The sequence below is a fragment of the Catharus ustulatus genome, chromosome 2 (genome assembly GCF_009819885.2).
Source record: "Catharus ustulatus isolate bCatUst1 chromosome 2, bCatUst1.pri.v2, whole genome shotgun sequence".
Lineage (NCBI taxonomy): Eukaryota > Metazoa > Chordata > Aves > Passeriformes > Turdidae > Catharus > Catharus ustulatus.
Genome location: NC_046222.1, coordinates 57,899,912 through 58,044,090, shown reverse-complemented (window position 1 = coordinate 58,044,090; position 144,179 = coordinate 57,899,912). Strand labels below are relative to the sequence as shown.

The window sequence follows — 144,179 nt, the reverse complement described above, 5'->3', positions numbered from 1 at the left end:
ACATACATAGACTTGCCAGATGTCTGAGATCATACGACATTTTTGACATACAACCCATGTTTAAAGAGGTTGTGCTCGAGCTCTGGATGCTCCTGAAAACAAAACACTTATAGACACAGGGTTTCTTTGGGCGGTAGCTTTGAGCTCATTGTGCCTCTTTGATCAGGAGATGCCTCTAAAGGCTCTGAAGGGCTCCATGGCTGCTGTCAACTGTGGAGCATCCAAGGTTAAAACTTTCTTAGTAAGAACAGAAACTCCTTCAGCTTGGTTTTAGGCGCCCCTCGATTTAGCGTCCCTTCCATGTCACTCACCCAGTTATGATCAGTGCAGAGAGAGGGGACACCTGTAAGGCTGTCTCTTCTTCTGAGTTTAGGTATTCCAGTCCAGCAGGAAGGCTGCTGAGTGTCTGCTCATCATCTACAAGGAGAACCCAAACAACAGCCTTGGCTAGATAGCTAATATTTAGATAGTTTCACTGTAACCAGCCAGCTAATTGAGAAGCAAAGACTGATGGAAACAGAAACAACAGAACCTGGTTTAAGTTTTTTTTCAAAGCCCTCTCCTTACCTTGGAGCAGACACAGCCGCTTCAGCTCACTGAGCCAGACATAAATCAGAACAATTACTGCCTTCTCCACTGGATCTTTACCACTTGTAAAATAAGGACTATCAAAATATTTGTGATGGTTGTTATACAAGGCTGATGCATGGTTGTTAGTCAGTGCATGCAAAGGGCTGTGTAATTAATGGATCAAAGATGTGGACCCTTGTCTCTTTTGTTCCCATTGCACTCATCACTTGCTCTGAAATCCTGACCCTATAAACACTTCTGTATGTCCTTACTTTTTTTATGCGAGGAGTTTCCTTGATGAGATAATGATGCTGCTCACTACACAGCTACTTATTCCAACCCACTGTATTTATGAACCAGGACTGTTTCGCAGAAGTTCCAAAGGTCAAAGCTCTGTATATGTTTATGTGAAAAAACTCAGGTATTTTCCATTCAAAGTGTCTTTATTTCTTGGTACTAGAAATAAAAAACATTTTGCCTTCAAAATTTAGATGATTAGTAAATATATAATAATAATTTTAAAAATCTAGTAGCCATCTTTGTTCCCATTCTCCTTTTATTATTATTCATTAATGTTATTTCTCTGGAGAAGGGTTTAATTCACTAATGGTGTTTCTCTGGAGAAGGGTTTAATTTTTCTAAACTGGTATTGGTGATATCTAGAGCTAAGTGGTGAGAAAGTTTTAAAAAAGATGAGATACTTTTTTTCAATAGCTTCTTGTTTATTTTTTCAGATGGGCTGATATATTGTTCTGCATGCCTATATTTGAGATACTGACACCGAGCAAAAAGAAGCCTTACTGACCCAAATATTTTTTCTCTTTTAGAACACTTGCTTTTCTCATCAAGGTCACAATGTGATCAGGTTTTGAATTTTTATGGTAATGATTCTTTTCTTTTAATAATGCCTCAGTTTATATGGTCACGCCCTTACAGGGATGCTTGTACTTAAAAACAAGAAATTGCAGGCGAACACAGGACTTGGAAACTACACTCTGACTTTAGAATTTCCATAAAAGCAGCCTGAATCATGCTTCAAAAGAAATGTTTCTTCATCTGGTCTCATTTGGGGCAGTGACCTCATAATTTTCAAGTTCCTGAGGCAATCAGAACTCAATGTCAGGCTTCACTGCTGTTAATTTCATCATTAGTCTTGTATTGGCCTACATCTGAGGATTGCTTACTGGAATTGATGCTTTCATCTGGTAGTAGAAATTAAAGGGAAGGGAAGGGAAGGGAAGGGAAGGGAAGGGAAGGGAAGGGAAGGGAAGGGAAGGGAAGGGAAGGGAAGGGAAGGGAAGGGAAGGGAAGGGAAGGGAAGGGAAGGGAAGGGAAGGGAAGGGAAGGGAAGGGAAGGGAAGGGAAGGGAAGGGAAGGGAAGGGAAGGGAAGGGAAGGGAAGGGAAGGGAAGGGAAGGGAAGGGAAGGGAAGGGAAGGGAAGGGAAGGGAAGGGAAGGGAAGGGAAGGCTGTGCTGCTGCCACACGAGACTTCCACAATCTGACTGCAAACACTTTGGGCTACCCAACACTCTCCTGGGCATCTGCATGGGAAGGAGGTGTGAGGATCCCTTACTTCTGCTCCAGCAAAGATTTTGGTGTTACAGTACAACAACCCGGATGCAACCACACAGCTCCACACTCTGCCACCCACAACTTGGGCCGAAACCAGGACAGAGCAAAATAACCTGTTTCTGACCACAATACAGAAGGCTCTTCAACTGCAGGCAAGGACCCCTAGGGATAATGATGGGGTGAAAAGGAAGCCACAGGTGTTTGAGAGGACGAAGCCTGTGCCCAGCCGTGTTGAAGTGCTCCTCCTGAGCAGTACATTTCCTTCTCCACACTTGTTAAACAGCTATAAAAACTTCAGCATATCTGTCTTCTCCATGCAGAATTGTGGACTGTCATCTCTACATAGCATTACTAATATGTCAAGACCCATAAGAATAAATGACAGGCAGCACTACTCGGGGACTTTCATTGCAAGCCAGGTGAATAGAGTATGGCCTTGAGACTTTTCCCTGTGTTTTGTGAGACGCCCTGCTTGTCTAGAGTAGGAAAATTTGATTGCTCCTTTTAACATTGTTTTCTTTCTGACAATCCCAGCTCAGTTTGGTCGGTTCATGCTCTGACTTTAAGCCATGGGCCAGGCCCTGACTTTCTCCTGTACTGAAAAAGTTCTGTGCATCACAAATATGCTATTTACAATATAGCTTGTTTTACTTGTACACATAGCTAAGAGTTAGTAACAGCTGACAGTTACATATAGATTTCACATGAGTGAAAAACAGAGGCCCTGCAGGCACCAGATTTGAGCTCAAAGAGTGCTCACCTCCACCAGTTGTACAGAAAGCAGGAACAGATACAGCAAAGTAATTTCTGTTCTGCCAATGCTTTTCAGTATCACCAGTGAGTGACATATCAGTCTTTCAAGGTCACCCCAATCTAAGACTAGCAGAAAGGCCAAGCAGAAGCATCACAGGAGTCATGTAGAGTTGCCTTACCCATCTCTTGGCAACATTCAGGAAAAAGGCAATTCACCTTTGGCAGGATTCTCCCCGCTTCTGACGCAGTAATCTCTCTGGATCTGCTTATTTTAAGTCTTTTAAGGCAGATGCTGAGGAGGAATCTGTAATGAATTCACACTCTTCATCTAGCTGAATATTCTGGGTATGTTTTCTTTGATGTTTATGCAGAGGGTGAGACTCTCATGGCTGGAAAAATACCACTGCCTTTTCTGTGTATATAGTGCATCTGTCAAAAGGTGTGAAGATCCTCTATCTAGTCAAGACACTTCTTGTGTTTGCCATTTACATGGCACAGTAATTAGGAAGATCATCACAGGTTTTCCTTCTACTGTAATAAGTGTTATTGAGTAGTGGGCATTGCAATGATGCTGGAGTGTACTGCACCACTGGCTAGAGTAGATGTAGAAGAGCAACACAGACCTATCTGCATCTGTGAGAACTGCATGAAAACACGTAGCAGTCATTCTGGAAAACAAAACAAATGTACAATGTGTAACACTATTCACAGTCACAGCCTTAAAGTTCTGTGCCATAAAGATGACAGCAGTGAATATCATGCATAAATTTAACAAGTTGAAAAGAATAATCACCCCGTGCTTACATAACAGCTGAAAACTTCCTAAAAAAATTGCCATCATGGCTGCAGCCCTCCCTTGTCTAGAAAGGTAGCTGTGTCCCAGCAGCCCAAATCAATGTGGGGTAGCTGATGAAATAGCCACCAAAGTAGCTGATGAAATAACTGCATAACACCAACTAGCAGTCTGTAGAAAGCTGTCTGAATCTGATTGCAAGGTCTGCTGCTCCAAAACAAGGTCTTAGGAACTTGTCTTTCAGAGTCCTGGTGTGCATAGAAGGAAATAGTTATAGGCAGAGCTAGCTTAATAGGTGAGAACTCAAAGCAGTTGTACAAGACCCCAACACAGCAGGGCCCTGCTTGGTTCAATTTAACAGAAAGGCATCCAGCAAGGCAGCTGGAAAAAGGGAGCAGTCCTTTGCCCAGGCTCTCTACAGCTCTGACACCACCTGTACAGCAAAGCTGCTGTGCTCCAAACAGCCCCAGCAGCAGAGATGCCAGAAAAGATGAATCTAATCTTTGCTGACCATCCCAGACACTGCACTGGACATGCTCATCACCAGATCTCTCATGTGGATGATTTACATCACGAATGTAGGCATTCCACCATGGTATACCACCATGCAAATTTCCTTACAACACCAGAGCTGTCCAAGCCAAGATTCTGTGTGAAATCCAGAGCTCTCCAGATGGCCAGTGCCATCTTCTTGTGTCCTTCGAGACTCACTTGAATCTTTTCACAAGTATTTTGGAGAACATGGGATGAGATGGGGCTATCTGGATTGTCAACACCCCTGCAGCTGTGGGCAGCACAATTCTCAGTTTAGTCAGAAATGCCCAGGATGACTTCCTTCTCATAACCCCTCAGAACATTCCCCGTTCTCCAACTCACACCTGTGCAAAGTCCAAGAAAAGTAAGGCTGGAAATTACGCCTATCTCTTACAGTGGATGCCATCCCAGAAGAACCTGATGCTCCAAATGCTCAGGCAGAGCTCTGGACAGAGAAGATTGTGCAGCCCCCACTGTACAACACTGCACTGGACAGTGCTGAGGTGTAGAATGGAATCACACCTGCCACCACAGTACTTCTAACTGTTCCAGAGTTACTTTGCATTTGCTCCCTTCTGTCTTGCTGAGACAATTTCTCAATACAAGCAACATGCTGTACTTTCATCTCTGCTTTTTAAAGGTGTCTTTAATATGATTCCTGAGAAACTGTTACTAATAATTTAATTAAGACCCGATTGGCTGTATCTGAAAATAAAAGACTATAGTGTCTTTTGATACTTACTTCACGTTTCCTCCTTCATGATGGAGATTCTGCTGTTGGAGATCGTCTCTGAGTTCTGAATTTTTCCCTCTGCATCTCCCACTTGACATGGACCCTTGCTCTCTTTTTAAATTTTTTTTTTCCTCCAAAAACCTAACACCAGTGTAGTCTCACAGAATATACCCAACAAGACCTGACTGCAGTCCTGGTAGTCCAGCTGCACAGAGGAAGACTTTCTCCACATGCAATGAACCTTCCTTGCAACCTTCTAAATGGCATAAGAGTCACAACAAAGTGATGCTGTACAGGATATGCTGACAGGCTTACATGTTCCATTTATTATGTGGCTAGGAGTTTCCCCTTTTCAGAATGTTTGAGAGCCCCCACCCCCAGCCTGTGAGTACCTTTGGTTCCCTGCATCTCCCAGAGATTGGTGTGGGAGCAGCTGAAGCTGCTGTGGTAAGTCCTCACATAAAACCTCTGCTGGACGGAGTGAAAGTCAAAGCAGCCCTTGAGTAGGCTTCACTCATTCAGCAGCCTCCTGGGAAATAGCTCTCAATGTTTCTTTTTACAGCCTATCTTTTCCTGCACTCGGCCTGTACAGTCTGCAAATTTCCCTCATTCACTCCAGCTCCATGTGGATCATGATCTGAGTGACCACTGATCCACACAGATCTCCTGGAAATATCCTTAAATCCTGTGTGCTTAGGGAGAAAGACATCTAAAAGAAGCCATGTGTACTCAGTGCCAGACTCCTGGGCTTTGAGAGAACATGCAGAGAGAAGGAGTCCACCACCAAAAAAACCCATCCTTTTGCAGGAGCCTGCCCCACTGCATAGTCAGGGATGCAGGAGATGTCAGGTGGACAGCCCAGCCCCTGGCTCTGCACTTCTCCATGTCCCTGCTCACAGCCATGTGTGTCACCAGTGGCAGAGGATCCTCCATCCTCTGTTATGCTTTGGAACTGCATTTGTTAATTTTTTCTCAAGTTCAGTTTAGGCAAATGCCATTTTAGCATAATTTTATTTACACAGGGGACAGATTAAACCAGTAATAATAATGACACATATTAGGTGCAGCTGTTCTATTTTGTTCCCCCAAGCAGGCCTGCAGCACTGTTTCCTAATTTAAGTCCTGGTGCTACAAATCTGAGTAAATTTTACACATGGGAATATTTCCTCTAGACTTGGTGGAGGCTACTCACATGTGAAAAGCTGGATTTTCTCACAAGTATTTTCAGGACTGAACCCATCATTTAAGTGGCCCAGTTTAACCTAGTTTTTGCCTATATTGAAAAAAACCCAAACCACCAAACAGGGCCCAGGAATCCTCTGTTACTTACTTTTCTGACCAAGTTTTGCTTAATTATTTCATCATAGTCATGTCAGTAAAACAATGTGTTTCACTTTGGAAGCAGTCTTGCGAAAGTCTGATGATCATTGTTTGTATCTCATCTTAATGAATCTCATCTTAATAAATCTTGAAGACTTTATCCCTCAAAAAGTAAGAGGAATGAAGTTTTGTTGGTTGGTTGATTGGTTTTTTTTCCCCCCAAACCTAGAACAGTAGATGATTTCCCAAAATAATGAAACAAAATCACAACCAACCTCCTTAATGCGTAGCCAAAGATGGTGAGTTTATATGCTGTGGAGTAAAGTGACAGATTCTGTGTTACTTTTTACATATTTTTTAATTTGTATCTATAACACATTAAAAAAAACCCCATAAATTAAGAGAAATTGAGGACTAGCATGGGAAACTATAGAAAATCCTTTTTATCCTTTTAATTAAATTTATTTCAATTTGTAATTATGGTATAACTTACTGTATAAAAATTATTTTTAAATAGCCCGACTTTCTTCACATCTAATTCATTTTTCCATACAATAAGAATAATGTTTGTTTCAGAGGAGCCATGACATTGGACCTTATAAATTGTGGAGTGATCCTCACACAACAGATATAATATAAAACATTCTGCTGTGATTAATCTTTTCTTTAATAAGGGCTGAAGACTAAATAATTTAAGTTTCTAATAGCTCAGGAAATTTTCAGGATGTTCCATAGACATTTCAGGACATGACCCTCAGTTGGATAACAGAGTTGTAGCTCGTTGAGTTTTTTGTCTAGTTGTTGATGATGACTTCTATTATTTTTTCCCCATTTGTGATTTTTTAAATTCAATTTTCCTGTTTTCCTGTCATTGCTTTGTGCTTTTTTTTTTTCTCAGTTTCTGCCTTCTCTGACTATGATAGAAAAAAGCATTGAGCTATTGTGGGCACTGGCAGATGGGGGCAGGGACAGGCAAATTAATTCTGCACAGGGCATTTGTCACTCTTTTAAATTCACAGACTTGTCTTTTCCACTTAACAACATTCCCACTTAGCAACATAAAAACATATTTGCATTTAATAAAGGGGAAACCAGATGAGAAAGCAAAGCAGATCTTGCTGTGATCTTAATAGATTGTGAAACAGAAAAGGAAAAAAAAATTCAGTGCTTCTTGTAGCTAGAGGCCAAAGCCTCTGGCTGTTGTTACAAGAACACTGTTAACACTACTAATAATGGGAGATCAGAGAGAGGATGTAACTGGAAGGAACAGTTTATGGAAAAATGACCATCCCTCTATTAGACTCAATCACATACAGGCACAGAATGGTTGGTGTCACAATTCTGCAGCTGAACGGCACGAAACGAGTTGTTGTTGGATCACTGTGGGTACATCAACAGCAAAACAAAAAAAAGTGGCTAAATAGCGCAAAATATACTGTGAAAACAGGAAGGAAGAACACGTAGGTGGGACCATATGGCACAAAGTTTCTTCAGTAACTATAGAACACTCCTCTTCAGAGAAAGAAGAAAAAAGAGCTTGATATAGAAATGTTTTCCCATGCAAAGTACTTGCTTATTATAGAACATGGAGGGAATCTAACTTGAGGTTCCTGCTAGGATCTGTGTCTTTGGTGGGGGTTTTTGGCCACATAGATTGAGGAACATGAGCAGAGATGCATAATCAATGATAAGCACAAGAATTATGTATGTGCCTGACTGGAGCAAATGCAAAGGGAATTAATCCTATGGGGCTAAGGTTAGGAATAAAACCTGCTTTTTGTCTTCATTGTTTTCCCTAAAAAAATGGTATCAGTTTTTTGGAGGAGTATTGTATAAAATTTGATTTATTTTCTTCCTTCTTTCTCAGGAAGATAGGAATTCCATGCCATTTTATTTGTGGAGAAATCCTGAAACATTCAGTCACAATAGAGAGGGTGGAAGAAAACCTAGGATGGGTGTGTATGTTGAGTGAAGCAGCACAGATGGTCCTTGTTAAGAAGTATGAAGCGTGTGAAACCCTGTGAAGATCCAGTGTGAGGTTTGCTGGAGTATTGGGGTTGCAAAGCCTGGGATGCGGCCCTAAGAACACATGAAGCAGGAATTGTTTTCTGCTGTTTTGAGTGGTTTCAGCATTTAGGGCCTGAATTTGGGCGTTAGTCAAAGAAGAGCAAACTGACTGTAAGAAAATGCATGGGAACCTCCCCCTGGGCAAGAGAGAGGGCTTTGGATTCATGAAGGACACATGGGAAGGAGGAGGAGGAGACAAGAGAACAGTTTAAAAAAAGCAAGGATCTGGATAGTGTAAAAGGAAAAAGGGAATTATAAGGAATATGGTAACATTGTTATTCTCATTTGATTTTGAACTTCCACTTCCTAGAAGGCACAGAGGAGCTGATTTACACTGAAATACCTCAGTAGTGGGTAACTGGGACACCAGCCTCAGGCTTGAAATGCATTAAGGGATTGAACAGCTTTAACTGGGAATGCCAACTTTGGTATAAATGGTATATGGGTCAGAACACAGGCTGAACTAGCAGAATACACAAAGTTGCATAAATCTAGGGTTCAGTTTTGGAAAAGGAAGCTAATTACACTTAATAATGCTGGTGTTGGAAGAGACAACTGCAGAAGGGGAAGGGAAAGTCACCAGTTGCGAGAGTTTATTCCAAGGGCATGTTGAAAGCATCATCCTGCTTAAGTGATTCAGTCATTTAACTCAGGAAAGGGATGCATTATCTCCAGACACATCTTCTCCTAGCTCTTTCCTCAAGGATATCTGGATAATGGTGTCTTGTGGTTAGCTGGACAACCTGTGCTGTGTTGCCTGGATGCAATCCTAACTCTCAGTCTCTGATGGCACTCTTCCCAGTTAAAACAATGGTCTTTTACATGTACCAGTGATGCAGACCCAGCAAATATATCAAACCATAACTCTGGGGTTTGTTTATTTGTTTTGTTCATTTGTTTGTTTGTTTGGTTTGGTTTTTTGTTGTTGTTTTTGTGTGTGTGTGTGGGGGGGGGGGGGGTGTTAATCACCAGCCAGTGATTTTATTTTAAATGACCATGACAAAGCAAGGGGCCATGACAGCAGGAACACATTGTAGGAGTTCTGGCACAAATACACTTGAGCTGTACCAGACGTTCATGTTCTTTGTAATCCTGCCTATTCCTGCACCAGCAAGGAGAGGATATCTAAAGGTAGCCCCTGCACCTACATAGCAAGCTTTTTCAGCTGACTCCTTTTTGGGGGCAATTGCCTTCAGCAAGACCAGAAAACTCTGGGAAAGAAAACATTTCTTATCTTCTAGTATTTCTTGGATCTGAATCTCTCTTACCTTTCCCTAAATTACTGTTTTCTTCTTGAGAAAGCCAAGGGAAATGCTGTACTCAGAAAACCCTCTGAATATGTAAAATACAATACAGCCCAGGAGAGAGGATGCTTGAGTGAGCACCTCATGGCACAGCAGCATACAAGACTGCATAAAGTCTAAGGAAGGACACAGTTTTTGCCAGAGACATAGTTTTCATTTTCCAATGAAGGCCAAGGGAGTTGTTCACTCATCCCCTCTGTAAAATCAAATGACTCCTGAGCAGTGCAGCTCCATGGAAGGCTGGACCCTGGGCAGAAAAGCAGATACAAATCTAGAGAGCTGTAGGCCAGCCTGGCAATCAGGGGCTGTTTGTGCCAGGGCTGAGTTTGGGTCCCTGCCTGCAAAGTGCAGCTCTGTGAACCACTGCAACCAGGAGAAAGCAAAAGTGTGTGGGTTTGTACTAGAGGAGAATGAAACATCTTAGTTTCAAAACCTGGTTGCCATATAACAAAAAGCAGTTACTTCAAATGTTTGGAAAGCGAAGTTTCTTCCCAGTAAACACTTAGTCCAGTGTTTATTCCCTGCTTAATAAAGTCACTCTAAGAGAGTAAAATAAATTGTAATAGTAGTCTTTTGAAATGACATATATTTTCCTGCTCCGAGACTCTCAACATCTATTGAGATTGTCAAAGACTTAGAACATCACTAAATGCAGCTGAAATTTTCTGTGAAGTGGAAACTGGAAATGTCTAATGATTAGAAAAAGTTCATTTCAGAATTCCTTTTTTTAAAATTTATTTTCTTTTCATTAATGTAATGTGGTTTTAATTTTTACTTTACTTTCACAGCATTATACAATGTGTAATCAATGCAGCATGCAGCTACTTCTCTAAAGTAATCTTATTTAAATTATCTTTAAAAATCACAGAGGCAAGAGATGCAAGTGTCTTTTAGCAAGTTTAAAATTTCATCTTTTCTGTTTCAAAGTGTCTCCTGCTTTAATTTTGACGCTGGCATAAATGCCAGAACATTATGTAAAAATTAAAAAATTAACAATTAAACATTAAATCCTTTCAAAACTGAATAAAGAAGTTCTGGAAGCTCTGAAAATATTATTTTCATTGTAAAAGTGATAAACTGGTAACTTATATCAGACACTATGAAAATCTAGGATTTTACAACTAAGTTTAGATTTTTATGAAAATTACACCTTCAGACAGTACAAAAAGCAAGACTGAGAATAAATTCACAATGGTCTATTATAGACCACTGTTCTGCAGAGCAGTTTTCAAGCAAGTTTTGGGAAAACATATAGACTTTTGACCTAGAGTTCTTCCTTCAGAGACATACTCACAGTTCCCACTACACCCAAGAGATGTGTGTATGTCATTGCATGCATATGTCTGGAGAAAAAAGTGGGTCTAAAGGTTGAACAAAACAAAAGGATCAGATGGCCAGATAAATTATGGTGGTGGAGGACGTGATTAGGCAGGGATGGCTAAATTAATTCAATTGCTTCATGTTTGCCATAGGCAAACAGATACCACAGGTTAACTCTGAAAGTTGCTGCAATGCCAGTTTTTCATGTATTAAAATTATTTTTAGCTGTGTCTACTGAGAGGAAAACTGTTTTTGAGAGAAAATATGCATTCCTATAATTTTTAATAAGAATAAATATTGAATTGATTGCAGATTTTGATTTAGTAGAAGATGAAGCCATGTAAAACACATCAGTATTCAGACAAAATAATCTTCTGAAAAAATTTGTCGTTTCTTTGGAAATCTTTGGAGGGTAGCACCTGGCTGTGCAGGAAAGCTAAGAGAAGTTGGACTTGCCACTGTAATGAACAGAAAAAGCCCTCTAACAAGGCTAAATGATTCTTCCACAAGTGGTCATCAGATGAGGGAGAGGCAATCTCCTGCTCCTTTCAGACATGGCCTCCTGGCCTTAGTGGATGCCACAAAAAGATACAGAGGGGAGAGAGGAGAGTACCAAGGTACAGGCACTACCTGGGACTCCCACTGTCACCTCTGTGCAAAATCAGCTTTATGACTCCTGGGGGCTGTGACTCTGTGGGAAATGCACGAGATCCCACTGCAGCTCTGGCACTCAGACCTGGAAACCTCTCCTCCCCAGACAAGATAACATCTGCTGCTGCTGCTGCTGCTGTGAGACGATGTGATATTAGTCAAGCAGTTTAAGTGGTAGCAGGCTGTGCAGGAGTAGAGAAAGTTCAAGTTTAAAGGCAGCTGTCAGTGCACAACTGAACAGGCAGGGGGAGGAAGGGAGAATTGTTTCAGCTGCACATAATGGCATTTATTTCTAGGAGGGGAGGATTGAGGTTTGGTAGTTTGGGGCTTTTTAAAAACATAAATAGAACCTTAGAAATTAATTGCTGCCTGCAGTGGGGAGCCAGTTGAGGAGCCTCTCTGGTGCGGAGTCCCAGTGAGAACTCAGCAGACTAATGGTCAGGAAATTTGCAAGTGTGTCAAAGCTGCCTTTTTCTCTGCATCACGTTTCATGTTTGCAATCTTTTAGTGAAGAGAATGGAGAAGTGCACTGAGAGGCGAAATAACCCTAAAGACACACACACACACACACACACACACACACACTGCCTCCACAAAGTAGAGACCAACTCCAACTCCACCATTCTGTCCCTGTTCCATATGGGACATAATTTGTATTCACCGAGATGCTAGGGACACTGTAATTCCAAGAAGTCTAGAAAACGGGCTAAATAGGGTCTGGATTGCCTGTATGGTCCTGAGAGCAGGAGAAATGCAACACCCTGGGCACTTCCATGAACACCTGGCCCCTGTAAAACACAGAAAGCAAAGCATGACCTTAAGGCAAATCCTTCAAGATGCAGGTATCTCAGGGACTAAGCATCCCTCGCACCCTGACAATTCAGTGTGACCACCACAAGTATCAGCGAGGTGTTTCAGCCACCAAGATGATTTTTTTATACACCAGCACCCAAAGTCAGACATTTGAGCACTTTGAAAACACCCCCTGTTCAAACCTGGGTCTCGTGGCAAGTCTGCCTCATCTCTCCCTTCAACTATTTGGCTACTATCCAGTTTTTGCCATGTTTAGGGGTTTTCTCAGTGTGGGTTTGTGGGTTTTTTGAAAGTCTAGGTCAACAGGAAAAGGCAGTGAAAACATAGCGATGGCTAATTTCTAATGGAAGAAATGTGCAGACTTAAGGAATACATGGAAAGAGTAAGCTCTGGACTCTTTTTGTGCAAAAAGGAGTGTTTTTTCCCCTTAACTTCTCACAGTGTCCTGGGATGATAAGGAGGATACAAAGGTCTTTGTGGTTCTTTTGCCACCTATGGTATTTGCTATCTATGGTAATTATGAAACACGCAGACACTGATCCAGAGTAAGCCCACAATAAATCCGATGGTTTTGAGCAAACTGGTTACACTTCCCCAGCTGCCCCCTCCCCGCAGCACCCTGGTGTCCCTGCCATGCCCCAGGGAGCTCTCTAAAGCGCTCGGCCAAGGCTGGGAGGAGGGGAGAACTGAGAGGGTTCAGTGTTGCTGTGTTGTGAAGGGACAGATAGAGCCAGCCAGGCAGTGCCCCGGCCCTGAGCACGATGATATTCATTTCACACAGCCCTTGCCTGTTCCAGTTGGAATGATAGGAGATGCAAACTTTGACTTCTGCATTTGAAAGAGATATTGTTTGATGGAAGTGTGTGGGTGGCGGGTAAAACAAGCAGCTAAGTGTCAGCACAAGAAGCAAACATTCTCCTTCCCTCCCTGCCCGATGTAGTTTTTGACGTAATGAGCATTGCTCCCAATTTTCCTTCCAAATAGGCATTGCACCCGTCCCCATGGCAACTGTCATGCTCAAAAGATGTCCTGTCAGGAGGCATGAAAGGCCCAGAGACATTTGTATTAGATGGTCACAACCGTGCTAGCTAATGCTTAACAAATACACCACGAGGCTGCATTCGTCAAAATGAAGAGCACAAACATTTGTGTTCCATTAAACTGAAATTAATAAGATTCAAATAGGAAGAAACCAAACTGGACTGGTTTTTTTGTGTATACAGCTGTGTTATGAAGTAATACAAGGAACGTTAGTATGAATAATGATTGCACATGTGCATTCAATTTATTTCTTCTACTTCTTGTATGGTCTCCCTTAACCCTTTTTCTCTGTAGGTTTTTCAGAAATCAAACACAGGTTTAACAGCTGGGCAAGATAGGGATTTCAACTGCTTCTTTCACACTGTCGAGGTCCAATAGCACTCCTTTATTTAAAAGCACTCTGGGTCATTGGGAAGTTTTGCTTTTGAGAAATGTTCAAATACTTTATGATTGAGCACATGAATATGGTGGTCTCAATTTTACCAGGGAAAGGAAGTGCTTCAGTCTCTAAACAAGGCGGGTTGTATCCAGAACCACTGTGCATCCTCCTACCTCCCTCGGCCACAGGGAAGTAGAGCTGATTTATCCCAGCTGAGGATCTTGCCTCGGGTCCAGGCACTAAAAGAAAATAACAAAATAGAATCGTGTTTCCAGCTCAACTGAAAATCAAAAGTGAAAGTTCAGGAAGACAGCAGAGCCTCCTCCCACGACAGCCCTTGTGCTGGCTCCTCATCACCAAACATAACTTAGAGCAGTTCCTTTCACCCACTGCTGCAAGTAAACAACAAAAGTGGACTGTGTTACCCAGCCTGACAATGACAGTCTGTACTCGGCTTTACTGGCCACAAAAGGCTGTGGTAGCTTTGCTTTCTCTGGTCAGCTTAACCTCATGCTTCTTCTTGTGAGAAGATAAAAAAAAAGGAAAGTTGGCCAGGGTTCTGGGTCTACCATGGGCCCAAGCCAGCTACCCAGTGTGTGTGGGTGTACCAGTGCCTGGACAGCCTCTGCATTTGCTGCTTAGAATTATCATTTCCCTGTTTGAACCTCCTTTCCCTGTTTGAACCTCCTAGCTTCACAGGCAGCAGAAATAATCATACCAGTACCTGCATTTCCATCGCACAAGGTTTATATTCTAACAAGGTCCAGTTTTGCAACAGTTTGAATTGCTTATATATTTGTGCCAGGACTCTTACCTCCTCCTCCCTCTCTTTCTCCCTTTCTCCTCATACTCCTGTCCCTTTCTTTTTGTCCATGAAGCTTCTGTTATCCCCCAACCCTCTATCTCTCCAGCTGAACTGAATAACACCCTTATCCAACACTGGGCAAGTGGGAGGAGAGGCAGCAAATGGAAAACATTTCTCTTTCTGGCTGTAATTGCAAAACAGGAATTTGCTATCCCATCAGCATGCACATGTCCAGACCTGGACTTTTGTAGAAAAGCCAACTTTCACTTAATCCTTTGGATAGATAACTATTTTCCTGGAGAAGTTTCATCAGTCTCCCATATTCCTATCCTTAATTTTCCCAAGCCTTCTGTCCTGGTTTAGGACAAATCTGGGAGGAAACTTGCAAAGGGGTGCCTTTAGAAAGCAGATTTAAGTAGACCCTCCCCCAGCTGGTTCAGGAAAAATATTTTTCTGGAGAAAAGTGGAAAAAAATGTTTTATTTAACAGGCAAAGTATAAAATGAAAAACAAAATAACATAAAAAATTAATAACGTTAAACAATAAAACTTCTCTCTGTTCTGAAGAGATGGCGAATTCAGAAAGTCCTTCTGATGGGGTTTAGCTCAGCTTGCTCAGTCTCTTATCAGTGCCTCCTGTGCTGGGAAATGCCACTCCTTCAGGACAGGACAACAACCTAAAGAGACCAACAATCTTTCCCTCCCCAAACTGCTGCATTGAGCAACAAACTCTGGTCAGTTCTGGATGACTACACAAAAGCCCTGGCATGGGCTTATGCCTGTTGTTGCATCTCCTGTGTTTGCTGTGCACCCACATGAGATGATGGGCTCTCTGCCCCTTGTGTGAAGCATTTTCCACCTTCCTGAACATCTCCAGACTCTGAAGACACCCAGCCTTGGAACAAGGCAGGAAAATTAGTCCACAGCATGTTTTTTAAATTGAAAAATGACTACTAGATCTTTTCTGAAAAAATCCTGTTCAGAAGCTGCAGACCAAGCTTCCCTCCAAAGAGAAAGGGGACAGTTCCTGTAGAAGCACCTCTTGGTGCAGTTGCTTAGCTGTGTGTTCAGACACCTGGCTCAAGCCCTGGCTCCAAACCCTGAGAATGAGATTTAAGCTGTGTCTACACCCTCCAAGGTCTGTGCTTCAAGAAATCATCAAGTATTTTAGTGAAACTGCACCCTAGGGCCTGCCCCCCAAATACCTTGCAGAGCTGGCCGTGGATGCTGTTTCATGTAGAACAGTAAGACATTAGAGGCTCTTTCTCCCAGGGTTGGTATTCTGCTTTATTCTTAGGCTTCCACGTGGTCAGAGCGAGAGATGGGGATAAAAGAGAGACCCCACACGTGGGCTCAGGGTTTTTCTCTGGGTCAGGAAAGGGGAGGGGTCAGCCTTGGCCTCTGGCCAATCCCACCGCAGGGGCCAGTCCATTGGTCTTGTAGGGGTTACAGGGTTAAAGGGATATACCATTCTTAAAGCAGTAGGGTATTGGGTTACAACATTTTAGTGTGTTTAGTTAAGCACACTGTCTCTCCCTCTCTGAATATTTCTGAAAAATAATTAACTTGGAATCCATTGAAATGAGGATATATTAAAAAAAAAAAGGGTGGAAAAAATTCTCAATTTATCTTCTTTATACCCTTTCTTTATCCAGCATCTCAAGGAGAACAACCCAATACTCAGTATTCTCATGTGGAATTCCCTTCTTCCAAGAAGAAAAACAAAAAGTTCAATTTTCCTGCTAAATAGCTTACATGCCTAACAATATGTGTTATGAATAATTCTTGCCATGTTCATGAGCAAAAGTCACAATAGTGGGTGTCACTTTCAGTGGCAAACCTTTTAGGAATATTCCATATTTCCCAGCTCGTATCCTTCTAAAAGATTTAAGGTTTCGTGATCTTGTGTTTGACATATCACACGTGTATTATTTCAGCTCAGGCCATTGTTTTAGTGAAGCCTTGGAGCCTTTGCAGTCTCCAAGCCTGCATACAGAGACATCTTTGAATGATGTTTCTGGGCTAAAGTCAGCCTTTGGTTTTTTATATCTTTGTCACTCCTCAGCTGGACAACATGGTACACGACAGGAACCATCAACACTCAGGAAATGTGGTCCATGTGCCTCTTCAGCAACATGAGTTACCATGAGTTTGACAGGCTTATTCTTTCCTCTCTGGAATGTTTTCTGATTTTTTTTTTTAAAGCTTGATATTTTAAACTTCAGTTAAAGAAGTAGAAGTAGAGAGAGATGACCTAGAAAGAACACAGTGATACAGCCTAACACTCCAGCACCAGGGCTGCAAATGCCAGAGCCTTCCTGAAAGGTGAGGAGGAAAAGCTTCCACAGCAGCGAATGGAAGACCAGGGAAAATGTGGGCCCACTCCAGCACAGGACAGGAGACCTGATGGCAAAGGACATGGAAAAAGACCAAGGTAGTCAAATCTCTACTCCTTGTCTTTACTGATAAGATATACCTCCAGGAATCCCAGGTCCCTGAAACTGGTGGAAAACGTGGGAACAAGCCAGAACTTCCCTTGGTGGAGAAAGACTAGGTTAGGGAATATTTAAACAAACCAAATGTACTCATGCCCACGGACCTGGCAACTTCCACCGTGAATGAGGGGGAACTGAAGTTGCCACTGTGAGGCTGCTCCTGATGGTCTTGAAAAAGTTATGGGTCTGTCAGGAGATTCCTTAGGACTGGAGAAAAGCAAATTTCACTCTTATCTTCAAGAATGACATTAAGGAAGATCCATCAGGAAAGCGATGGAACAAAACCATTTCCAAACATATTAAGGACAAGTCAGTGCCTGGGAGAAGACAGCAAGGATTTATAAAGGGGAAAATATGTCTGAGCAACTGAGAGCCTTCTGCAGGAGCTAGGCAGCTGAAGTGGGGCTTAGGCAGGATACAGATACCAAACACACAATTGCCTTTTTGCCATTTCTTTCTTGATACTGCTCCATAAGAGTAATGGCAAAATCTCTGGCAGGTTCTGGCCTCCCTCATTTCTGAGTCAACTTCTTTAAATGAGCAGATTGTTAAGTGTCCAAAAAATCTGTACTCAGCGCTGAACAACATGAACTGATAAAATTCAAACTTCACAAAAGATATTGTCTTGTGTGTATTAGCCAAAAATTCTGCCCCTGCTTGCTTGAAATCTGTATTTTATTTAGTTAGTCTACATGAAGATGTGGTTATGGCTGCAGCATGAAAATTCTGGTAATAGTCTTTATAACAATGAATGTCCTGGCTGAAATATTTTCCTTTATGTCAGCGAAATTTCTGATAATTAATTTTGACACCTTGTATTAAAATAAAAATAAAGAGTCCATACTGAGCTTCTTTAGCCAACAATGTAGCATAACACTCAGAGAAGCTTGAAAATTTTCCAGAAGACAGGTTTTTCTTTTGTCAGAAAAACTTTCCCTGATTTTACAAAATGGAAATGTTTCACAAGAATCTCATTGAAAGTTTGGCACCTAATTGCAAATATAATATTTAATTTTAGCTTTATTGAACTAACCATAAATTATTCCATTCTGGTCTACACCATGAAGACCTCAGAGTTTTGAATTGAAATGCTGAATGACAGAGGTGAGAAGGTGAACAAAATTCTCACACAGATCAAGAACATCAAGCAGATGTCAGGCTGAGAGCAAGCAAAAGGCAGCTTTTTCACGTGTGTTTGTGCTGAGAATGTCCTTCAAATAAAATGGCAATAAAGGTTCAGGGGACAAATCCTATGTGTGCTACTACATACAAAGACACAGCACGGAAGGTGGCTGAGTCATGACTGCAAGGCAGAATTCTGGCAAAAAATTGCTATTTGTTTGCTCTTTGATGTTTGGTACAGGATGCCTGGTTCAGGGCAAAATGAGTCTTTAATCTTATCTTTTCAGGGAAGTAGAGGTGAGCTTCCTGACTGTAGGAATTTTTTTTTTTTCCATCTGAGTATTTTCTGCATGTTCTATCTTTATGTTTTTCAGGACAAACAAATACCACACACAGCCCCACATACACCCCCCAACATTCAGAGGCTTTTATTGCAAAATATTGATTTTTTTTTTTCAAGAAATAACCCCAACTTTTATAAAATTTCAAGTTAGGGATATACTTAAAAAAAGTAAAGAAGAAAATAATGAAGCATAGAAGAAAAATTTTAAACTCCTTTAAACTAGGTGACACAGCCAAATACTCTTTTTCTTTTCAGACTATCTCTTTGTTCATAATTCACTTAGTTATTTCAGCAGTTATTTCTGCAAAGCGTATCATGCCTTATGTAACAACACAAACAAATTCAATAACTAAGTCGACCTGGGTTTCTGCTCCCTAAATTTGTAATCTGAAAGAATTCAGGTCAGGTGTACCCTCAGCTTTTGGGAGAATGGTCTTTTCCATTTTGCTCAGGGGACCAAGAGAGTCCAGAAGCGTGAAAACTACTTAGCTAGGGTCAAAATCCAGATTGGAGATGTCATCTTTAATGTTTAATGCCCTTGGCTTTTCCTATTGGCATAAGAATCACAATGTTTTACTATTTTGGAAAGTCTATTTCTTATTATTTTAATGTAAACTTTAGAAAAACCAACACGGTTAATCATTCAGTGACTAGGTATGAAAACTGTTAGAAGGAATCTTTACAGTTTATTGAAACATTTGCTAACTACCATGTGAAGATTTACTAGCCTTTTAAAACCATGATTATTTTTCCAGGACATTGGAAGCTCTTTTAAGATCTGTTACAATCCAATGTGCAATTCCTGTTCAGTGAGATTTCACAAAGTATTGAGTTATTTATCTTTACGCTATGCCTGGCACGTATAAGTAGCGAGTTTGCAAATTTGGCTGTCATGAATATTTCTTGAGAAACAGCCTTGGACGGAAGTAATTTTTCTAAATTAAATAAATATGTTGTTTCTGATTTTCCAAAATACCCAAAGGAACTAGCTCACATTCTAGATCAATGGCCTGCAAAATTTCACTTTGAAATACATTGACTTTTTTTACTTAGTGAAGCACAAAATGTCTCTGGGAACAAAGAAACTCTGCAGAGGATCGGGTCTTGCAAACTTTACTCTGTCACAGCAAGTTTTCCTATTGATTTTAATGGTGTAGATTATCTGAATTTTCATGTTAGCTGAGAGTCAGGGCGGAGCATTATGCACAGGTGTCTGTACAGTCAGTATTATTTTGCAATTAGCTTTCCAGGATATTTGGACTTCTAAAAAGAAATGAGGTTTGTTTTCTTTCTTTGAAAAAAGAAAATTCCAGCTCTCTAACAGATAAGGATTTATGAGAGACAAATTCCAAATCATTTTAGACATGATCCCCTAATCCTTTTTTGCATTGTCAGTTTGTATAAGAGGAGTTAAGACTACAAGTTAAGAAGCACAGGGGTAGGAAATAAAACCTCTTGAAGTCTCAGGCCTTTCTGAAAACAGTAACTCAAATTGGGCTGGGAGCTCTGGGTACAGCAAACCACTGTGGACAAATTTCAGACACTGACTAAAACCTTTAGAAATCAATGGAGAGATATAGATTTAAATGAGTTCTTAACGGCTTTGTTACAGAAGGACGACAAGAGTGTTACAGAGTGTTCTGTCTCCTCAATACCATGAAGCATTAGAAATGAGAAGGCACAGATGTGCATAGGGAGGGCAGCAGCAGCCCTGAATTCAGCCATCATTTAACACCACGCAAGAGCAGTGAGGAAGGAACCCAAGGCAGAACTGGCTCCAGAGTGTCCATGGCTTTGCTGTATGCTTGAAGATACACATCACTTCAGCTTAAATCTCTCTGCAAGCAGGGCTTTGTCTTGTCTAAGATACACTCCTTGTTAGCTTTGGCAATAGCTGCACAAATATCTCTTCTCTCAGTGCTCTGCCAAGGAAAGGTAAATTGGATGTGCAGGAAGACTTGGGTCTGCTCCACAAATGTTATCCATAGAAACACAGTCAGCAAGTCACACAGATGTGCCCAGAAAGGCTATTAGATCATCAGGATTAATTTCCCAGGATAAAATAGGCCATGATTCTGCTCAGATTTGTTTGGTTTTGAGGCTTTTTTGGTGCTTGTTTGTTTGTTTTAAATTAAATTTGTTCCATATCACGTTTTCTACCTGTAGTTTCTCTGACTCACAGTCTTCCATATAGACATCTAGCCCTGAAGTGAAGACTTTTGGCACAATAAATTGCTTTAGCTTTCCAAAATGTTTTCTTTAATTGTACTTTTCTTCACTTTAGTCCCAGAATATGTTGTGATGAAAGAATGTGTGGGACATTCGAGTTACTTATTCATCCTCTTTTTTATCAGATTTTTAGGTCTTGAAGTGTGCAGAATTCTTTTTTTTTCCCCTGCACAGGAATATTTTTCCTGGCTCATTTTTTTACATCTTCTTCAGTTTTTCAACATATTTTTATAAATATGGGATGACCAGAGCCGTACATAGTGTTCCAATATGTGTGTTCCTGCAGTTATGTACAAATGTAAAATTATATCTCTATTTCCAACCATACTGATTGGCAATACTTTTTCATCTATTATTTCCTTGTTACATTTGAGTGAAAAGTTTCTTTCAAACTTCCTTTTCCCATTGAAAAAATGTAAATTGAAACAGACCAATAAATTTTCTGAAATAATGTTGCATCTCTGAAATTATTACAGCTGAAAACATGTGTTTTCATATGTGTATGGGTAGAAGGAGAACCTAAAAACCAGTTGAAAAGTATTGGGTTGACATTTTAAAAACTAAGTATTTGAATGTTTTAGTCTGAAAAGTTTAATTTCAAAATTTACTTCAGCTTTACTGTAAGAACATTATACACTTGAATATCAAATAAAATATCTCTACTGGGGTCAAATAATGCTTTCAATCTACTGTGGGTTTTTTAAAGTCATCAATCTAGAACAAGTTAAAAAATAGCAAACTGACTAGGAAAGACTCTATTCTCTTTCCTTTATTGGTTATTTTCACTTCATCTACTCTATTTTTTCCCTCAGAATTTCTGTCTGATGAGAGGACTTCTCATTTCTTTTGTTTACAGTTACCTGTCTGCCTTCATGAATCCTGGCACAAAGTAAACATCTCTGTTATCTGAAATTATCCTGATACACTAAAATCTATTAAGCATCTCCTAAATATCAGACCACTATGCCAAAGGTCACCTCAGACACATCTTCCTCTGGAACAGGTGATTTTTAACAGCCTCTATAGGTATAGTGCTCTGTAATACTCATGTGAGCAGGACCTAGTTCCTTCCACTGTTTCTGAAGTGTCTCATTGTATTTCAAACATTACTGGCTAGATCTTTTAAAGAATTTTTGCCATCTCTGAACTATGAATGTCCTATAGGAATTCCTCATAGGCCTCTTTTCCTTTCATGATCCACCTATAGAGTTCTACAATGGAAAGACAGATATTTTATAGACTCATTTATTTCCCTTTGCCTTTACTTTCTATATTACTTTTCCACATAGCCATATTCATGTCTACATCATCTTTTGCCTGCCATATCTTATATATTATCACTGTAGTTCCTTTATACCTAGTTATCTTTCTCCTTCTATCTCTTGTTTGTGGAATTGAAATGCCCTGCAGTACTTTTAAAAAGCATCATTCCATGCCATGCTTTTTCCTGGCTTTTCTTTTGGATTCCTGAAATTTGCAAGAGTCTGTCTCCACTTATAATTAAAACTGTCCTAGTGTTTATTCTCTGTGACTTCTATAAAGCATTCTTTACCTAAACATGCTAAAACAAAGCTTTTAACCTTATGCTACCAGCATAACTGCCCACAAAGCACATGGTTCACAAATGTGAAACGCTTGAGATAAAAAGGCAAGGATGAAGGAAGTACAGTAAATTCACGAATACAAACCGCACTGAGTATAAGCTGCATCTCTGGGTGTTGGCAAATATTTCGGTTTTTGTCCATAGATAAGCCGCACCCGAATATAAGCCGCTCTGTCGTTCGCAGCGAGGACCCACGTGCAATTAGTAACAGAACCGCGGGAGGGCGGGGTTTACTGGCTGAGCTAAGGCTGTGCAGGCTTGGCCCGCTAGGGGCCGCTGACGGGGCCCGGTGGCCCAGCCCGGTGCTGCCGCTCGGGGCCGGCCACCACTGCCACTGGGCTCGGGGCCACCCGCCGCTGCCACTGGGCTCGGTCACCCCGGGTCAGCGCTGCCCCGCGGTGGCAGGCAGGGACGGAGTTTCCCCCGCTCCTACGGCAGTGGCGGCGGGCGGGGACGGAGCTTTCCCGCGCCCGTGGCGCCGGCGGCGGGCGCGGACAAAGCACCCCGCCTCCTCCCCGAGCCGCGGCAATGGCGGCGCGGGGCTCCCGTCGGCTCCCCAGGCCGTGGCAATGGCGGCGCGCCCCCCCTCCCGTCCTCCCCGGGCCGCGGCAATGGTGGCGCGGCCCCCCCCCGTCCTCCCCTGGGCTGCGGCAGAGGAGGGAAGAAGAGAGCTCTCCCGCCTCTCTCCCCGCCCCCCGTGCTGCCTGCAGGGAGCCAGGGCAACACAGTAACACTGTAACAATCGCGAAATGGCGGCTTTTACTGGCAGGTGCTTGGCTTGGCACCCTGGCTGGCACGTCTGGGGTTGTAAATGTCAGAAAATTATTCACAGATTAGCCGCCCCCGACTATTAGCCGCACTTCCGGGTTTCCACCAAAATTTTTGTCAAATTGCTGCGGCTTGTATTCGTGAAATTACTGTAGTTTCAAAGTTAGTTCTTTTTATCATGTTGGTTTGCTGTGGCAATGATTTGGGGGTTTGCCTGAGCCTGTGTTATTTAAGGAGTGCATCATAGTCTTCTAGGATGCCATCACCATTCCATGCTCAGTCCTTCCACTCTTGTACTGACTGATGGGACTCACAGCCACAGTTGTGGTTGTACTACCCATAGTCAACATGCACTCTTGGGTTTGGATTTAGCTTAACATGCCTCTGGCATGGAAGGATGAAGCCAGACTGACACCACGCTATAAAAAATAGGATTGTTGCCATTCAAGTGTGATTTAATTGCTAGGGAAGAGCACTTGAACAAAAGCTAACTTTATTGACACTGGTGGGGAAAGCCCTATTCTGGGTAGCCGAGTGTGTAAATGGTGGTTAAAGTAACCTCTAACAAGAAGGATCTTAGTACTTAAATAATAGGATCACGGGGTCATATGAAATCCCCTCCAAGATGACAGACTCTTTATATAAATCATGAGAGCATAATCTCTCCAAAAAGCACAAATAACAAAGAGGGCTCAGTACATAGATGGTGGGTCCACAGGTCACTCAAGTTTAAGTCCCTTCTAAAAAAGGGGAATTCAGTACCTAAATACTGAGAGAACAGTGGCATTGTGTACCATCATTACAATAAGGAAATTATTTTTAACATGGAAGAAGCAACCCTTTCGCTTCTCTGTGGAAGTTTGTAACTAATGCTGTGACATGCATTTCTACACATACACACAGCAAGGACTACTGTGCCTGTTCCAAGAGGCTTCCTGAGACACTGCAATTTTATTGACTTCATTTCTGTGTGCAGATGTGTCCCTTCTACCCCAGACTTGCACCAGGCACGTGGTGTCCCCACTGTCTCGCTGCCCCCCTCCCTTGCCACGTTATCTCTCCCTGCTCATATTGTACCCTTGTCCTGATGCACTGCGCTCACGGCTTCTTGCAAATGGTCCTGACTCCATCATGTGGCAGCTTTTATGTGGTCTGGAATACTGCCAGCTGCCCTGGCCCAAGGCAGAGTGACTCTCAGAGCCCTCACAGGACTATCTGGAACAACACATTGCTTCTCAGTGCGAAAGACTGGCATTTCAGCAGAAAGCAGCAGCTGAATGGACATGGAGGGAGGTGTGGCCTTCCCACAGCGTTTGCTTAAAATTAATCATCACTGCCCAGGAAAGTACATCAAAGATCTGCTGTGGAGGTGCCATTTATACAAGTGGAACACGTTGTACATAACTGCTATCCATTGTGGGCCAAGCTGCAATGTGGCCTTAAGGGAAGATGGTTCTTCCAGAGAGCTATGGACTGCTGGGACCTTGGTCCTGGGTCTTTCCCAAGCAATGCTACCAAGGTCCTATGGAGTGCTATCCACACCAGTGAGCCCCTGATATAAACCCATTCAGAGCATTTTTTCTGAGAGCTCCAGCCTGTGTTTAGAATGTATTTGCAAGAGCAAAGGGCTCCTGGCTTATCCCATGAGTGATCTTTCTATGCAGGCTATCACTTCAAAGAGAGTATTATAGTATATTTGAAACATGTAATGCAAGAATCAGATTATACACAAATATTTTCTCATAAAATGATGTGTTAGTGTTTCATTGCATGTTTGCAAGCAAAACATTTTATTACATTTTTATATGCAGTTATATCTGTATCCATATGTTGCACTTAGGGGAAGAAGAAAAGTTCCCATAATGAATGTACACACATCTTCAACTCAAACAGGCCCACTTACAGAGATGCAAATCCTACTGAGGAGCACAAGTCTGACAGGTCTTTTATGTATTTTGCTCAGAAGAAGTACATCTTCCTGGTGTAAGATCAGAGGGATGTCTTTCATCTTGAGCAGCAGTTACATTGGTATAACTGAAAGTAAATATCTCTCTGTGCTTAATAGGGCTCTGTGTCATTTGGATTACATGTCTAGTATATTTCTGATAAAAGTTGTCTTCATTTAATTCAACAAAGACAACTGCAGTGAGAAGCAAAGATTTCCATCATTAAAGTAACATTGGCTTGTATTTTGATCAGGTAACAGGTTTGCACAATTCTGGTAAAATAGTAATATTATTACATGTATATGTATTCATGGAGTGAGTGCGTGCATGCATGTGCATATACAAATGTATATAAATGGCACTTACGTTCTCATCAAATACACACTTCTAAAGACAGACTGATCTGGTAGCCCAAGATGCTAACAGAGAGAAACTCTGAAAACACAGGTCACACACATACTTACTAGATTTCTGCTGCTTGAGAAGACCTGATCCTGAATACACTAAAATAAAGAGCAAAATTTTTAATCACTTTCCAAGTACAGAATCAGGCCTGCTATCCATCCACAGCTGAAATATTTGAGTAAGATTTGTTAGAGCAGAAAAAAACCAAGAGTCTCAGGCAAATTTTCAAATTAACTCCATGGTCACAGGAAAAAGGGCTGTTCCCCTACAGGAAAGGGAAAATGCAAGCCTCAGTACAGTGTGCAAGTGTGTGTAGCACCTTAGGGTGTCAGTCCTTATGGTGGGTTGATGTATGCTTTTAAGCACTATTTTAGATGGGGACTAACTACTGCTGGTTTTAATTACATTAAATGTCTGTGGGTGCAAGGGCTTATCAGTGATTAAAGAGACTATAAGGGGCACTAGGAGCCTGGTTTAATTCAACACTATTTTTCAGTATATTCCATCTTTTCTGTGTTTGTGACTATTCCTTGTAAGAAAAGTTTTTTGGAAAAAAAACCCATCTTTTTGAAAAAAACCCTTTCCATGGATGGAAATCAGTGCGGCTATGGGCCTTTCCACTCCTCCAGAGCAGTATAACCCTGAGAAAGGTACAGAGTTGCCAGGATTAGGATTGTGTTCTGGTAGAAACTTGTCTTTTTCCCTTTTAAAAGAAACTTAGAGCAAAATTTTGCAGCTGTATTTGATTGTCTATCAGAAAGGTGAACTGACTCTGCTCACATTGCTCCTGTTTCTGGTCCTGGAACAGGCCATCTTGTCATGATGTGAGAAGTTCTGGACCACCAGTGATTTTAGGGTGATGAGATGCAAATACTCAGACGATGCAGAGCTGAATCTGGTCCAAACAGCTGCAGGAATTACTTCTATAACATTAAGTTTAAAACATTTTTGTTGCCCATGTCTCTAATATCTGCCTGAGGTTATGAGCTTGGGTTTTTTTGGGTTTTCTTTTCCCCACATAGGCTCAGTCTCCATTTTCAACCTAAGAGTGTATTAAACACATCTCCCAGCAATCCAACATTCATCTCCCATGAATCCAACATTCCCCTACACTCCAAAAAAAGGTTTTATATCAAATTCCTTCAGAAGTTTTTAAATGTTGTTTGGGGTCTTTTAGTCTTCTGTTTTCAATAGCTGCATTTTTTTGGCATGTTGCACCTACATTGTTTCAAACTTACTTCTTATAAAGACGCGCTTGTGATGTACTTAAAGGGTGCTATATATGTTAATGCAAACCGTAAATCATTTCAACAAAGATTTGCTCTGCAAGACCAAATCAAACTCAGGAGAGGCTGACAGTAAAAGGAACACACAGGAGGATGAGAGGAGAGCCACGCTCACCCTGCAGCAGACCATTACTGATCACCACTGACAGCCTAAGAGACACCAAAGCCCACAAGCCACTTCTTGTGAGCAGAGGAGCCACAGCCTCCAGTGTCAGGCTCCTGTAAAATCTTGGCTGTGCTCACAGGGTGTGGAGCAAGGGGGATTGAAGGGACAAGAAGGAGCCCAACCTTGGCAGCATTGGGACAGAGGGAGCATGCTGGCTCATGTCCTCCTGCCTCTCCCGATTTGATGTGCAATTTTCAGGCATAAAGCTCTTGTTTTGCTTGCTGGGCCTTCCACGGTGGCTGGGCCAAACTTCCTGCGAGGAGCCAGGATCTGCAACCTTATGAAAGTTGCAGGGCCCGGCAGGCTGCCGGTATTTTCAGCTGGATTGAGCCCAGAACAATTTTATTTTCATCAAAAATGTTCCCTGGCCCTACCACATGTGCAAGCATATATGAAACCACCAAGAAGGCTCCCTCCCCCAGCTATCTTATTTAGCTAAAATTCAGCTGCCCAGCAGAACTGTTTCTTATCCAAGCCCTTAGAGACGGGAGAGGAGTGGAGAGATTTAATTATAATCTTTCTCTCCCTGCACCTCCCACAGTACACTAATGCTTTTCATTAGCTGAAGCCAAAACCTTGCTTTATAAGCTGCGAGAGCTGTCTTTTAAAAAATACATCCAGCATTAAAAGAGTTCTGAATGGCAGTAACAGCAGCATAACCCTCATCCACAGGTGTGGGAGATTCGCTAGAGGATTGCTGGTGGAGAGGAGAATTTTATTTGAAAGACATCTGATTCCTATTTCTGTCCACTGGCTGATTACACCTCACATTACAACACTTCTGTGCCCACTGACAATTTCAGTCCAAATGAACGAGAGAAAAGACTCAACATCCAGGAGCTCTGGATGATTTTTGTAAGTATCCAGATGTTTAGACTTTTATCTGAAGCTTATCCAAAAAATATGAGGCCACTCCCTGGGGCAGCTTGACAAATATCCTCAGTCATTTATTCAGTGTGTAGACAGACATTCATATGGACATATCACTGGAGTGGGTACATCTGTTAACCTTGGTGGTATGGAAATGCAGGAAAATTAAATTTTTGACCCACAACTGCAATGTTATTTGAGTGACACAATTAAATGAGTGCCTTATATTGATGAAAAGGTTCTGAGAAAGTACTACTGATTTAATTATCACTGCCTTACAGAATACATTAAGCTGATTTTCATCTTAGAAAAATTCGAGGTTTTTTTCTGGTACCTCCCCAGAAGGTGACTCCCAAGAGGTCTGAAAACACTATGAAAAAGATGGAGCTTGGTTCCCCGCAACACTTGATTCTCTATTCTTTCTCTCCCTCTTTTTTTTTTTTTTTTTTAGGAAAATATCATTTTTCTTCTCATTCCCTTGCCCTCTGACAACTTCAATGGTATAAATAGGAAAATAAATCTCAGCAAATCAGTAGGATGGCTTCATGGTTATTTGTTTTTTTAATCTGGTAGCCCATGGAAGCTTCAGGCCGGTTGTGCCAGCTCTGTACAAACATTGAGAGTGGTGGGAAATCCTCACGTGTGAAGAGCTGGCAGCCTGTGTGGAGGGAAGAACACAAGCACAACAAATACCTGTCTGGTCAATAAAGGACAAGTGAAAGGGCCGTGGGATTGCATGGATTACAGTACTTGGTTACACAGATTAACCAGGCAATTAAAGGCAGCAGGAATAATAAATATCTTTCCAAGAGGAGCTGCTATTGGGCTGCAGGCTGAATGTGGCCATTCCAGCTCTAAACTGGTTTTGCCATAAACACAAAAGCACAAAAGCTGAAGGAGAGGGAGAATGTCCTGGAAGCAGTCCCACAAATGGGACATGCTTTCCTTGATTCCTGAAGAAATTTTATACCCTTAACTGGGGTCTTTTTCATTTATATTTTGATGGTTTCTTATCTTACATTTTAATAGGAAATCTGCTGAATGTCTAAAATGCCTTTTGGCAGTCAGGCCTTTTGTTGCTGATCTCCGACTTAAAAACAGTTTAACTTATCAAGAAGCTTTGGTGTAGATCTGGTGTAGTGGGTTGGTTCATTTGGTTTTTAAATGCTTTCTTTTGGATCACTTTTAATCATCACTTATATTGCACATGGCCATTTATGCATTGACAGGTTGATGGGGACTTTAATGTACATAAAACTTTCTCTGTCAGGACTTATGCCTCTCTGTCAGATTTTATCCTGCAGTAGAGAGGGTTCATGTACAGTTGCTGACAGATAAAATAAGCTCCTCCAGCAGCTGCAGCTCTGCCTCCCACAGATTTTTTTTTTTCCTGCTCTGATTCTGTGTCCCCAGCCTAGTGTTGAGAAAGCACAGGGCTGTGCTGGGACAGACAGGCAGGAGCACAGCAGCAGACCTGCAAGAGGGACAATGAATTAACCACATCAAGGTCTATAGTGCAACACTAAAGGTTGGATATCTTTCTTTAGCCTCAGCTGCAGGAGACAGGTAAGTGAACCATTCTATACTAAAGAAAAGTGCATTTCCAGCCTGGATCTCTGCAGAGAAAACCTAAAAGGCAAGAAACTGACTTCAAAAAAAGATTCAAAGTAATGAATCACATAAAAACTGAAAAGGCTCATGGGTTTTAAGTCTGTCCCATGATTTTAAGGACCTGAATCCTGAATTTGAAACTCATGGGTTTCAATATGAGAACCTGTGTTCTGTAGTGTGGTTCAGAAGGCAGAACACTAAGGTTTCTGGCAAATCTGGTACAATCATCTAACACTTGAGGTATGCAGATATTATGGCTGATACGAAAAGATGCCCAACATCTGTAATTCACACAGAAATCAATGGAAACTACAAACACTCAGCTCTGAAGGATCAGGCCTTTAATCATTAATACGTTTCCAGATCTATAAAAAAAATGTTTCCTAAGACACTTTATTTCTGCAATTCTGAAATTCCCTGTTGGCAAGAGACTTTTCATAGCTCCTTAAAGACCTATAACAAACCATGGAAGAAATAAAGAGGGGTTTTGCTTAGGGAAATGAGACCTACTAGAGAGCAACTGGAAATGTTTTTATGAGTCTTTATAATGGAACTACAGTAGCAGTTCCATGTTGATTTTTATTGGAAGACTCAATATTTTTTTCTTCTTCTTTTGTAAGCCTAATTTTTTCCCACCTGAAGCTTCATGTGCGGTCTTCTGGCAAAGGAGAATATTTTTGTAATGGCTGATGTGATATGGCTTTGTTTTAAGTAAGGAGATATTTCAGAGAACACTTCAAAAATTTCTTCAAACTTTCCTTGTTCATTTAGAAGTTGAAAACGGCTTACACTAAAAAAAAATTCCAATTTGATTTTATATTTGCTCTTGAAGAGATAGAGCTCATAAACATATTTTTGACAATTTCAGTGTGCCAAAATTTGGGGGTTCATTAAAGGTAATTTTGAAGAATATAATAAAAATAACATAAAATAGGAGAAACTATATGTATAAAAGATTTTAATATTACATATAGGTGTGTCAACCAACATGGGGATATAAGCCAGAGGAGATAAATTAAAATGCATGCTAGAAACTTTGAAATAATGAAAGTGTTCACATGTATTAGAATTATTCAGCTTTTTTTTTGTATTGATGATAAACATTTTTGTAAATAACTTGTTCCACATAAATTTAACCCAAACTACTGTTCATGTCTAATAACTGGTTTCTTGTTGTAGCTGAGAACTGTCACATTCCCTCAGCTGACTTGGTACACAAGTAGCACCTCTTACAGGGAAAAAATAAGAAAATGGTTGTTTCAGTGAGATCACCACAGTGAATTTTACACAGACCTATCAAAGTGGACAAAAAACTGAAGTGCCTCATAGGTGGCAAAAAATTCCACAGTGATACTTTGAGCTACCCCAAGTACATCTGAAGAGAGCTCCGGGGCAGAGAAACTTCCTCCCTAAGCAAGTCTGGAAAGGAGTATGTAGCTTTTCCATTAGCCAAATTTTAATATGCCTTCAGCAAAACTTTAGCAGACAAGTCACGAGGTTTTGTTAGTGGACTCACTTTAGCTTGTGATGCATGGCCTGATCACTGGATAAGATGGTCACCACGTAAGAGCTCCATTCATGACTGCTTGTTCCAGGCTCTCCTCCATGGCCATGGCTGTCAAAGTGCCACCCTCAGGCTTGCCTCCCTTTTCAGCATGTTGGACTGCTGACTCTTCCTCCTCCTTCTCACCAATAGACACTTGAATTATAGCCCACAGAGATTTCACCTCAGCTTTCTTTAAGCCTGCTTCTGGGGAAGTTCTGATGGCTTTGCCACTTCATTTTTCTTAAGAACACAATTGCAGGAGATAAAGTGATTCCTTTAATCTCTGGAAAAAGAATCTTTCTTCTAGCAGACAAGTGTCACATCTTCTTTCTGTGTGGTTCCCTCTACTTTATTCCTTTTTTCTCCTTTTCTTCCCCTCACACTGATAAATCCATGCCTGCTTGTTTGCTTTAGTATCTTCAGGAAAGAATCTTTTTTGTCTTTATTTTTTCCTTACTGATACTTTTATTGCCTTTGGTTATATTTTTACAGGAATTTATTTCCAGAAAGGAGGAGAAACATGGAGTCCATTTTCAAAGTATACCGTTATGCCTACCATATATACAGCAGAGTGTATATCCTGATACCCTGTTTTTCTTCAATTACAGCAGAAAATGAGTCCACCTATTTCTTCACCACATGCAAATATACTATCCTCAGTAGGGAAGTGACTTCTTTCTTGTTCTGTGTCAAGTTTTGTTGAGGTTTGATGAAGACCAAGTGCAGAGGACTCCACCAGCATGGCTTCCCCAGCCAGCTGCTTGGTCACCATCAAGTTCTTCTGCTCTCTCCCTGTAATGACCCAGGGCTGTAACTGCTCAAATTTGGCTCATTATAAACTCTACCAGGAAAAAAGCTCATTTCAATCACAAAGCAACTATTGTAGGGTGAGATGTTATACCCAGGGTAACAATAACTTTTATATTTCTGTTTCAATGAAAGACCCTCACCACCAAGAATAAGAGCAATGTCAGGCAGGCAGACTATAATGTAGGTAGGTTGGTTTCTGATACAAGAGTTAATTTGCAGTCCTGATCTCAGTCAAATAAATTCAAAGTTTTACAGAAGTTGCACAATAGCTTGTTTTCCTTCTGCTTCTTCTGCTTCTTCTACAGCTTCACATTTCTCATGGTAATGAGTACCTGTAGCAGAAGTGCCAATGAAAAACACAAAATTATTTTTTCCTTGTTGTTTTTTGCTAGTATTTCTCATGCAATTAGAGATGAAAATGGTGAGCAATCTCATCAGACTATATTTTCATGCTTTTCATAAAATTCTCAGCAGTATTCAATGCATTTAGTAACTACTTGATTCAGACTTCTGGAGATTCACTCTTATGTGCTAATCACTGTTTCTGGGATTTGATCTGTATACCTTGCCACAGATGTTTTATACCATGCTGCTTGTGATGAGGCAGTGCCATGCAATACATTCCATCCAGTGTCTCCTTCAACAGGGACCTGGATATCAGGTCTTGGACAAAGGTTTGGAAGGCAGTGCTGAGTTTAAGCAGCTAGATATGAGCTTAAGCTTAAGCAACAATCACTCAGAGATTTCCTACGTAGGTTCCAGAGTGTCATGGTATGTAGCAACTGGAGATAAAATGTCCTTGTGGATTCAGTCTTTCTGGACTGATGTAATTCCTTATGTGCTGCTTGGATGGCTCCTTCAGAAACAGGACATGGCTGCCTCAAGTAGTATGCCTGCTGAGAAACAGCCCTTCTTAGGTCATTAGGTTGTCCACCTATGAGAGCAGAACTCCTCTCAAAACAAATGGGGTGGTGGTGGTGGTCTATGAGGGCTTGGCTGCATCACCAACTTTCTCAGATATTTAATGTGTATATTGAGTTGCTAAGTTCGTCCCAAGGTTTTATATGTGCACATTTTTTTATTATTATTACTACTACTATAATTATTAGGAAGAAATTCTTTACTGTGAGAGCAGTGAAACACTAGAATAGATTTCCCAGAGAAGCTGTGGATGCCCCATCCCTGGCAGTGCTCGAGGCCAGGTTGGATGCAGCTCTGAGCAACCCGGTCTAGTGAAGCTGTTCCTGTCCATGGCAGGGAATTTGGAACTAGATGGTGCTTATAGTCCCTTCCATTTCCAACCCAAATCATTCTAGGATCCTATCTTTCAATGGCTACATCCCTTCAAGAAAAGAAGGGGTTCTGATAACAATACCATTTTATGTATTTCATGTAGGATTCATCTCACCAACTTTAGCCATCATGGTGGTTGATTTCCACCATTCCAAAACAGAATGCACAAAATCAGTAAGATAATTGCTTTGTTTGTGTGTGCCTCTCTGATTGACTCCAGAGAAATTCCAGAAAAGCAGCTAAAACAACCCTTTGGAAATGGAAAGCAGACACTGTCATGTCATTCAGGACATGGTAAATTGTCCACTTATTGTGATTTAACAATTTATTCTTCGTCTCCCAAGCCATAGTAATTTATTGTGCACATGATCCCAGCTCACCCAAGCTAAGTGCTCACTTTAATCATTCTCTAAAGACATGCTCTAAGTTGTGGGAACTTAATTGCTTTGCCGTGCCTATTCAGACCTTATTTTCTCAAAGTACATGGTCATATTCACCCACTTCGTTCCAGAAGGCCAACTAAATATTGGCCAACACTCTACACATAAACTGAGACACACAAAATTAGAAAAATTAGAGAAGTAATAGGTCTACAGTTGCTTTTATTTCAAGTAAACCTTCCAAGTAAGAAACAATGCAATGTATAAAAGCAATAGCGTCTAAATATCCTCTTGGTGCAAAATTGGAAGAAAGGCACTAAAGCCATCAAAAAATATTTATAAATATTAGGAGTCACATGATATTTTTATTTGCTTTCAAACAGGAGCTGTGTGTCTCCGGGAAGGGAAACACTGACCTTTCACTTCTGTTCTCTCCAGCTTCAGTGCTGCCGCAGGCCCTAAGTGAAAATGAGTCTATTGGTCTCATCCAAACCTCAGTGCATGTTAGCCCACATTACAAAACACCAGAGAATTTGGCATGATCAGCAGTTTCTGCTCAAGAGAGGCCCAAGACTGCAATAGCAGAGGTGTTAGAGATCAGAATTTGGGAATGCTGGTTAAGTTACGTGGGAAAGCAAAATACTCGGTCTCCTGCTTTCATTGGGACTGTATTCACTTGCACAAAATAAACACAGCATGAACAATACAAAAAAATATTTATATCACAGCAAATAATACTTATAAATAAGGCAAACAGCTCATTACCACCATTCACCCAAAGGTCACAATGTGCTTTTAAAGCAGAAATTTAGCTGCACTGGTGAAGCGGTGTAACATCGTTCTTATTTTACAGATGGAAAAACTGAGGCACACAGACACCTTCCTATCCAAGACCGCACAGGAAATCTGTGGCAAGACCAGCACAGGCTCCTGATCACAGGAGTCTGCATGTGTCGGGGTTTGGGGAGGACAACTGAGCTCCCTTGCACTCAGATGTCTGTGGCAAGAACTGAAGAGTACACCAGCAAAAGGTCAGTGTATCCATTCTCCAAGCCACAAAGTTCCAGTCAGAAAAGAAATGTAAATGCAATGAGACTTTTCTGAGATTTTTCTTTTCCAAATTTTAATTGTTTCTTGGCACCAGCAGACAGTCATTTTTACATCAAAAATAGTTATGTATTACATACCGTTATTTACATGAATTTGCACCGTCTCTAATTTGGAAAGTTTAATAATAATATAAAGAAAACTTGTAGACGACTGGATGTCAGCCTGATGCTGTCCTCTTAGCACCATGTGATGGCAAACTGTTCTAGCTGAAATAGGTGAATGTCCTCTTATGTCTCTGTTTCCAGGTTACTGGTTTTTTTTCCTGAACTGATGTCCACATTACTTGCTCCTTACATCCTCTGAGCTGTAAACTAAACTAAACATTATTCTGGATCCCAGGCTTTTGGCTATAAATGCAGTTGCTTGGAGTAAAATCAACCACCCAGAAGAAACCAACCTAGGTGAAGCAATGCTTGGGTACTGTGACAGAAGTGATTTGCGTGGGAATGAAGCCAGAGGAAAATCAGTTTCTCTGCAGCTGGGATTTCCCTGATCCTTTTGCATGCCTCACAACAGATCACCACATGTGCACAGACTGACTATTCTCACTCCTCATTCCCAGGTGTTTGATCAAATGCTTTGGACTGCTTGAGGTGACTCCAGTCCTTTCCTCCACACCTTTCATTTTAGAAAGCTCTCCTCTAATTTGCTGATTGCTCTCTGAAAAAAAAGCTGTATTGTGAGTCATTAGATCCCAAGTGAACTTCTCAGCAGATTCCTCAAGTAAGAAGATTTACTTGGATGCTTGTCACCCAGCTCCCCTGCATTATAATGAGCCCCATTAAATGGGATTACTGGCTGAGGACACTGCCATGCTCACTAAGACACCAACCTGGTGTTGGAAGAAGCATGGAGCTGCAGCACATCTCAGGGCTTACACACACCTCAACAGTCCTTGGCAAGGGGACCATCCACTGCAGGGAAGAAAGATGAGCTTTTTGTTAAAAATTGCACCAGACACCATATTTCAGTGGTGCCCCTCATGTGCGATTTCAGCCTGTGAGGAACCAGCTGGGAAACAAAAGGAAGGAAGTCACAGGGGACTTGGTGCAGGACACCTTAGGATGGATGTGCTCTGCAGCACATCGAGCTGACTGCACCTCTGGCTTGCAGTGAGAAGCACCAGCACAAAGCATTGCGGAGAGGCCTCCAGGAAGAAAGCAAACAAGAGAATAATCACACTGTGATGGCTTCTTTGGGCTGAGACATCTTGCTAGCTTTCAAAGCCAAAGCACAGTGGTAGTGTTAATGCTGCTTAGGTTAAATATCTCACCTTCCTCAGACAACCCTGGGGGAGTGAAACTCAGTCTGAAATAAGAAAAGTTTCCCAAAGGTGAGTTCATAGATTACAAAATGTGGAGGTGGAAAGAATCTATTCAATCATCTATCCCATCTCTCTGCCAGTTCAGAATTACTCCCCATGATGTTTTTAACATAACTGTTTTTGCCATTAAAAAAAAAAAAAAAAAAAAAAAAAAGAGGGGGAGAAATACCTAAAAATGGTCTATGAGCTTTTCTATGAAAGTGTTTGATTCCTTGACCTAATTCTAATGTCTCCTTTTGCTTTGTGCAGATGAGTTCAGCATGTGCCAGGATAAAGAGGGAACCAATATTTTCTGGAGGGATTCCTCCACCATCTGCAGCATCCAACAACTGGAAAAATCCTCCCAATGACTGGGTTGCGTTTGCATTTTCTTAACTGTGTTCATTTTCTCCTCCTTTTGCATGAAACTGAGAAGATGTTCTTTCATTATAGTATTCTGTGTGGTTATGGACTAGCTAACCTGGAAAGTGCTATCACGTCCTTCTATTTCAAATATTACATGCAGAATGAGATACACCTGTGCTAAAATAATGGAAATAAGCCATGAATCGAAAAAGTTTGGATGGTGCAGTTATGAAAGAAATCATCCTACTTCACTTGGGGAAGAGAAGAACAAAGGGTGTTTTTCACCTCTAATTGAGGATTCCATGAGTCTAACATTTTTTCCCCCCCAGTTTAATTTATGTCCATGTGTTGCAGAGTCTGGATCTCTTTTAAATGTCTGGTTTGACACTGCAGCCTGTTTCACCCCCAGTACAAGTTTCCTATTTCCCTCTCAGAGTCCAGACGTCCTGGGGCCCTTGTAGGGCTCCTTGATGATACATGTATTTGGGACAACCCTGTCCACGCAAAAAGAGTTGAGAAAACTGAGGACGACACATGTATTACTCAGAATATCCTGTTAACACAGGCAAATGGCAACCTGTGGGGGCAGCAAGACTTCTCCCTGCTCCCTCTGACATTGATGCTGCAGTGGGGGGGTGTGCCAGCAAAACTCTGGGTTTGTATGGAGTCCACTCTGGGGCTCCTCAGCCCATCCCACAGACAGTGTGGCCACTTTCAGACAGCTGAGGTGTGAAACACTGACATCAGTGTAACATCAGCGCCAACAAAGCTTTATTTTATCAATTTAGAGTAACAGGAGTGAAGAACTTCTCACTCCACTCATCTCCTGCATTCATCACTGTGAAATGGAAGAATGCGTACAGAGTCGTGCAACAAGCTGTCACATCAGCTTCAAAAGCAATGGCCCACACAAGCAAATTTCCCTACTGTACAGTCTTGTTATTTAAGATTATTTAATCAAAGGTGGCAGAAAGCAAGAGTTGGTTGTTTTTTGTTCATTCTTTTTTCCCAAAGAAAGCAATTCAGTCATTTTCAGAACAGGTCTGAGTGTTGACAGCAGCGTCTACCCACAGATACAAGGTATAAATTGCTTAATTATGTGTGAAGATTATCGGAGCCATGTCAAGTCTGAGTCACCAGCAGTTATTTGAAAAGGTAAAACAAGAATGATTAGCAGATTCTTTTGGAAAGTAGCTATTGTAGTTTTCCTTCATGTGCGTGTGGGTGTTGCTGTGTCTCCTGGCAGCACTGCGGCCACCTTCACTGGTGTGCAATGGCAGAAGCCAAACAAAACTCAGGGCTCAGACACTGCAATATTAACAGCCTTCCAAGGGACAATGCAAAGGAACAGAAGTAAAGCTGGAAAAATATGATTTCCTGAAAAAAAAAAATAAAAGAACCCAAGCAAGTAAAGTCTTTGGGTTAAAGACTATTATTGTAGCACTAAGCATCTTTCCCTCATCTGGTCTTATGCAGAAAGCTTTCAGCATTTCCAGAATTGCCATTAAAATGAGGAATGCCCAGTGATACTCCATTTTGTGTAGCCTCAGGCTGCCAACAAGTGTTGAGCCCATTAGTGTGACTCTGAACACAGAACATACACAGAACATGACATCCTGTTGGATGCCACGGCACAGTGCAAGCACAGTCCCACTGCTAAGTCTAGTTTTGCACCAGCTGTAAGGCTCCTCTTCACTGGTGTAACTCTTCACTCCTCAGGAGAGGTGAGTGCTATACCAGTGCGTGGTACCTACCACTGGTGAAGGCAGAGGTATCACTTGAGGTATCACTAAAGCACCGTGTGATTTAAAAAACCACAAGAGAAACCTGTCCCTTGTCATAGGTATAGATTTCCAGCGCTTTGGGGAGTGCAGCAAACACTGTATTGGAGAACAGCCTTCCCACGGCGTTTGAGTTCCTGCACTTTCAATCCCTGCAGACAGCGTGAAAGCGGGTGGAAATTTAACAGCGATAAAAAATAGCGACAGTTAACTTAATTAACTTCGACCTTCTGAAAAACCTGAGGGGAAAACAGAGAAGTTTCTTCCTTTTGTTTGTTTGTTTGTTTTCCTTCCTTTCCCTCCTTTCCCTGCCTTCCCCTCCTCTGCTCCTCGGCCACGCCTCCCACCACTCGCTCAGCCTCCCCACCTCAGCATCACTTTTTCCGCTTTTAATTCCTCCCACCTTTGCGCTCCTCCCTCTTCGCGCCCGCTCCGCGCCCAGCTTCTCACCCCCTCCGCAGCCTCCCGTCACCCACAGCGGGGCCGCTGGGCCAGACCCGGCTCCCGCTCCCGGCTCTGCACCCGCTCCGTACCCGCTCCATTCCCGCTCCGTACCCGCTCCATTCCCGCTCCGTTCCCGCTCCGCTCCCGCGCAGCCCCGCCGCGCTCCGCCGGTGACTCGCCAGCGCCCCCCGCTGGGCGCCGCGGGAAGGGCGGCCCCGCGCAGCCCCGAGCGGACCCGAGGGCGAGCGGGGACGCGGCGCTCCGGAGGGGCGTGAGGATGACTGAGAGACACCCATGCAGCCCTAGCCCGTCTCCTCTCCCCGCGAGCTGCGCCCGCCAACGCAGTCCGGCGCCAGGGGCATCCTGGAGGACACTGGCCAGGATCCCTCACCGGCTCCTGCTGGTTTTCCTTTGCGGAAACAAGGTTACGCCAGGCATTGAAGTTACGCGCCACCACGTGCAGGGCTGGGCAGCGACGTGAAAAGCTGGTTAAAGCCCGAGTAATCCTGTCCCGACACTTGCTGGGCTGTCCATTCCCTTGCCCGTGGCAGGGATGGCGAGGGGCTGTGGCAGTTGGAGTGCCCCGTGGCTGTGCCCAGTCCATCCCTAGGTTGCCATCTCTGTGTGCCACGGCTCCTCCAGCAGAGCGAGACCGCGGGCGCCAGGCACAGGTCACAGGGATGTTCCTTGGGGGAACACTGTCCTGAGTGTGCTCTCTGTCCCTTGTGCACGCTGCAGCAGGAGCCTTCAGACAAAGGGTTTGGAATGCAAAACTTTCACATCATGCCTGTGCAAAAGGGAGCGTATTGATGGACTGGCAAATAAAACCAAACTCTGACAACTCCTTCTTTGCCTGTTTGATGGCACTGCCTTAACAGTGCTCGTTGCACGCTGACCTTCTCTGATGACCACAAACACGGCTAAGGAGGAAACCAGAGCATTCCCTAGTGGGATGCAATTATAAAATCAGTTTTCCCAGGGAAGTTTTAGATACTTTGCCACGACATTTTCTTAGCATGTGCAAGTCTGCACATAACACGGATTTAGCGACCTCTGAATTGTCTGGAGAGGTCCAAAGTGACAGTCACCCCTAAGCCATAGGATATTCAGGAATACTGAGGTTTAAAAATCTCAATTTCTAGCTGTGGGGGCCCATCAGATACTGCACGTTTAGTCTGGCACTGAGTATTTGAAGTTGGGCATGAAAGAAATATGCTTTATGTTTGACAAGCAAGCAGCTGTGCTTCTTTGAAGCTGGTCAGGAATTTGGAAGGCTAAAGCAATCTCAGAGCAGGGATTCACGAGTGCAGGTGTGCTGCTCAAAGGTGAAGGACAGATGAAATGTGGTACAGAGATATGGAAAGGTTACCTAAATGGCAGGACTGGTCAGAGCAAAACCAACACCTTCTGGAAAAAGTGTACCAGTCTTCTTTTCTGATCTAAATCTCAAACTGTTCCAAGCAGCTAAAATAAAATGCAGGACAGTTAGCATGAGATTTATTTAAGAAAAAATATCTGTATGGAAAATAACTAATTTTTTTTTCTGACTTATTTTTTCAGTTTTCAAATTTCATCCTAGATTTTAGAAACAAAATTCAAGTAGTTTTACACATGCCATGAAAAGGGTGTATATGTACATTTTTTGGCATTAATATGTGAATTTTCTATTTTCCTGAACCACGTTGCCTCATTTATTAACCTGAGCCTCATGTGCAGAGTACAATAGGAGGATACTTTTATCAGATGGAATTGTTGATACATTCAGGCTCAGGGTTTCCTTGCTGGTACAGCTTCTTATTCACTAGTTCCCGGCTGTAGCAAGCGTATCTTGTGTTTGAAACCTTGCATACTGGTGGGAAACATCCTGATCCTTTAGATGCTACTGTAGGAAGATCCAGCTGAAACAACAGAGTGTGTGCTCAAGCAAGGACTGCTCACGTGAGCAAGAATTTGAGTCATCCTAAAGGACTGGTAAGGAGGAGGAATGCCTGGTAGCAGGAGATGTAAATATATAACCTGGGCAAAGAGGCTGATTTTGTGGATCATATGCACAGCAGTTGTGCTAAACTGGGTGGTGTCATTTGGAAAGCACAACAGAAAAGGTGCAGAGAGCTCTGAATCAAAGATTATTCAGCGTAGGATGTTGGGGTGGGTATATGAAATCACAGAGGTGCAAGCAGTGTTTGTTCTCCTTCTGAACACAAAGTGGAATATCCTAGCATTAAAAATCGGGCTTCTTTAGGTGTGGCAGCACTGTGTGGGGCACTCGAGCTGCTGACAGTCACCATTGAGAAAGGGCAGCTGCCTCTGGGCAGCAGGTCCCTTTGCACATATCAAAGGTAGGGAGGCAGAACGTAGGCTCTTCTCTCTGATGCTCTAAATTTCCCCAGCACAGCAAAGACAAGGCTCTGCAGAGAGCAGCTTGCACCCTGGCTCAAGGGCTGCTCACCCTGGCAAGGGACTGCCAGCCTGCCGAGGCCACGAGGCCGGGGGAGCTGTGAATCCCCACCCCAGGGGCATGTCGGATGCTCGTGTCTTCTAGCACACTTCATCTCAATGAAGGCATGATGAAATGGGACCTTGAGCAGCAAACATGCCAAGGGGTAACTTGAGATAAATGTGCAGCTGCACAGATCTCCTGGAAGGGGGTGAGTTGCGCATTTTGCAATTAGGGTGAGCTAATTGTATGTGCACAGGCAGTGGCCATGGCTCAGCTGATGGGTGGTAACTTATTAAACCACAGTAACGTGAGCACTTTGAGTCATGAAACCATACCCAAAGTGTTTGCAGACTCAGGGCCTGAGAACCCATTGCCCTCCCATTCTGTTGCACCGTCATCTTGGGGACAAGGAGAGGAATTGAAAACCTGTGCTGCGTACTCTGATGCACGATGAATTTCCCAAGGGATTCTTGAATTTCTAGCCAGAATTTCAAAGAATTTAACAATGTTTTCTTTTTCAATGACCATGAATCTAAATATTCATTTTTAAGTGGGAATGTTTGGGAAAGAAAGAGTTCTGGAAATTTTCAGCATAAACACTAGTTCTTGTAAAAAAACATTAAGAGTGATATTCAGAAGGCCTAAATTTTCCCCAAGTCTCTGGGCTTGTGTTTCTTAAGCTAGGAATCTCTGCAAACCTTGAACCATCTAGAAGGGAACCTGTCCAATTCCAAATTGGAACTGTGGCTGGACTTGCTAGTTTCTAGGAAGCTTGAGGAGAAAATTATCTGCCAAATACTTTCACTCGTCTGCAATTTTCTCATTAGTCTCTGTACACATGCACGTGACCTGACAAACAGAGTTCAAGTCAAACAGGGATCAGTTTGTTTGTCTATTTTCAGAATCCTCCTGATGCCAACCCTGTTAGAAGCACTGATGAGTGAGCTTTGACCTGGACAGCACCACTCAGATTCTTGCTCTGGTGATGTCAACAGGATCTTGCTGTTGATCATCAGACCAGGTTTCAACACACTCTGCTAACTGCAAGTGGGGGTATAGAGATTCTTTGGGAAAGCTTTTCTTTTAAATGACTTTTTAATGAAACTGAGATAAAACCATTTGTGCTTGGGCTAATGCATTGCTGAAGAAACTGGAACTCAGGTGCTGTAATAGGGTATTTTTTTGTGTGAGAGCAGATGGAGTGAACTAATAGAAAAAGTGTAAAAAGCCTAAATGGTGGGAGATAACAAAACAGCCTCCTGCAGCTGGGGCAATAGGACTCTGGGCTCCAGTGGGTGGTTGTCACACCATGGTGTGTGGGGCTGGGGGCACCACTTTGTGCTCTGCAAAGCAGGGCAATCTCAGGGCTGCTGCTGCCTCCCACAGGTTTCTCCCCCGGCCTCTCTGCTGCCCACGTGTCTCCCCTCCAAGAGGATACCATTAGAAAAATAGCCAATATTCATTTCATAGGAGTTCTTCAGCTTTCTGTCCCTTCCCTGTGAAGGGTGGTGCCACCAAGAGTAGATGCACACTCACTAGAGACCTCTGTAAGAACCTGTATAACACCTTTGTGTGCATTCCCTCTGTTTATTTGCTGCCTGCTGTTGTGCTCTGCGTTGCCCTGGAGATCACAACATTTCAGCAAACAGCACCACGTTGTGCTCCCAATAGAGCCCTTTTCCCTCTTCCCTTGAGGGACAGAGTCACACTAAAAAAAAGAAAGCTAAATCTAGTGCTGGCTGGACCTCTGTGGCATTTTTTCCTATTTCTGAATAATTCCTAAGCTAAGACATCCCATGCAAAATTTCAAGCCAGGGCAGTTGTCTGCATTCACCCCAAGAACCAATGAGTAAGTTTTTTGAGGTAGCCTTAATTGTAGTTGTGAAAAGGACACCAGTAACATTTAAAGTGCGAGCATAAAATATGGCAAATCAATCAGAGTATGGAGCCACATTTGGAAAGTATTCAGCTGATGATGCTCCTGATAGTGTTAACCATTTTTTAAAAATTATTTTTCAAAAAAAAATTAAATCACATGTGGAAATTTATTCCTCCAGCCAACGGAAAGGGATACTTTTCTATCTCATAGTCTACAGAATTCCCTCACCTACTACCCAAATCACAGTTAAATGGAGCTTAATTTATCCCTTAAAAAAAAAAAGGGAAAAAAAAACGTTTTACAAGCCCTTATTCCTGCTCAGCAATCACACAGACATTAAATCTTATTGCAAAAAGGGGGGAATGCCTCTTCTCAGCATTACAGCTGCAGCTGTTTGACAGAAGTAAGTGACTTCATAAACCATCCTGATTTGGCAGTAGAAGAGCAGGGTTTTATGCTGTCTGCTGCACAGTCACGGGGTTGAGAAAGCTCTGCAAAGCAATCTTCACAAATGTTTCACCTCGGTTTATAAATACCTTCTCTTCACCGTGTTAATGCCTCTTTTGCTTTGCTTTCCATTCACCTGCACTGGATCATCTACTGAGACCTTTTATTGCTTTAAAGTGATTGATCTCACTGGGCCACATATTTTTCTTCACTTTTTTTTTTTCTTTTCTCAATAGAAGATACTGCACTTACACCTCTCCATTGCTTAGTTGGCTTATTATGGTAAAACTCAGTAAAGATCCATCAGGCTGTCTTTACTTGCAACATAATCAGGCTGTATATGTTCTCATGAAAGAGTCCATACTTAAGCACTCTGTTTTCTCTGTCTCTCTCAAGTGTTCACTCCATAAAGAATTACTTGAAAACACATTTTCCTGAGCTGTGATGAAAACAGAGAGATTGTCTTCTCAGCCTCCACATTTCTGAATTCATTTTGAGACTTTATTATTTACGAATTAATTCTTGCTCCTCCAAAGCAACTTCTGGAGACATTCCCAGCTCCTAATAACATGATTTTGGTATGAGTTTGATAGGAGAAGGCTATTTACTACTTTGCAGGAGCACCATTTCCTCTGGGAAATCTTCACTGATGTAAAGTCAGCAGGAGCTCTCTACAGTGAAATCTCCAGGATTCACCTTTCAAGATATCTGTTATTTTTATAGGAATGTTACAGCTCACAAGCTTTGCTCATTCCTTGGGCAGGAAGCCTGCTCCTTCACATTGCCAGTGGATTTTGCAGGATTTGTCTCAGAGCAAATTGGACCAGAATATAAGAATCGGAGGGGAAAACTGCCAGTGAATAAATGAGTTTCTCAATGATGGTCTTCAAACACTGGTGAGCTTCATTTAAGTCTTTCTCAAATTTTTGTCCCTCTCTTTGTAAAGCCATATGACTACAGTTGTCTCTGAACTCCATGCTATCCTAAAGAAGCAGCAAAAAGAAATGAGGGAAAAATACTGCTCCACAAGTATTCTAGGCATGGTTTTCTAAGCAGAATTTTCCTAATTATGGATGTTCTCTGATTTAGTGTGAAAGATCTTCAGGTTTGAGATAAGTGTGTGTAACCATTAAATACCACTGCAAGCTGTCTTGGCAAGAAGCCCTAGATAGCAATTGCACCTGCTTAGTATTGAAGGGGACCTACTTCCCCAGGCATCAACAATTAATCCTTTTTAAATTTTATTTCTTCCAGACAGACATTTTGCATATGGCCTCAAACAATTTAATTCCCTCTACCCTACCGGGCAGGGTAAGACCTCAGGGAACTATTCTATCCAGAAGTCTCTGGATAGCTCCCAGTGGCTTCTGAGGAGACTTTATGACAGCAGCCCTGCTGAAGCATCCTGTCCATGCAGTGTGCCTCATCTGTGATGTGAATGGGATCACCAGTGAGGAGGATGAACTTGACAGCTCTGCCCATTGCATGCCATGACAAATTCTGAAGGCTTCCCAGTCCCCCAGAGGTGGCATGGCCTGTAGCATGGAAGGCTCTGCTCTAATGTCTAATGCCTGTGATGGGAAAATGCTCTGTGTGGGAAAAATGCATTCCTTAAAGCAGTGAAAGTCAAATTAACATTGTATATTGAAGCTCATGAAACCCCTTGTCTGCAGTGTTCAGAAAGAAAAGCCAAGTGGAGCCAGTTTTGACCTGAGGATGTGTAGTACTGCTGGCTGTAGGACCTCGCCTATGGCAGGGGCAGCCTTCTTCCTGCCACTGACCTGGGCCAGCATGGCTTTGTGAGTACTGTAAGGTGGTGCACATTTATGGAATGACTAAAGAAAAACATTCCCTTTTGCCTCTATCTGCTCCCATCCCTCCCTAAAAGAGCTTCATTTGACCTAGACAGTTCGCTAAGGCAAAAAGGATTTGCAGTTAAGGATTAAAATGCAGGCTAACATCAAAACCAGTGCTGAGTGACTGCCCCAGCCAGCAAACAGAAGGCATTTGTTATGGAAATTCTAGAACTGGCCGCCCAAAACCTTTCTTGGACCCTTCAATATTATATGGTAGCACTTGTAGGTCTTCCATAGGCAAGATGAACTCACTGCTCTGGTACGTCCCTGTGCTGAAAAGCCAGGGAGTCCTGAGTCAGGAGCTTAGCTGAAAAGCAGCCTTTTTCACATATATTTCCAAAGTTTCCTTTTTCAGAAAGATTTTGATGTTTCCTTTGAAGGTCACCTTTCAAATCTGTTCTATAAAGTTGCCTTGGATATAAAATCCTTACTCAAATATATTAAAAGGTCAAATAAATTGCACTAAGTAAACAAGCTGGCTTTGCTAGCTTTTGCAGGTGTCTTGCACGTGGGAGTGTTAGGATACATGACAGAGAACAAAAACTTAACTTATTTATCTCCTTTCAGTAAAAGTGGGCAGTAACTAACTGAAGAAAAAGTTTCAGACTAAAAAATTCTTTCAATTTTAGCTTCAGGAAATAGGCCCCTTGTGAGCTGAACTGATAGAGAGCAACAGCTCCTGTGGTACTTTGCCATTTAAGAGAGGGTAACAAGAATATTTGCAGTAATTTAATTTTAAGTGTTTTCAATTGCAGGACAGGAGCAGATCCTCCCTGCAGCTTTCATTTGTCAAGATCCATATGTTTAGACAGATGAGTTAATAAAGAACCTCCGCCAAAATAAAAACAGCATGGCCTACTAGTTTCAAGGCTAATTTATGGCTTAAAATTTTCCACTGCTCTGGGTCTGTTTCATGCAGTTGTCACTCAGTGGTAGGCTGAAATTTCAGGATGTTTCTGATGGCCCAGCTTTTCTTGTTGAACCTCAACATAAAATTGATATTAGCCACCAACTTGCTCTGCATTTATGAAGAAGCACTTTTAGAAAAGCTTCCTGGAGAAGACACAAGCAGCTTTCTTCCATCTTTTGTTTTACTCAGAGATGCCGACCTGACCCATCAAACACATTCCTACAGCCAGCTGTTACAGACAGCTGCCTTTTTCTTCTGCACACTCAGATTTTAGACCCAGGCCTGCTGCCAACCCTCAACATTTTTTCTTAATCTCCATGAGTCCTGGTAGACAAAATTTCCACTGAAGGCAGAGTGGCAGTGCTGGTGCCCTGGTCCAGGTGCTGGATGTGCTCCATGATTGGCGGGCCAAAACCTGGGAGTCATGGCTGGAATGCCAGAGCTCCTAATGTCCATTTCTGGTAATTCAGCACTACCACCCCCACTGACCTATTTTATATTTTCCAGTATAAATTCTCAGCATAGCTCAATTTCTGAAGGAATAAAGTGGGCATTTTAGAAAGTGATTCCTCTGGCATTCCTTGGGTACATGAAAGTCTAAGCTGAAACTTTTTCCCAGGGGCTCTGCATGGGGTCAGTGGGGAGCAATAGGAATGGTTTATCTGACCCAGCTTAGGCTGCTATAGGATGAACTGAATCTGGAGTGCCTCTTTCTCTCTGAGGGGAAACATGGTTTGAGCAGCTCAGGAAACATCATGGGACAGATAAGCCCCACTTCAAGTCTGTATTTGTCTCTCACCATCTGTTTTCTAAAAAGGTTGCATTTGGAAGATATCTCCTAAGACATATTCCACTGAGAATAGTGGAGTTTTTAATAATTGCTTGTAAAGTTACTGTTCCTGTGGAAAAAAAAGAAGTCCCCCAAGCCCCTCATGTAGTTCATTCTGCACTTTGTAACTGCAAAGCCTTTTTCTAACACAGCAGGTGCAGATTCATGCAGAGTGCAGCACTCCTATATTAATAAAATGGAATCACCTAAGCATATTTCCTCTGAGCTTCCAGAAAGATCTTGGAAGCATTTCCTCACTTGAAAAAGTTCAAATTGTTCATTTTTCAGTATTCAAAAAAAATAGCCACACAAATGAGTATTGATGCCTACAGCTTGCAAATAACTTTATGGAGGGTGAGGCAATTTTTTCCAGCATCACTCTTCATATTAATTACTTTTAAAAATGAACATTCAAAGCTATTTGGTCCAGGAACAACTTCATAATATCAGTTGCTGCAAAATGAAAAACGTGGATGTTGGCACATTTGTTCAATCTGTAGTGGCAAGCAGGGACTCTGCTGCTGCTGTTTTATGTGAATTTTAATGAAAGCAATTTATCTCGTTTCCACCAACCTGAAGCCATTATTTATGAATCAGTCATCCGATCTCCTGCATAAGGAAGAACAAGTTAGTTTAGTACTGAGAGCCAATCTCTGATTTGTGGCCGGAAATCAGCAACCAGAAAACAACCTTTTTAACTACCATTAGAAGTGTCATCTAGCAAGGGCCCCCCTTTCCATTACTCATCACACCAAATTGTGCAGATCCCCAGGATGAAAAGCCCTGGGCTTATGCTGTGCTGAGCAGCTGGCACAGCTGCCTGGCTGCACCAGCCTTCCAGATCTCCTGAGGACATCTCCAGATCTTCAGGTCACCTATGGTCAAAGCCAGCAATGCCTGATGACGTGCTGCTGTTTGGACTTCAGTGAACTTGTGGTTTCTGTTTTGTTCCCTAGGGATGGGTCTCTCCAGCAGGAAAACAAAGCCTGTGTCTGGCATCTCTGTGGCAGACTTAGCAGAGGCAATGCACTCTGCCTGCCTGCCAGCCTGCAGAGCTGCCTCTGCCATCACTTTGAGTCTTGGTGATGTGACTCACTCTCAGTACAAACTAAGTGCTATTGGGCTGATTTCACAGCAACTGTGTTGTTTCACCCAGATGGGATATCCAGGGCAAAGGAACTACAGGTGGATGGATGTGTGGGTCTTGTGATGCTGCTCCTTTTTTCTAGGAGTGCCAAGCCTTCTGCAGACATTTCTCTGCACTGGGCAGAGCAGCAGCACCATAGCACAGGGGCAGGAGAAACTTGCACTGTCAGAAGTGTTTTTATTATCCCTCTCTGCCACAATCTGGCACCTTTTAAGGGCACTATTTTCTTTTCCCCTCGAAGAAAACACCATGATTGTTTGCAATTGGGATGGCTATTTTAACTTAGTGTGATTTATATTCCATTCCCTTCTGGCTGCCCATTGAGATTGGCCCAGTCCTATCCACTACGCATTTCTGATTTGGAGCTACCCTCACAACCCCTTGGTAAATTCAGCACAAGAGACAGGATGTTATCAAAAAAACTGGAGTAATGCATAGCTACACCTGAGCACAGCCAGGGGCAAGCCACACACTGCTATTTTGGGAAGCTTTTATACCTTGTATTTTCCTTTTCAAAAACACTCATATTGCTGCTTAAAATACAGAATCTATTTTTAAAAGAGGCTGTTCTGTTCACCTTGGCAGTGTGTAATTACAGGAGAGAGGCAGCACGGACATTAATACAGGGTGCCTTTGTGGAGGCAGAAGGCACAAGGAGTTCACTTGTGGATGCAGTGCCACTAATCAGTTGGGTAGGCAGTGGGGTGAAAGGCTCACCTGGGTCCCAGGATGGGGGAAAGGGGCCCCTTGCCTTTCCCCATCTCCCTTCTCCCCTTTGGCTAAACCATCTCTACAGTTGTACTGCAAATTCAGTAACAACATGCTTGCTGTAAATAGCAAAGGATTTGCTCCAAACTCTTGTGAGGGTGCCACTTTCATCAGAAATTAACACCTGTCTTTTAATTGCTCAGGACTAGCGCTGACTACTAGCATGAGTGAGTGTCTCTGAGCCTTAAACCTGGAGCTTTCCTTCAAAAAGAATGAGTGGAGGAACATGTTATCAGGGCTGCATTTTGAAAGGACTTTGGCCAATTCATCATCTCAGAGTTTATCTTTAAGGGCTTATTCATCAGAATTTACAAACAGGTTTTAATATAAATGGATCCCTTGGAATCCAAGTTACTGCAAATTGAAATCTGTAGCAGTGATATTACGGTAATTTCATGATTATAAGCCACACCTGATTATAAGCCATACTTTCGTTCACAGCGAGTATCCGCGTACAACTTTCACAAAGTTGCCAATTAGTAACAGAATCGCGTGATCACGGGGTTTACTGGCTTGGCTCGGGGCTGGGCGGGTTCAGATCGGCCCCGCTGCCCCGGGGCTGGGAGGGCTCTGGCTCGGCTCGAGGCTGCTGTGCGCTCGCACTTCCAGGTTGGCAGATTTCTGAACTTCATTCATATATTGGCCGCTCCGGAGTACAAACCATACTTCAGACCAAAATTTTAATCAAAAGGGTGAGGCTTATACGCGTGAAATTACTCACAATTAAAGGCGTTAGTTACCTGTGACACAGCATTTGAGGAAACCTATTGTAGAATGTATGTACCCTCACTTGAAGAAGGATTGGGATGGAAAGTCCCAGGGCTCAACAGCTCATGATTATGGGTTTTCAGAGAATATAGGACCCAACTTAGCTTCGAGTAGAATACAAAAGTCAGAACCCAAGTAAACTGTACTCCCAGTGGCATCTAAACACATGCTTTCGTGCAAGTAGATTATTTAAGCTGTTCTGGGAAAGAAGAGGAAGAAAATAAAACCTTCATTGAGATGGCTGTATTTCTTCAAGCTAGCAAAACTCAAATGTCATTAGCCTTGTTTATTTTAAATTATAAGCAACAAAGATGTTACTAGAAAATTAATATTGCAGTCTGTCACTATTCTCTCATTTTTAAGAGTAATGTCTGACTATTTAATTTGATTTTTTAACACACACTTTTTAGTTTCCAGTATCATCTCTTCCACCTCACCATGTATTTATTTATAGTAGAGTCTCAGGTGGATCTTCCTGGAGACTGAAAATATTTGTATCCAAATGTTAAAGGTTGCTCCTGATTCTTGGTGACTGAGCTTATGGGTAAATTGTATCTTGATTTGAGATAGCTTGGATTTCATTTTTAACGATTTATGTACAATAACAAAGCTAGACACAATACAAATGAAAACAGGATCCTGCAATATGTCAAGTTCATCACCCAGATACTGAGGAACACAAAGTCACAGGAAAACTGGATTCACAAGTACAGTAATTTCACGAATACAAACCGCACAGTTTTGACCAAAATTTTGCTCCCACACCGGAAATGCGGCTTACACTCAGGAGTGGCTAATATGTGAATAATTTTCTGACATTTCAAACCCCAGAAGTGGAAACCAAGGTGCCGAGTCTAGCAACCTGCCGGTAAAACCCGGCTTTACCCGACTGTTACGCATTGGTTACTCTGTTGCGCCGTGGGTGGAGCTGGCTCCCTGCAGGTAGCACGGGGGGTGGGGAGAGAGGCGGGAGAGCTCTCTCCTTCCCTTCTCTGCCACAGCCCGGGGGAGAGATGGGGGGGCCCCGTGCTGCCATCCACACGGCCCGGGGGGAGGCGGGGGGCTCCCGTCCCCGCCTGCCGCTGCCGCGGGAGCTGGGGGGCTCCTTCCCCTCCTGCCGCCACTGCTATGGGTGCCAGCAGGCTCCGTCCCTGCCTGCCGCCGCAGCACAGGGCCGGGTCGGGCCGTGGTGACTGAGCCCAGTGGCAGTGGCGGCCGCCCCTGAGCGGCCCCGCCGAGCGGCAGCACCGAGCTGGGCCACCCAGCCCTGTTGGCAGCCCCAAGCGGGCCGAGCCCTCACAGCCCGAGCTGATCCAGTAAACCCCGCCATGCCGCGATTCTGTTACTACTTGGCAACTTTGTTGCACATGGGTCCTTACTGTGAACGACAGAGCGGCTTATAATTCAGTGCGACTTGTGTATGGACAAAGAACAAAATGTTTGCCAACACCCAGAGATGCGGTTTATAGTCAGTGCGGCTTGTAATCGTGAAATTACTGTATTTATCACCAGATGAGACTTTAAAGTGGTTATGTCTTTGCTGCTTCAGTATGCCCCAGCTTCCCACATTGTACTGGTCTTTACTGGGAAAGTTGGCATAGAAGCAAAAGAGCAAATTCTAGTTTTAGCTCACCTGACCCAGCACTTGGTGTTTACTCCTGATGGTGTTTCTGCGGCATGCACCTTCAGTACTAAAAATTGGATAAGAACTACCATCTTGCTCTACATGGTATACCCAAGACATAATAGATAAAAACCTTTGGACAATACCAAAGTAAACTGACTGGGCACAAGACATTGGAGAGGTATTGGATACACACAACTACACCCATGAATCACAAACCCATACCTAGGTTTTTTCTTAGACTTCTTCCTGGGCTAATATACATAACAATTGTGTTTCTTGTAAAATTGAGGATTTTTTCCAAGTATACGTTCATTTGGCCTCTTATGCTGGATATTTAGTGTGTTAGTTTTGAACAACTGTGAGCTCTGTGGGTCAGTCATATTCCACTTGCAGGTTACATCTCTGCATCTTGTGTTGCTTTTTGGCTCCTTGAGGACTGGAGAATAGCTTCACAGTTTAAGATTTTATTTCTAGAAATTTAGACATATGAAACTGACTTCTGAAAAAGCTCTAAATAATCTTTCCAGGCTACTGAGCATGTCAGTAAGCCTTCATTCTGCCAAAAAAGCTTTTTTATCCTCTGAACTCCAGTGATGCAACTGCACTTAACTGTCAAGTAGCTTTCTGTTTTATGGGTTTTAGACTTAAATTACTTAACTGAAAATTACTGTAATTGAAACTCTTGCCGTTTGCGTGGCAAGACCCAGCATGTGTAATTATGGGTGCAGTCCATTGCCATTCTGTCAGAAACCCAAGATCAGTGTACCTCTTGAATCTCTCTTATTTAGGTTTGGGTGGAGAGGAAGAGGATTCTGCTCTAGGAGAGGCAATAGGAGATGTTCTACATGTTGAAGATGGGAGGTTGCTTCTACTGGTAGGAACATCTTGCTGTGCAGAGCGATCTCTTGAAGTGTTTCACATCTCTCCAGTGTTGGCAGGGCCAGCCAGCCTGGCCTGGGCTCACCAGGGCTGATAGGTAGGTCTCCTTTTCTCCTTCCTTAGGGATCTTCCCCCAAGCTTTTCTCCCTCCTTCCAGTCCCTGAGCCCCACCATGCTCAGATACCTCCTCTCCTGGTCTATGCCAAGCTGGTGCTGGAGGTTTGCGTGTGGGAAGGCTGGGGGAGCTGTGGGGAATTTGGGGGGCTGCAGCAGCCCAGAGGAGGAGGAGAGCCCCTGCCTGGTGCCTGAATGATACAAGCAGAGCACTGAACCAGCCATCACCATTCTCTTCCTTCTCCAGACCTGGGTGAGGCTTTTTAAACCCAGTTTGGCCCTTTCTTTCCTTCTTCCCTCCTATCTCTGGCTCTGTGGTGGGTAACCACCTGCCCCACCTGCCTCTCCAACTCCCCCTGGCAGGTTGAAAGCTGCAGGTCCCTGGGAGGAACAGGCAGGTGAGTCCAGGGGTTGGGATTGCCAAGCCTCTTACCCAAGGCAGTGTAAATTCTCCTGTGGTCCCTGCTGGGAGTGGGCTTGCCATGGCTGGCCCAGTCAAGGGGCTGAGGTACGTGTGGAGTCAGCACTCCAAAGGCTGATTATAAACCTCGGTGCCAAAGGGTTTTACAGTGTGTTTCAATGTGTAATTTAAAATGAGAGCAAGGGCCAAGAGCAAAATCCTTCATTCCACACCCCTCCTAGTTTTGGGGATCGATCTGGTTGATAACTCCTGCAACCCATGCCAGGTGCCTCCCAGTGACACTCACATGGAGAGGCAGAGACACCTGGAAATGCCCAGATGGGTCTGGCCATCAGGATTTCCATCAGAAACACTGATGATAAGCCAAAACTTCTCAGACTACCTTCAGTTTTACTACTATTATTATTATTCACAACCCCAAAATGCATCAAATGCATCCAAACCTGTCAAGCTGAGAATACACATTTGGAGCATGGAAAAAAAAAGTCTCAAGTAGGAAACAGTGGGTTGGAAACGGGAAGGTTGAATGATCCCCACCTGAAATAACTCAAAAAAAAGTATTTTTGGCTTTTGCAAGTCAGCCAGAAGGATCCTATATGTTTTTGTATATAGTTCCCAGAGGACTTAAAACTGTAAGATCTGATGCTAAACCTAATTCTGTGCTGTGAAACCAGGGACAGCTGTACAAATATTTGCTGTTTTTAATTAAACCTAACATTGCTACTTCCTTCATTTAAGTTAGGTCAAAGGACTGGCAATTTTATGCTTTGATAGATGAAGAAAAACAGTTGTGGGTGTTGTGTTTTAGAAATATGTTATAAAATAAGAAGTCTGAGGGAAAAGGCCTCTGAGGCTATAATAGCTCTATCCCTTGTGCTTTCTTCTCAGAGATGTTTTCCTTGTCAAATATTTTGCCTTATCCATATCGCAACTGTTTCTGCTGTAATTCTGCTCATTATTTTTCCTTGAAAGACTTTTATTTAAACTTTCCTTACACTAGTTAAGCTTCCTAACCCTAGTTAAACTTTAGGTGACATTCTCTCACATTGTGTTAATCATAAATGTAGATAAATCTGCTTTGTTTGGGGGAAATGAAGAAGGGCATGCCTGGTCCCAATCTCTTTAGACGCCCCCCTCCCCCACTATATTTCTTCAATCACTCAGCAGAATTCCTCACAATAGTTCCTCCTGCTCTTTTAAGATGGAATGTATTGTCACTGTTTCTGCCAAAATCAGGGCTAGTTTATACACAATCTGTTCAGAGACCAGTTTTTGGTTACACAGCTAAGACCAAAGAGCACTGCGCTGCAACCAGCAGAGGAAAGTTCTTATTTCAGTTCCATGGTCTGTTGCTTGTCCTGGGGTGAGTCCACAGTCTTTCACTGTGGCAAGTGAGGATAATGATGTTGACTCCCATGGTGACCTGTTTTAGGACTTGTACAGTGAAAACATCAGGTATTAGAATTCAGCAGGCTTTTAAAGGAGAGTTATCATGATTTAGAATTAAGCAGTTATCTTTTTGTAAAAAAATCTGCATTGATGAACATACACTCTCTGTTGAAAAACAGTCATTTTCACAATTTTTTGTTTAAATACCAGGAAAAATTGCTTAGAAAGTCAGAATACCACCTTTAAACACCCAAGCATATATTGCAAAGATTTTTTAGATTGCTTTTAAGTCAAGGTATAGACAAAAGGCCAAGGAGGAGTAAGATATGTGTTTTTCCTGTGTTGATCCATATTTTGTGTTTTGAATTGCTTTAAATTTCCATTTAAAAAAAAAAATGATATTTCAAATTCTCCTTCTAGTGAAAAACCTCAGATTTTATGGGGGAGGAAAAAGCACCATTTCTTCCCCTCTGCAATATACAATGAAAAGAAATGAGAGATTATCCTTTCTGCCTAGTTTTTCATTTCTGCTTTAAAATCACGTTTGATAGTGCTAAGTCAGTATTATAGGATTTAAGGATCTTCAGTATGTTCTCAGTAAAGCTTGTCATTTTTATTACCAATGTTACTGTTGTATGACTACTGCCAGCAGTTCTACTGTTGCTGTTGTGGTGTTGAGCATTAGCACTGCTGTTAGAAGAAAATAGTTTCCTAAAGATGGAAACCTCATCTATCAGTTGATAAACATCTGCCAGCAGACAGATATCTGTTCCTTCCTCTTGAGGACTATCAAGACTATAGGTCTAGCATGAGTTCAGGAACCGTGTCAGGCACTCCAAGCTGCAAATGTGCTAGATAGTGAAGAATGGGTACAGGAGTAGGCAGAAAAACATGCAGATTTGCAATTTATCAACTTGATCACTTTGTAAGTGTTAGAAGTATGATCTTCCTAGGTGGTCTGAAGTCTTGGGAAGGATTAACATTTAATAATACTTTTTAATATAGAAACCTAAAAGTCTTCTGACTGTCTAACAAACCTGTATCAGGAACTTTCTCTATACAAGGCCAATTGAAAAAAGGGAAGTGTGTCTTTATTTGCAACATCTGCTCCCCTATCTGCTCTTTGTTTATCTGTGTACCATGTGAACTCCTGCAGATACTGAGCCATTGGTCAAGTAGAGAGTAAACCAAGAGGAGATAGATCATGACTTCATGCTAAAGAAATCATATGCTGTGACATCTACCTTTGTTACCACTAGCACCTCTCCCCTCACAACTAAAACCTTGACAGAAGGGGTCAGATAACTGGTTTTAGCAGAGTTCCAGTGTGTATCCATAAGCCCAGAGGTTCTCTTCCTGGCACTGCTGCTGTCCCATCTGCATTGCTGTGCATGCTTGAAGGGGCAGAAATGCACATAGGAGCATTTTTTCCCCACTCCAGGATGTAACGGGAACAGCCAAGTTTGTCCCCTTTGTACTTGTGCTATAACTTTCTATATTCAATGAGTTTTTCTCAATGACTTAACCATCTTTTCAGAAAAAAAAAAAATGAATAGCTGCTTATTTTAATCTGGCAGCACTTTGAACAAATACAGCATTTTTTTCTGTCTCATGTAGCTCAAGGCTGAAAACCCAAAGAGCAAGAAAATTCCTCTTCCCCCCACTCCCACCCCTCCAAAATGAAAGTCAAGATTTTGTGGGATTCAGCACAATCCATGGGATTTATGTTGCACCTGTTGAATTCTCATAAGAAATATCAATTAAAATACTGTGACTTTGGAAGGAACATAGGAAATCTCAGGGAGACTCAAACTCTGTGGCTTTCCTGCACCTGCAGCAGTATGCCATCCCTGCTCTGTGCCTCTTGGACGAGGAGGGGCTGCCGGGCTGCTGCCACGTGCCACTCCTTTTCCACTGGCACATGGGGAGGAGCTCATTTCCCCCACCTGCACCGTGCTCACTGTTCCCTGTTTGAGTTGGCACACACTGAAGTATTGGGACTAGGAGGCCTTGCAGACACAATTCTGGGGCGTTCAGTGGCATGGATTTGGGATGCTCTCCCTATCCTTGAGTGTCCTGGACTGTGAGAGGAGGAGAGGACGCTGAGATTTTGTAGCAGATAGCTCCAAAGCTCAGTCCAACCTGGTATTAATTTTAAGAAATTCTAGCGGCTGTGAGTCAGTAAGCCTTTGTCCGCAGCTGGTGATAGTAGTATTTAGCAGGAATGCTTGGGTTCTGCACTGCTGTTGGCTGCTGCTGCTTCTCTTTACAGTGCTGGTGGCATGGCCCCAGGGGCACAGGACCCTAGGGAGTACTTATGCCCAGGAGAGACCATGTTTCCAAGGAAATGTGCTACATGTCTTCCCAGAATTCTGCAGTTCTAATTTGAACTTGATTAGGTAGTCCTAATTCTTTCCCTTCCCTTCCCTTCCCGGAACTTCCCTTCCCTTCCCGGAACTTCCCTTCCCGGAACTTCCCTTCCCGGAACTTCCCTTCCCATCATTATACAGAGGGGGGTGGAAGCCACTGCTGCCCAGCACGGAGGTACCAGGGATTGCTTTGCTGCTGTGCAGCTGCCCTTGGGGATAAGCCTGTAGGTATTCATCCAGGGAAGTACCTGCCCAGTGAATATTAATGGAGCTCAGGCATAAGCCAGGTGCTGAACAATCACAGATGCTCCAGAGAATTTCAGAGACCCAGTAAAATGCTTATGGAAAAACAAGCAGAGGCTTTCAGGAGCCTGGTTTTGAGCAGACATACTTTCTGCCATTTACTTGTCCATTGCTTTGGCTGGGTTTTGACAGCTGTAATGGTTTAGATCAGAGTTGCTCAAGCCCACACTGACTCCCAGAGTAACAGGGGATACCCTCAATATTTTCCCTGAATGAGGCTCATCCCTAGCATTTTGGTTGCACTCATCTTGTAGATGTCCCCAAAACAGGCAACTCATCTCCCTGAATTGTGGCAATGGGGGACCACATTTGTGGTTTTCCCCTGGGGAAAAAAAAAGCAGTGTCCTCATTGTGATGCTTGTTGATGAATGAGAAGAGGTGAGTAAGCTGTAAAATGTTTCCACAGTCTCTGATCTTTCTCAACTAGAGGCATTTTCTTGTTCCTGTGGCAGTTTCTTCTGTTTAGTAATCCATAGTAGATCCTTTTCCAAGTGTTTTTTCACTGTCCCTTTAAACCTGCGCAGACACAGTATCTTTTGGCACCAAGTCATGTCCACTGGTTACTTGAGGAATCATTTCTTTATATTTGTTTTTAACCTGGCTGCCTTATAGCACATCTGCCTTGTACTGAAAGGGACAATCCTCCTCCTTGGCAGACAGCATTTTGCAGGTCTCTTTTTCCTAATGTTCCTTTCCAGTTTTTTCTCATGCTCCTGATAGAGGTTAGTGTCCCCACAGAAGGCCAGCTGGGCTTGTCCCTTCTCCTGAAAGCATGGAGTCAGCCCAGTTCACTGAAAACCATGAACAACTGCATTAGCATGGGTGGCTTAGCAGTGGTGTGGCGCAGACAGCCCACGTGGCTGTCTCTGCTAGCTCAGCTCTGGGGTCTGGGCTATGCAGCCAAGGGTCAGGCACAGCACCTGGGTGCTGCAGCCTCTTCCACCACTGTGGCTTTTCCTGTGGGGAGCACTTGACCAGATTTAGGTGTGTGTTTCTAGGATACAAACACAAAAATATTTTCAGTCTCATATGTGTCATTCTGGGGAGACATTTTGCCCTCAGAACCGACCTTTTTATATAACACCGACTAAATACACATTGCACCTAAGTGGAGATACTCTGTTAGAAATAAATGTGCTTATAAGCATTTGGAAGTGTAAAGGTGATATTTATAAAGTGACCAGAACACCCACTATGTGCTGCATGAGCCAGTGAAAATAACAGCTGCTGAGTTTTATCAGCTTTAGAGCACCACAGGAGCAGCACACAGAGTGGTTCATCTGTGATGTGTCAGTGCTGAGCACAGCTGACTAATGCACTGCTGTAGCTAAAGACAGTGTAATCATACAGAGACTATAAGTACATGATAAAATGAGTAGCAGTTTTATGGCTTTTCAGATGCTTTCTCCTAATATTCACATCTGTAGTGTATTTGTGAGGGTAAAAGTAATGAAAATTCCTGCAAGTGAAAATAACTTTATTCTTTAGAGTGTAGCTAGGGGTGTTGTCTTCCCTTCAGCCCAGTGGTAAACATGTTGATGTTGGAGTAAAGAAAGAGTTGTTATTTGTCCTGGATGGATGAAGTACAGCTTTATCATTCTGCATTAACTGTTTCATAAGCTGTATACACTTTTTTAATGACTGATAGTTCATAAGACACAGAATTATTATTATTTTTTTTTTAATTCTGAAACCATTGAGAGCTCCACATAAAAATCTAGGGTGTAAAATCTGACAGGAATTGAAGAAATTGAAGAAAATGCAATTACCTGAAGTGATTGGTTTGTTTTTTTCTTGGAGCACTTTCTGCCAGGCTATGATTTTTAAAAATTTTCTGTATCTCTGAAAGAGATGTAATTTTCCTTAGGCACAACATCAGGTAAACTAATGAAAGCTGCAATTCAATGGACACTGAAAGTCAGTATAGAGGGGCATTGATGCAGAAAGACACAGCCTTACCTTCTCTCAGTCTGGCCTCACATTCCTGCTTGTGCATCACCTCCTCCATCGTAGTTGTGCAGAGAACTGGAGTGAGAAGCTGATCTAGGTTTAAACCTACCCAGCAAAAACACTTCAGATGGATTCCCTCCTCAGAAAAGCTAATTTTGCAGATATGGAGGCTGCTGTGCTAATATAGGGAGGAATGCTGTGAGGCATGAACAAGTGATGGAATATGAGAGATTTCTTTCTTTAACAATTCTTTTGCCAATTTACAATGTTCCTCAGACTGTCACCACAACTAACCTAAGAGTAGAAACATTACTGTTAGCCAGTAATAAGTGGAACTAGGTTTATTTTTTTATTAAAAACCACAAATAAATATAGTTCTGTATCTTTAGAAGAGGGACCATGAGAATAGTTTACATTTTTCTGGAAGTCTAAATGCATGTTATTTGGCATGTAAGGGAGTTGCTACAGGCTTGGTCTCACCTGTGCTAGCCATAGTTCACTTTGCAGATGTGCTGAAGGATGTCCCACATGTTAGGAGCAAGTGACTATAATTGGACCTTCTGGGAAACATTATGGGTCACCTAAATTCAGCAAAGAGACCAGAGGGAGGAAACTGAGCTTAAAAGACCTGAGAGACTCGAGCTTGTGCTGAACACAGGATATCAGGTGGTGGAGGAGGAACTGGCTCCGACCAAAGGGGCCTGGAAAGGAGCCTGGCTTGGTAGGGACAGACCTGTAAGGCTCCTAGTGAGGATGTGAGCTGGCTAAAAAGATGGGAAAGAGTTCTCTGAAAAGTTTTGAATTTGCATTAATGAGGCTGGCTTTCAAAGAGGAAAAGTTCTTGGGAAAACAGGAAGAGAAAGAGGTTGAAGCAGAGCCAGAAATTAGGCTGGGTGAACAGCAGAAATCATAAATCTGTGCACAGTTTTTACCTGCTCTCAAAAAAAAATCTCAGTCATGAAAGAAAACCAAACTTTCATGCTTGAGATCTGCACAGCAACACATGAGCAGTTTCTATGGGTGAATGCTCAGCTGAGCAGCTGAACGAGAGGCTGGCTGTTGGTTAAGAGTTAGTGATTGCAAACAGAGAGCTGTTTATGTTCACAGGAGAAGAATGGCATACAAATATCCTACTGTTAAAGAAAAAAGGTCGGGTCAGGTGAATCAAATGGATAAGACATTGTTTGTGTAACAAAAAGGGGCTGAGTAAGGACTTCAGAGTGGGGTGTGGATGAAGTTACATAAACAGAACCATTAATAAATCTGCTGTCAGTACTGTACACTTACCACTTATGCATGTGGGCTGGGCAAGAGGCCAAGTGGCCAAGTGAGTACACATTCATCAGTAGATTCCTAATTTTATCTGGATAAAACTTTAGTGTACCACTCTAAATGTAGTCCTGTATATTTTCCCTTTTGCCAATGAAAAAAGAGGAAATCTCACATGGGGACATATTCCATTGTCAAATTGTCACAGAACTCCCTATAAAGGATGTTTAGAGGTGTGTGGCTCAGAGTAGGTGCCTCTTTTCTAGATGGCTGAGTTAGGTAGATGAATCCCAACCACAGAAAGTACTTTTCTTCAGAGTCACTGTGGAGTTTTCAAAATGTAAAAGTAATGCTTGAGAATCTGAATGTAGCTTGCAGTCACTAATATCGATCTGTAAGTATATTTCCATCTCCCCAAAATTATTTATTTCTGCATCTACCTATCTTCCATATTTATGATGGCAGCTCCCAATAGATTTGACCAAAGAGGTATTGTTTTGCTATTGATGCTCCCATGATACATGAGTTCATCAGAGTCTTCTGTCTGAAACAAGCATGAGAGGGGCCAATTCATTGAGCACAATTTATTCCAGATCTTTGCAGAAATATACAATGCTCTTGAGCCTGTACAGATGTGTAGCCAATAGGGAGCTGTTTGACTACAGAAGTTTTTTATATATTTTTCAACTAAATCAGAAATCCAAATGCAAAAGTCAGCACTCAGATGTCTACATGGATTTGTGACTCTCCTGCCTGAGTTGTAAGGTTATAAACCAACTGAGGGATTAAATTTCATATTTACATTTTTTTCTTTATCTGACAGACCTAAGATGAATAATATTGCTCATTTACAGAATTAGAGAACATTTAAATGGGAAAGGTTTCTTTAAGTCACTGAGGTAAAACCACGGATCTTTTGAAAGAAGTTTTAGACTGGTTTTGATAACCCCCAGTGTCACTATTTTTCACAGAAAGACATCTCTTCTGCTAACTCTGATGATTTCTCATGTGTATTTTTCAGAGCCTTGTCCCCTCCAGCTTAAAAACACCCAGAAATGGGGCATATGCTGGCAATCCTGAGGCATACACTAACATAAACCAAAGTTATTTACAGTAATTTCACAATTACAAGCCGCACCATTTTGACCAAAATTTTGGTCAGAATCCAAAGAGCGGCTTATAATCAGGTGCGGCTAATATGTTGATGAGGTTCAGAAATTTACTAACCCGGAAGTACGAGTCCGCACGACCCTGAGCCGATCCGAGCTCGCACGGCCCCGGCAGGGGAAAAGCAGGGCCGAGCCAAGCCTGCACGGCCCCGATCCGAGCCAGTAAACCCCGCAACCCCGCGATTCTGTTACTAAATGGCAACTTTGTGAAAGTTGCACGCGGATCCTTGCTGCAAATGAAAGTGTGGCTTACAATCTGGTGCGGCTTATTTGTGGAGGAAAAACGAAACGTTGCCGACACCCCGGAAGTGCAGCTTATACTCAGTGCAGCTTGTAATCGTGAAATTACTGTAATAAATCTGTAGTACAGTTCATTTTATTCAGTCCTTTCAGAAAGCCACATGTGAAAGAAATGGAAGTCAGTAGAAAAGTGATGCCGCTGGAAGTGAGCACAAACACTCAGGTTGCTTCAACCCACAGAAGTGGGTTCAGCTATTCTTTTAGCTCAGGATGTACACATCAAGTTCCTGAATCTTGCCTGTCCCTCTGACCTTAGTGCTGTCCTCATCATCAACCCACCAACAGCTAGTTAGGCGCCCAGCCAAGTACATGAGAGTTGTGTCACACTTGGTGCCAAGCCTTGATGCCAGAAAGGAGGGCAGGCAGTCCAGAAGCAAGAAGGTGGATGTGACCTGAACCCTGTCCCCGTGGAACATGGATCCGTGGGGCCCTGGTGGATAACTTCCCCCTCTATTTGCAATCACAGTTTCAGCTGAGGTAAATGGTGAATTGCTGTGTCCCTCTACCCCTGCTCCTGCTGCTGGAGAGCCTCTCTGAGCTGGGAGGGCAGCACAGGGCACTCAGTGGGCACGTAAACTCTCTTCAGACCTACATACAAGCAGCACAGCTTAAATCCAGCAGTGACGTGGAGCATCTGGTCCAGTGTGGCTTGTAGGCAGACTGTCCTTGCCTGCTGATATTAATTGCAGGCAGCAGACACAGTTATGCAATGCTGCTTCCAAGTATTTCTGTGGTGCTAAGGGAAGGAGGACCAGGAATGAATTCCACTACTGGATTATTTACCCACGCTACTTACTGGCTTATTTTCTCCCTGGCTTTATTTTGGACCCCAAATAGCTCTTTCCAAGATAGTGTTCCAGTCATGGTTTTAGTCAAGCCTGTGCCAGCTTTGTTTCACTCAATTTATAGCACTCCTTAATGCCATTCCAGCAGACTTTTCACTATCAAACACCCCCATATACTTTCATACCACAGTCCAGAGCATAAAACCTGACCTCACAGTCTTGCTTTAAAAACATCACTTGCATGCTTGACCTGTACTTTTTCGGAAAGATTTGGTTGAAAATGTTGCACAGAATAATGCTGACACCTGAGGGCAAGATGTGCTACATGAAGCCTGCAGGAAATCCGGAGCCAAGGCGGCATGGATGCAGCTTGCTTGGGAGAAGGCTTGTTCCACCCAGTGTAGACTAAAGCCAGTTGGTGCCTGCTAAGGGGCCACTCCTAATCCAGTTAGACTTTTTCCAGGGTCTAGATTAACAAAAATCAGAGATTATATCTGTTCCAACTTGACTTGATGATGCCATGACTTCCCTTTAGGTTAGGGTGCTTTTCAAATGAACCTCAGTTTTTCTTGGAGTAGTGGTTGATGTCACTGTCAGGAACATATCACAGACCTTACAGCTGGGCCTGTGCTGGTACCTACATAGAGGGTAGGGAGGTTCACAGCCCATGCTGGTGAAGCTTCAGAAAAGACAGTCCCTAAACCCCTGGGCCTCACCATTGCTTAATAAGAGAAAAAATGAAGGTTCTACCTTTTACAAAAGGCTGGAAGAATTCACTATGAAGTGGCAAGGCAAAAATAGGGTCATTCTGGAAGAAAAATCTTACATGTTCAGTTAGCTTTTCAGTATAGGAAGAAGTAATGGCAGCCTGTTTGCTTCCATCCAAATTTGTCTATCATCTAGTCATGGAGAAGACCAGCGTCCCTACATGGGGCACACTATATTTTTAATCCAGTTATATCATGGCTCAGTCTCTTTCCTACAATTCAAACTAAAGCACTAATACAATTAGACAGAAACTGAGTTTAACAGGCGTAGCCATAACTTGATGGTTTGCATAATTTAGTTGGGAGTTTCCTTAGAGATTTGCTGAAAATACTGAACTTTGAGTTTTGTTTTTGTTTTTCTCCAAAGGCAAAAATGGATACTATTACAGAGGCTATAAATACAAACATGATTTTTCTAGAAAGAGGGGCCTCTGCAGTGCATGTTCTTATTTTGCAAACATGGTGATGAACTGCTATGAAGTCCAGTGTGTCTTTGCTTGAGTAGTTCCATTGCAGGTCGCCTCCCAGATCAGAGCTATATCTGGCCCTGAAAGTACCTCACAATATAGTCCTTGCAATAGGAAAAAACCTATCTCAATTACCAACAACTTCCTGGTGTTTGCTGTAGGTGATTTTCTTTTCAATGTAATTATAAATTAACATCCCACGACTATAATACAAAAGTTAACCCAGATTTAATTTTATTTTTGCTGCTCTGTTAATTTAATGTACAGTAGTTTCACGAATACAAGCCGCACGGATTATAAGCCGCACCCCCGGTGCCTCGACAATGTTGCTGTCTTTGTCAATAGATAAGCCGCACCCCGAATATTAGCCGCACTTTCGTTCGTCGCGAGAATCCGTGCGCAGCTTTCACAAATTGGCCAATTAGTAAGAGGATCGCGGCATAGCGGGCTTTACTGGCTCGGGGCGGGGCCAGGCAGGCTCGGCCCGCTCATGGTTGCCGACGGGGCCGGGTGGCCCAGCTCAGCGCCACGGCTCGGCGGGGCTGGCCAGGTGGTGCTGCCGCCGCCGCCGCCGGGCTCGCTGGCCCCCCTCTCCCGTCAGCACCGCCCCGCTGCCGCGTTCGCTCGCCCGGCTGGCAGGGCTGCCGCCGCCGGGCTCGCCGTCCGCCCCGCTGCCGCTTTCGCTCGCCCCGCGCCGCGCCTCGCGAGCGCCGCGCCCGCCCCGCGGCGCTTTCGCGGCTCGCGGCGGCGCTTTCGCGGCTCGCGGTTCGCGGCTCGCGGTTCGCGGCTCGCGGCTCGCGGCTCGCGGTTCGCGGCTCGCGGCTCGCGGTTCGCGGCTCGCGGTTCGCGGCTCGCGGCTCGCGGCTCCCGGTTCGCGGCTCGCGGCGGCGCTTTCGCGGCTCGCGGCTCGCGGTTCGCGGCTCGCGGTTCGCGGCTCGCGGCTCGCGGCTCGCGGTTCGCGGCTCGCGGCTCGCGGCTCGCGGCTCGCGGTTCGCGGCTCGCGGCGGCGCTTTCGCGGCTCGCGGTTCGCGGCTCGCGGTTCGCGGCTCGCGGCTCCCGGTTCGCGGCTCGCGGCGGCGCTTTCGCGGCTCGCGGCTCGCGGCTCGCGGCTCGCGGCTCGCGGCTCGCGGTTCGCGGCTCGCGGCTCGCGGCTCGCGGCTCGCGGCGGCGCTTTCGCGGCTCGCGGTTCGCGGCTCGCGGCTCCCGGTTCGCGGCTCGCGGCTCCCGGTTCGCGGCTCGCGGCGGCGCTTTCGCGGCTCGCGGTTCGCGGCTCGCGGCTCGCGGCTCGCGGCTCGCGGCTCGCGGCTCGCGGCTCGCGGTTCGCGGCTCGCGGTTCGCGGCTCGCGGCGGCGCTTTCGCGAGCGCCGCTTTCGCTCGCCCCGCCGGCAGGGCTGCCGCCGCCGCCACCAGGCTCGCCGGCCGCCCCCTCCCGTCTGCACCGCCGCCGCGTTTCCTCGCCCTGGCCGGCACTGCAGGCCCCCGCACCGCCGGGCTCCCCCACGCTGCTGGCCCCGATTATGCTGGGCTTCCCCCGCTGCCAGGCAGCCCCACCCGCCGGCCTTCCTGCTTCTGCCATGCTCCCCTGCACTGCTAGCCCCAGTTCTCCCGGGCTCCCCCGCCCTGCTGGCTCAGGCTCTGCCGCCCGCCCCCGACACTGCTGGCCCCGCCTCTGCCAGGCTTTCCCACCTCTGCCGGGGCCGGCCGGGCTCCAGCTTGGCTTGGGGCTGCCGCGGGCTCTCACTTCCGTGTTGGCAGCTTTTAGAATTTTGTTAATAGATTAGCCGCCCCGGAATATTAGCCGCACTTCCAGGTTTCCACCAAAATTTTGGTCAAATTGGTGCGGCTTGTATTCGTGAAATTACTGTAATATGGTTTGGACAGGTAAGCATTTAAAAATGGTAAATCAATTAAACTGCCACTGCTAAGGTATGTCCCTGACCAAAGAGCACTGAGTTCCTTTGAGTGGAAATTTAGCCAAAATACAATGTCTCATTTTTATTCTATGATTCTATTAAGCCAATGTGCCCAAAAGGAATCAGATTCTATTAGATGTGTTAAGAGGATTGTAAAACACATATGCATGTTTTGGTCCTGCTCACATAAGGCAAGATGCTGTAATTTTCTTGAATAGTTGAGGAAGTGATTAATTTTCTTTTGTAAATCTTCATTCATGCATGTTTGAAATTTTAATGGGCTATTGGACATTTTACAATGAATTCTCTGTATCTTCACACACCTGAATGCCCCATGGTCATACTGAAAGTTAATTGGAACATGTAAAAAGTCCAAGGGTATAATTTTCTATTTTCCATTACAGGTCAACAAAAGAGAGGAAAAAGAAAAAGAAAAAGAAAAAGAAAAAAGAAAAAGAAAAAAGAAAAAGAAAAAGAAAAAGAAAAAGAAAAAGAAAAAAATAAAAAGGAAAAGAAAAAGAAAAAGAAAAAGAAAAAGAAAAAGAAAAAAATAAAAAGAAAAAGGAAAAGAAAAAGAAAAAGAACTTTTGGTTCTGGAAGACTTCATTTGAACCATTTCTAATTTTACTTACCTATAGATTCATACCATGTGGTGGGTTATTTAGAGTTTATATTATGGATGGTTATAGTTACTCAATGTAAGAACATTTGTAAAAAAGACATGCACTGGATACAATACATACTCTATCTCTTCCCAAGCAGAAAAAACTTGCAGGAATCTTCTCCCTCACCCTCCCAAAGACCTGGGACTCTCTCCAGGTATCTGCCTGCTTTTGCTCTGAAATTTCCACCCAAAGCTAGTGAAATATGTGTAAAGCTAATTCTCTGGGTCATACTCATGGCAGAGCTAGAACCAGTTAGACAGGGCTCCCAAACCAGAACTAGCAGTCTGCTCAGCAGGTGAGTGGGGAACCAGACAGAACGGCCAGATGGATGTCAGGTTTCTGTGACTTCATCTTTGGCTTCCACAGAACATGCACTGGTGAATGAGTTTCAGTTTTGGGCCTGAAAAAGAGGTGGCAAGGAAGAAATGGTCTGGATCAGCTGCAGCCTCTAAGGAGAGCGATGCTGTAAAGGATCCAAAGACATCCAAAGGGCTGACAGATGAGACACAGGGCTGTGGCAGACCAGCACGTGTCTAGGGCAGCAGCTGGAAAGCAGGAGAGGTACAGCAGCACATCTCAGTCACCATTGTGTGGTTACATTAAGCAACAATTTGTATGCTTTATTGTTTTCTTGCAGTGCCTTGCACCTGGATTTTTCAAGTGATTTTAAGTAACTTTTAACTGGCTAAATAAATAAACTCAAATGAAATATTTAATTAGACTTTTCCAATTGAAAACTTTTTTCTTTTCTTTCTTTTTCTTTTTCTTTTTCTTTTTCTTTTTCTTTTTCTTTTTCTTTTTCTTTTTTTTTCTTTCTTTTTCTCTTTTTCTTTTTCTCTTTTTCTTTTTCCTTTTCCTTTTCCTTTTCCTTTTCCTTTTCCTTTTCCTTTTCCTTTTTCTTTTTCTTTTTCTTTTTCTTTTTCTTTTTCTTTTTCTTTTTCTTTTTCTTTTTCTTTTTCTTTTTCTTTTTTTTCTTTTTCTTTTTTTTCTTTTTCTTTTTCTTTTTCCTTTTTCTTTTTCTTTTTCCTTTTTCTTTTTCTTTTTCCTTTTTCTTTTTCTTTTTCCTTTTTCTTTTTCTTTTTCCTTTTCCTTTTCCTTTTCCTTTTCCTTTTTCTTTTTCTTTTTCTTTTTTTAAACAAAAGCATTGCTTTCCTTTCCAGTGTAGTTTTTTGCAAAGCATACATCAGGCTCTATGTTGGAAAAGTGGTGGGGTTTTTCAACCTCGGAGACCCTGAAAAGTACAGTCAGGGCTACTGTGGCTTTTCACAGCGTTTCATACTGGCTCGTTTGTGTCACTGTTTATGTAGATAGGGGCTGCTAAGAAGTCTTTTCTGGACCTTCCCATCTAAGATGCCTCCGTCTGGGACACTTTTTACTCCTTCATTTTGAAATCGGAGTGAAAGGATCTTTTCTCCTCTCTTTCCACTTTCTTCTCATCATGCCGAAAGCTGTCTTGAATTATGCAGCTTTTGTAAAACTCCTCGAAATCTGTTTATATAAGAACAAACCGTAAAAATTGAAGTGAAAGGACAAAATCCTGTGTTGCACTTACTCCCCATTGATGAGGTACTCAAAGAAAGCCTGAATGGCAGCACATGAATAAGGGCAGATGAGAGATTAAATTATACTCCAGGGGAGTTGAGGCACCATGGGCAGGCAGTGCAGATTCCGAACATACTCTCTATGGATCCCATATGTAAAGGTGGACAGTTCACTCACGATACTGACACAAAATAAAGATTGAGTTTCTTACCTACTTTGCGTGGCAAACTCATGAGGTAGCTGACAGCTGTTTCTGTGGCAACCATACTTGGGAAATTTGTACACTGCCAATGAAAGCACAGCTCGTCTTCTCTTTATAACTGGTTTCCTCATGGCTGGTGCACTGGTACTGCCCAGTATGGAATGTGTTCAAGGCCAGGTTGGATGGGGCTCTGAGCAACCTGGTCTTGTGCAAAGTGTCCCTGATCATGGCACAGGGGCTGGAACTAGACGATCATTTCCAACCAAACCATGCTATGACCCTGTGATTATTTATCCTCTTGGGAGAGGAGCCTGCAGGCTTACAAATGCCTTCCACAACTGTCTTGAAGGGCACCAGTGTCCTTTTCTTGAACATCCCCCAGCACTGTCATTGCCAACCAAGTTATAACAGTATTTTAATGATTTTTAAAACTAAGGTGAAATTACTAGAAATTATTTATTACAAGTTCTGCTTTCTGACCAGTCACTGAGCACACTCCTCTTTTGCCAGTGTATGGATACAGAGTTTCTAGGTGTTGCAAACATGCAAACCCCAGTGACTTAGGATATCTCCAGGGAAGACAGATAATAGTCTAATTGTTCCAAAATTAGAACTTATACTTTAAATTGCTTGGGGCAGATCCACAATTTATGGAAGCAGATGTGCTTGCATAGGCATCTGTGGGAATTCATGCCAGAGGAGGAACTGGGTCTAGAATCTGATCCATTTTAAAAAGATCCTTAACAACACAGATCTCAGTTTATGTTTCTGGTCATGAAAAAAAAATATGCATTTAATTTTAAACATACATTTAATTTATTGCCATATCAGAAGTAAGCAGGTAACATTTTTTGGGGGTGGGTTTTTTCATTCTGTTTATTCCAAGGAAACTGGGAGGTCATCTTTTCTGGAACCTCCCTCCTCCTGTGCAGGGCTGCTCTTCACTATCTTATAAACAGAGGATAATACTTGGCTTTATGAATGTGACTTTGCCTGATTTTTGAGATACTGACACAATGCATATTTGCAAAAACTGTTCCTTCCTCTGGCCATCTGAATACAGTGTTTGAGAGAATATTTATGTTTGGATATGTGAGATCAAAGACTTAGGCAAACAAAGGCTTCAACAGAAAAATAACAAATAGAAGAAACTTGTAAGAGCTGAACACAGTTGAAAGCACAATGAATATGAGGATAAATACAGGTTCCTGTGCAGCTGCATGCTTAAAGGAAGAGATCAGCCATAGACACAACAGTCAGGCACAAAGGCAGGGTGCTACAACGTGTTTACAAAATCCTATTTACCAGGGAGTGCCTGAAGTAGGATCTTAACAGGGTACTGGGAAAATCTGTGCATAGATGATCTCAGCCAGCACCAGAAAAGGCATTCCTACTGAGGCCTGGAAGGACCCAGAACAAGCCCCAGAGACTGTGTTTTCCCAACCTGTCAGAGCACAGAGCTAGCAGCTGTGTTTGCCAGTGTTCTGGCCAGCACAGCCTTTCCCCTCTGGCACCAGGGGACTGTTACTTTTCAACCTGTTTCTGGCTGACAGGCAAGAGATTTCGAAGGGCCACTTTCCTGCAAGACAAAAGGGCACATGGAGTTACTGAGAGATGATGTCAGTGGATTTGCAGCTAATAGTTGCACGCTGTCTTTTCCCCATGGTGGCTTACCTCTGTCCCAGCAGAGTCTAGTAGCAAGGCAAAGCTGCAATACAAATACAATTGAATCACTTAGGGGAGAAATCTCCCCTAGACCCTTACACAAGTTACAGTGGCCCTCAGCTGCCTCTCAACATAGACACTATTGTTTCATTCTTTCTGAAAAAAATAGCCTAGCTGTTTGATTCTTATATTTTGTTTCCTGTAAAACCCTCCAATTCATTTGCCCAGAATGAAAAAAAACTAAACCAAACCAAACCAAAAACAAAACCCACCCTCCAAAAACCCCCTCCAAAAACAAAAACCCCCAATCAAAAACCAGAGGCAAAAAAAATCTTATTTCCTTTAGTTCTAAATAAATATTTTGGAAGTACATGCCACCCAAACCTGTTCTCTGAGATCTCTACTGGGATAAGTGCTGGTAAGTTGCAGAGGATGGCATAATTTGATAATAAATTATAAAGACATGTAGATAAATGCCTGACTTCATGCACTTTTAAGTTCATAATGATCAGAGATGGACAATACTACGAGAACTCATGTTACAAACAGCAGTAACTGTGTCCACAGAGCAAAATACTGGAAATAAAGGGACAAGGCACACACATGTTGAGAAATCATTACTGAAACTAATGCCAAACACAGCAAATAAGGCATCTTGAAATAAGACACACAGAAAACTTAAAATTAGCAGGAAATGACATATTTCAGGAATTGTATATTTTTCCCATGCAGGATCCCATGCAGGTCACATACCTAGGAGCTATGTGCTTTTCAGGAATCTGTCAGTTTGGTGCCTTGATGCTGATGGTCCTTATCTACACACTGCCCAAATGTCTGGTGGTTCTGGTTTGCAGTTTATAAAAGCAGTTATTCTGAGAGCAACATTTTATTTGTGACCCATTGGGTGATCCACTGTCTTTCCAATTTCCATTGTTTTCCCACTGAAAACCCCTAAAAATGCATTATGTCATTTTTTGAGGAAGAAACTGTAATAGCTCATCTTTTTAATGCATGTTCACTATCTTTTCTTATTGTTTCTCTCAGCAATTTTCTGTTAAATGAAAAACAACAACATAATTCAATTGAACAGATACCACTAAATGCTTATTACTAAATACTCAAATTTTAAAAATTACAATGATTACACAGTTAAGGGTTAGACAGCATACAAACCCTGCAGAATATATGAGAGAAGTGAGGCTGGTTTAGGGCATACACTTACACATGGTCTCCTCAATATTTCATTTGGAAAAATATGGACATGGGATATGTACTTCCACAATAAAGATGGGTGATGAACACATTGTTCTTCAAAAGAGGGTTCAAAACTCTTCTTCCAGAAAGTTCCTATTTTGCCACTCCAGGTAGGATCTGGATCCTAAAGGTGTCTATATGCAGGTAGTTGTCAGGCTGGCAGATGTGACAGAGAGTTAGGATAGCACTTATGGCAAACTAAAACTCTGCAGCAGCAGCAGGATGCTACAAAAATACCCTTTATTATCTGACTCTTGACGGTGTTTCAACTCAGTGAACCCCAGCGACTTCTGGTTTTGGCTTTATTGTGACCATAATAATTGCATTTTTTGACATACTGTGCCTTTATTGAGTGACCTGGTCCTGATGGTGACATGTGGGATAATTCTAAGAAGATGTCTACAACACTTTCAAAGGGTAATGATACCCTATGATGCACAGCAATAAAAAAACCCCAAACCCACAATGTTCTTTCAGACTAAGGGCTTCACTAGCACTGGTGGCAATCCCACTTTGGGAGGGAGGTTACACTGCATGACCAGGAAATCTCTAGACATCTCTTCCAACTGACATTTCTATGATGCTACAGGCCTGGCTTACTCATTCCTACACAACAGAACACCTTTATAATCTCTTCACAAGATCTGTTCCAATCTTGAGTGGAACCTGAAGTCAGTATTTACATTTCTCATTACAGTAATTTCATGATTATAAGCCGCACCATTTTGACTAAAATTTTGGTCCGAACCCAAAGTGCGGCTTATAATCAGGTGCGGCTTATGTATGGACAAAGAACAAAAAGTTGCTGCTTTAGTTTGGAGGACAAGTGGAACTTCTCTTTGAAATGGAGAATGTAAACCCCCTCCCTCCAAATTATTAAAAATTTGAAATCAAGGGGCTTTCAGGCAAAGATATGGGAATTAGGAATAACAGTTCTTTACTAGGGAAATTAAAATAGAAATACAGTACTACAAAGAAACAAACTCCAAACCCTGACAAAGTCAGAGTACAACCTGACACCCCGTCAGGCAGGGTGTTGGTAGCAGTCCCATTAAATGGTGGCTGCATCCTCCTGCAGTGACAGATGTTATTCAGTTGGAGCAGTGCTCCTGTACAAGGTGCAGTTTCCCTCTGGAGGTCCAGTGGTGATGTGGAGAAATCCGGTTTTCCTCTGGAGTCCAGTGGAGAAAGGGGCTCCCTTAGCGTCCCAAAACCTCTGTTTTCATCTTGGTAAGAAATGTTGGGCTCTTCCCCCTGGCTGGAGCAACTTCCAATGGGATGAAGTAATTTTATCAGTCACACAGTGGGACTCAATGGGCCATTAGCAGAAAATGACTGGCTGGAGGAAGGATGGGTTGTGAAAAGATAAAGAACAATGCCCTGCCTGGTTTCAATGGATGGCCCATTAGCAGAATATCTGCCGTTGAGATAAGGATCACTGTCCCCACCCTCAACAGATGGTGATAGAACAGATACCTTTTATCACACTCTGTATTGTAATGTGCGGCTTATAATCAGGTGCGGTTTATGTATGGACAAAGAACCAAAAGTTGCTGGCACCTGGAAGTGCAGTTTATACTCAGTGTGGCTTATAATTGTGAAATTACTGTACCTTTTTTTTTTTTTTTTTTGAGTCTGACTTGGTTCAACAATTCCTCTGCCATGGGGTGTGTCTCTACACTTGTAAAGGGTCCAGCACACGCTCTGTGCCATGCAAATAACAGTGTCTCAAGATGTTGCAACTCTTCTTCAACTGGATCTGATTATATGGAGGCCTTACATGGAGAAATATCTCAACAACTTAAGGAAAAGGGAAGTATGAACTTAAAGCTGATCATATATTTAAGTGGTTTTCAGAACACAGTAACCAAGAAAATAGCAAGTATTGATTTTAACCAGACCCTTATTCCATGAGCAGCAAATTCTTCCTGAATGTAACAATTCATTGTATTTATATGATATCTTGACAAGTTTAAGCTGTTAGGAAATGTGAAGGTGTGCTGCTCCAAATGGAAGGAGATAAAGATGAGCTTGAGGACAAGTCCAGTTCTCTCCACTTCTTTACTCTAGCTCCTTTTCTGCCTTAGCTCCAAATAGTTCTCCCCAAAGCAAACATAAGAGAGAGAGGAGCTGTAAGCAGGGTAAATGGGGGCACTGGTTGCTTTTAACCCTATTTTTTAGTAGAAACAGCACTGGTGAGACAAACCTAGACTTAGAGATTTCACAGATTTACCCAGAAATTGCAGGCAGCAGGGAAAAGGGGGAAAGAAAGGTGGATAATATCAGTGCAGTAGGTGTGTTAGTTAGAAAGCACCTCAGGGGTGTTCAGCTTTGGGGGGCTCTCTTCCATGGTGTTATGGTGAGTACTTATACTGTTAGAACAGCTGCATCAGCAGCAATGCAACAAAAAGGCACAGAATGGGACATTTATATGTCATTTATCCTTTTCACCTAAGAAATTAATTTCAGAACAGAATGAAATAACTGGATGTAATTGAACAGACATCCAGCTTAATACTTGTGTTTGTAACATTTGATAACCATTTTTTTTTTTGGAGAACGTGGTGTTGGAGTCTCAGTTGACTCATTCATTGTGCAAGTATCCACTAGATTTCCAACCACTGAGATTTATTTCTTTTCATTAGAAGTCCACATTATTATTTATATGGTCAAGAACATAAGTAATGTTGGAAAAAAAATAAGTATTAAAGTCTAAGAAAGAATATTCAAATCAATAATAACAAAAGAAAAATATGTAGTACATATTAAAAATGAAAACAATTGTTATAAATATAATGGCCTTAAATGTTTGCTTTTATGTGACAGATGTTTTTAACAAAATGTCTATGTTGGCAGTTGGAGCACACTTATGATTTTAATTTGTGTAATATTCCCTTTTAGTATTGATGTCTATTTACAACATCTGTGAAGGGTCTTTAACCTGAATGTGACAGGGAAAAACTAACAGACTGCTATTGGAACCTTTCCACTGGGTCCATGTAACAGACTATTAACAAAAATCTTAAATAGCTATTCTAATCATCAACAGTAATCTTACACAAATTATATCAGACCCAAAGGACCCGATTAACTTTAAAATGCCTTACAGACCTGAAACATAAATTTTGCTCCTCCTACCTTCTTCTGTAGAGTAAAAATCAGATCATATCACAGGCACTGGGTTTAGCTAGGCACACACAAAATCAGTATGCAAGGCAGGCTGCAGACACACAGGCAGGGTTCCACTTTCATGACAAGGAAAGCACATTTCTGAGTATTAAAATTTAATGTAATCCTCCTTTTTTTTTTTCCTGTTGCTGTTCTATAAATCTCCAACTGGAATTCCCATTCTGTAACAACTCTTTCAAACAGCTGGAACATGGACAACATCCTGGCATGGGGAGGCATTAATATGTCATTGAAGTGATACCACAGATAGAGGCAGATACAGGATTTCTGCTGGAGGAAAGCCAAGTCTTACCAAGATGGTCTCACATAATAGGAAAGTGTAAATGAGAGAACATGAGTTGAGGTTTTTTGCTATTAATTTCTTAATATTTGCACCAAAATTTGAAGTGCTGTTATTGTTATGTCCCAGAGGTCTTTTCCACAGAGTTCTTGCTTGTTCACGCCTTTTAAGTCAGGAGCCAAGATTCCCCCACCTTTTGCCACTTAGGCGCTCTCTTTCTCTCCCCTCCCACACATACCCTTTGTTTGACCCCATCTATACTACAATAACTATTTAATTAACAACAGTTGTTAAATTTGTTTATGGCCTGACCTTGTAAGTTTGGCTGGCCAGTTAAGATGGAGCCAAACTGTTTTATATCTCGGTTACAAAAAAAGCCTAGGTAGAGATCTCAGCTAAAGAGCTTTTTTTAATAAAAACTGAAAACCAAAATGCAACAAAAGAAGGTCATTCCATTTGTATCCCCTGTTGGCCTCATCCACTGAGGCTGTCCAAGCTGCATTATAACCAGGTCCCTGACAACAGAGCCCAACAGCCACTGACTGCTAAGTTTTCTACTTCTCATGCAGTAGAGGAGAAAGGGGGCAGTCCCTTGAAAGTTTTTGTTTAAGGCAAAGCTTTCTATTTAAGGTAAAAAAGCCTTCTTCATCTCTAACCCTGTTTTGCTTGGCATTTGAGTCTAGTTTCTGTAAAGACAGCCCTAGAGTCTCTGACAAATCTGGGTCTCTGCTGGGCTCTGCTTCTGTCTGAGCTGCTGATAAGGTCCCATGGGTAGGAAATTTCTGGTGTTCCTTGCACTTATACCTTCTTTCCCTCTCACTAGACATATTTCACTTCTCTGTTTCTATCTTTTATCTTCCTTTGCCAAAATCCTCCTTATTTCTTGTGGGTTTATTTACAATTGCTCTTTCCTTTTTCTGCTTATTGTCCCTCAGAACTTCCACATTAAATCACTTAAGAGTTAAGCATAGAGGTCTTAGTTTAACAACAACAAAAAATAAAGGTGTTAGCTCCTAAGTGTATTACATGTGGAAATCCTGCGAGGCAGAACTAAGCCTCCACAAGGACTGATAGTGTCCTAGATGTGTTCTATGTAATTCACAAATTATATATTGCACAAATAAACCCAGTCAGCTTTTCCATATTTCTTAGGCTTTCTTCTTTTTCAGAAATATCCAGATAATAGTTTTAGCACCTTAGTATTTTTAATACCTCAGTGGAAATACCTCTCCCTGAGTCCAGGATGGTTCCCCAAGCATTCTGCTGCTTAAGCAAAACTGACTTGTAAAATTTTATTTCAACTCTGTGAAGAAAAATGTGACTGCAGCTGGGTCTAGAGCCAGACCATAGAAGGCTTAGAGAGTATTTTCTTGGTGTAGAAGAAAAGAAGCAAAGCCTGGCTGCAAGTAAAGGAACTCACCCAGGCAGGTTGGTTGTTGGTGGCAAGGAGAACTGCTCTTCCTAGTGCCAATGTCATTGCTCACAGAAGAGAACACAGCACTCCTGTGGGTGCTGTCTATGAAACAAAGCCAGCCCAGGTGACCAGAGATTTGTTAGCACTTTTCACGAAAGCATACGTTGGCCAAATTGGCACTTAATTAAAAAAGGGAAAAAAAAACAAAACAAAAAGAGCATGGATGTACAAACAGGCATTCCATACTGTGAACGTCAAGGTCTTATAGTAAAGTCTTCAGACATTTACTGAAGAAAACTAGGCATTCTTACTCCTAAACAGCTCAATTATTCTGTTGTGCAACTGAGCTTGACACAGGTTTCCTATGATACCTCATCCACTTCCAGTCACACTTATGGTTGAGCCAGCAGAGTGGAACTGCCATCAGAGTTCTCCTCACTCCTGCTTCACCCCAAGATGACGAGAAGGTACAAATCTTCATTTTATAGTGTGTTCTTTGTTATCCAAATGTGCAAAATATTTCAGTTTGAAATCAGTCAGATTTTTTTGACTACAAGGATCCACTGGTTTCTTCTTTTATTCGAATTGACTCATTTCAAATTCTGTTCGTATCCCTTTGGACCAGCAGTTTTCCTGCTCCTTTTGTGTAATGAGCTGTACATGTTCCAAAACAGTTGAAGATAATTAAATCATAAAAGAGTAGATCTCTGATCCACCTGGGTGTCAAGGAAAAATTAAAAACATATTTTGGAGAAAGATTAAGGAATCATCACATCAGCCACTGGTCTGGGTACTTTCAGAAGACACAGGTGTATTAGAAAAGCTGAGTTCAACTGGTGATTCATGGCTTTTCTACAGAAGCTTTTGTTCAAGAAGTTTTCATCTTCTGTTCAACTCACTAACAATGTGCTTAGCAGAATCAGTTCCCGTACCTGAAATGACATTTTGGACTGAACTCTTCTACAATTTTGAATTAAATTGTTCCAGATAGACACAAGATTTGGACTTGCATTCAACTATGCAAAAGAAGTTTTAATGAAACTAAATGAAAATTTATTCTATTTTTGCAGTGTTTTTCTACATTATCTAGAGCAATATTAAAGCACATAAACCACTATATTAAATATACATGCCTCCTAATTGCTATTATGCTTTAAATAGTTTTCCATAATTCCTACAATGGGGCAATCTGCCTGTTTTCCTCTCCTGACCTCCATGGCCAGTTTCAATCAAATTAGAAAGAACAAGGATCAAACTGGAGTCTTACCTTAGGTTTTTAACTTGACCAAACATTTCAGAAAAGTGAAGAATAAGCTCTCCTACGGCAAAGTTTCCCTCTACAGTCAGTGGAGACAGGTGAATACCTTTGGATCTCTCTGAAGGCAGACCTTGTCTGCAAAAATTAGATGCCTAATCTCAGAAAGGCAGCAATGATCTATTGTTAGGGCAGAAATACTGAAATATGGCTGGCTCTCTGGCTTTCTTGAATTTAAGCTCAATTTAGCTGAGGTCCCTCAGCTAGGCAGGCTTGAACCCCTCTCAGGCATCTATAAAACAATGGAGTTTTTCTGGAGGACAGAGGTGCTCAGGCAACTTGCCCTCACCGAGACAGAGACACGGTGAGCTCAGCTATGGCAGGGCCTGGGGGCCAATAGCACACCCCAGCCCTGAGTAAGCTGCAGCATGTGATGAGTCTCAGCTGGCTCAAAAAGTGCAGAGGACCTGAGCAGGGGAGTTGGGGTTATGATGAGGGAGGCTGAAGATCAAAGACAGAATTCCATAAGGAACAATTTGTTCCTTTTAGAATTTGTTTGCATTCATTAGTTCTGCTGCGCACAAAGCAACTTATTCAAGTGTGTCAGTTGCTTTTGTTTACTCTCATAAATGCCAAATGCATTCCAAATTCAACTGTTGGAGTAATGGGTAAGCCTGTCCTTAACCGTACCAATTGCTTTTCCAGGACATCAAATGAAAATCCTCTGTTGTAGGAATATATCTTTTGTGGGTGGATTTGCTGATATTGCAGTCCAAATGCCTAACTCTTACAGGAACAACCATTGCACTGACTCTTGCTTACATTTTTAATCTTTCTTTGGCCGCTGGCCATATTCTAAATAAATGAAACATGCCTGTATTGTTCCATCCAGCAGACAGATGATAAAAGGTCTGTTTCAGACTATGGGCAAGTCAGTCTTCAGCCAGTCATTTCTAAAGATATGGAACAAGTACAGCAGTCTTTAAGTTTAATACAACCCTTTCACATTTTAAATCAATTTACAATCTTTCTTTGTAATCAGTTTGGTTACTTCCCAAATCCAGTACAGGGGATGTTTTATTGCCAATTCTTCATTTCTGGTATGATGTTCTTGATAAGGGTTATGTCAAAGACAACAATCCTTGATCTGTACAGAACCTTTGAAACAGTGTCTCACACAGGTCCTTTGTTTCAATAAAGCTATGGATGGTACATAAACCTTAACAAGTTATTCTTCTAATTATCTGCCTTAAAGGTCACAAGATACTATTAATGGTGTTCCAAGTAACAGGGACCCTTTGCCTCCTAGAATTCCCCTTGAGAACATACTTGGCTGAAATAAAATTTTATGTATATTAACAATATAATCTTTTTTGCAGTGCTCACAAAATAAGACTTACTTGCATTAGTGAAGACACAACACTTCATAAGCCAATACATAATTCAACTGAGAATACTGATTTTCAGTCTGAATTAAAGGTAACCTGAGAGTATAGCTAGTTTCAATATGATTAACACATGCAGCAAGCTAAAAATTCACCAAATACCTAATTAAGATTTATTTTGCACATGAATTCAGGAGACTTTTAAAAGATAAATTCAAAACTGTTGTGAAGTGAGAAGTTTTATATGGTATAGGAGCTGAAACCATTAACTCAGAAACCACTGAAAATCCTAAATTCTTAGGTATATCTTCACATTTCCACAGAAAAGACCCCTTTGTCTTCCTGAAGATTTCTACTGTCAGAAAAAATACATGGTCAAGGATTCCTGCATGCCTGGCTGTCCATTTGGAGCCATGGCCATCACTTTGCCTGGGCTGCTAGTTCTGGGTAAATGGGCACCATGCATGCACCAGTACCTGCACTCATCTGCAGTTACACAATCTATTTCACAAGATGCAGATCTACAGTAAGTTTTCTTTGTGTGTAGGTCTTGTTGTCTCTGGCATTGTGGTGGTACAGTGTCTGGGAAGCTTACTACTTGGCACAGGACTAAGACGAGTTGCAACCAATTAGACAGTACAGATGGTTTCTGGACAGTGTTTGAGGCCATGCTCTAACCTTGCGTATTTTACTTCTCTTGATGGCACTCACAGTTACAGTAAAGAAGCCACAACCAGGAATTATGTAAGAAGCAGAAGACATCTGTGTTCTGCGGGAATTGGCCACTCCAAGAGTGGAAGAACAAGTAACTTAAGTACGTTTCTTCATCTGTGAGGGCAGTGTTTGTATTCTGCATTAAATAAGGTGTCTTGGACTTAAAATTGAGATATCTCAAGCTGCTATAGACCTGCCTGTTCTTTCTACACCCACTCATATCTGTGCATTCTGCTTATAGCTCACCCTGCTTTCATTTGTAGGCAAAGTTCAGCTCTCACACCACCACTACGCAGCCCGCACTTCTGGCCCTGTGGAGGCATTTGTGTGCATGACCACAGATGGGCATAGGCGGATAACCCCTTCTAATATATTTGGGTTTTAGACTAACAACAACAAAACAATGTTCTGAATTCCCCAGTGAAGCTAATTTTCTAATTAATTTGAGTTCCGTAGGTGATTGAATTTTTCTTTGAACTGTAGCATAAGCTCAAGCTCTTGTTAGACATCACATAATCCATGCACATGTTAGCCATTTTTCAAATGCTATTATTCAAAGCTGGGAAGCCTTCAGGAATATTCACACCAACATGTGTTGTGGTTTAACCCCAGCTGGCAGCTGAGCACCATTGCAGCTGCTCACTCACTCCCACCCTGCCAGGTCAGGAGGAGAATCAGGAAATCTTCACAGGCAAAGGTAGAAACAGTTTAATAATTCAAACAAACTAAAATATTAATACTAATAATATTAATTTAATAATAACAATATTCATAATGAAAAAGAAGAGGGAGAGAAAGAAACCCCCCCCCTTCACCCTAAAACCAAGCAATGCTCAGCACATTTGCTCACTACATACTGACTGATGCCCAGCCACTTCCCAAGCAGTGATCTGCTGTTCCGGCCAACTTCCCACAGCTTAAATACTGGCCATGATGTTGTGCTGTATGGAATGCCCCTTTGGCCAGTTTGGGTCAGCTATCCTAACCATGTTTCCCCTCTGGTTCTTGTGCACCTGCTGGCTGGTAAAGCATAGGAAACTGAAAACCCCTTGATTCAGAGTAAGCACTACTTAGCAACAACTAAAACATCAGTGTGTTGTCAACATTGAGATACATTCTCATACCAACTTCAAAACACATCCCTGTGCCAGCAACTCAGAAGAAAATTAGCTCTATCACAGCAGAAAGCATGACAACAAGAATGAATAATTAAGAGAGAGAAATCTTGTCTATGATGTTGATACTCCGCTGCCTTATGGGATTTGAACATCAAAATACTCATGACTAAGATATTTAGAATTTGCGCTTCTTTATCTTTATTAGAAAGGTCACTAATGTCATCTGAAATACCCTAAGGTATCTGACATGTGTGCATGCAACTAGAGTTTATGAGAAAAGACCTATGGGAGACAGTGCCCTACTGGACCAGAAGTAGGTGGCAAGGTGTTCCCACTCTGCAACCAAATTGAGCCTACAGTCAACAAATACCATGAATTTTAGAGAGTTGATGGGCTGTCCAGAGATAGGTATCTGTTTTAGGGGGAGCTGAATGTCACCTGAAAGATGTTTCTTTCCTCAGCCTGGGTGTGCACTCTCCTAAAATATGAACCTGCTTCAAATGTGACTGAAGTCAGTGACCACTTACTGAGGGAGGACTCAGATATGAACACAAATAAACAATATGCTCCTCTAAGCCCCACTTCCTTAGGAGACTGGGCTATAAACACCACTCAGAGTTTCCATAATTATTTTACCGTTGCTGTTGGTTCCCTGTCCCACTCTACTGATGGTAGAGGACAGAGACCTTTTACAGCAGCCCCAATGACAGAAATTCAGTGGGTCTGCTGCAAGACTAAGCCTGGGTTTGAAGTGCACAAATGACCATCACTGGTGCACAAATTGATGATCATTTTTGCTTCCCAGATTGGCACACAGTATTTGCCAGGAAAGAAATAAAGTCTGCATGGAATTATCTCTCTGAAGACAGCATTATAAACAGTTACGTTCCTTGAGATTCCACCTGGTGGGTTTTCTGCAAGAGCATAAGTGTATTACTTTAGACTTATATGTCTGAAATCAGAAGTCAACTATTTTAAGTTTCTTAATTAACCATAAGGGACCTCTGTAGTGCTGTCTTCGTTGTTGCTGGATAAAATAATTATGAATGTGTTGCTTTAATAGTATAATTGTTGTTAGCATACAGCAGGGAAGGAAAAAGGGCAGAAATAAAACCATTAATCACACAGTGGTTGTACAGAGAGAACTCCTCAGAGAGAAGAAATAGAAACATCATGGATCAACAGAAATTATAGATGTTTAAAGATGTTTGAGGAGAAGAATAAGTAGCATTTTCTGAACTATATGGATAGTATCCTAGGATTAACAGTACTTTAGGATACACTAGGATAAATAGAATTCTCACAAATGTCTGAAAAATTCAGACTTCCATTCCTCAGTATCAAAGGAATGTGGCCTCAATAGAACAATACACAAACATATCCATATACATATTTTTAATAGAAGATATCTATATATCTATGTATCGATATAGATATTTAAACAGTTGTGTCAGTATACACAGTAATGGTTGTGTCAGTATATAGCCATATGTACAGTGTATGTATCCATGTATATAAACTGTGGTAGAAAGCTATTGTTAACATTTTTTACCTTACAGATATTACATTTCTAACCATTGATACTCTGAAAGGGAAATTGCAGCATCAAGACTGTCAAAGTACTTTTGGCTAAAAATAATAACAACATCAACAATAATACCAGGAAAGATAACAGTAACAATGTCATCACACAGCACTTACAAGGTTCACTGTAACATTGAATCTCAAATGTTAACCTTCTTTCTTACCAACCTGGATAGTTTGTTTCATAACTTTGACTCACGCTCTGCTTTTCAAGCGAACATTTGCTTTCTGAGTGTCCTAATGGGGCTGAGAAATTTGTTGAAATACATAGTAAAGGAAGGCAGGGTTAATATGGCTACTATAATATTTTTGATGCAACAACTTCTAATCTGAAAATATTAGAAAAGTCTCATGTTTGGCATTTAAAGAAAAAGCAGGGGTTTAGTAAGTCTGTTTTTTTCTTGGTTGGTTGGTTTTTGGGGGGTTTTTTGGGTGTGGGTTTTTTGGTTTTGTTGTTGGTTGGTTGGTTTGGGGGGAGGCAGGATTGTTTCTGGTTTGGGGATTTTTTTTGTGTGTGTTTTGGGTTTTTTACCAGTGTCTGAGTCATAATGAGGATATTTTTCAGTAACTTACTGCTGTGGATAAATGTATCAAGCACATTAAACAAGTGTTGCTACTGTTCATTTCAAGCCAGCTCACAATCTGTATACTCATTCAACCTTTTTTCTGTAAACAGTATACATAATTCTGAGCAGCTTCTATAAACAGACCAAGGTCTGCTTGCTATAGCAACACACCTCCAATAAGTGAATTTTCTGGTCGATTAAACAGAGGAACAACAACATTTCTTAGATCCAGCACACTTCTGTCAATAAATATCTTCTTGTGCTAACCCCTCTATAAGGTCCTCATCCACTCTTAGGGTGCAATAGATGCACCAGAAACAGGGGGAAAGGGTGAATGATAACAATGATCACAACTGTATGTAAACTGGGGCCTCTCCCAGTACAGACAAAAAAAACGTTAGTGGAGAAAAGTTCATCTGAGGTATCTTCAATTTGGATATCTAGCTCCAGACAGGTGGGTTAACTCTGACATAAATTTATGAAGTACGCCAGATAGATGCTGCTCTGTTTGTCTCCATTTAGTATAAAAAGACATATAATCAGATTGAAACTGCATATTTACAGTATAAAATTAGGCAATATGAATCCCATGGTTTCTGTGGGTGTGCCTACATTCTCTCATCTAATTCTGTTTCTTTCCTTTTCTCTCTCTTACTGCTATTTGATCTGGCATACTGGCAAACTTTGGAACTCAGTATTTCTCAGTATTTGGAACCCAACGTTTCTATAAAAGCCAAAAATTATAATTGTTACCTATAGGTGCACAAGGTGATGCAGCATTGTTTAGTGCAAAGGACAAAATGATTTCTGCTCAGAGCTGGTTAGAGTATTTTTGCCATTGCTTGAGTGCTTTGTAATGAATACTGTCATTTTCCCTAAAACTGACTATTTTCAATAAGAAAAGTACTTGCTTAGACAAATGCTCTCATGAACAAGTATTTAAAATAATTGTTTTTCAGCTTGACAGATTGACTTGAAATTTCAGTTAGAATTTCCAATGATGTTTTATAGGTTTGCAATGCCAGTATGTGTTCTTTCAGGTCAATGCCATCTCTGTGTCAGGCCTCCACATTTTCAATTTGTTTCAATGCCACACATGCTTTTGAATAAAATCAAACACAGCAATAATTTGGCCTGTGATTAACTTAGAACAGTATTTTAAGCTAGATAACTTAACATGAATCATAATTATCGTGGTACATCAGCTAAAGTTATATGTATCACTAGTCCTTTTACTGGAATTCAATGTAACTCTTGTATCCCTACATACAGGCAACCCTAAATGTGCAGAGCAATGATTTAAAGTCATGCATGCAAGTGAAGCATAAAGTAGATAAACTTGGCCCATATTTGTTGAAACAGTGGAAGATGAAACACAATTATGTGAAAATATTTTTGTCTTTTAAACAACAGCCTTTACTTAACAATGAATCACACTTCTTTCTATACAGTATTTTATTTCTAGCTCTGAGCAAAGTTTAAAACTGCCTTCACTTAAAACTAGTATGGGGAAGAGAAAGGAGTAAATTCTGCAGCTGAAGGTGGACAAGAGGTAGCATTTGTTTGGCACCAAAAGTGTAATTTTTGTTTGGCAAAAAGGGATGCTTGCATTTGCACAGATATTTGCATTATAAGAAGCAGGCCTAGCAGAAATAAATGAACAGACAGCACACAGGTAAAGTCTGAATGCAAATCAAATGGCTCTGAAATGTGGAAAACAATTGTCCTCAAATTGGGTTAGGGTTAGTTCCATACTGGGTGCATTTAACTTTCTGGACTTAATGAGTCATATGGACCCAAATGAGAATACCCATGTGCATGAAATTAAGATTTGAGCATTTAAAATTATATCACCACAGCAGTTCAGATCAGTCCAGTGTTTTAAATGTCAGTATTTTCTTTCAGGGAGACACCACTACAGTTTAAAAGCATTGGCAAGCCTGAAAGTAAAGTACTTAATTCTTAAGCAAATAAGATTTTAGTATCATCAGCTCTTGACAGAAATCTCTAATTAGTTTATCTTTTGCTTATAATGATATAGTATATCCTCTGTTTATAAAATGGAGCAGCATATATCAAGTGTGCATGAGTAACAACAGGAAGTTTTAAATATTTAATATGTATAAATTACTGCATTATTTTTATTCCAAAACTGATGTCATTCTAGAGCCTTGTCCAGGCCTATTTGAGAATTTCCGTTTGGGGCATTTCAAAGTATCTGAGAAAAACATTTCTATCTGAAAGTTCCTGGAAAAGGACATTATAGATCCCAGGGCAAATATACATCTAGAGATTGTGGGAGATGCTCATAAATCAAAAGAAATGAACAGCTGAAATGTCCATTCAGCTCAGTTGATGGTAGGAGTACTCAGCACCTCCGAAAATTAGCGTGCTTACCAGGTGCCTAAATAAGGATGGATTGGTGCTTTGAAAAAGGTGAGCTTAATAAGTCAGTTTTGTAAACATAGAGCAAGGTTTGCTACAACATTTCCATCACACACTACAGTCAGAGAGGAAATAGGAGCTCTGAAACAACTGCAGTTTATGCTTCTAGATTTGATCCTGATACATACTGCACCTGGAGGCTTGCAGACTTGGGATTCCTGGCTTTTCCAGAGCTTTGTTAAGCTCAGAGGTGTACAACATGCTAAAACTCATCATTTTCAAGACTAGAAGCCAAATCGTATGGAGAACCCTTTTTTCCACATGGAAGGCTTTCCTTCTAGGAAGGCTTCAAACACAGCAATCATCTCTGTTCCACTCTTCCAGTGGTATTGCAGATTACAGTGGAACTGGTGAGCTTCTTCCTCTTTGCTAACACAAGTAGTGAGCAGAGTTTTACAAGACCCATTTGAGTGTTGCAATCCAGGCGTACGCCACGGCAAATTGCAATCACTCTGAGAGCAAGTGATTTCTCTGGGGACTTCAAAACACATGGTGCAGTGCAGTCTTTGGCACTTAAATCTTGCCTTACTTCAATCAGTGGAAAAAAAAATTCAGAAAAATTAAAATAAAACAGATTTAGATTAATGTAATCTCAGTGATGATGGTATACGCTCAAACTTCAGGATATTATTTTTTTCAGCCTTACATCAGCTCAGCTGTTTTGCATATGCTGGCCTTGGTTAGTTCTGCTCTGTTTTGGGGAATAGATGTCAGTATGTTTTTAATATTTGTTTCATATCTCTGAGATTTACAATTGATATGTATACTTTAATACTTTTGATAACAAAATATTTATTCCTAAATCTCTGGGCAGGCGGCCATCAATCCAGTCTTGTGTGGGTAAAGCCAAGTTTACTTACATATATACACATGTGCATGAAAATACGCATTTTGTGTTGTGGCTATGGCTCCTCAGTGCGATCTGGAGGTAAAGAACCTATTTACCAGGATCATGTACACTGGTTAGGATGACAGCTATGAGAGAACTCCGGCTCTGCTCTCGACCAGCTTTGTAGGACTCAGGTTCCATTGAATGGCCAAGGCTGGCAGGCACCTCTGCAGAGGGTCTGAGCAACACCCAGCCTGATCTTTAATACCTCCACTGACAGAGACGTCACGGTCATTCAGAACAGCCTGCTACACTAGACACATTTCTCTTCTTATGGAATTTCCTTCAGTTTGTGTCGTTTTTGTCAACTCCTGTCACACTGTTAGAAAGAACTAACAACTACAGCATCGACATGCCACGAGATAGAACAAGATGTGGCTGGAGAAGGGGGCCATGCAGAGCTAGGGCAGCACTTTTCTTGGACAAACACCCTTGTTCTACTTCCTGGAGATGAGCATAACACAGTGTACAGTTTAAGCACTGGAATCATGAAGCCAGGAAGTGGGCATGGATTGTAGAGGGGCATCAAGACCACCCAAGTCCCCCAATGCCCTTCAACCCATTTCTAGAAAAAAAGTGAAAGATCGGACTGCACTTGGAAAATAATTTAGATGGAAAGTGAGAAATCTGTCTTCAGAGGGGAGAGAAAACCTACCCCTCCCAAGCCCGGGCAGAGGCCCCCCCTAGGACCATGAGCAGGATCAATGCTGGAATCAGAGCTGCTGATCTCTTTTCCCCTCTCTTTTCCTTTCTTTCTCTCTGCCCCTCTTTAACTAATTTCTTCCTTTCTCTCTTCCCTTACACCCTACCCCTATATCCACAACCCACTGCCACGTGCTTACACAGCGGGCCAGGGACTAACGAAACAATTTCCACGCCAAGCATGCAAGTCACTAACAAAACTCTCTGGTTGTTTGCGGACCCTGTCACTTCAGTCGCTCCTTTGGACCACGAGCGTTTAGGAACCTCGGGCGATCCCTTCCCCTGGCGGGTGGGGCATCCCTCCCGCCCGAGTCCCGCGGGGCGGGACGCAGGAGACGCTCCACCACCGGGGCTCCGGCCCGCCGCGGCTCCACGGCCCGCGAGCGCCGGGAAAGGGAAGGGGAAGAGGCGGAGCGGCCCGCCCGGCCCCTTCCCGGCCCCAGTCACAGCCGCGCCCCGCTGCGGCCCAGCCCCTTCCCGGCCCGCCCCGCCCGCCATGTTGCGGCGGCGGCGGCGGGAACGGGAGCGGCGGGATAGCGGGATCGCGGGGCGCTCGGAGCATGCGGGGCGCACGGAGCGGGCAGGGCGCGCACCCCGCGCAGTGGGTGCTCATTGCCCCAGGTAACCCGGCGGGGTCGCTCCGCGGACGGGCGGCCGTGCCGCAGCGCCGAGCGCTCCCCCCCGCCGGCCGGCTCGGGCAGAGGCGGGCGCTGGTCCCCGGGCCTGCGGCACGTGCCGGGGCTGCTGCGTGCGGCCGGGCCCCCCCGGGTGTGCCGAGGCCGGATTGAGACACGGCCTCAGCGGGGGCCCCGCACGGCACCAGCCCTCCTCTCTGCGGGGACCCCGCGCTGGATCAGTGCGTTAGATTAATCTGTGTCATTAGCGTTCTGCCACCGATGTCTCTGGTGGGGTCTCGCTGTCCCCTCCCCGGAGCTGACGGCCCGCCTTGACTCCATCCCTTAATCCCTTCCTGTATTTTTTGAAGGAGACGGTTTAGTGCCCTAAGCCACAGCTGTCAAGCAGACTTCAGTCCTAAGCCAGAGTGAGCTCTCCTGCGCTCTTTATTCTGAGGCGTGCTCCGCAGGGCAGCTCTGCCGGTGGAATATCCACCGTGTAGTAGAGGTTTGCTCTCTCCCACGAAGTGCTGAATCAATGGGAGGATGCCTTTGCTCCTTTGTATATATTTCTGCCTAGCATCAAGTTTAAACAAACAAGATCACAAAATGTTTTGCTCTCAAAGAGGATGAGTGAAACAGGATGTGTTCAAATGCCAAGACATTAAGAGGAAGGAGACATGTGTGTCTTTTTCTAGTTTGGTTTTTAAGGAAATGTGACTTCCATGGTTATCTGTGGGCCAGCTTTGTACTGTGGCTATTTCTTAGTTCACCCATAACTGAAAAGTGTTAATAAGCAAACCTGGTAAAAAGGAGCAGTACTTTGGAGTAATTTTCTGAGCTTTGCCTGTGATGATATGAGAAATGCTGTAAATAGCACCACTGAAGGAAAGGTATAGCAAGAGCTTCATTCAGCAAAAATTGAAAATGAGGCAGGAAACTCAATATTGAGACATGCGCCCATAAGAAACCAGGCTTCTCTAGTTGCACAAGAAACAGAACCAATTATTATGATTTCACTGATTCCTCTTTTCCTCTAGTTCTAACTTTTCGGTTCCACCCTTTGGTATCTGACATGCTTGATGCCTAAGAAAGGAATTATAAAGTGAGGAATTCCTTATTTTAATATTGACTTTACTCAGACTAGGATTTAAAGCTGAATCCTGTATCAAATGACTGGCTATGCCAACAGATGTCCATACTGTGCAAATATTTACAAATATGCTTAGCTTATGCATGAGTAGTCAGTTCTGTGCAGTAAGTTAAATTCTCCAGTAAGTGTTTGCAGGATTGGAGCCAGAGCTTGTAACTTTCATGAAGCCAGACAGTTTGTATTACCAATTATACCAGCACAGCTCTGACAAAATTTATGTAGTACTCCAGACCTGTAAGAAAGTTTATTAAGCCTTAGTTGAGCTTCAAAGCATATAGTGATTTTTTTTAAAAGTCTGTGACTGATAAATTCAGAGCTCCACAGTTGATGAGACTTGCCAGCCAAATGAAACATTTCATGATTTTAGTTTTGTTTTAGCATTATTTTCAGAAAAGCTTTTTAAAGTTATTATGTTACCACTTTTCAGAATTTTGCATTTCATAACTGCTCTGTTGAATGAATCTCAGAAATTTTTCATTGGCTGTTTAGCAGAATGTGTAGTAGGAAGACCTGATTACATTCAGGAATGAAGATGGTTGCAGTTGGATTTAGAACAAAAATGTCCTTTGACAGTAAAATTCTATTCATATGACTGTTTCTATCTCCATAATACCCTGTATGGCACTGTGGTACATACATACGTAAAACCAGCTGGTGCAAATAAGTACAGGATCTGCTTCTGGATGTGAGTTCAATGCCATTTGTTCCTGAGTCTACTAAAAAAAGCTGTCTGCTTTAGTGTTGAAGGTTATGAAATCACTACTAATTTCCTTGTTTAAGTACACATTTATATGCTGTTATATTGCATAGACAATAAATTACTGCTTTGCCATTCAGAACATGTGTGATGACTGACGAGACAAATTTCAGTTTTAGTTTTGATTTTGTAGTTTTTGTATTGGTTTCAGTGTTCTGGAAACAGCTCAGAAACAAGGAATCTCTTCTGTCAGGTAGAACTGCACATGCTCTGTGTTGAAATCATAATTCTGGCTAGAGGAATGCAGTCACAGTGGGTTATTTTACCAATGGTGTGAACTGTTTTTAGAGGGACAGACTGTCACTTTGTGTAGCAAGTGATTAATTCTGTCATATTTCCAGTACTGTAAAAGTTTGATAATTAGTGGTCCTGTCATGCCTGCACATCACAGGACAGAGATACAAACCATATGCTCAGCAGTTTCTTTACATGGTTTGTAGAGGTGGGTGAAGGTGGGGAGGGGAAGCAGGGTTTACTGGGGCAGTCTTTGCCCTCACCAGCCCCTCTGCCACACCAGGACACTCGGGCTGTTTGGCATGGGAGAATCGCACAAAGGGAAGTCCAGGTAGGGAGAGAAAAGGAGATCCTCATATCGGACAGTCATATCTGAGCTGACTGCTAAGCAACTTCTGGGTGAGATAGCAAATTTTACCTAGAGGTGGTAGCCTGCCCTTGGCCTGGTGAGAGGTCTTGTGGTGGTGTTTCTGCTGATACCTGCTTTTTTTCCATGAAGACAGGACAATTTGACATGCAAATAGAATCATGTTTTTGTTTTGTTTTTGTGAGCGTAATGGTTCCCTGGTTAGGGATTTAACCACCAAGGGCAGGACAAAGAGGGAAGCCAGAAGTGTGGGAGAGGGATTAGGAAGTGCTGTTCAGGGTGAGAAGAGAGTAGTAACCATGTTAATCACTCCAGGAAGCCTGGAAGCTGCTGTTGTACATTGTGCAACCTTACTGGGGATGTGTAGTGGAAGGCTGAGAAATTGATGTGAGTGGCCAGGAGAGAAAACTATGAGCTAACAGGAAGAGGGTAGATGAGGGATTGGTTGTTGTGGAGGAAGGTGAAGGACAGAAGTGAAAGGACAAAAAACTTGGTCATGTTGGTAGTGGTAGAGCTGTTCATGCTGGGCTTGAAATGGAGTCAACTCTTGGGACCGTTCCTGCAGTTGCAGATTAACTGTGCAGTGGATATACAGGCACCAGATTTAGCCTGGGGCAGACTGGGCTCAGTACTAGCAGTTTATTAGTTCGAGTGCTGTGCCATGTTAACACATCTCTACTGTTTCCAGAACCAGCTTTGCAGTGCAGCTGCTTTCAGACAGTGTCTGAACTAATAAGTCCTGATGGACCAAGCTGGCTCTGTGTAGACCCACTTGGGTGTTTCTGTGCTGTGCTCTGTGTTCCAGGGGATTTTATTAGCTTGGCTTGAAGTCTGGATCTGAGCTTACTTTGTTCAGAGTAGTTGATGTCGATGGTTAAGAAGACCTCCCCAATCTGGTGTTCTGGAGGAGTCATGGTACAGAGACACCAAAGTGCTAACGAGTCCTGAAGGACCACACGGGCTTTGTTGGTGGATGGCTGAGTTTCCAGATAGTGCTTTCCTGCATTTCTAGTGGTAGTTGGGTAATCAAGGCTGTTGCATTACCCATGCATCCAAACTCTTTACCCATGAGAATGTAGAAATTCCTGTACTGGCTTTCTGGTGTTAGTCTAGCTACTGAACAGGTACAAGAGCAAAGTAGTAGCTCCTGGGGATTAAACCTTGGCTCTCTCACGGCTGCCAAGTTACTAATGATGTGCTTAATAGAGCAGATTCTGTCTGTATTTACTGGGTATCCATGTACTTTAAAAAAAAAATCCTGCTACTTTTTAATGTGAATGTAGGAAATTTCTACCAGCCTTTTGAACTGGGCCCATGGAACTACCATTTTTTATGTGTTCTCTGAAAATTGTAAGAGTTAGAAGTTTTTTTCTAGACTGAGAAATACTATTGAGACCCAGTAGTATTTTACGGCTATCGGAATCTAAAGCTTTTAAATTTTAGGGCTATCTAAATATAAAGGCAGGGCTTTGGAAAACTGTGGTAAAGTCACTGTGTCTGATATAGATGTGATCTGGGCTCTGTATAACAAATAAACATTCTTACGTAATGCCTTCAAACCGGTTTTACCAAAATCACACTAGCTGCTTAACAGGATTGGTGTGAAGGACAGTCTCTTTTTCAGTATTCCTCAGGGATAGGTGTTATGTCAGAACTGGAACTATTTATATCCTTCACTGTTTTTAGCAAAGAGGTCAGGAATTGAGGTCAGTTTTCTAAGTGTGGTGTTCCACTCTACACCTAAAGTTAAGACTGATGTATTTAATATGTTCTGTCTTTGTATTAGGAAAATAAGTAGGGGTTAGCTGCATGCTAAAAATTGTTCTCAACCTTTATTTTTCTGAGCTAGACAAGTTTAGCTGAGCACATTTTTTCAGTCTGCTGTTTTCTTAAACAGTAAATTGATTGGCCCTTTTATTGTTTTATGGGAACTGCCATATGAATAGAACTGGAAGGTTTGCAATGGGGGAGGGAAATTTAACAATCCTATTATTTTTAGGAATTACTTATTAAAAAAATAAAAGGAGCGGTTTCACATTAGACTTGGCAAATTGTTTGAACAAATCTCATATATGCCAAAAGTCAAATGGAGACAGAAATAAATGGACTGTGATGCCAAACCATGGGGCATCAGCACACATTAAATTAATCCTCCATCCTTTCAATTGAGACTAAGGAACTTTTGTCTCCATGCAGTAACCGAGGAAGTATTTGACTTGAAAATTTTGGGCCATAGTGAAAGAAGGTGTCATAACGAAAGAAGCTGTGGAATACTTAATTCGTGACAGTAGTTTGCTTTAAAAACAAAAGTAGACAGGTTTTGCATTAATTTTTTTTTTCCATCCTTGCACTTCGATACATTCTTTCATTTAGGGTTTAAAAAAATCAGTTTACCTGCTACAAAACAGATCACAGTGCTGGGCTGCTAGGGTGCTTGAATCGAAAATTTTAATGAGTGACAAAATTGAACAGAATAATTGAACATTAATACTTTCCAGAATAATCTAGGTAAAGAACTTGTAAATAATGTTTGCAATAAACAGATCCGTATTTTTTTTAGCAGCTGAGTCAAAACATCAGAAAGCCTATATAAAATATGTGCACGTTTATATACCTTTTTAATAAGGTGAATGTGAATATGCTTATTTTAGAAGTTAGCACTCTGTGGGCATATTTTACTAAAGCTTCCCCTAAACTGGCATTTGCATCTCCTGAACAAAGCCTTTTGCCTGCAGGTAATTTGCACTATTTCTTACATGTCATCTCCTAAAAGGCATACTGAGCTCTGCTGTGAATAAAGCAGATATAACTGGCAGGCTAAGGAGCCAGAAGGAAGCATAGCAAATAAAATAACTGAAAAGAGATGTTTTAATGTGTAACACCATCTCCCACTTCTGCTTTCTGCCATCTGGCTTGGAAGAGACCAACTTATGCCAACTTAGGCCTCTCTGCATATGGGAATAGGGCTGATTCAGCCAGTAATACAGCTGCACCAGTGCTGACCCTATAAATATTGAGAAGGGAAGTCTGTAGTTTTTTATCCTTTCAAGTGATAACCAGTTCTTGAACTTCTCAAGACTGACCTCCCCTTTATTCAACTGAAACTCTGCACATTCTGCCAAGCATCTAGACTTCAGTAATGGATGAATTAGTACTGTCCCTTGCTTTTAGTAAGTCCATGAACGTGTTGGTTTTTTTTTTTTTTTTGGCCAAGAAGTGAATTGTGCCAGTATAAGGGAAAGCCAAAAGATGCTCTCAGGGTTAGGTCTTAAAATTTAACTGCATTGCCTAGCTGTGTCCTGGAGCAAAACACCATTCAAAGTGTCAAGTAGCATTTTTTTTTGAAGTTGCGGTCAAGATAGAAAACAGTCCCATTCTTAGATACTGTATTTTATTGTAGAATGTTCTAAATTATATTACACTGAACATTGTTTCCTTTGGGCCCCAAATAATAAATGCCATGATTACCAAACTGATAATCATTCTTTTACAATAGGCATGGCAAAAGTCCCCTTACTGAAGTGAGTACTATGTACAGTAAAAGAAGGAGTAAGGTGGTGAGGTAGCATCAAGTTTACATAACTGAATAAAAACTAAGATTATTTCCAAAAATCAAGTGTGGGCAAGTACAAACCCATACCCTCTATGTAAGCACCTGCAAAATATTGGATGTTTGCAGAGATGAATTGATCGGTGTTCTGTTCAATGCTCCTCTGAGTAATGTCAGCCAAGGAAGCAACAATGTAGACCTGTGGCTCATCTCCTGCTTTCTCAACTCTGTAAATTAATGTATAATCTGTTCTTCTAATTTGTGTGCAGTGGTCAATTACACCTATGTTACATGTAAATAGGGTGTATTCTATACTATCTGCTTTTGCCATGGGTTCTGTCTCTTATCCGATGAGCTTACTGGTGGGATTGAAAGTTATTTGCTTCTTCATTGTGGCTGGTTACTTCTTAGCTGGATGGGTGATCTGAGCTGACTTGCTGTGGGGCCGTGAGATTGCTAGTTTTGGTGGAAAAAATCAGCAGAGATGCAAAACAATAAGGGAGAAGAGTTGGAGATCCCAGGATTGCACTTTTCTATGGCCTGTGATCTTTGGTCATTTGAAGCCATTTATGAAACTATATCCTCAGTCTGTGCATACCTGAATTCGTTTATTATGCTTGCAGTTAATTACCTTGTAACTTAGAAAAATTATCAAAAATTTGGATGATACAAAGTACTGGATTTATTAATTATTTTTCACTGGACTTTTTTCAGGGCATGCTGCACAACAAAGGACACAGAAACTGAGTTAAAGCCATTTTCTTGAGGGTTGAGATTCTAAAAAGAGCACAAATAAAATGTTTATTAGATCTAAGCTATCTATACCCTTAGGCTACATAGTTTAAAGTCTTCTATAAAATGTCTATTTAATGGGCTCCGTCATAATATCTCCATCTGACACACCTTTCATGCACAGTTAGAAGTTAAGAAGGGAATGGAAAAGACTTGTGTAGGTGACGTGTGGTTTAATATCTGTTTTTAAATGAAATCTTAACTTTATATTTCCAGATTTAAATAGTCCTTTTTCTTTGCAAGGTGGTGGTGATTGGGAAATTTGTGCTTTCAGAGAGTTTTTTCCTCTTATGCATTTGACAGATATTTACAGCCTTTTTGTTTGTTTGGCTGGCAGCTTTTTTCATGGGAATCCCATATAACTTGATATTAGTCTGTTATATGTAGTATTCGATAAGCATTTTTTTTTAAAAAAGAAGGTAAATAGACTTTGCATCATCCATAACAGTTTCATAGCTCTTAGTGGGAGTTTTTTGTCAATTTATTTATGTTGCTTTTTTGTTTAGATAACCAGATTTATTAGTGCCTCATATCTATCCATTGTGGAAGAAACTGTTGTCAGAAATCCTTTGAAAGCTGATTCATTTTCACTTTGTTGTGCTTATGCATTTTGTAGAATTTGCCTGGTTGTATGTCTGACCTCCACAATAATCTTTTCTCCTTTTCTTCAGCTGCCTCCTGGAAGTGTCTACCTTCTGTCTTCCCTGGCAGTTTAAAGAGTGACTTGCTGGCTGAGATGCCTCCTTGAGATAGAATTAACTGAGCCCCTCTCTACTGATCTATCAGTTTTTTATATCACTGTAGTATATGTTGTCCTAGGAGAAAACCATGCTGTAATGACACATTAGTAAGCTGACCTGATTGTGGGTCACTGTTGGTAGAGAGTGGACTATTCAGAAGGGTCTTTCCTCTCCCCAAGTATTCTTGTTGATGAACAAGTTTTTCAGGGTTGATCTATGGGAACTGTTATATTAAACATAGTGGCAATCATCTGATGTTTTCCTTTAGAATTTAACAAAACAGCTCTTCCTGTAATGTTACTTTTTTCTGTTTATTTTCTGTGAGATGATTCCTTACCTGGAGGTGAACCTTAAAATTGAAGAAAAAAAATTCCCAACCTAGTTTAACTCTCAGTTTTTCTAGAAAATGGCTACAGTACTGCTTTTTAAGAAGTCTGTGTTTACTTAGCTATAAGAGATCCTTGCTGAAATACAAGGACTGATAAATGTAATGGCATTAAAGAAATCCAGTTACCTTTCCTGGCTAAAGTCCAGAACACAAATAAGTTGGGTTTGGACACCTAACATCAAAAATCCCTTGCTCAGCATTTTCCTAGTCATGAAGAATTTAAATTCAGATAAATAGGGCCTTCTTTGCCCTTAAGGCCATATTAATACTGCATCCAGTTTTCCAAGCAGGCATTTTCCCAATTGCCTCCTTTTTTGTCTGCCAACTTGACATGTAGTAAAGCCAATCTATTACAAAAATATACCTTCAGATGCCCCTGGAAATGGAGTGGAATACTGCCTACATTTTGAGGAAATTGAACGTTAAAGAAACTCAAAGAAACCACTTTTGCCTTTGCCTGGTCCTTCCCTTCTCCTTGTGTGTGTGCATGTCCCTTCAGGCAAGCTATTTTCTGTGGCAGCTGTATGGAGAGTGGGACAGACACTCTGATCCCATTGCCATGAGATACTGGGACAGAAGCCTCAGCTTGGACTGTTTGCTAAGGTTTGATCCCTGCTGCCCTCTGTGCAGCGGAGAACCCCTTGGAGCACCAAAGAGCTCCATGGGCAGAGCTGTGCTGCTCTTCACAAGGGGAAGAGCTCCTGGCAGGGCCAGAGGGGCACAGTAGAGGATGCTGAGGCTGGGATAGCATGGGGCAGGCTTGAATGAAGGAGGGTGGTTATCTGGGCTGGGAAAGTAGAGGACTGATGAGGAAGAGAAGGGACACTGTATCCCTGTAGTTGTCTCCCGGGCTTAGCAGAGATGGATAAATTCAATGTGTTACTAGTAGGTTAGGAAGAGAACATCTCAATCCAGTAAAGATGCAAATGTCATTAAAACCAGCAAAAAATTAGGAAAGATTGTCGACTTAATTGCTGACAAGATGCAACTTCAAGCTCAGCTGGACTCATTCCCAGTGTTCATCAATCTATGCATGAAGAAAGCAGAGCAAGTGAGCGCTGAAAGTTCCTTTGGGGATTTTTTTTGTTTTGCTTTTTGTTTTAAATTTTGAAACTCACATTTACTGTGTATATTTTAATATGTTCATGTGAAACACATCAAAGTAAACACATGCACTGTGTTTCTTTCACTATCATTAATCACTTCAGTGTTTTAAAAAGTAACAAAAAATACACTAATGTTAAACTGTGGTCAAGAATTGAAATATACACAGCTCTAGAAATTGGAAAGATGCCTTTGCCAGGGCAAATGTAGCTTGACAACCATGTGTTTATGTATCAGCATATGAAGCAAGTCTGGTTAGCAAATACGGACTTTTTCCATTAAAAGCTCTCAACTTATATTGAAACTTTTTGAAGCACTTTTTCAAGCCACCTGAAGGCTCAGTTAAATATTGAAGGGAGGAAAATTACTTTAAATTCCCGAACAACTCTGAGAATTATTGCCCTCCAACACTTCTATCACTAAACACAGGATTTTTTGTGTCCTGCATATGTCTTTATCTGGGCAACTTCAGTTGATGACACAGCTGAATAACAAGGAGTGGATATGATACGAAGGTTGAGAGTTATTTGGGCCTTTTTTTTTTTTTTGCCCATTAGGTGTTAGTGAACAGCCGAGTATGAGAATTCCACTAGTCATTTTTCAGAGGGGCTTTCAATCAGGGTGGAGGACAGCTACTTTCAATTGTTTCTACTTCCCTGTTTACCAAAGAATTGTGCCAGCTCCCTCTTTCCAAACCTGCTGGATGTTACTGAAAGAGGAACGACAATGTGGCACTTCTGTTCCTTTGAATAATCATGCTGTCTGCCTCTACTGCTCCTCTGTGCTTTCCTCAGCAGCACCATAACACAAACATCAGCCTGATCGCTGTCAGTCCATTCTCTGGGGTCTGGATACTCATTATATATGTGAAATGTTTTAGTAATTTTCCTTGCTCTGATGAATGCCTGTGTGAAAGGAACTGGGGCAGAACTGGCAGTGTGCAGGCTAAGAAAGATGATGCTGTCATGGTGCTCTTTACTGAGATGTGGGAAGTTGTTTTCATAAATATAAGTTAGACTTGCCCTCCAAAGAGAACTTGGCTAGAATATAATTAACTGGGGATACTTATAGACGTGGTTTTTTGTACTGGAGTCAGTGTCCTTGTGGTAGCTGTTTCCTTCTTTTTTCAATTTCACAGAAAAGAATATATTTTTGTGGCTCTGCTTTTTGTCTTCTGTTTGTTCAAAGATACAGGAAGGATAATAACTATAAGGGGCTTCAGTCAGAGGTGCTGCATTCTCTCAACTTCTTTTTCTTGTGGGGGGAATTAAATGCAGTCTTTATTTTTCCAGTTTATGCATAACAGATAAAAAAGTGTGCATATTTTTCACAGAAGTAACAACTAGAATAGGCTAATTCCTGCATAATCTGTCTTCATGAATGCTTTAAAGGATAGTTTTTACCCACATGTATTTTACCTTTTGCACTTTTTTAATGTCCTCATTGTGCTTGGCCTAACTAACCGAAGCATTCTCATTGTCTTTGTGACTAATCAGGGCAGCATATCAGTTCATCTTGCTTAACTGGGATGTCAAATTTAGGAGCTCTCTTGCCTGAAGGCTCTCTAGAGGGAAGTGGTTTTCAAAATCTAAATCATCCCCAGGTGCATATCTTCCCTGTGACAGATAGAGAGTGCCAGGAAGTCTGGAATTATAATTTAAGTGCCTAGATCAGGTAGGATGAATTTGGGCTGAGGCATATAATTTTTAGGCAGATGTGTGTGTGTGTTTTCAAAAAGTGTCAATCCAATTAATTCTGCATGTCTTGGAGAAGCAGATGTGAAATACTTCTCAATTTACAAGTTTATAACTTTTTCCTCTCCCCCTACAGAGGCTGCTGTTGACTCCCCAAAGACACCTGACAGCGAACCCTTGTTTACAAAACTGCGCAACCCAAGCACAGGCAAGTTCTGGAACTGTGACATGAGCCAGTTCAAATTCTGGTTGATTTTCTCCACCACCAGAAGATTCATATTTCACAAAGCTGAAATAATGATGATAGGTACAAGTCTTGAGTGCCAAAGATACTGCTGGTTATGCCAGATGGTTAATGCTGTGCAAACATGTAGGATTTCTTTTATAATTTTAATTGGTTGAACTGTTTATTCATCAGGAATATTGGCAGCACAAAAAAGGGGTGTAATTTAAGTTCTGTTTTTAAGCGCATTAGTTTTGGGGAGCTTACGGTGTTGGGTGTTGAGTCCAAGCTTTTTTTTAAAATCCAAATTTAGGCTTCTTAGCATTCTTCTTATACTATAAAATAAATAGAGTTAGAAGAAGTGATTCAGTTGTACTTACCAAGCTTTTTGGGTCTTTTCATTTTTAAATCTAATTTTCTTTTCCTGGCCCGGGTCATGGTGTCTCTTTTCTCCTTAACAGATGATGAGGCACTTTGAATTCAAAATACATTGGAAAAAACAGGAAAAGGCAGGCAATACAATGGCACCACCATCTCACAGTTAGTTTCTTCTAGTCAGATTGTTCTTTTTGTCAAGGATTTGTATTAACTCTATGATTAATTAATAATTGGATTATGTGATACTGAAACAGAAACTTGCAGTAAGCCTTTATTACAAGCCTTTACAACATTCTGTTTGAAAAACATTTTTCATGCTGGATTTTTTTTCTTTGCTTAAGTTCATTTCTTTAAAGTTTTATGGTCTTATGGTCTGAAATCGACTGCTTGTATTTATATATATTTACATATATGTGTATAACTGAGTCTTCAGATGCATTTTAGTGTCACAATATAGGAACCATATTTCCTCTTGAAAGAGGAAAATTGTCAAAAATAATAATAGAGAATGTAAAATCACTTACTTATCATGTTACCTGTTTCTTGATTGCTCAGATTTTCAATGGGAATATAAAACCCCATCTATTTTCCACCTGTGTTATTATTTCCTGCTGTAGCATATTGGCTTTGTAGTTTGTTATGTTTTTAAAAGCATAGATGTTAATTTGTTTTTCTCTCTGTAAAAAGAGATCTGTTTACCTTATAGAATCAGAGATCTTGGGAGAGTTTTCTGGGGAAAACCTAAACTGCAATGACTGCCTGGGTGTGTTCCTTTAGAATTTACAGAACCTTATTTATAGGCCTGCATAGACTTTCAGTTATGTAGCCTGTTATAAATACAAAGTCTGCAAATGGAAGAACTGAGAACATACTATTAATGTATTTTCCTTAGCTTCAGGTTTAACAGATGAATTGTTGATGCCAGATACTGTATAAGTAGGCACTGAAGGACTCAGCACACTACAGAATTCATGCTAACCCCTTCATTAAATAAAAGCATACTTCGTCCTTTATATAGACAGGTAAAAAGGACAAAATTTCTATCTCTTACCAAGACTATAAAGTAGGATCAGACTGCAGCTTGAAAGTACCACAAGAAACATCGGTGAAGTTGTGAGCAAAGCTGTGCAGGTTCTCTCTCCATCCCTTGCAGTTCCTGTCTTAACAATACTGTAGGGAACCTGTGGTCCTTTTAGCATAATGACGTAAATTAGGGAGCTGTACTTAAGTAATAAGAAGGGCCCCTTTTCCTAAGATTTCGTAGCTCACCACTGGATTTAGCTAGCACACTCACTGTAGGAGTCTTGAGTTGTTCAGTCAGCACTTCTCTGAGTAGTTTGATATGGTGCTGATCAAACTGTGGTGTGGACCCTTGTTGAGGGTGCACATGGTAATGATTGAAGCCTCTGCTCCCCCTTATGACTACTTGTTGCTCTTCTCCTCCCCTACCCAAAAGAAAAATTATCAGAGTACTGAAATTACATCCTTAAGTGAGGTTAAACATCTGGTCAGCCTTTTGGATAAAGGGAAAAAAGAAAGCATTATCAGTAATTTTTGGGATTTCATGTGTCTGCCCATTTTTGCTGACCTCCCTCCACACCTGGGAGTGTCTGCAGACTGAGAAGAGCAGTGCTGATGTCAGCTTTCAGGGCTTACACTGAGGCTTCTCTGAGCCAGCGCATGATCTGCAAGTCACTGCAGCTTTGCAATTTATGTGCTCTGAACAGGACAGTCCTGCTGCAGTTGCTCTTGTTTCTTGAAGATGAATTGATAACCAAGATAGAAGCAGCCAACAGGCTCAACTGACTGCATTTCTGTGGCCCCTTCTGTAGCTGGGGCAACTTCCCATTTCAGATAAGGAAAATACTGTTTGCAACGTGTTTGTCACCCTTTCATTGTAACCCAAAACCAATGTGAAATGGTAGAGCTATGTTATGGGATGAGCTAAAATAAAGCTTTCCTTTTCCTTTCCCAACTATTAAGGTTCTGATGGGCATTTCAAACCAATTTCTTCTCACTTCCTTGTTTACTTTATATGTCTACCCATACGAAGTCATCACAATCAATTTTGGTACACAAAAAAAAAAGAGTATTTCAAATTGTCCATGAAAGGTTTGAGACTTTTATTCCCCTAACCCAGAGTCTGATATCCTCAAGACAAATATGATGGAAGGAGAGGGAATTCTCTTGTTGCCCACCTTCCCCCTTCACTGCAGAAAAAAGCTTATTTCTTGAGTGATTTTGATTTGGGTTTGGATCAAAGGCTTTGTGTAGTAAGATGAACTATTCACACATCTTATTTATTGATTCAAATTCAGTTTTGTTTATAGAGCTAGTAAATGAACATCTGTATATAATAGTGTTTTTTGTCTGAGCTCTCTTTGTAGTGAGTTTATGTAGACTGTGTGTATGTTTGTGTGTCTGTATGTATATAAGGCACATTCTTCAAACATATTGGGTATTCTTTTGATTTTTCTGAAAGCTTACAAACACAAACCAGATTTCTTTTCAACAGGGGAAGCAACCCTTTACTTATTCAATAGTGGTGCACAGCAGCTGTTTGAAGTAAAAGCTTTTCACGAGGAACGTCGTTCCTGGTTTATAGGTCAGACTGTTCAACAGGGTGAGTTGGATAATGTGTCTTGGGGGGCATCTTTAACTAATGTTTGTACACAGACCTTCTCTCTCTCTTCTAGTAAATTTACAGGTGTTTTTCCTAGTTGTTTGAGGCATGCTGCATCATATCCCCACCTGATAGACTCATTTGCCATGTGGGTTTAACCAGGGCTAGGGGCTTTGTCATTTCTATTTAAAAGGTTGCCTTTGGAAGCCTCAATTAGACAGATGTTCATTTGTCATTTTTGAAGGGGGAAGGAGGAGTAAGTAATTCAATTGTGTTTAAACTGAAGTGCCATAAAATAGTTTTCCTTGTCAATCACACCAGCAAGTCCTCTGTGTAAGTTAATATGTATTATCCTATGGGAAGGAAAAGAAAAGGCTGGAAGGCCTTAGCCAGCTGAGCAAAGTGGTGTGTTAGAGCTCCAAGCACTGGAATGTATGGTCTTGTGTTCTTTAAATTACCTCTGTAGTCCCCAGTCTAAGTGCTGGATTCTCAGGAGAGGCCTGGTGTCTGAAGCTGCCATTTCAGTGCTCTCTCTGAAGGGAGCTGACATTCTCTGATCCTGCTCACCTTTCTGAAAAGGTGGAGGAAACTTTTGTAATTTGCTTGTGACAGCTTTCACAACCGCTTTTCAGCAAAGATGTTATTGTAGCAATGTTTCTCTGCCAGCATGTCCACAGACCAGCATGTCCATAACTATTAATTCAGGAGATTAAGGTATATTTATTTTATTCCTTTTCATTACAGAAAAGTCCATTTATAGTAATAAATAAAAGCAACCCTTCCAGACATACTCCTTCTTTAACAGTAATATCCCAAAGTGTGTGCTAACTTTTAAACATCCTCTGCAGGCACATAAAGCAATGCAAGCAGTATGTCTCTGAGCTTTTGCTTGCTCTGTCTTGGGGGTGAGCCAACAGACTGGGTCTGCTCCCTGCTCCCAATTATGTCCACATTGTATTCTCTCTCTCCCTTTCTAACCTTTATTTTGGCCCTTGGGAAACAGTTGCCTTAAGAAATCATGCCCTGAGTTTTCTTTAAAAAATACAGTGGAAAAATTGTTCCTGAGTGTTAGAGCTGCTGTATCTCTGAAACAGTCAGGAGAAGAACAACATTAAAAAAACTGTGTTTGCAGTGTAAAAAAATTATCTGATTGTCTGCAGAGAAGGACAGAGGTCTTTATACACCTCTGGTGAGTCTGAATCTTTAGAACAAACAAAAATAACTCTTCCTGGAGGTTTGGTGGAAAGCGTTTAAATGGAAGCTTTGAGAAAGTGGCTAGAGGAGTTTTTCCTTCCGATTTCATTATCAAAGCTTTTGTATTTGTAAGTAGTCCTGGTGCTTGCTTTTCCACCCACAGAGCATCGTGTTGGTAATACACATGGTATGTTGGATATCAGCTTTGCCCAAAACACGTTCTTCCCCATGTGATCTTTTGTTAGTTTTAGGGCCATCATAATAGGATTTCCTTTTCTTTAATTATCCTAATCATGTGATTTTAAACAAAAAAAATTGCTTATTATTATTTACTTTTGGTTTGCTAATTACTGTCAAATTGTCATCAATTATTTGGTCTCATTAGTGAATTTCCTTGATGTTATGTTGTTTCCAATTATCTGCAGTTACACAAAAAGCCTGACTAAGCCATTGTCCTGCAATGAACTCCAGATGGGCAGAGGTGTCTGTTTCAATGGGAGACCAAGTTCTTCCTTTGTGTGTAACCTTGAATGCAACACACTGAGCCATGTTTTCTGATCTAAGCCTATTTTGTTCCATTAGTGGACTGCATCAGATTCTCCCTTTACAGATGAAGGCAACTCTCACTTAACTAGCCCTTGAAATTTTTTCTTATCCTACCTGTCTTCTGCCAGCACAGTGTTGCCTTGCCCAGTGTTAGAGGTGGAGTGTTGCTGAGTATCTTTGGTATCCCAAACCAATTTCTCTTGCCTCCAAATCTGCCAATAGAGGGCAGCTTCGATTTTGCTGGTTTTAATGCAGTCCAGAAAAAAGGTAAAACTCAGAGTACATGAAGCAGAAGTCCTGAAGTGGAGCTTTTGCTTTGGATTGGAAGGGTAGGGAATTGAGTTATCTTTGTATTTGTAATAAAAAATTACAAATACAATTTTTCTGTTTGTTTTATTAAAATATTGGGATACTTACTCAAAAAAAATTTGCTCACACTCCTAAAAAACATCGTAAAACCCCAAAAATTTATTTTGTAAGCTTACTGTTGTATGTCTGTCACCTAGATGGGCGGCTGCTGTTCGTTACACCAGTGGACCCCTTATTTCTGATACTTTACTACCTCATAAAGGCAGACAAAGAGGTAAGCCTGCTTTATTTTTTTTTCTCTGGAATTCTCAGGAGAAAACATTATTTATGACTTCAGTTCTGCAGAAGTTATGTTAATTTTACCAAGAGTGGCTTTCATAGTAATGGAAATTTAATTTGCATTTAAAGCAGAATTATCTTAATATCTAGAAGTATTTTTGTTTGCATCAAGTTTTTTTGTTGGTGAATTATGGTGCAAGAGTCAGCTTTTCAATCTCAATTTCAATCACCTTCTTTTTAAAGAGGAGAGAATCTCTTTTGTATTTTTGTGAGAACCTGTCCCAGAACTATTGAATTTAAAATGTTGACATGTCATCAGATCAAAACAAACTAGTGCCCTTTCTGAGGCATCAGTAAAATGGTTATTTTGGGAAGGAAGGGAAAAAGAAGGAAAAATTTGCATGCTATGGAGGAAGAAGGAAGATTTCTGTGGCAGTTTGAACTTGAAAGGAAACAACAACATATTTAGAGATGCCATATCATAGAACAGCAGTAGGGTAATTGAGTATCCAAAAGTTGGATAATTAAACCATTACTTCCTTGGTTTATTGGAGGGTGTAGCAAATCCTATATGTGGGAAATGTAGCAAATTTCTGAAATACATCAAAATTCATAGGGAAATTTATTGATTTCTTTTAAAGCAGCTTGTGAAGAAAGGGACACAAAATAAAATGGAAATGTTGATTTTCTTGTTGTTGTTGTTTTACTTGTTTGTTTTGTTTTGTGGAGACAATGGTTTCATTTTATGCATCCTAAGAGTTTTTGGTCTAAAATAATTTTTACATGGTTGCTTGCTATTTTCTGCTTTAGATTGCAAGTGGAGAATGCAGGAGAGCAATTTTTTCATTGTGAAGATATAAAGTCTTCCTATACCTCTGTAATAGTACCTTACTGTTTTGTAATGATTTTTTAATTATTTAAGATAGAGGGTGTGCAGATGTATTCTGTATTTCCATGGTCAAGATGGTCCATCAGGAGAGGTCATTCCACAAGTAGTTCAACTTGTTCCCTGGGCACTGCACTCTGAATTCATCATCCTTTTGAGAACTTTATACCAAACTTGAAGTAGGGAAGTAGTAAATCTCTTCTCTTCATGTGGACAGGTGTTGAGGTAGTCTGAGTGAAGGACAGCTACTGCTGCTGTTTATGTGCATAGCAAGAGTCCTGTGCTGCTCTCCATGTTTTTTGATACATTGTTTTTTAGGTTTTCTGGTTTTCTGCGCCAGGCATGGTGCCAGATAAATGCACAGAACTGTTCTGGGTCCTAAAACGGGCAAAGGCATTCCTGCAGTGCCTTGCCTAAGTTAGTGTATTTTACAGTCTCGTGGCAAGGTTAGCCTGCATGCAGCACAATCACTTTCAGCTTGAACTAACGGATATCACTGGATATCATAGAATCATCCTTTGCACTGTCCTTTGATTTTGATAGTGTGAGGCAGGGTTGCTTGAGGCAGGATTGCTTGGTGTGTCTCTGAGCAGAGCCATCTCCTATACAGCACCTTTCTTGGCTTAGGCTCTGTGCCCATGCATGATGTAAATGCAGCTGACTTGCTTTGAGACACAAGCAGGTAAGCTGTCTATAAGAAAGAGCTTATTGCACTTTTATTTTTGTGTCTCCCGACTTCTTTTTGACAGTTATTGTGCCTTTTCCCTTTTAAAGAGAAAAAACCCTCTAAATACTTTATTGTTTCTGCTTTTTGTGTTTTTGTTCAGGATTTTTTTCTTGTTTTTATTGTGATTTAACAATAGACGGTTACTTTTATTAAACCCCTGAATGTCTAGCAAGAGAATTAATTAATAATGAAAGCAGTGTACCCCAAGTGGGTTTTTTCATGCTGACCAGTATAATGAGTTCAGCCTTGGCCCCAGAGACCATGCACTCTCTAAGCATGAGAAGCTCACAGAGTCTTTGTACTGATGCACTAAAGGATCTTTCCAAAGGGAAGGTTGCCAGTTGTGCCAAACCATGCTGAATGATTATGCATTGTTTGGCAATGGCAAAATTTGTTTGATAGTTCTGTCATGTGTGGGGCTACTTAAGTTGTGCCAAAATCACTTTATATCCCTACTCTGGCCAAACTGGAATTGACTTTGCAGAGGTGAAAGGTTAATACTGTGTTCCAGAAGCTGCCCTACTCCTTTGAGATTTATCTTTGTGGAAGGAAAAGCAAAATTTGAATGGAAGTTATGACACTGGGCTTAATCCAACAGGTTTTGGTCTAAAACGCTATTGGCACACACTGACTACTGTGTCTTATGTCATCTTCCAAAAAATCCCGCTGTACTTCACATTAGTTTCTCCCTATGTTGTTTTAAATTTGACCTTTTAAGTGCAGTGTTTGAAGAGTTCAGCATTTTGCAGGTATTTACTAGTCTGAAATAAATATTTATAGCTTTCTTTGTATTCAGTTTCTGAATGTGTCATGTGTTACTGTTCAAAATACGATCTTCTTTAAGTCCTTTATTTTAAAACTATGGCCATTGCATGCATATATATTTATATACATATGTGTAGTGTGTATATATGTGTCTTAACATTTTAATAATGCTTTTGTAATCCCTTTGATGTATTTTCAGCAGCAAGGAAAGTTCCAGCCACTTGATCAAGTTGTGCTAGACTCAGAATACCCTAACTGCCCATTGCTGCTGAAGTGTGCAGATGTTAAACAGTGCATACAGCACGTAGCAGAAGAAAAAGGTGAAAAAAAAGGGTGGGGAGGAGGGAGGACAAAAAAAAAAGACCCAATTTGTTAGTGTCACCTCATTACAAGATAGACTTAAATATTGTTTTTTACTTTACCACATAACTGAAGTGCTGGACGCTGCTGTACTTTAAAAACAGAAGCTTAGGCTTTGAGCTTGTCACTGCAGTCTTGTGAATAGAAATGTGTAGATCTCAGATTTTGTGCTGCAACTCTGAAAAATCCGTGCAGTCTTGTTGCTAGGTGTCACACAAATGATAAACCAATCAGAGCTGGGTTCTTGGCATTATTGTATATGTTGTGAACTCTCTTTTAGTTGGAGCAGAATTTTACATCTCTCTTAATTCTTTATTTAGTGTAGGATGGTGTGGCGTGGCGGTGGTCTATTTTACTCTTTTTCATCCTTTGTCACAAAGCATTGAAACAATAAATAGAAAAAAGCTGGAGAATAAATATGCTGCTGAGAAAAGAGAACACAAGTCTTCTGGCTCTGCATGATTTAGTGCTGTGGGTTTAAGCTTAAAGACTTAATTTTTTTTAAATAAAAAAATTGATTTGGATGCATAAGTATATCAGAGAGAAAACTCAAATGGAAAAGTTAGCAAGCTGTCAATTCTGTACATAGCTTCCTCAGCCTTTACTCAGAATTCCCTTTGGTATGGGGGCTTTCATTTTATTTGAGGACAATATATGCTTTCTAGGGAAGGGACAGGCACGTTATTTTTGCAGGTTTGCAGATGCAAAATGTGCAAGATCCCAGTTTTTATTTTTAGTCCTATTTAGGCTTGCTAACTCCCTGATAGGCAAAGGAGATTTCCCTGCATGTGCATGGACATCTACAGGAGAACATACAGGAATCTTTTGCTCCACCAGGTGCAAAACTAGTAAGCTCTCTGATTCTTATGCAGTAGAGCTCCTCCAAGGAGTTGAGGTTAAAGTTAAAAGACAGATTGAAAGCTACAAACATTAAGAATTTGCTTTCACAAAGCAAGCTGATCCTTATCATTGATATATTTATATATATAAGAAGAAATATTTTGATGATGTACATAATTGGGAAGTGGCTAAAGAAAGGTGATGAAAAAATAAAATCTGCTAAGTAAAAGACCAGACTTCCTCCTGGCTGTATAGAATGTTAAGGTGTTTGTGGAGGTAGGAAGCTGTAAGTTAATTTAGGTGCACAAGTTTAAGTATTTTGGGCTTGATGTGGTGCGTGTGCACTAGGATTGGGAAGTTGTATTTGAGCTTCAAGGCAGGAAATGTTTCCATTGACAATGCTCACTTTCACAAGGGAGCAGAAAATCTAGGTAGCAAGGCTATTGTCACATTCTGTTTGGGACTGGGGTACTTGGAAGTATGTGCTTCCACAAATACATAATTGTGGAGTAATATTACTATTCCTCCTGCATTTCCAAAAGAACCTACAGAAACATTTACAGTAATTTCACGATTATAAGCCGCACTGATTATAAGCCGCACTTCTGGGTTTCAGCAACTTTTTGGTTTTTTGTCCATACATAAGCCGCACCTGATTATAAGCCGCATGTTACAATACAGAGTGTGATAAAAGGTATCTATTCTGTCACCATCTGTTGAGGGTGGGGACAGTGATCCCTATCTCAATGGCAGATAATTTGCTAATGGGCCGTCCATTGAAACCAGGCAAGGCATTGTTCTTTATCTTTTCACAACCCATCCTTCCTCCAGCCAGTCATTGTCTGTTAATGGCCCATTGAGTCCCACTGCGTGACTGATAAAATTACTGCATCCCATTGGAAGTTGCTCCAGCCAGGGGGAAGAGCCCAACATTTCTTACCAAGATGAAAACAGAGGTTTTGGGACAATAAGGTAGCCCCTTTCTCCACTGGACTCCAGAGGAAAACCGGATTTCTCCACATCACCACTGGACCTCCAGAGGGAAACTGCACCTTCTGCAGGAGCACTGCTTCAACTGAATCACATCTGTCACTGCAGGAGGATGCAGCCACCATTTAATGGGACTGCTACCAACACCCTGCCTGACGGTGTCAGGTTGTACTCTGACTGTGTCAGGGTTTGGAGTTTGTTTCTTTGTAGTACTGTATTTCTATTTTAATTTCCCTAGAAAAGAATTGTTATTCCTAATTCCCATATTTTTGCCTGAAAGCCCCTTGATTTCAAAATTATAATAATTTGGAGAGAGGGGGTTTGCATTCTCCATTTCAAAGAGAAACTCCTGCCTTTCTCAGCAGACACCTGTCCTCCAAACTAAAACAGCAACTTTTCGTTCTTTGTCCATATATAAGCCGCACCTGATTATAAGCCGCACTTTGGGTTCGGACCAAAATTTTAGTCAAAATGGTGCGGCTTATAATCGTGAAATTACTGTAGTTACATTTTGTATCATTTGGACCAAACAATCTTTTTCTTTGGGGAATTCTGACTTTTAAGAAGGCTTCTTTAGGACATGTGCATCTGAAATGCAAAACTACTTTTGCCTTCTCATGAAGTGACAGGTATTTCCATTAAAAAGTATTTAAGTTTTCAGGCAATTGCTGTACCCTACAACTTGTCTAACGTGGGATAAGCAGCCAGGGTGAGAGAAGAGCTATTAAACTTCTGTGTACAGAATGACACAATCATCAAGGTTGGAAGAAACCTTCAAGATGGTCTAGTCCAAGTGTGAACCTAGCACTACCATAATCACTCCTAAACTATATTTCCGAGTGTCACATCCAGACTTCTTTTGAACACTGTTTCAGAGACTGTGATTCCACCACTGACCTGGGCAGTTTTTTCCAAGGCCTGACCACCCTTTCAGTGAAAAAAAAAATTAATATCTAATGTGAAGATCTCCTGGTGCAACTTAAGTCCATTTCCTTTTGTCCTTTCACTTGAGACATGGCAGAGGAGACCAATCCCCACTTCAATGCAACTCCTTTCTGTTCTGAGCCTCATCGAGAGTAAACACCCCCAGCACCTTCAGCTGCTCCTCATCAGACTTGTACTCCAGATCCTTCACCAGCTCTGCTGCCCTTCTCTGGACACACTCCAGTTCCTCAGTGTTCTTCTCGTAGTGAGGAGCCCAGAACTGGACACTGGATTTGAGGTGTGGCCTCATCAGTGCTGACAGGGATAATCCCTGCCCTGCTCCTGTTGGCCACGATTGTTGATACAAGCCAGCATGCCATTGGCCTTCTTGGCCACACTCTGGCTCATGTTCAGTGGCTGTTGACCACCACCCCCAGATCACTTTTCTGCTGAGCAGCTTTTCAGCCACTCTGCCCCATCCTGTAGTGCTGCAGAGGTTTGTTGTTTGTTGACCCAAGTGTAGGACTTGGCATTTGTCAGTGTTGAACCTCATGGCATTGGGTCTCAGCTTATCAGTCCAAATCCCTCTGCAGAGCCTTCCTACCCTGCAGCAGATCAACACTCCTGCCCAACGTGCTACCATCTGTGAACTGACTGAGGATGCACTCAATTCCTCTATACAGATAAAGATACTAGATAAAGAACTGGCCCTGGGGCTGGCTGCCAACTGGATGTTTCTCTGGGCCTGGCTATCCAGACTGGTTTTTACTCAAGTGTCGAGTGTACCTATCCAAGCCGTGAGCTGCCAGATTCTGTAGGACAGTGCTGTGGGAGACAGTGTCAAGTGCTTTCCAGAAGTCTAGATAGACAACATCCACAGCTTTTCCCTCATCCACTAAGTGGATCACATTGTCATAATGGAGATCAGGTTGGTCACCCATCTGAGAAGGTGAAAAATGGTGCCACATCCTTTTGGCTGTCAAACCTAAGTCTGCATAGGGTCTTAGGATAAGGTCTGGATTATTTTTGTGAAGGGACACTCCCTCCAAACATCAGTGCAGCCTTTGGGCAATATTTATGTTCCCAAGACAAAACTTTAAGAAGGAGTATTTGCTCTAGACAAGAACTTGTGTCTTGATCCAACTTCTTTGGGCATTCTGATACTGTAATTGCAGTTGTTATCTGTCAGAGCATCCTTCCATAAACTGTATTCTGCTAGACAGTAGTGAAGATACTTCACTGCTTGTTTTTTTTCCGTTTTAAGTATGTATTATGTACACCTATAAGTTTGTGTCATTTTGACAACAAATTATATTAACTGTTAAGGATGTGTTCACTTCCTGAGTTTTGTTTTGAAATGTGAAGTGAGCAATGCTTTAGTCTTAAAAGCTGTACACACACGCATACATCAGCTTTATGTGATGTTCTTGGATTTTCCCAGGCACGTACCTGAATGTACATGCTACTTCTTTCCTTGTTCGGGTTTGGGTTGGGTTACAGTGGGGGTTGTTCTTAGGATTTCTTTCTCTTTTTTTTAGAACACCAAGAGTACTGTTATGCAACAAACCCATTGGCACTTGCTTGCCTGTCATGCACACATCACCTTTCTGTTTAATCCACTTCTATGTGTTTCATATTCTCGTGTCTTTTATTGCTTGTAAAAAATACCAGCATTATGACTTCAGGTACTCACTCTTTTCTGGCTCTTAAGACCTGTTGTCTACTTTGTAGCCTTTCTCATTTAAAGAGTAGAGCATTAGGGCAAGAAATATCAATTGTGGTGAGGCTTCTGCAGTTCTGTTCTGCTTGACAGAACTTAACAACATAATTATTTCACTCTTCATTTAGTCTTAAGACGTTTAACATCTGTCTAACAAATTCTTACCCCAGAGCACTCACAGTTTACACTTACTGAATTAGCAGAAAATCCACCTTCCCTGGCCTCATTCTTGAAGGGCACTGAAAATTCATTTAGCTGAATTAAATTCTGAATTACCTGCTTTAGTAGTTGTGGAAAGGGTGTGCTACAGCTCACTAAATCTGGGTGAGGCAGGTTGTTTGCTAATAAATTCTGACATTGGATTGAATGTACGGTAGAGAAGGTTTAAGAAAGGGTTAGGAATTCCAGTTCTAGAGTGTTACTCTTTGTTTCATTTTGCAAGGCAAAAGCTGCACTGTGATCTTGTCTGATGTGATTAACATGAAGAGCCAAGAAAACTTACCTGATTAGAAGAACTAAATAATATTGCCAAGCTTGTATTCCCAGAAGGTAGGAAAAATGGGGCCATATAAGTTTCAGAGTTATGGAAAACACTGAGAAAATGGATTTTAAAATGTGCTTTAGGCAGTTTGCTCAACAATACATCAGGGAAACTTCCAAGTCTACATAGCGATTACCCGATCACTGAACATATTATTTAATTGTAGAACCACTTATATTCCATCTGTATTTCTCAAACCCAATCTTTCCAGATGTCTCAGACCAGTTTTATAGGCACCAGACACATTAGGGAACAAAAGGCTTTCCAATATATACTCATATTATCAAACGTAGTCACTAACTCTCACCAATATCAAATGTGCATCACATGTTAAATCCACGTTCCAATATTGAATCCTTTTGTCAGCAGTTTGTGACTTTCATAACTCACTTTAATTCTTCAGAGGTCTCAAATATTGTCAGTTTCTGGAGTTTAATAGTCAAAACTGTCAAGCACACAAAATATTTTCAAACAAAGTGATCTCTGAAGGGTTCAGTGTAATTATTTTTCACATGTTTTAATGAAAATGGCTTCACAGTTCTACATTTCCTTTCCCTGAGTCACTCTGAATCATGCTGTTGTGGGGGAGTCTGCCTGGGAATCCAGACTAGAATTACTTTTCAGCATGGGTTGGGGGATGGTGCCCAGAGGATGTCCCTTCCTCGAACTTTCTTAGATAAGAGAGGAATCCATGAATTGTACTCACTGTACTTAAACCCAAAGCACGTTAGCCCTTTGTGAAGCAGGTTCAAGTATCCAGAGTGTTTCTCTATTTTCTGCTTCTTTTCTTTCAGAGCCATTTAGAAGCATCCAAGTCCTAAAGCCTGCAGCCAACAATGTCACAGCTAATTGTTTTACCTGTAGCTCATCATACAGCAAAATGTGTATTAGTATATTTTTTATTTTTGCTCTGAAGAATTTTTACATTTTGCTATTGTACAACTATTGAGACAGATTTAAACTTTTATCTTGCAAACAACTTTCCTCGACCTCTCCATACCCCCTGCTATGCATACAGAAAGAGCACATAATAGTTCACTGTTTGTGTGCAATTTGGAAGAGCCAAGATAAACCCCAAAGAAGGAAATGCTGAAAGAATCATAAATAATATGTTGTTGTTTGCCAGGGAAGAAGGAAAATCCATGAAATGAGTGTTGGAATATGACACTGTATCAGTAAATGACATGAAACAGATGTAGGTATTTCTGGGAATGGTATACAGGAGATTAAAACTTAGTGAAATACCTGTTAAAGAGAAAGACTGAAGCAGCAGGCTCCAAAACCTCCTGTGAAGTCTTATTAGGCATCTGATTCCATTTTCCGAATGTAGCTTTCTGTGAGCTAATACTGAATTTGTATACTGAAATTTCCCTGAGCCTTCGTAATTTTCTCTTTTACCTGGGTGTTTTGAAGTCATGTATCTCCAGATAACTGATCACATGTGAATAGCAAGTGTTCATGATGCCCTCATTATCACAGGGGAAGCACTCTCTGAAATTCTTATATCATCAAGTTAATTTGTGTTACTCCATAAATCATGAGTGAATCATGTCCTTCCCCCCACAAGGAGTAAGTTTTGCTATTTTGGATTCTTTTAACTTTTTCTTTTAACTTTATATTGAATTATGTAAAAGGGGGATAGAAGTAAAAATTCTGCTTTAGTCACTCTGACAGGAGAGAGGAGAACTGATAAGGAAAGGGTTTTTTAAGAGGTGGATGATTTAGCTTCAGTAACCAACTTTCTGTCCTGGCCCTTTACTAGATGCTGTAATTCTCTACATAAAGATTTAAGATAATACATTGTTTTAAAAAAGGAAAGGGGGGAAAAAATTGTAGAACCAACATTTTGTGTTGTGAACTATGTAGTAAAAATCAACAGTCTGGTGTCACAGGGCAGTGAAGGTGAAATGAAACTATAAGGGCTTGAGAAGAGTCTTCATGAACTAAGAAAACCCAAGATTACACATAAATAAATAAAATCTGTGCTTTGCTGGATTAGGTCCTAATTAAGGAACAGTCAAATTGTTCAGGCTTGGTCATATCAGCTCAGTCTGTTTATTTTTTTTTACTTCCAATATTTTTGAAACTTATTGCCCTGATATCAAACATCTGCAAAATGCAAACTAACTTTTATATTGTATTTAGCAGTTAAAAGATTTTAAAGGTATTAAAAATGGAATCCAAACCAGACATGATTTTTTTCTCCTTGCTTGTTTTTTCTCAGAGATTGGCAGTCAGAAATTCCACAAATACAGCCAAGAGAAGACGCTGAAGTGGTTAAAGAAAAAGGTATTGTGTTTCTCTTTTGCTTTAAAAATTGCTGTATATTTGGAATGGAAATGCTTATGAAGCTTGTCCATATTTGCTATGGAGCTATGTGCTGTGCCTCAGTTGAAGGTATATGTCTTGTCCAAGAAGGACAGGCATCACAGTAAAATTGCTCCACTTGGGAATATGATCAGGTGTTAGAGATATTAACAAGCTTGTTGCATTTCTTTTTTTCATGGGACTGGCTATGAAAGAGGCTTATGGGGTGTGGGTAGGAAGAAGAAGCTGTCAGCTTATTGCTGTAGGCTTTGCATAAGGTGAGAGGCTTGCTTTTGCTTTGTCCCTTTCATAGATGGGCTAGAGGAGAGTTTCAATTGTTGCACCTTCTAAATTCTGCCGTGCTTTGAAGTTGGACAGAACTGCCTTGGTTTTGTGCTACAAATGTGTTTCCTGGAGTTTTGGCAGAGTTCACTCAGAATGGTCCTGGTTTGGTTGCTATTATCCGGATCCAATCATGCTGTTCAAGAGGTCTGTACAACCTGCCAGAAATAAACTAGTGTTAAAGCTAAGCTTGAGATGGTCTTCATTTTGGCATAAAGAAGGTGAATTTCATTTTACTCATGCGCATGTGCCCTTAATGTGATGCCACTCTATAGAAAAAGACGGTACGCATCACATGATGAGGAGGGCTTGTCATTTAAATTAGTCAATACAAGCACAAAATCTGGTCCACTTTCTGCAGTGATGTGGCATGAGAATGAATACCTATTTTGCAATGATTACCTGAATATTTACATGTGAACAGTTGCCTGTTTGTGTTGTTGAAAATACCTTCTCTCTGTTGGATCCAGCACAGCAGTGCCCTGTAAAGTCCTTAATCTTTGATTTCCACCAGGACTGCCTTTGCCATCCTGCTGAGCTCAGGGGTGTTTCTCTGAGCAGGTGTATTTCTCACCTGTATAATCACAGCAGTTGGGTTGAGTAGCTCAGCTCATCTTAGGGTTCTGCAAAAGTGGTGCTGTGTTGCTAAGGCAACATGTTCAAAGACATACTGGTTTCCTTGGGTTTTTGAGCTCATCTGCTAGTCATTACAAATGTATATTAAATTTCACCACAGTCCATAACTTGAGTGTTTTATATGCTTGAAACAAAATTACAAGAGCTTTGTCACTACATTAACATGTGCATAACAATACTGATACAGGCATTTCATTCTTTGGTTTTCTGTAGGTTAATCAAACAGTGAAAGCACTTAAAAGCAACGATATATTGGTAGGTGAAAGGGTGCTTGCAAGTACGTTTATCAACAGTAAACAGATCACAGATACTCAGGAAGGTAAGAAAACTAAACATGGTAATGAATTCCATTTTTGTGAAGTCACATAAGTAGAGATAAAACACATGATTAGAAACTAAAATATATTGAAATTGGCCTTTGCAGTAAATTTATTCCCTGTGCAGAAAATTCCGTGTAAGTTCTGACTGTGTGCCTTGGCTTTTCCAAGTTCTTTGGTGTCTTCATCAGATGACATTGTAATTAACAGTAGGTCTCAGCTGGGGTTCTCTTAACTTCTCCACAGTTCAATGAGAAAACATTTTTCTTAGTGAAATACATGCTGAAGTGCTTTGCTGAACTGAGACTGTGTTAAAGAATAGGACACATATTTATAATATGTATGTGTTCCCACCCAGTAAGTGTGTCTGCATTAGAACATGCTTCTTTTCATTATTTTTTTATTAGGATGCATAGAATATTAGCATTTTTATAATTCTTCAAAATGATGGAGGGATCTTAGGAAGTCATGTCAGAGAGAAAACGCTTCTGGCCTAAACATTACTTTATGCAACAAATCTATGAGTTAGGTGTTTTTTGTGGGTGCACTGGCATTTTACCAACCTCAACCCACTGCAAATACACAAATGTGTAATTATTAAGGGCAAAATTTTAATATTATGTGTACTAAGTTGTAACAATCCTGTTACCAAACAGTCTGGTGGGATCCTGTTTGCTTCTATTCACCATTTTTCTGGGTAGGGCAATATCCTGATGAATGTTACTGATACAAAATTCTGTAGAGAAACCTGAAAATGGACTCAGAATAAAATCTTCGAATGTTAATGAAAATTAAGACTAGTTTAGAGCAAGATGAACCAAAGCAGTTGGTTCTTATTACAAAGACATTCAGAAGTCTTCATGCTATGGAGAATTAAGGAGAAACAAAGCAGCTTGTTGACAAAGTGGAAAATGAGCTAAGTGATAAGCCAAGTAATGATATCAAAGGAAACAACATAAATGAGATTTAATAGACAAATAGATAATTTTATAGAACAGAGGTTGTAATATATGGTTTTTTAAAAGAGATAAAGTTGCAAATGCTGTGACTAACTTCACAGTAGCTTTTAATCTTTTTCCTGACCCCTACTTTTTTTAAAAAAAGGGAAAGTGTCCTGGCAACAACCATCTTGATTATGCTTAAATACTTTTTTCTGAAATTTATAATTAAATATTTCATCTGTAGTGGTTTTTTTTCCACCTTGCTCTTAATTTATAGTGACATGAAATAGTCTTTTTAAAAACCTTGAGTTTTCATATTCTAGAGAGCAGCATTGAAATTGGGAATGCTGGGTTCAAAGTAGGTGAGTTTTGGAGGTAGTCCCACTGCATGGGGCAAGGTGAATGACAGGAAGTCAAGTGGACATTACTCAACACCTATTTCTAATAAGACTAATTTTCTTGTCTGATTCTTTTATTGCTGTGACAGTGCAATTTATTTCTGTAGAGAATTGCTTTCATAAGGATATTATGAAATTTGAGTACCTTAAAAATAGGTAGGTATATGTAGTTAGCATCTACAGATGTTAAGGCAAAAATAGGAGAGGATATAATGAGAGCGAATAGGGAAGTAGGGGAGGTTTATCATGTGGGACTTGAACACTTCATTCAGAAGACAAAGAAGGGAGGTGTGCAAGTATTCCTGATGTTTGACAAAAGGTTAGTAACAAAGATAGGCTGGCGTAAGAACACAGACTCTGTAGGAGGCAAATAGTGGTTTTTTAAATTGGTAAAGGAAGTCAGTGAAGTTTGCTTCGAGTGAGAAATGCAAAGGGAATGGATTTTGTATTTAGTATGAAATAATAGCAGTTGACTTGGACTGCTTCATTCAGTGTCATAATGCAAAGAGTGAAATTATAGGATTATTTTTCTTATTGAAAAAATTGGACATATTAAGTGCTGAGATGAAATTGTCTTGGGTTGGAATTATTTCTTGTTCTCTCCTGACCTTAAAGAGATTGAGAGTCTCATGATGCTTAGAGAGTAAAAAATCTTTGATCAGTCTAGGCAGTGAAGGAAGGAGAAGTGCAGATAAGTGATAGAATTTATTATCAGTATAATTGAAATGCATATGCTGCTGTCAGTTTGTTAATGGTTTCTCTTTCAATGACAGTTTGCATTGCACTTTTCAGGTTAAAAAAAGAGAAGATGGGGAAAAATAATAAATGCATTTATCACTGGCACTAAAGTAGTAGTTCTTTGCCACCTTAAGATTGGTGTGCCACGTGCTTCTGAACTCTGCATATCTAGGCATATGAGCAAATAAACAGGTCTGTTGAAGTTGGAATTCAGAGGTGAGATTTAAACTTAATATCTGTCTGGCAAATGCTTTCTGTGCATGGGTGCAGTTACAGTAAATTCACGAATACAAGCCGCACTGAGTATAAGCCGCATCTCTGGGTGTTGGCAAATATTTCGTTCTTTGTCCATAAATAAGCCACACCTGAATATAAGCCGCTCTGTGGTTTGCAGCGAGGACCCGCGTGCAACAAAGTTGCCAAATACTAACAGAACGGCGGCATGGCGGGGGGTTTACTGGCTCAACTAAGGCTGTGCAGGCTCGGCCCGCTAGGGGCTGCTGACGGGGCCAGGTGGCCCAGCTCGGTGGTGCCGCTCGGGGCTGGCCGCCGCCTCTGGGTTCGCTCGCCCCGGCCCCGCTCCCGCCACCGCGCCAGCCGGGCACGGAGAGCGTGCCCCGCTCACGCCGCGGCGCCGGCCGGGCACAGAGCACCCCCTGCTCCCGCCACGGCGGCGGAGGGTGGGGGCAGAGCCCCCCCCCCCTCCTCCCCGAGCCGCGGCAATGGCGGCACGGGGTCCCCCCGTCTCTCCCCCGGGCTGCAGCAGAGGAGGGAAGAAGAGAGCTCTCCCACCTCTCTCCCCGCCCCCCGTGCTGCCTGCAGGGAGCCAGGACAACGCTGTTCACACTGTAACAATCGCGTAATGCCGGCTTTTACTGGCAGGCGCTTGGCTCGGCGCCCTGGCTGGCACGTCTGGGGTTGTAAATGTCAGAAAATTATTCACATATTAGCCGCCCCCGAGTATTAGCCGCACTTCCAGGTTTCCACCAAAATTTTTGTCAAATTGCTGCGGCTTGTATTCGTGAAATTACTGTACTCCCTAGCAGCCTCAACAACAACAAGTTTAAAAAGTCCAGCCCACGATCAGTAAGTGCTTGTGTAGAACGTGACCGGAAAAGATCTGGTTTAGGACTTCATGTTATAAAAGGGTCACTTTTTTTCCCCAGTCTCTCAGAAAAACATTTCTAGCAGGAGTGCCCTGTACTGAAAACAGCTTCTAGTAGTTCATATTTCCACAGATAATTATCCTATCCTGCCAGTGATGTTTAGATAGGCCTTGGCATTTTCTATAAAGTACTGAAAATTAAGTACAAGACTTTGAAATAGACTCATTGTCTCATCTAATTGTTTTCAGTTGAAGCCAGAAAATGTTCTTTAGTACTGAAGCCCTTGCCAAATAATTGTAAGATCCAGATGCTTTAAAATTAATGATTGCATGTTCTGTTGAGTCAGCTTTTTACTTTTGCAGGTTTTTAAAATTTAATTTCTTCGGAAAAATACATGATATCTAGTACTCTCAGAAAGTGAACAGCTTTTGTACAGTACATGCAGCAGATATTAATAACATGTGCTGACAAAGTGAGTGTAGTAAGTCTTTACTTTTTAAATAAACCTCTAAGTGTCATATAACATAAACTACTCAACACAGAGAAGCATCACAGTGTATCCATTAGGAGTCTGTTACTATTGATTTCACCATGTGCCTCATGGTAGTGTACACGGCTAAAGCAACATGACAGTGTAACATGAATGTTCTTTTTCTCCTCCTTCGCACTCCCTGGCCTCGTCCTGAAGACTATATACGCTATGCCCATGGGTTAATATCAGAGTATATTCCTGAAGATCTGAGTAAGGAGTTGTTAAAATACTTGGGGTAAGTATTGTTCCATTTAGCTTTTAGCTTTACATAGCATGGATTAATGTCCATTTGATAATTTCTTTTGAATACAGAAATTTGTTCATCAAGGTTGCAGTGAATGACACAATGAGATTATATTTGCCACACAATTAAACGTGATTTTTCAAATGTAGATTATGGGGGTTTTTTTGGCTTTCCTATGGTGTTAAGGACTGTGAGCTGAAGGAGATGTAATATAAAAGTCAGATATGTCTGTTACCAACATTGCATGATGCAACCCTGACTAATGTATCCTATTTTAAAGCAAGTGGGAAGAAAATCCAAAAAAGCAGTTTGTCCAGAATTGTCAAGCACAAACAGCAGAGCCAGGAATTGAGTCTTCATCCCCAGTCCTTTTTCCTTTTCCCGCTTCACTCAGTTCTGCTTGTGTTTGTCTTACTTATCTCACCTGTGTTAGTTTGTATTTAAATCTGAAAGGTGAACTAACATCCTCATCCTGGTGTTCCCTGCCAGCAGCAGACTTGGCTTGGATCATCACTGGGACTCTGCACCTACTTATCAGTTCAGTTCTGTTCAAAGGCTTCTCTTACGGTTGCCTTTGGAAAAGTGTGCCATTCACAGCTTGAAGCTCCATAGCTGAGCAGTTTCACAAGTCAGAAATACAGTCCATGAGCTGTGGTTTTTTTGCAAGTGCTTGCCATGTATGAGCAGCTGATAACCAAACCAGTTTTCTTGAAGGCAGATTTCCAAACTTTAGGTTGTGCAATTCATCTGTCATAATCTTTAATTTAAAATCTTTTGTTCTGCAGGCTCCCAGAACTTACAAGCCCAGTACCAGACCCACCACTGAAGGTAGGAGAACATTAAGATATTGATTGATATGTTGTATTGTAAGTTAATTTTTCTGAGTTATTATTGAAACTGGACCAGACCAAACAGTGGGTACAATACATTAAGTAAGGTGGCCTTGTGAGAAGCCAGTCTAAAACTACACAAGATATTTACCAGGTAACTTGTATTTTTTTTTAATAAGGAGTATTTTGGTTGGTTTTCCTGTTTAAAAAAGAAGAAGGAAAAAGAGGTATATTTTATGGTTGTGGTCTTTTTCATACATGTTTTGCTTATTTAGTTTTATTGAGGTTGGTGGGACAATATGACCTCATAGGTTTTCTTTTATATATAATTTATGAGGACCCTGAAGGGGACCTCCTGGGTCATGGATTTCCAGTCAACCATGTTAGATAATCTCTCATACACTGACCATTCTTCACTGTAAGTCTCATTAGGATTTTTTATTTCCATTACTTCTCTTGGAAGAGTATTCTATAACCTCATTCCTCTGATGCTCAGAAACCTTTCTGTAAATTCCACCTTGAATTTATTCATGGCCAATTTATTCCCCTGCCTTTTTGTGCTGACTTTATCATTGTTTTTTGAAACTGGAATGGCTCCTTTCCCTCCCTAACATTAGTTCTTTCAATGTGTAAAGGGAAAACATATATGCTTTGTGTTTTCATTTTGAGAAACCAGTTTGGATGTGGAAGATGGGTTCTCCATTCCCTCATGTGGAAACATTTCTTTACACCTATTCCAAGAAGAATTCAGTTTTTTCAAAGCAGGTGACCAGAAAAATGTGTCATTATTTCAGATAAAACCTTTACTCATACAATGAGGCATTCTTCCCTTCTTGTTTTAACTAGAAATACTTTGTCCCATTGCAGAATAGAATCCCATTTGCCTCTATTGATGTGTTATCAGATAGCTCTCTGTCATGCTGTGAATAGTTAAGACACACAGTTGCGTTTTTTTCCCACTGCAGTTTTTATTTGATCAGTTCTCAGATTTATAAGAAATTCATACAGTTAGTTTATGTGTACATAACTTTTTACTTCTGTACATTTAATCTGGTTTTAATGTTTGCAGTCTTTAAGGTTCTCTGACTTTTTTTCACAGGGTTAAAAGCTCTTTACGTGTTTGTAATTCTACTCAGTAGTGTACATTCAGCAGATGTTAGCATTCTATTACTGTCTTTAATTAGTAATTAACTAGTAGTCTCCATCTGATCTGATGACATCCCTTTCTGCATTATTTGCCTTTGTTTCCCTTTTTCCCAGTTTCCCACCTACCTTAAACTTCTTACACAGTTTTGTTTTCTGTAATTGCAGTTGCATAAGTGGCACCACATCAAATCCTCTGGCAATCCTTCGCATTCTGTCGCCAGAAAATGTGTTATATTTGAGAAAAATAAAGACAAGTTAGTAGGCATTATTACCTTGCTTAGATTTTAGGCTGAGACAGGCTGAGAGAGTTGGGGCTGATCAGCCTGGAGAAGAGAAGGTTCCAGGGAGACTTAGAGCACCTTCCAGTGCCTTGGGGGGGCTACAGGACAGCTGGGGAAAAACTTTTTATAAGGGCGTGTAGTGGCAGGACAAGGGGCAATGACCTGAAGCTGAGAGAGAGGTTCAGTTTAAATTAGATGTGAAGGTGGTGAGGCGCTGGCACAGGTTGCCCAGAGATGTTGTGAACTCCCTTCCCTGTCAGTGTTCAAGGCCAGGTGGGATGGGGCTCTGAACCATCTGGTCTAGTGGAAGATGTCCCTGCCCATGGCAGGAGGGTTGGAACTAGGTGATCTTTAAAGGTCCCTTCAAACCCAAATTACTCTATGATTCTATGTTTCATTTACTCTGTAATTATTCTTCCTTCTTCCACTCTTATCCCCACTCTCTTCTCCTGAGTCCTACTATCACTTTTTCTTCCTTCTTACGTTAGACATGGGTCATTGGCTATTCTGCACTAATGTGGTCCCTGCCTGATAGAACATATGCCAGGTTCTGGCTCTCATCTTGTAATTTCTGATGCAGTCTTCCAGCTGGATCAGCATATTGAGCTTTACTTCTATCTTGAATAGAGTGATTTCTATTCTCTCTTCTGTCCCTCTTCATCTTTATTGAAAATGATTTACTGAGGCGAAGGAGTTCTTCCATTTTGGGTCCACACATAGGTTAACTTTAATATCTATCCAATCCCTACAGTATAGCAGCTTCACTTTCTCTTTTTTAATTCCGTTTTTGCCTCTGTGGCTAAACAACCTTGTACTGTTTAATTTCCTTTCCAAGGTTTAACTCAGCTTGACTTTTTGGCAATTCTCACTTAGTCCCCTATTACCTGACCCCTAAACCAATCTCTTTTAAAAATATTTCTTTTCCCCCAGTCTTTTTTTCCCCCATCCATTGCAGAATTCTGCTTACACCTAGTGTCAGTTGGACTTTTTGGGAGATGGATGGGAGGGGATGGTGGAAGGAGCCGCATTTATAATGTTTAGTCTGAGAAGCTCTTTCCTCCAAGATTTTCATCTTGTTTGAAGTAAAAGATCCAAAATCACTTCTTCCGTCTTTTCCGCTTACCTTCCAAGTGTCCTCCTCACACATCAAGTCCCTTTGCTTTGCCTTAGACAAGTAAAGCGTATGGTTTGCTGCATTTGCCCCCTTAAAACCAATAACCCCACTTTTGATTATCCTTTCCACTTAATTTGAACTGGGCAGCCTATGTCTACTGAAACGAGATTACCACGCTGGCCTTTCCTGCAGTGTCACTGCTACTTACTGAAACAAAGTCTAAAATAACCTCATTTCTGGCTGGTTCAGTGACCGTTCTGTTTAGCAGCATGTCAGCTAGCACATAGAGGAATAATTGAGCCCTACTGTTATTAATAGCATTTATTCTCCAGTGGATATCCATAGATATGTTATTTCCATGTGGCTGGACAGTTGTTCTGGCTGTACAGTTACTTGGCCCTTTGATTCAGTTAAGAATTATCTTTATGTGTTGTAAGAAATATTAAGCTCACATCAGGAGCCAACTGATAGTCATTAGCTATACAAGCATGTTAAAACAACTGTATTAAACTGCATGTGATGTACATTCCATATTGTGTACGAATAGCTTTTATACCGTTGGGATAGTTCTGAGAATCTATTTTTAAAAATAGTTTTATTTCAGCAGTTTGGTTGCAGAGGAAATGAGGCTTAGAACTGTTCAGTTGTTGGGCAGTGAGATCTTGCTGAAGATCTGATTCATTTCCAGAGCACTGACCAGGGTGTGTGTGATGTTTCTGTGTTTAAGTCTTTGCAAGTTCAGAGATTAAAATACTCCTTTATTTCACAATCTCAGAGGAGCAAGGTAGGGTTATACGTGGAAACTTCCAGTCTTCCTCAGACCATTTTTAATCACTTGTATTGACATTTTGTGAGGGCAAGGTGTATTAACAGACACAATATGTTGTTATTGCAAAATAAAAAGGTTCTAACCTGCATTTCCTATTTTGGAAAAATAATTGCATATTTGGACATTATGTTAAACTCTGAATGGAGGAGAGGTGTAGAAACTTCAGTGATCAGCTGAAAAGCAACGACACATTCTCTTTCTTGAACCAGAACAAACTGGGTACAGCCTGGACTTTGTGATTTAATGATGAAATCAAAATTGCATGTTCTTTGTATTAATTGTAAGCCGTTGATCTTGTGTTGTAATCATCACACTGTCCAGTTTGTCAGCGCAGGGAGTCTGGCCATTGGCAGATGATGAGAGACATTTACAAAGAATATGTGGGCTTTGCTACAGCTAAACAGCAAATGTTTTGCTGAAATGCAAACATTTTTGTTGTAAGTTTTAAAAACTTGTTCATCAGATTCCAAAAAGAGGAGAAAAGTAATTCTTCATTAGATTGTCATTTGAAAATGTAATCATAACACAGTAAACAGCCTCCTAAAGAGGTTGATCCAGATTCCATTGAATTCAAAAGAAAAGGCTGCAGTTGGATCTGGTTCTAAGAGCTGAGAAATCTAGGCTGCAGACCTGGCTTCTGTGCCAAAGAGAGAGGGATGTGGGGGGAGAGAGAGATATCACAAGCACCATAAACAGAATGAATAAAACAGTATCTTAAAATGTGTGGTACCATCCAAGTTGCTTGCAAAATCACTCTCTTTGGCACAAAACCTGGGAAGGCCATGGTCTAGATTTCACAGGATATTAAGGACAGGGTAGTAATATCAGATATATAATAATAATAAAAATACAGTGTTGTAAAATACTACATAGTCTTTTTTTCCCTTTTGGAAACATACCAGAAAGTTTTCACCTTTAAACTAAACACATGCTCACAGTTTATGGAAAGAAATATTCATTTTTACAGCCTGATCACATGAAGTGCCGAGAATCGTTCATGTGCATTATTTCTGCAGTTAGAAGGCACACAGCACATGCAGAGTCAAACTTCTTAATACACTGTGGGATTCAAGTGATTAAGCAGTCAGTGGAGTCACTGTTGCCAGCCTGTAGAAACTAATTAATTCTAAAGGCTGTGAGCAGACAACAGACTAGATAGTGATCCACTTGTGTTGGCTGATAGCTACAGCACTGGAGTTGCTGCTCAGGTTCCTGAGATCATGAGCACCACGGTTCCTTGACTGTTAGGCACTAACTCTCAACAGCTGCTCCAGAAAGTTCTCTAAATAGACTGACACCAGTGTCACAAGCATGGCTGATTTCTAACAGTCATTCTTCAGAAGGCTAGGAAGAAAATGCTTCCCCTGACACTGAATGCTGTCTTCTGAATGCTGTAAAGATGGTTTATATTCACATGTAGAGAAGACAATTGCAGACAGAAATCTTCCACTCTTGCTGCAGATTCTTCAGTTGATTGCCAGTCCTGTTTTGGTGCTATGGTTACATTTTAAAGCCAAAACTTTGAACTTCCATGTGTGTACATCATAAAAGTGGTTGACAGAGCAACTTCCTCACTCTAACATTTCAGAAAAGGAAATTGTCAGATGTCCCTGTGGAACCACAAGAAGACTATACTAAATTTAACAGCGACAATCTGAAAACAAAAAAGGTAAGCAACCTTGCATTCATACATGTTTTGCTGAAGTGTAGATTAATAGCAAATACTAGCACAGAGTGCTTAACTTTCTCCTTCAAAACATATCACAAATACGAAACATATACAAAATTGTCTGACATCTGTAATTATATCTCTTTGAACTTTTCTTTCAGGCTTAATGTGACTTTGACAGTTTTAATTTCCTATTCTGAACTGTTTTGTACTGTTACTGCTGGGCTGTATTTCACCAGTCCACATTCCAGTGAGCCTCACAGTCTCAGACACACGTGTTAAGGTGCTTAGCTAGTGTTTGCAAAGCTCTTTGGATCTTTAGATGGGAAATCTTATGGCTTAGTGATAGCAACTGCTAAATATCAGTTACTCAAAAAAGAAACGAAGATGGCAGCATTTACTTAAATTCCAAAGGATGCTAGGACAGGCTTTATTTTTACCTAGAAATATTGCTTATACACTTACTTATGTCAACTTAATGAAGTTAAATCAACACAGAACTTACTGATTCCCAGCTCCAACGCATGTTTGGAGGCCAATCCAAATCTGAGTCCAGCGGTGCCTGCCACTGTACTATTCCTAGGAGAGCAACAGAGATGTGAAAAGAAATAGATCCTCTCTGTGTCTGCCAAAGCTGTGAGGCTTGTACTGGCTTATTTCTCTGAACATTGAAAGAAAATGAATCTTCCTCCAATCCATGGGGAACTGAAAAGGCCCACTGTGCTGGTCTTGTGACCTTCAGTCTAATGCTGACTACTCGTTATCCCTTTGCAAAGAGAAGCAGCTGGTGGCAGATGCATTCCTTCCTCCCCCCAAAACCCCAGATTTTTTTTGTACTCATTGCACATTCTAGTTTGAAAGTGAGAGGATTGCCCCATAAGAGAAGGCAATAAATAGTTTAAAATACATGTGTTTCCCCCCCTCCCCACATTATATGCTATGGCTTTTGAACTTAGCATAAAGATAGAAATAAATGGAGGAGAGATAATTCATTTTAACATTAAGTATGATTTACTTCTGAAATAATAATGCACATTTATGAGAGAAACTGGGAAAGAAAAGATAGCCCTTGGACTCTCTACAGTATACTACTCTTTTTAAAATACTTTGGCAGTGGTTTTTTTTTGTAGAGTACCACAGGTAATCATACAGTTGTTGCCTCTCTCCATCATATCCATAACCATCTAGCTGATCCCAAGTACGGTTATTGGGAAGCCCTGCAGACTGAGGAGTGTCATAAAGAAAGGTTAATGCAAAGTTTTCTTAATAGGGAAAGCAGCTAGAGATTTAAAACATAGCACATTAAAATACAAGAAAGAAAAGAGGTCAGCTGTATAAAATGTGGTTCATAAAATGTGTTTTAGGTGTAGAAGTCTGGGAAGTTGTCCCAGTGGCCTCAAAAGTGCTTTGCAAACATTAGTTACCTTTTCATTCCTAGTTCTTCCATCTCTTTTCCCTTTATTTCACTGTGCATAGAGTCTTTGATAGTAAATCAGTGTGAATTATTCATCATCTGTAATGCAGGTCTGTAATTCAGCCTGCTGACAGCATAATCATGAGATTGAGTTGGAGGGTACAGAATGCATCTGTTCTATTGCATGCATTATTCCTCTTAATGTACACTCAGGGATTATCCCAAAGTAAATGTTTGATTTGGGATACCTCATTCTGCAGAAAGGAGAGATGTTTCACTTCCTTGTCCTTGTAGTTGGTTTTCTGTCTTTGTTTGAGGTTAAGTAATTCATGACAAGTATTCTTCAGTTTGAATAATCTTGAATTTGTTTTTTAATGTTTTTCTCCTACAATTCAAAGCCTGCATAACATTATCTTTACGGCTGTATACTAAAAAAGCAATTCAACTTATTGCTTGACTTCTGTATTTAGGAGTTTGTAGCATCTGTTTCCCCCCTATGGAGATGCTGTTTAACTGTTCCTGTTTATCATTTCACTCACAGGCAAACACCAAGATGTCTGCAGCACAGAAGGCTCTGGCCAAAGTTGATAAGAGTGGAATGAAATCCATTTCTGCTTTCTTCAGCTCCAAACCTAAAACATCAAAATAAAGACTTGTTCTTGAAAGAATTTTATACAGTGGTTATTTTTATGTTAAGCTAAAGATGTCTCCTGGAGTTTTTTGTTAGTATAGTGTATGCAGGCCATGTCTGGGTACATGGTGGAGTGTAATGGAGAGGTCTGTGAGTTGGCAGGGCACAGAGCTGTTGGGCTTAGTGGGACGAGGCAGTACCATGGTATCAGATATTCCAGCCTGGATCAGATCCATTAACCTGGTGCTGTGAGCTAGAAACAAGGCTTATCAGGATGCCATATTGTGCTGCTGCTCCTTCCAGAGCAAGCCCAGTCAAGCCCATCGCAGAATTTTCTCCATTATCTTTCATTCTAGGCTGAAAACTTCTTTATCTTTGATGATTTTTTTTTTTTAATTCATAAGGAGCTTTTTTTCCAACTTTCTGAAGTTTTTTACCCAGTAATACACCAGAGTAGGATGGCATAATTGCATTTTTATTTTGACCCAAATATAAGTTCTGATGTAAGTGTTCTCATTGGTGGCGTTTTATCGAGGCAAAGATATTCTCTGTATTGGACTTTGGGTTGTTTTCAGTATGTTGGAAAGAAATGGCAATGAATGTCAGTGTACATGTCATGCAATAAAGTGCTTTGTGTAACAAACTTGTGTTTGCTGTGCTTGCTGTATGCTTCAAGGGTTAGGTTGAGTTTCAACACATTTTTAAGTGTTTTTGGTATTTTCCTGTGTATAAATTTTAATCCTTAAAGAGTTCTGGCATCTCTTTGGCTTTACGTGATAAATCTCTTAGCACATAGCAATATAGGGATATTTTTATGTTTAGTTCCAAGGTCAAGAGATCCTTATGAAAATAATCAGGGAAATTTTGATTTAAAGACAGGAATGGGTGGGGCTTTTTTTAAAGAAGCCCGTTTGGCGTTGGATTCAAAAGCTTAAATATGAATGTCTTAGATAAGGTTTAGTTTTTAGTTTTACAAAGTTTTGCACAAGGTAGGACTGTTACTTAAAATGATCTACCCATTCTCTTCTGTGTTCTTCCATCATTACAGAGTATACCTGAGTATTTAGAGGGATAGCTGATGTTGTGGCTTCCCTCAGTTACAGAATTGAAAAAGAGATGGAGTCACTGGGATCATTTGTACAGATTTGGCCAGTTCTGCACAATACTCAATGTCATTCACCAGTTGTACTGAGTCATTACTGTGAATTAACTACAATGTGTGTTTTTGAAAGACACTGTTAATACACACCAGCCTTTGCTACTTCAGCTCAGTAGATAATCTGCCTGTATCCCTTGATAATATGAGTTTCAGAGAAGTTAGGAATTCCCACTTTTTGAGTAACTGTACAATTTTTCCACTTCAAATTTGCTGTCCTTTGCAACCCTTGGATTACAATGATGTCTTGTTAGGTTAAAAAGCTCTGTGGCACTCTCTTCCAACCAGAAATGAAAGAGAAGCCTTGCTGTGTGTTCTGTGTTTGTAGTTGTTGGGTTTTGTATGCCTTTCAAACTGTTTTTTTTTACTAAAAGTCAGATGTAGTTTGCAAATGCATGGGGTCGACATGGTTGGAATTCCAGACAGAGAGAAAAGTACTTGAAATCTACAGAATTATTATCTCTGATAATAAATAGTGTTTGATGAGCCCAGAATGAGCAATTGCGGTTCTAAAATGGAAGGGTTAAATTTCGGAAAACATTCAACCTCCCAAGTTCATCTGAGTGGAAGAGATGCAGAAGTGATGGCTATTTTGAAAAACACCCATCAAAAATATAGGATAATGCCATGGGGGGAAAAAAAGAAAAAGAGCAGGCACGTTCTGTCATGTTAATGGAGAAGTTCTGTGCAGTAAGCAACAAGTTAGGGAGTCTTTTGGTAGAATAAGGGAGTTGTGTATCTATTAATGAAAAGCTACTAGCCCTGAGCACTAGAAGATGCTGAGAAAGGAGACAAGTATGGGATGGGTGCTTGTTGGACAACCAAGAATGGGAGAGAATTATATTAGGAACTATGGGGCAGAACAGATACATGGTAGAAAATCTGGATATTTAAATATGCTAGTTTAAGGAGGTTGGGTTTTAACAGTTCAAAAGTTTTATGAAATAAATTTTCCAAATGTATATTTTCATTGACTGAACTGTTCAAGAACCTTCTACAAAAAGGTCCCAGTTTCTCTGGTCAGAATTTGGGACAGAGAGAGAACAAATCTGAGAGAGATGAGAGGCCTTTGTGCTCACTTACGATCTGGGGTACCAGGTTGTTTTTTTTTCCTTGATCTATACACACATCTGCTGCTGTGCTCAAGAACTAAGTCTAGAGTTCTTCATCTGTCAGGATGCATTTTGCTTTTGTGCCACATCTCGACTTCAGCTGTCAGCTATGCTGTAACTTACCACAGTAGTAATTTTATTAGTGACTGTGCTTTTGGTTGAGTGGGAATTTGTGCATGACAAAAATATAAGCCATTTCCAAAAACCATTAGAGCTTTCACATGAAAACAAAAACTCTTTTCCCCTTTAGGAAAACATGAAATACATTTAGTAACTTCGAAACTTCCTCGACATGTAGCTGTAAGAAGTTATGAAGAGCATATGGTGCCAAGTGCATAAAACAATATTTCCTACCACAATAAGGATTTAAATATCGTTACCCTGCCTGGCCAGCAGTAGCAGTAGGTCATTATGAAGTGCTGCTTTGCTATTTCTTCCTTGGTTAGCATAGTATGGAGCAATATGCCAGGACTATTATAGAAATGTGGTCTTACTTATTTCTTTTTCTGGGTTAATATGACATCTCTACATGTTCATGTAAATATCTGATGAGCTGTGATGCTTTTATAGTTGTTTATCTGGAATTAAACAGCTCTTAAATTTTCACTTTTTTAGACTTTGCATAGCAAATGGGCTGACATCACTGGGCATAGAAAACATGGAAATACAAGCACTGATTTAGGGATATGTAAGGGTCAAACTGGCACAACATTTTCAGTCTTAGGTAATAAAACTTAGTTATATTTGTAGAAGTGATTGATGATTTGAATATTTTCAGTGGAAGAGGTGGCGTTGTAGGCAGAATTTGAATTCAGATCTGAAATCTCAAAGGGTTCAGTGTGCTTGTTTTCAGGTGTTCAATTGCATCAGATGCTTATTGGAGCAAAATTAAATGCATGGGTGGTTATTTGAATAAATTAATGTTTTTGACTAGGGTTTTTTCTTTCCTTTGTAGATGCCTGAGAAAAGACGTGCAAAGAAGAAATGAAAGGAGCATAAGGAGACTTGCTTATATTATTGCAACTTGCCATAATCACAAAGCTGCTTTTGAAGGTTTTTGTTACGCACTTTCTGAAAAACAAATTCTTGACATCGGACATGCCCTGTTCCAAGAAAAAGCAAATCTCAGCAGATTAGCATTGTTAAATATGCGGTGTGTTAAACATACAGTGCTTCAAATTTTATAGCTTACACACTATTGGTCTATCGGGCCCTTCCAGGAAAGCACTTACAAGCATGCCTAATGTTAAGCACATGAGCAGTGATCCTGAAGTCAGCCGTGTTGTTCATGTGGGTAAGTGCTTTGCTGGATCGGTGCCTGCAGCCCTGTTAGGTGCTGAGCATCCTGATCCATATCCAGCAAAGCACTTAGGTCCATGCTTATCTTGAAGTGGAAGAGCCAGTCTAGTATTTGTGCATTAGTGTTCACCATAAAATCTCTCTTGGCACAATGACTCATATGCTTAAAATTAAGCACCTGCCCAAGCATTTTGCAAGGTCAGACCAACTGCATCCTTGAGCAAGACTTAAAATACTTGATTTTCTATGAAATTTTTTTTTACTCACTTTTTTAATAGAATGCATGCTTTTAGTGACCATAATTACAAGTTTTAGAAACTGTATAGCAGAATATGTTTGTATAGGATGTTCTATGCAATTGTGTTCTTTCTTTTTCAAAATCTATCCAAATTCAGGAAAGTGACCTTTTTGCATGAGAAGTCCAATGTTCAGTCATAAAATCAATCAAAATGGAAAAAACCCAATGTTGACTCTTTTTAGGACATTTACAATTTTAAAAAATAATTTCACTGAGTTTGATTTACATGATTTTGTCTAACATGACCTGTTTTACAGAAGGTGTCACCTAGCTGAGATTGTGTAGACAGTCTGACTCTTAAGTGCTAATGCTTTGGGTAGGTTGTGTGTTCAGAAGGGCAGATGGAGGAACTGGCTTTTTTAATTTTACTTCTTTTACTCTAAGGGATTGAAGCCTTACAAGCACGTATAAAAGAACATATGCATTTTATGTAAAGAACTAACCCAAAACCTATGTAATTGTTCAGGTTAAAAAAAAAAGACTTAATTATCCTTTTTTTTTTTATTAATGTAAGTGACACTTTCTATGGAGTGAGCTTCAACCAAAATGTCAGCCTGAGTCTACATGAAAAATGGGGAAAGTGGATGCTAATGAGATCCTGAAGTGATTTGTGTCATATGCAGTCTGATGTTCTTAACTTAAATACCTGTATTTCAAACCACTATTAATATGTAACTCTTTGCTAGAGAACTTTTTAAAGTTAATAATTGACAAGATTTTAATGAATAAGAATGAATGTTTACTTCTGTAAATTCCAGCTGTGACCCCAGTTCACAGGTGCCTGCAGCAAATGACCAAAATGCTTGGTAAAGCTTGAATATATTTGAAGTGTTCTAGGTAAAACGTAAAGAAATATTTTACATTATTTTACAACTCTAGCAAATTTTGCCTAAGAGCTCCAAGAAGAGTTTATTATGACCTTGCTAAAAACTAAATTCCAAGACAGAGGCAATAGCTTATTCAACTTTCATTTCAATCGATTCTGCTCATCTCTGATTCAGAATATGAAAAACCTGAACTGCTAACTGTTTAGAAATCACATATGAAAGGAAATGTAGTCTGAAAACCTGTTTTAGGAATTTGCACTGAATTATTTTTGTTAGTCTGGTGAAACAATGTGCACTTCCCATTTTTATGGAAAAAAATATTTATTTTAACATTGTTTTTAGAAATACTGCAAGAATATTGTATGGGTCCAAAATGAAATTTCTATTTTTCTAGCTTACATTAAAAAATGCTTGATATATGAATTATGATGCTATATTTCAGTATATGGTCTCATATTTTTGTAAGATTTTATTTTTAATTCATGTACAAGAAAGAAATAAATGCCTTTGAAATAATTTGTTGATTATTTTTTCACTAGTATAACAGAGAAATGCAAAGAAAAGTGCAGTGCAGTCAGGCTACTGATGCTGCTACCCTCCATGGGGTAGTCAGTAATTCTTGGACTGAGTCAGAGGAAATAATGAATCCTGATATAAATACGAATCTAGAAGTTCATGAAGTTCATCAAGTTCAGTGATGCAATTAGGCTGATACCTGAGGACCTTGCTGTAATGGTGTTCTAAAGAGAACCCATCTCTGTGTACATAGAGTTGCTGACCTGCATACTCTGGATATATTCATTTTTGTGAACATGGTGATGAACCTTGAGCGATGGTGGGATGAAGATAGTGAAGGTGAAGAGAATGATGTGATTATTTGTGTAACTTTTTACATATTTTGCATTCTTCACCATCACATATGAGATATATAGGTGCTTCATCACAGACTGACACAGAACTGATAAACAATGTTTTTTTAATAGCAGACAGTTAATAAAACACAGAGGAAAAGCTGTTCTTCTGCCAAAACATTATCCCGGTATCACCCTGATATTATAAGTGCTGACATGAGGCTTCAAGGCTGTTAGGATAGTTACAACCATTTAATTTATAAAATCCAGACAACAAGGGGCAAAGCAAAGGTGATGGGTATTTTGTTTAGCTGTCAAGTTGGTTTATTGGCATTAATGAAACCGAACAAGAACAGAAGTAAGGTTTGTACCATTCCATATACCCATCACTCACCAGCACTTATCTGAAGAGAAGTACCAGTGCTAACAACAAAGCAATAGGGCAATATCTATTTAAATATGAGGTAGCATTTACACTTCTTAATTCAAAGAAGTAATCTCGCAAGGCATTGCAAAGACTGAGGAAAACAGCACATTGCTTTACATTCTAAAAGAGCTTCTATAGCTCAGGTGTCCAAGCTGAACTCTCTAGTACCCTCTCTGTGCACAACTGTTGTCTTTTAGGGTCTGTCACATTGCAAATTGCCCTAATTTTTCCAAAGTTCCCTTTTAAAGTGCACTGTGTACCCTGAGATTTGCAAAGCAAGCAATGGTGTGCCAGGTCAAACAATGCCCCAGTGAGACTCATCAATTTTTGAAGGAGGAAGGTAATTAGGAAGCTGAAAAATTCTGCTTTAAAATTTGGCTGCTGATTTGAGATTATGGTCATTGTTTCCCCCTTTCTCTTTTCAATCTGAGGACCTGATTGTTTTTCAGAATATGACAATTAGTTATAGCCCCATCTCCCCTTGACTTTAGGCCAACTGAGCAAACTGTTTCAGAACAGGAATACACATTCATGAAGCCAAAATCAGAGCTCTCTGCAGCCCAAGTTGTGAATGGAATCATCACCACTTCCTCTTGAATTCCTTGTGCAAGCTGGCATTGTTACTGGTTCTTCCAAAACAGTTCAGAGTTGATTCAGTTGGGGGAAAGTAAAAAAAAAACCCAACCTGACATACTTTCTGCTCTTGTAGTCAATCCTACGCTGAAGAAGCTGAGCAGAAAAGTTATAGAGACAACAATGAAGATGGAAATTAAGAAGAAGGCAGCAATGCTGGCTCAAATAAAAAAGGCAATGTTGAAAATGAAGGAAAAGTAGGCAGTGAAGATGGAAATAGTGGAAAAGAAACTGATGAAGTGAATGTGGAAAGAGACCACTGTGAGGCTGGACGTGAAGGCAGTGACAGCAATGCTGGCACAAATGAAAAAGACTGTATTTAATTTCTGCTGAATTTCTCTACCTTTATTACACCAGTCACAATATGGCCTTGCCAAGGATCTGGTGCCACCTGAGTGGACACGCTGGATACAGAGATCAGGCTGCTGTTATCAGCATGTTTCCTCCAGATGCACATGCAGCAGCACTGAACTCAATCCTGCTGCTTCTTCCTTATGAGGTAGAACCCCAAATGTCATGCCCTTTGCAGAGCTCACATCATCATCTCCAGACAGGAGCAGATGGCATTTGGCAGCTTGTCTGCAACTCCTTTCGTGTTTCACCTTTCTCCTGACTTCAATTTCCTCCCCCAACATCACGTCCCTTCAAATCATCTCTTGATGGTGCAACTACTGGACCACACCCTTTTTTGTATTTCAAAATATCTTGGTTCCCCCAGTGCCTAAAGGCTCCTAATGAGTGGGTACTGCTTACATCAACTACTGGTGCTGCAGAGACACATTCCAGAAGAGAATTGTGGCTGTCTCCTTGCAGAGTTTGCATGGAAAGGAGTAGCAAAAAACAAGTATGAGTTGCACTGGGAGAGCTTTTGTTGTAACATAAAGAGAAATTGTTTACGTTAGGAATTATCATTCTGTGGAAGAACCTTTCACTGGTTGTGGTAGAGTCTCCATCACTGGAGGTTTTTGAGATGCAATTGAACGGGGTGCTAGATAATCTCATCTAGGCTCTTTTTCCATGAAACTGATTGTACCAGACAAAGTTTTGAAGTTCCTTCCAATATGGGCTATTCTATAATTCTGTGAAATCTGTAATGGATGTGCCATGACAGAACTGTAGTGAGAGTGAGTGCTATGTACCTTTTTCCCAGCCCATTGGTTAGAGTGCAGCTTTGGCAGAGAGGAGACCTTCAGGGAGGATTATTTGCTGTGGTTTTATTTCCGAAGCAAGTGGAATGCATATGCCTGAATGCATGTGCCTGACTTAAGCATTTCCCTTACAGGACTATTGGTTAGTGACAAGCAGCATGGACCATATGATCTACAGAGATCAGAGGCTTTGTTGTTGGTTTGTTTGGGGGGTTTTTGTTGCAGGAAAATATGGGGGAGAAAGGGGGATCAAAGGCTGCCCAGGAAGGTTGTGGAGTCTCCTGTTCTGGAGATATTCAAAACTCACCTGGATGCACGTCTGTGTAACCTGCTGCAAGTGACACTGCCTGGGCAGAGAAGTTGGACTAAATGATCCAGAGGGCACTTCCAACCCCAACAATTCTGTCACTCTGATAGGACTGGAAATAAACGAGTCAAGATAGGAAGGGCAGAGAGAAGAGAGAGCTTGACTAGCATAGGGAGGCAAAGAGGACCATGGTTCAGCACTTTTCCATGCTCTTATTTTTTCTGGAAGTCATGCTTTAAATGTTCTTTACTTGTGCCAGTGGTATGTGTAAACCACTAGGAAGCAGGCAACTACTAAAAAGCAGTAACTCATTAGAATGGTCATGCTACTCCATGACAAGAAAAAAATGTTACTGGACGCTTTTAAGAGAAAACCACCATAGAAATGAGTTTGCCAGTAGCACTTGCAAGGACCAGAAAGATTTTTGGTGCAGTTTGCCAGGGGCTTTTTCAGCAATTCTTCATAGAAAACTGTTTATTATTACAGTGTGCAAAAGAGTCTACTTGGCTTAGAAGCCACTGAGAGATGAGGTATCTGTCCCAGTGGGCTTACAGAATAACTACAGTGACATTCTCAGATGTCCTCATACTTGTGTCCATGTGTTCTGTTCCATGTGTGTGTGAGTATTTTCAACTCTGCCAAAGTGTAGCCACACAAATCCTATTGGGCAGAAAGGGAGTTGTGTATCTGAATTCTGTACTTGAATTCTGGTTTGGAAGCACTGAGCTTAAGCTAACAGTGTGTGTAAACAGTGTGTTTTTTGGTTGAGATAACCTAAGTCATTATGCTTACAATATCTAGTCTCCATAAGGGAAGGTAAGGGCTTGGAAGGAACAGAACTTTCATGGGTAAACACCTGGCTGTAAATCTGGTGCCAACAGGAATCAGACATTCGCAATTAAGGAACCCACTCTGGGGACTGAGAGCTGCTAGGGACAGGTGGGACCCATCTGACAAAGTGGAGAGTTTGCCCAAGTGGAGAGTTGGATGGATACAAGCTCAGGAACAAAGCAGGGAAGATGCAGAGAGGGCTTATTGTCTATGTCAAGAAACCTCTTGTATTTATGGAGCTCCTCTATGGAAGAGATGGGCTTGCTTTCTTCCTCCTTTGTGAGGTGGAGAACATAACCACCGTCTGTACCCCAAGCTGTCACTTTTCAGGAGGGAAAGTTGAATAGATTGGAGTCTTTCATTCAAAATCTGGATCCTACTCAAGATCAGTGTAATATCCAAGAATTGCATTCCCCCTGCTGGGCACAGTATTGTGGATGGTGAGGGTGTCCATCAGTAGTACACTGAGCCCACATCATGCCATCCGTTGCTTCCTGGCATGTCCTGTGCTCTTTATACCTGGGGTTGGCTGTGCTTCATGGATTGCTTGCGGCCCACTGTCCTGACACTGTCACTAGCTTACCTCCTTCAGCACCCTATCAACTGCAAGTATTCGTAGGAAACATTTTGCCAAGTTGTTGTAAAAGATGTATTTGCAGAGGGCCAAAAAAAGTCATGTGTCCCTCCACCCTGGCCTTGCTTGACAAAAGCTCAGCTGATGCTGATACTGATTCCCCTTCTGCACCTACAGGGAACTCTAGAATTTTTGTCTGTTGGTTCATTTTTCTCACCTGATCTGTGGGACACTGATTTTTCCCTCTTGTTGATGGAGCTATGTGGTATTAATCTACTGGTGTTAGAGCAGCACTTGTTTGTCCAGTGATCTTCAGTCTCTTCAAGAAGTGCTTCCAGGTCTCATATGGTTTATCTTCTGCAGGAGACAGAGGAAGAAATAAATGAGACAGGAAGAAGAATGAGTGTGTCATTGAACAAGACATGCCTTCCCTGGGGAGTCAGGAAAAGAATTAAAACTAGAGCCTGCAACCAGGATTGATGAGTAGGCAGGAAGAGGTGAAAGACAGGAAAAGAAGAGTTCATGTCCTGAAGCAAATGACATCAACACTGCTTCCCAGCCCAAGAGCTGTGGCAAGAAACACATCTGCCCACTGAGCCTTCTTGGGCTGCAGAGAGGGGGTAGGGTCTCATGTTCAGCAGAAGTGTCCAGGTGCCAATAAGTGTTTTTTCTCTGCATCTCTAGGAGCAGCAGACACAGGATATCTGCAGCCAGCTGGACACAAACAAACATCTGTGGACTTTTTTCCCATCTCACATAGGTGAGGGTGACCTGAATGGCCAGAGGAGGAGCTTAAAAACCCTGACTAGCATCCAAAAATCTGGTTACACTTTTGCCCTTGCTTCAAAACTCCATTGAGACCTGGGATGATAAACATACCTGCTTTTCCTCATGGAGGGGAGGAAGGATAGAAATTTCTACTTTTCCCCAATCTCAGTGCTTTTGTGGTGCCTTGTATTTTAGTATGAGCTCCTTGAGGCAAGACCCATTTTCTCAGCCATCTTCATGTGGCTCTTGGCTTACAGAAGTCTTGATCATTAGTTATTCCTCTCAATCTCAATTATAAAAATTTTGTTTTATTCAGTGCTGCAGGATTTGCCCATCTAAAATATCCATGAAGCAAATTAATTCTCCTTGAAGCATCCTAAGTGCTTTTTTATCTTTTTAGAAAGTGAAGGCTTGGTTTATGATGTACACTGCTCTGCTTCTTAACAGACTTTATTGTAAATGTGAGGATTTGATTGAAATATTTTTAAATACCTATTTTTTAAAGATATTTTCTTCCTTGGGCCCCAGATTTCTGCTGCTTTCAACTGGGCACGAGTACAGCCCTTTGCCTGAGCTCACTGGCTCCTGGCTTTGGACTGCTGTTGGTCTATTACACCCGAGGGAGTAGTATGAAGCTAATGACCAAGGGCAGAGGAGAGTTACACAAAAGGCTGCTGAATAAAGCCTGCAACAAACCAGAAATAGCTGGGGGGAGGTGGGAGAAGGAGGAGGGAAGGTGGGTTGTGCTGCATGAGGCTCCAGATGGGCCCTGTGTTCTGCTTTACACCCACAGAACCACGGGGGACGAGCAGAAGGTTCCCAGCCCTAGAGGATGTATGGCACCAACCTGCAGCACACATTCCTCACCAGGTGAGGGATTCCCCAGCTCCCTGTCCCGGGGACATTACCAGGCCAACTCAGCTGGAGGGCTGATGTTCAATAAACTTTGAACCAGCATGGCTCTTTGCTCTTGCCTTAGTAGCTAATTAGACCAATTCCTAAACAAGTGCTACAAATAGTAAACATGCAGTAGCATCCTGGTTTAACCAGGAGTTGAAGATAGTGTTGAAACGATTTATTTGTACTTTAAAAGGCTACTGGAAAACTCTTTTTCAAGGATGAGTTAAGTAGTCTCACTGTCATGTCGCTTCTGCATTTTGAAGTTAAACAGCTCCATGATCTATGAACTCAAATCACACAGTTAATTACCCCACATTCCCCCTTCTTGCTCCCCTCCCTCTCCCACTTTGCTCTTGAAATACATTATATTTCTTTGGCAGTCCACTGAGAACAATGTCTGCTTTTGTGACAGCAACATTGCCAGTGGTGTAAAAATCTATGCGTCTGTCAGGTTTCCCCATGTGAAACATAATTGCTTCATTTCCATTTGAAAGTACATCCCTGACATTAGAACAACGTAGACACACCAAGGATAACAATGATTTCCTGACACCTACAATGGGGCATAATGTGGTAATAAATATGTGTGCAAAATGAATGCTCCGCACACAGAGGGAGCAGGTCTGAATTTACAGCTGCAGATGAAGTGTTCCTCAGGAAAAAAAAAAAATAAAAAGAAAGAAACCAACAGATTAGCATCAGTGTGAGTCTATGTCAACCAGATGGCTTGCTATGGAAAAAGAGCTTCCCTGCTTTATTCCAGTAACCCTGGCTAGCAGGCTGAATGTCTGAGATGAGAAGAGAAAAATGATCTCATTCAGTTGGGGTTTTTTTGTCCTTGCATACATACAGTTGGAGCTGGAGCAGAGTAAAAGCCCTGAAAAGAGCACAGAAGTTATCCCCTAACGGTGGCGTGTGATGGACCAGGAAAGCTCCCGGACACAGGTTCAAGCATGCCAAAAGCACAGCAGAGAGCACTGCCAGCTGGGAGGAGGGGAGCCCTCAGGGGACAGCCTCTGGGTCTAGCCAGGCATCTACTCTGCACCTTGAAATGATGATGTGCTTCTCCCTCTGACTTCTCCCTGCTTCAGATGGTCCCTAAAGTGGTTGGAGCAGAGGTCATCTCCCCAAAGTCCCAGATCCTAGCATCCTTAGATGTTAGTGTGATACCAGGCTTGGCCTGGTATGTTGGTCCAAGCCTGCCAAGACTGGACTTGGACTGGAGCACATTGGCAGTTAATGTGGAGGCAGCAACAGCAGGCTGCTGCCTGGTCCAGGCCACCTCATCTCATTTTAGGATTGAATTGAACACTTAATTTAGGAGCGGTTTCCTCCAGGGTCACTGGGGACAAAAAGACATCTTCATTTGAGTGTTAACAAGGGGTCTGGTGGTGCCTCTCTCTAAAGGCTGTGGGAAAAAGTCCTAGTGTAATAAGACTCTCAACTTGGCCTGAAGTGAAATGGGATGAGTCCAGGCTCAGATGTCTCCCTTCAGGGTGGTGAGTGCTGTCATTTGCCAGAGCAGGTCAGGACATCCTCACTGTCAGACTATCTGAATCACACATGACTTCTCCCCAGAGACACTGCAGTTTGACAGCTAAGGAAGGGACCTGTAGCTGACAGTTTGAAGAACTCCAAGTGCACTTCTCTTTACAGGCATTCGAGACTCAATATGAGATTTATGGTGCTGGCTTGCTGCTAAAGTATCATTTCACAAAAGCTCTGGTACAACAGTTCCTAGGACAGACATTATTTTTGGACAAAGTGCTTCATGCAGCAGGCAATTCTGCCTAGAGTTTCTGTATTCCAGTTAGAACTAAGTGCATTTCAGTGACACTTTGATGAAGGTTGTCCCACAGGGAGGTTGTAAAAATAATCAGGGTGATTTGACCTCTCTTATCTGCAACAAATGATGAGTTGTGACTGTGCACCAAGAAACAGGAGATGAGAATCTTCCTTCTCTTTGGAGAAGTTGTGACACCATTTGTTAAGACCTCCTTCAAGGCTAAGGCTCCATTCAGAGGGCAACAATTGAATAGTCATTTTTCAGTTTTCTGTGTTTAAATTCTGTTCCCAGTGGAAATTTCTCACAGTAAGAAACGAGGAGGATGTTTAACTTTGATTTGGTCTATGGTAGAACTAATGTGCATGGAATAACCAGTCCTCAATTCTTTACTTGTCTTTGGCACTGAATGAATGTCTGTCATTGCAAATATCTACAAAATTACTGTTTTAATGACTTGTTTGCTTCAATTAAGGCCTGGCTATTATCTTTCCAAGAGGCAGAGGGTCGGGGAGGGGGAGACAGAACAGGAGAAAAAAGCTGATCACTAGACGTGTGAGTAGAACATTTAAGGGGCCAACTGAAACTGAGAGTGGATTTGGAAAGGCTGTGTGATGAATCTGTGACATTGCAATATTTCAATCATCACATTTCAGATTCTGGTTCATGCATCATTTGCTATGAAAGTTTTGAGATTTTAATCAGTGTTTCAAGAGTAAATTGATACAGCCTAATCATTTAGAATCTCTGGCACAAGACCAAAGTGTATTATGTTAAGTGTATGTTATGCATTATAAAAGCTGCTTGCTGAAAATTAATTGAGTATTCCCGTGCTAGATAATGTTTCTCCGTTCCCCAGAGCCCATCCCTTTGCGTGCGAGTATTTTCCCAAGTGCAATGCAGATGCCAGAGAAAAGGTGAATATATAACATATGTAAAAGACTGGCTCAGTTTGACATAGCACAGTATCAGGCTTGCTAAACTCCCTGACTGGATTGTGGGGCTGTTTATTTGTCTTCATGATGTGTAGGAGGAAAACTTCCGGGTACAAAACGATAGAAAAATGTATTTTCCATAGAAGCAAAATGTAAGAAAGTCTGTAAAAAATGAAAACGCATTTGCTTTTCTACTGATGACCTATGTGGACTTGGCAGAACAACCAGCCCAAGTAAATGACACAGTTAGCAGCCAGTGGGTCTAGGTACAGTGCCATCACACTGTATATTGAAAGGCTCACTAAATTCCCATGTTGTGCTGGTCCTGCATCCTGCTTGACCTGCGGCAATACTGATAAAAGGAATGAGTTCCAAGATGAGCTGGGCACACCTTTGATTTGCCAAAAGCCAACAGTCAGTGGCCTCCCACCATCAGCATGTTCTCCCCAGCATCCTGGTCAAAGCTGTCCTAACTAATTTATGGTTTTTGGTCATTATCAGTGTCAGGCAAAAGAAGATGAGTGTTTGCTGTCTGCAGTTGGATCTCACTTCCTTCAGTTCCAGTCTCAAGTCCTCCTCATTTCACATCTACTGCCTTTACCACTTTTTACAAAGTGGAAAAATATCAATGCTGGAGCATGGGTCCATCCTCTCATCTTCTCATTAGAAGGTTCGTTAGCCTCAACTGGGCAAATGAAAAGTTTGAAGCCATTTTTACACATCCCAGGCAAGAGGCCCTCCCACCTCCCTGCATTACTCTTGAAGTCCTTCAGGCACAAAGTGAGGAGAAAGGCAGCGTTTGTCTTGATAGCTTTGGCTAGGACACCTAGCCTCCCCCTTTGGCTGTCTTTCTTTCCTTCTTTGACTTTTTTAAAGCCCCAAGGCAATAGAAAGAAAGCATTTGTTTGGGGTCACTTAAAATTCTTCAGTCAAACAGAATTAATTGTTTCATTCTGCTGAATATTGTGAATTTGGATTTTTTTTCCTGTTTCAGTTTAATGGATAGTCTCCTCCCCAAGTGGAAAATCAATAATTCTCAGTGGTCTTAATTTAGGTACACCCATTACCAGTGTAAGATCTGATATCCATAATATGGAGGAGGGAGATAGCTGGAAGGAGGTCATTCAGCTCTCCTGAGGAAAGAGCATCTCAAAGGACTCAAGCAGCTCCTCTCAGCTCAGAAGGTTTGTAGTCCCTTGCCTCCACCCACGGCCTGCTTTGTACCACAGAAATGCCAAAAGGACATTGGTGCACACACACATCTCTCTTGGACTGAGCAGGGAAGTCCCACATCTGGCTTCCCCCTCAGGGCCCTGTTGCCCTCCAGTCACACATCTGCAGCTCCACTCTGCTGTGCTCTCTGGCCCCTCTTTCAAAGGATAGCCAGCTGGCCTCTTCTCTTGCTAGCTTGTTCATCACCTGGTGGTCACAAAACAGCAGAGGGGTGCCTTGTCAGCAGGCTCCCTGCTCCCAAATGAGTCCTCCTGCAGTTTAGAGCTACAGTGTTTGTCCTGATGCCTGACCCTCTGACATGCTGGGTGTCCTGTGTGAGAGGCTTCATGCTCGTGATCACAGGTGATTTAACATTGCAAGGAAATGCAGTTTAGCCACCAACTCTCATAATTAGCATAAATAATCCAAATGCTTATTCATCTAGTCTCTATTTATAGTGGCACTTTGAACAGGAAATAGAAATGGAGTATCCAAGAAGGCAAAATACTCCTAAGATTCACAACTGATATCCCTCTTCAACCCTTGGGGTGGAAGATCTTTCCTTCAGGAATAATTGAAGCATTTAGTGACTATGCCATCCTCATCTTCTCCCCTTGTGGCATTCAGACACAACATTCCTCCAAGAAAAGGAGGCCAAGCACTTTTTTCATATCTAGTGAAAGAGCTTGCAGAACTTCTTTGGAATATCCCTCAGAGGTATTGGAGTATTAACACCAGATGCCAGAAGACACAAATGCGTCTGTTCCATTTAACACATATGAAATGGCACAACCAGGCATAAAAGCTAAGAAAGAGCTAGAAGCTTGGGCTACTAGAGTTGAACATCTCCTTCCTGAGAGTCCAGTTCTTCCTTTCTGATGCTGGTTGCTTATTCACCTTATGGTGGCCATCCAACCACTCCTGGTCTCTTCCTTGCTGGTCCCATTGAACTGGTCCATAACACAGGAATTTCTCTGATCCACTATAATGCTATTAATAGGTCTCTTGTTTCTCCCGCACCATCAGAGCCCATAAGCCTCACCACAAATACTCCATTCCTCTCTAAACTCATCTCTGCATTCCCCAGAACAGTGAAGAGGTGAGATGGCATCAGGACTTTCTGCCTGCTGCCTATCTGGAGCTCCTACAACGAAGGATCTAAACTGTTTCAAGGAGCAATCAAGCTACCATGAGCTGTTTATAGAGTCTGACCTTGGGAATGCCTGCAGCACTAAAGGAAGAAGTCATTGGCAAAACTTTTACATAGGTCAGTGCAGACATCAAGGAGTGACAGAACCCATCCTGTGAGATGCAGGTGTTAGGGCTAGTAATCATAGCTCTACACAATTCTGTAGATTCATGATTTCCAAATTTTTTCTTCCTTTTTTGCAAATCCCTCGGATGTTTTCTAATGGAAAGATGCATTGCTTTATAGTGAATTTAAGTCCACTAGCAAGAGGCATTCCTGATCTCAAAGAATTCAGGTAGAAAATCTCTGCTATAACTGTAAGTAATGACTCCTAGGTGCTTCTTGTTCCAGGCTTTATAGGTCGAAACAATCTCAGTTTCTTAGCCAAGGTATTCCATGGGTCACTTGCTACCTGCTCTGGCTCATCAAGCTGAACTTTGTGCTCTGCTTAACCTGTGAATGATGTCAAGGGTAGCAAGCCAAAGTCCATGGTCAGTGTTATTCTGAACTTTCTGTGTCACACAATGGACATAAATTATGGCTCCAGATCCAGCTTGAAGGCACCTCCCCTCATGCTGTATGTTTTTTATTAAAATAGTCTCTCATTAATGTCATATTAGCAAACTGAAATTTGGGGTCTATTCCCTCTTTAAAGGGCAGTCACTCTGTGATGATGTTATAGCTCATCTTGAATTTTATATTAGCAGCCAAAGAGAAAGGCTGTAGACCATATTTTATTTTAAAAATATAGGTAATAAAACTTCATCTTGGTTTTTTTTTTTTTGGGACCCAAGAGCAAAAGCAATGAACATTTCTGTTTACCTTTATGACACAGTATTGGCATTCCTAAAGTCTGGACTGAAAACTCATCATCTTTTTTCATTAAAGTGCCTAATATCAGGCTTTCTGCAATTTATTGTTCCTTATTTTCCATGTATTATGACAAAACACTAATCCTGGAATGTCTGTTGCCATTGCTAATTGGAAAGCCACTCTCCATTGTTCCCTTTTTTTTTTTTTTTCATTCTCCATTAAGGCCAACTGGCTTTAGTTGCTGGCAGATAAAAAGTGAGAACAAAAAGAGGTGTTAAAAAAGTGCCAGGAAAATCTCCAGCAGTCCTCAGTTTGAACAGATCTAGCTTGTCAGCCACCTCAGGAGAAAACTCTGGTAAGGCTGATGAGAACTTTCTTGAGTGCTGCATCCAGCTCTGGGACCACCAATACAAGAAGGACACAGACCTGCTGGAACAAGTCCAGAGGAGGGCCACGAAGATGATCAGAGGGCTGGAGCACCTCTCTTAGGAAGGTAGGTAGAGAGAGCTGGGGCTGTTCAGCCTGGAGGAGAGAGGACCTTCCGGCATCCTTCCTGTACCTGAAGAGGGCTTCCAAGGAAGCTGGAGGATGATTTTTTAGGAGGATATATAGTGATAGGAGAAGGGGAAATGGCTTTAAACTGAAAGGAGTTGGGTTTAGATTAAATATTAGGAAGAATTTCTTAACTGTGAGGATGGTGAAGTGCTGTCAGGTTTTCCAGAGAATCTGAGGATGCCTCATCCCTGGAAATGTTCAACGCCAGGCTGGATGGGACTC

The 144,179-nt window shown here is 41.4% G+C and overlaps 1 protein-coding gene and 1 long non-coding RNA gene across 6 annotated transcripts; one reads left to right on the top strand and one right to left on the bottom strand.

Moving 5' to 3' along the window:
• Positions 1 to 32,139: 32,139 nt before the first annotated feature.
• On the bottom strand, positions 32,140 to 38,667 carry LOC116993220. 2 transcript variants are annotated; one of them, XR_004417220.1, is made up of 3 exons: positions 38,643 to 38,667; positions 35,470 to 35,551; positions 32,140 to 32,186 (listed from the first exon to the last, which is right to left on the bottom strand). It is a non-coding gene; the product is annotated as an uncharacterized LOC116993220 (long non-coding RNA). The 2 variants fall into 2 exon arrangements; XR_004417219.1 differs by lacking the exon at positions 38,643 to 38,667 and having other exon boundaries at positions 35,470 to 36,058.
• A 48,017-nt stretch (positions 38,668 to 86,684) lies between these two features.
• On the top strand, positions 86,685 to 131,491 carry RNASEH2B (ribonuclease H2 subunit B). 4 transcript variants are annotated; one of them, XM_033051796.1, is made up of 11 exons: positions 86,685 to 86,787; positions 97,696 to 97,767; positions 100,676 to 100,783; positions 103,030 to 103,106; positions 105,692 to 105,809; positions 113,089 to 113,153; positions 114,363 to 114,468; positions 118,338 to 118,416; positions 119,211 to 119,253; positions 124,214 to 124,294; positions 126,250 to 126,376. In XM_033051796.1, the coding sequence occupies exons 1-11, from the start codon at positions 86,727 to 86,729 to the stop codon at positions 126,355 to 126,357; spliced, it is 918 nt and encodes a 305-aa protein (XP_032907687.1). In that variant the 5' UTR covers positions 86,685 to 86,726; the 3' UTR covers positions 126,358 to 126,376. The 4 variants fall into 4 exon arrangements, with proteins under 4 accessions (XP_032907687.1, XP_032907686.1, XP_032907689.1 ...); XM_033051795.1 differs by having other exon boundaries at positions 105,689 to 105,809; XM_033051798.2 differs by lacking the exons at positions 124,214 to 124,294; positions 126,250 to 126,376 and adding an exon at positions 129,563 to 131,491 and having other exon boundaries at positions 105,689 to 105,809.
• The last annotated feature ends 12,688 nt before the right edge of the window (positions 131,492 to 144,179 follow it).

What these genes read in the sequence shown, in the direction of transcription:
- RNASEH2B (XM_033051795.1), top strand. Translation starts at nt 86,727, where the DNA reads ATGCGGGGCGCACGGAGCGGGCAGGGCGCGCACCCCGCGCAGTGGGTG. An exon ending in GCACGTAGCAGAAGAAAAAG is followed by an intron (nt 105,810 to 113,088) that starts GTGAAAAAAAAG and finishes GTTTTTTCTCAG; the next exon opens with AGATTGGCAGTCAGAAATTC. An exon ending in TGAAGTGGTTAAAGAAAAAG is followed by an intron (nt 113,154 to 114,362) that starts GTATTGTGTTTC and finishes GGTTTTCTGTAG; the next exon opens with GTTAATCAAACAGTGAAAGC.